General features: G+C 42.7%; 4 protein-coding genes across 11 annotated transcripts; 2 read left to right on the top strand and 2 right to left on the bottom strand.

Moving 5' to 3' along the window:
• The first annotated feature begins 30567 nt into the window (after positions 1–30567).
• On the top strand, positions 30568–47850 carry LOC110486124 (uncharacterized). Its single transcript, XM_021557493.3, has 7 exons — positions 30568–31595; positions 41672–41768; positions 42563–42640; positions 43209–43402; positions 43615–44668; positions 44759–44924; positions 45172–47850. The coding sequence occupies exons 1-6, from the start codon at positions 31527–31529 to the stop codon at positions 44902–44904; spliced, it is 1638 nt and encodes a 545-aa protein (XP_021413168.2). The 5' UTR covers positions 30568–31526; the 3' UTR covers positions 44905–44924; positions 45172–47850.
• Positions 47851–65074: 17224 nt separating this feature from the next.
• Positions 65075–86338, bottom strand: LOC110486123 (interleukin-3 receptor class 2 subunit beta). Of its 4 annotated transcripts, none has more exons than XM_021557492.3 (14): positions 84347–86338; positions 83495–83628; positions 83104–83236; positions 82795–82955; positions 82454–82608; positions 78344–78488; positions 75054–75189; positions 74725–74879; positions 73260–73387; positions 72851–73034; positions 72001–72097; positions 71284–71353; positions 70582–70670; positions 65075–70492 (listed from the first exon to the last, which is right to left on the bottom strand). In XM_021557492.3, the coding sequence occupies exons 2-14, from the start codon at positions 83595–83597 to the stop codon at positions 69736–69738; spliced, it is 2313 nt and encodes a 770-aa protein (XP_021413167.3). In that variant the 5' UTR covers positions 83598–83628; positions 84347–86338; the 3' UTR covers positions 65075–69735. The 4 variants fall into 4 exon arrangements, with proteins under 4 accessions (XP_021413167.3, XP_090052319.1, XP_036796661.2 ...); XM_090196193.1 differs by having other exon boundaries at positions 70582–70667; XM_036940766.2 differs by lacking the exon at positions 84347–86338 and having other exon boundaries at positions 83495–83645.
• LOC110486120 (parvalbumin-7) lies at positions 75802–131496 on the top strand. Of its 5 annotated transcripts, none has more exons than XM_090196196.1 (6): positions 83521–83661; positions 92364–92981; positions 129205–129273; positions 130204–130336; positions 130619–130728; positions 130852–131496. In XM_090196196.1, the coding sequence occupies exons 3-6, from the start codon at positions 129213–129215 to the stop codon at positions 130875–130877; spliced, it is 330 nt and encodes a 109-aa protein (XP_090052322.1). In that variant the 5' UTR covers positions 83521–83661; positions 92364–92981; positions 129205–129212; the 3' UTR covers positions 130878–131496. The 5 variants fall into 5 exon arrangements, with proteins under 5 accessions (XP_090052321.1, XP_090052322.1, XP_021413165.1 ...); XM_021557490.3 differs by having other exon boundaries at positions 83530–83661; positions 92537–92981; XM_090196197.1 differs by lacking the exon at positions 83521–83661 and adding an exon at positions 91183–91261.
• Positions 131497–131980: 484 nt separating this feature from the next.
• On the bottom strand, positions 131981–143951 carry LOC110486119 (BAR/IMD domain-containing adapter protein 2-like 2). Its single transcript, XM_090196194.1, has 11 exons — positions 143760–143951; positions 140728–140789; positions 140359–140430; positions 138992–139072; positions 138549–138674; positions 137876–138059; positions 137330–137549; positions 136976–137041; positions 136607–136802; positions 135881–135924; positions 131981–133871 (listed from the first exon to the last, which is right to left on the bottom strand). Exons 3-7 carry the CDS (start codon positions 140395–140397, stop codon positions 137359–137361), a joined length of 621 nt encoding a protein of 206 aa, XP_090052320.1. The 5' UTR covers positions 140398–140430; positions 140728–140789; positions 143760–143951; the 3' UTR covers positions 131981–133871; positions 135881–135924; positions 136607–136802; positions 136976–137041; positions 137330–137358.
• Positions 143952–144179: the final 228 nt, after the last annotated feature.

Here is a 144179-nt window from a genome sequence, read left to right as displayed (position 1 = left end):
CTTCAAAAGGTTCTACAGCTGCACCATCGAGAGCATCCTGACTGGTTGCATCACCGCCTAGTATGGCAACTGCTCGGCCTCCGAACGCAAGGCACTACAGAGGGTAGTGCGTACAGCCCAGTACATCACTGGGGCCAAGCCTCCTGCCATCCAGGACCTCTATACCAGGCTGTGTCAGAGGAAGGCCCTGAAAATTGTCAAAGACTCAAGCCACCCTAGTCATAGACTGTTCTCTGCTGCCGCATGGCAAGCGGTACCGGAGCACCATGGCTACCAGGACTATTTGCATTGATCCCCCCCCTTTTATACTGCTGCTACTCGTTGTATATTATCAATGCAAAGTCACTTTACCCCTACCTACATGTACATATAATCTCAATTAACTCGACTAACATGTACCCCCACACATTGACTCAGTACCGGTACCCCCTATATTTAGACTCATTATTGTTATTTTATTGTTGCTCTTTGATTAAATGTTTTCTTTAGTTTATTTAGTAAATATTATTTTTCTTAACTGCTTTGTTGGTTAAGGGCTTGTAAAGTAAACATATTCGGCGCATGTGACAAATAACATTTGATTTGATTCGATTTTCTCAACTGTTTACTCTGTTGAGTTAAATATGCTGTTGCCTAGCTGTTTTGTATGGTGAAGTGTTTATGATTCCATGGCAGCACAATCCAATCAGAATCTGTCTATACAGAATGAGGAAGGTCACGTACTGTCAACACGGAAACCAATACCTTGACTCCCCTTTCCCTTCTTTAGTGTCTGTAGGCATACTCTCTCATGTGCCCTTCTGCTCTGGAGCGGCCATTTCTGAGTGGGCTCTGGTCATGTCCTTCTTTGGCCTGTTTGACCTGTTTTGCTCCGAGCTCCGTCACAATCGACTGTCACCAGCTCACTATGCAGAAGCAAGGTCTCAGCGAGACCCAGAGCACCGACGGTCTCATCAGAGTCGCAGGCGGCCGGCGGCACCTTAATTGAGGAGGACGGGCTCATTGCTCGAATGGAATTAAATGGAATATTATCAAACACATGGTTTCCCATTCTATTCACTCCATTCTATACACCCTGAAGGGGAGGACGCCATTATTATGAGCCGTCGTCCCCTCAGCAGCCTCCTGTGGTAAGAATGTATGTTAGAATGTATGGTAGCACAGCTAGCAGGACGGTAATGGGGAAAATGACCCCTGATTCATATTCAATATACGATGCATCATGGAGAGTGTCATGTGTAATTGTTATTTATCTACATATTTAATTATGTGAGGATGACGTAGAGGTGCTGGACTGTATTCAGTTCATTCTACCACATGGTGGCGCCACCAAGCCATTTACGTCGACTGACCTATACTCACTTCAGCGTACTGAACGCTTTTGAAGCTTCACAGTATACGACATATCTTTCGGTGTCACAAAAATCAAGTAAACTCATTAAATATAACATGTCTTACAGATTGGATGGTTTGGATGTTCTGCAACCTTATTTATGGAGCAATAGTGTGTTTGTCTAATGTTGTGTTACGTGTGTATTGAACCCGTGGCAGTAGCATTTTGTCAGGAAAAGTCTGGCCTTTGTCTATCTCTCCACCTGTCAGCTGGCTAACAATGAATGAGAGAGAGAAAGAGAGGATGGAGGGAGACTGGAGGGAGGCTTGAGCCTGCAGGAAAGGAAAAGTTCACAATGATGTAATGTGAAATGTCACTTAAATAAATGTAATGTCACATTTTCTTTAGCAGCAAGGGACAATTTTGTCATAACGTAGAAATACAGAATGTTGCGTTTATATCAAGTATTACAAAAAATGTCAAGGTTAATACAACACGGAGTTGTGGTCCTATCTCCCATGTCCTTTACAGCCCGACTCTGCCACACAACTTACTTCTGTGGGTACAATATATTCTGTGAGCTATTTCAAGCAGCGAATGAAACACAACGTTTTTAAAATGTGAGAAAGAGTTGCGCATATCCCCTTCAAATGCGCTCATGATTTTAGGTTGCACCCCCTCGTCTAATGTTAGTTTAGCACCTTCTACTCCACTCTATAGATGTTCTCCGTCAGCCCTGTAGGGACAGACATGGCCACCGGAGGCACTGCACTATGGAGCACCATTGAGCTGCATTGCATGATCATACTGATGGGAAAATGTCATTCTGGTGACATGTCAAAACATTTTGGAAGATACCCCTGGTCGAGCCAGACATTCTGCATTCGCAAACAATCTGTTAGGGGTATTTTAAGATGAACTGAGTATCTTGGCTGATTACAGGGCCAGCCATGGTGATCGCAGGGGTCCAGTCCTTGACTCATCTCCACGTTGATGCAGTTCAGTCTGTGTGGACAAGAGGATGATATTAAATGACCTTTGATTCTACTTCTTTGTACTTCACAACTTTTACTGCCGCTATAAAATACCTTTGGCGTCCATTTGAATGCGGCGTAATCGGTTTTAGACGGGGAATCTCAAGCCCCCTAGCTCTTCTTGCCCCCCCGTCCCCCTTTGGCATTCTTTCACATACTACACGCTGTGTGATCTCGAGACGGGGCCTTTGACGAGAGGCGAGGGGATCAGACATGCTGGAATTCGATGGGAATTTTCCCCCAAGTACCCGTTTTTTTATTTTTGGTTTCGTTTCAAACTTGGTTTATTGTTTATAGTGTGCTAAGTAAGACATTGGGGCCACTGCAGGCCTAGTACTGTGAACCATTGCAAGTAGAGTGGGAACATAACTTGGATTAAGTAGCAGAGACTAATAGATATTTTCACTAGACGGGATTGAAATTGTGTTACGGTACATCTAATGAGGAGGAATTCCTAAACTAGTCCTGGTGCCACAGAACCTTGGGTCCTGCTGTTTTCATTAAATGGCAAAGGAGGCCCCCTGATAAAGCAATAACACCTAATAAAAAAAACAGAATTCAAATAGAGAGGTCATCGATGAAAATCTTGCAACGATTGAGAGTGAGACATTCTCTTCCAGTAAAAGAGAACAGCTGATGAAATGCCTGATTTGTTAGTCTCGACTTTGATTCAATAGGCCGCCGTGCTGCAGCCTACTGTAATCTCAATAAACACCTGCCTCGGCTCAAATGGCTCTTATCCCACTAACAGCTCTTGACCAGCAACAATAGTGCTGCTCCACTATCGCAGAACGGAGCACTCGCCACAGGCCCTCGGACCGTGGTCTCACAGTGCGCCCTAACCCTTATCTTCTGACTCCCAAAATACTGCTCCAGACCCAGCGAAAGGCCAGATCTGTCCAAGAGCAGCAGCACGAACCTGGAACTCTACGGGACAGATAGAGGGATATACTGTATGAAGAGAGAGAGAGAGAGAGAGAAAATTGAATGGGGGGGTCGGGAGAGTAAGAGAGAGAGAGATACAGAGTGGGCACTACCAGCTGTGATCTCACCCTCCTCTCCTTGGCACAAGGTTCCAGAAAACTGCCCTTTTGCATAAAAATGCCATGCGCACCACATTCCATCCACCGGCACACAAAAGCCCTCGTCTCTTTCTTTTTCCCCCCGCGCGACAATCACATAATTATATAATTGCACTAGTGTGCAGACCCAGACACTCAGAAACTGTATATTTGCCTATGTGACAATGGAGGAAGTCTAGCTCAAAAGACTGTGGTCTGTGTAGTTAGGGAGGGAGATTGTCGTGTCGGAGCATGAGGGCGAGGGAGTGACCTTCTGTCTGGTCTGTCCCCCTGTAATGGGGTGCATTGTGATTCTATGTAACGCGGGTGGGGACTTTTTTTGGGTCAGCGGATTGGGCAATCGGCACTAGCTGCTGGACACGGGGGCCCATGTAATGTACAAAAAGAGAGAAAGGAAGGGATTGAGAGAGAGAGACCACATTAGAGACATAAAATACCCACAGATCACACAGACCCACAAAGAATTTGAAAACAAATCAAACATTGATGAACTCCCATATCTGTTAGGCGAAATCCCACAGTGTGCAATCAAAGCAGAAAGATTTGTGGCACATTTGAAATGTCTATATTCTTTAACTTTTGTGTGTGTAATGTTCACTAATGTTTCCCTTGTTTATTTCCATTGTGTTTATTGCCTATTCCATTTGCTTTGGCAATGTAAACATATGTTTCCCATGCCAAAAAATACCTTTGAATTGAATTGAACTGAGAGAGAGAGTGAGCGAGAGAGAGAAAGGGAGGGATTGAGAGAGAAGGAGAAAGGGAGGGATTGAGAAAGAGAGAGAGAGAGAGAAACCAAGTTAGTTCACAGTGAATCAAAAATGCCCCATGCTATAGATGTACTGGGCTGATATGAACAGACTGAGACATAATAATGACACACACACGCATGCACATAGGCACGCATAAACACACACACTATCTCTCACTATCTCTCTCGCTCGCTCTCTCACTCAAACACACCATGAGAATCAGCATGTGACAGTTAAGACAGACCACCGCCCCCTGTCCCCGCTCCCAGACGAGAATTGAGCTACTGTCCCTGATGACTGGCCACCTCCCAACTCTCTCTCCCTGCAGCACGGCCTTGGGTTGGGTGTGTCCCTTCTTGCACGGGGCGCCACAGAATAGACTATTGTTAATATGCACAAGACAGGGATCGGGGGGGAAGGGGGTAGGCTGATGATGGTGGGGAGAGCTGACTGAGTGGAGATCTTAGACAATGCAGAACTTCCCCCTTCTTGTAGTGTGTGCAAAACAAACACAAACACACACACACAGGTTGCACACTGATGCATTAGGAGGAGAGTGGAAGGCAAGAGTAATGGAGAGACAATGAACGTGCTTGTTCCTTTAAATTGGCTTGACTCTCTTCTCTGACACTGTTATTCACATGTCCATCCCTGAGTACTATATTGAAGTCCTCGTTCTGTGTCCTTCACTGCCTCGTCTTCTTGCCAACCTTGCTATTTGGACAATGTACCTCTCCCATCCATCTCTCTGCCTTCTGTCCCCTCCCGTTGTCATCCCACAACAAATGTGCGGGTTTGAGAGGCACAGATTCTTTGCAGGTGTAAGTAGATCGACAAATCTTTCCAATACCTGGGGAAGCATTTAACCCAGTGCTCCTTAGTCCTGGTCCTGGGGATGCAAATGGGTGCACATTTTAGTTTTTTCACTAGCACTACACACCTGATTCCACTAATCAACTCATCCTCCTACCTTTAGTGGAATCAGGTGTGTAGTGCCAGGGCAAAATTAACAATCAGGATTAAGAAACACTGACATTTTAATAATCCTATATTCTGCTCTGGTCAGATATCATACTGTATCAATTTCTCTACTTCTCTTCTCATTCACACAAATCTCCCTCTCCGTCTCAGTCTTGACTTAGCTCTGTTGTGACAAGCTGACAGTCAAACAGAGGCTGAATTCCACACCTCACCATAGTTCACACAAAGACAGTTGTTTGATCTAATGAGAAGCTTGATGAGTGCGTGTGTGTGAGTGTACATGCGTGAGAGAGATAGATAATGAGAGAGAGAGAGAGAGAGATCATGAGAGAGAGAGATCATGAGAGAGAGAGAGAGAGAGAGATCGTGAGAGAGAGACAGAGAGACAGAGAGAGAGACAGAGAGAGGGAGAGAGAGAGAGATCATGAGAGAGAAAGAGAGAGAGAGACAGACAGACAGAGAGAGAGAGAGAGAGAGAGAAAGAGACAGAGAGAGAGACACAGAGAGAGAGATCATGAGAGAGAAAGAGAGAGAGAGAGAGATCATGAGAGAGAGAGAGAGACAGAGAGAGAGGGAGAGAGAGAGATCATGAGAGAGAGAGAGAGACAGAGACAGACAGAGAGAGAGAGGGAGGGAGATCATGAGAGAAAGAAAGGGTGGAGATGAGAAAGATTGGAGCCAACACTTTATCTCCTACACTGTTCTTATTTTATTCCTCTGGTAATGTGTCATTGTTGTTGTCTTATCACCATGTAATTAGAACTAAAGAGGCTCCAAGAAAGAGTGTCTTTAGGTCGGATTTCTCTGAGTGCCAGCCTCCCCAGTAGCAGCAGGAGTAAGAGTATAGGATCAGTTGTTTTCTGGGGCTCATCAAAAGCGGGCTTTAAAAAAAAACACAAAAAAACAATGATGAATTCATAACCACCAGTTGGGGTTATATTTGTTCTTCTGACGTTTTTATTGTGATGCACTGCACACTGTCTTTGTGTGCAATGTGAAATTGCAGTCATTACCCGCATTCTAAAGAATGCCATCTTCATGGACCTGGAACGTTTCAAACTAACCCAGAGGGTAGTTTTACAAATTCTATTGCAGTTATCCTTTAATGACAAATAACCGATGATTGAGATATAATGGTCAACAATGGCCTTATGTCCCTACGGCTCACGTTAACGGTTAACCCGTATTATGGTATTGATAAATGAGTGCAATCCATTCGTGGCAGATAAAACATCATTTATGAATCACAGACATAACACCAGGGGGGTAAACAGCCTCCAAAAACGCACCCCCAGTCGTCATCTCTCCACGCCTAACCTTTGCCTGATGCCAGTGGTCAGCGACAATACCTTCTTTTTTTTATACCGTGACCTTTTCCGCTGCATTGGGAGTGTTCAGAATGGAGAATGTTAGTTGCATATGTGCCATATTGGAGAATAGAATACAGTGCTGGCTTGTGTAACAGCCGGGGATGACATTTGGGTGGGCTGACGTGCTCCTGCTCCCCTCTCCTTTGAGGATAGAGCAGACAGATGCTGCTACATGGCCACTGTTGTCGAGAGGAATTGCTGTCTTTCTCGATCCGGTCTTACCGAAGTTAAGACGGGTCCTCTCTCTGTGTTCTGTCTATAGGGTGATTCATGACTAATCTAAAGGGAAAGTTGTACTCCTCTATTTAGGCACCCCTTTTTGGCTCATGAGCACCCCCAGAGGCAAACGCTCCATTTATAGTATCTTTATATAGTACCTTGAAAAAGTTGGATTTTGTAATACACTGAAGCTACTCTAAAATATCAGAGGTTAAAATATGGACACAATTCATAACCTTCTCCTGACATTCAGCATCACCACACAAGACATTCTACTGTGCCGTATTCAGTCTGAATAGTGGAAAACTCCTAAAACACAACCCAAACCTCCAAAACTGCCCCATGCATTGTCCAGTGATGGGTATTGTTCCGTTAGCTGCCCAGACAAAGACAAAAGGACTAAGGGCTGTTGGCCTGGCAGCTCACCAGCGATCCCAGCAGCAGCAGCCACAGAGCTGAACAACTCGCAGGCAACGGGAAGCTCGACGTCAAACACATTCGCCGTCTCTCTTTTTTGTCTGGCCTTGCATTTTCATATTTCATTGGTATTTCCGGATGGTTCCACATTTGCAAAATAAAGACCATCAGAGTAATCATTAGAACGTGAACAATAATAACGTCGGGAACCGAATGAAAGCCTGGAGAGGCTTGTTGACCTTTCAGAGCTAAACTGGTCCTGGCTCTGTGTGAGCTCTGCTGGACCCATTGTGTTCTGAGACCTTATCATTGTGTTGCAGTTTCCTCTCCCTGCCGCGCCGCGAGTGTGTGCGTGTCTTGGTGTGTGTGTGTGTGTGTGTGTGTATGTGCGTGCTGGCATGCGTTTGTGTGTGTGTCTGTGCACATGTGTGTGTGTGTTTAAGGGAAGATAGGACAGGGCTAGTGTGACGGCAGAGAGGGAGGGTACTCACACTCACTTAGCACATGTTTCAGACGAGACCCGAGGTACACCTGTTGACAAGACAATCCATCGTTCTCACAACTCAATAAACACTCCGTTTCCTGTATGAGGGCACAGATGGTCATACCGAGGGATGACGTCAATGCCTAACAGAACTGTTACAAAAATAACAAAAATAACAAAACAACAAGTAGTGCATAGTAACACGTAGCAACACATCGTAACACATGACGATGATAATAGTCCATTATTATTATGACGTCGTCAAAACGTCAAGACATGCGGCCACATCACAGAACAGCTAGTTGCATAATGAATCTGCCAAGGATTCTGATTTCCAAGGCGAATGTTACAGTAGCGGCCTCACACTCCTCAATGTGTACCGTCTGTCAGAATATCTGTTTGTGCAATTATACAGTATATATCCACCAATGCTGTGCAATGTTAATCCTGCTAAATGCTCATGAAATTAAACAATGGAGGGCATTGATCGAGTAAGAGTAGCCTATCGCCGTGGGTACAGTAGAAAGAAAGAACAACACACTAGTTCCCACCTGTGCCCCCCCCCCCCCCCACTCCCACCCCAGCCACATAAACCAAAGAGGTGAGTGGGAGATATCCTGTTATGTGATGACATGTCTGCACTCTCTAGAGACAATACACCCACGCCGCGGGGTTTCCCCTAACCATCAACAGGGGGTGCTGTTGTGCCCTGCAGGTTGGTATGTGACATGAGTCATCGCCTCCCTCCCCTCTCTAACCTTCCCAAACACCCCCCAAACCACCACTCCCTCCGTCCGTCCACTGCTTTGTTTGGACAAAAGGGACAGGGACTTGGTTGCGGAGGCGGGATGATCAAATTGTTGCCACGGGCAACTCGGAATCCTAACACAAGGATGACCCTGGGAGGACTCGGGCCTAATCGAATAAATGGAGGCATTGATAGATGGAGAGAATGAGTCGGAGGGAGGGAGAGAGAGAGAGAGAGAGAGAGAGAGAGAGAGATGGAGGGAGGGAGAAAGAGACTGAGAGAGAGAGAGAGAGAGAGAGAATGAGATGGAGGGAGAAAGAGAGAGAGAGAAAGAGAGAGAGAGAGAGAGAGAGAAAGAAAGATTTTTATGACTAACACATCAGAGAGGCTCAATGAGTGAACTGAGTCCACTGGCTGTCCAGGACCTGTGTCTGAAATGGCACCCTATTCCCTATGTAGTGCACTACTTTTTACCACGGCCCTTAGGGCTTTGGACAAAAGTGGTTCACTGTATAGGGAATAGGGTGCCATTTTAGACACGCATAGCTGTTTTATTAGGTAAAGTCCAGGAGAGGTAATGTCCAGGCTCTAGTGGCTCTAGTGGGACTGAAGGCTGAAGGCTCAGCACTGGAGGCCGGAGGCTGAAGGCACCATATGGCAGAGGGAGAGAGCTGATGCAGTATTCAGTGTTTACACAGTCGTCTCCTGATGCATTTCTTAATGACTACCTCTGTCATCTGCAGCACCTGCCTAGCTGCTGTTTGTATCATAACACATACACCTCTTTGTGCTTCGCTGGGGTTTGTTTCATAACACATACACAACTCCAACTAATCTGTACAGCTGTTGCTAGGGCACAGTTGTGGGTTTCATCTCTTATACACTGGATATATGTGTTGACTGAATAATAATGTCTGCTACAGTAAAATGACCACATCATATGAAAAAAACTATTTATTTCAAAGATATTAGGAACGTAAGAGCAACCAAGATTGAGTTTGACTCCAGATCTATGACTCAGGTTGTGATTTCAGGGTTGATAAGCCAGCACCTACAACAACCTACCACACGCCATCAAAGCTATCCTACTATTGTTCCCGTTCTGACAGGAAGTGGAGTTTGTTGTGTTATTGTTGGATGCGGGGAAAGAGTGAGGAAGCCGGGAGCAGGGTCCCGGGGCGGATACGGGAGGTGTAGGACCACGGCGGTGAAGGAGGAGAAGAGAAGCGAAGGAGAGGGAGGGGAACCACTTGTACCTGAGTCAGAGGATGACGGGCTTAACCAACTCTTTCCGTTACAGAACGCAGATCCAGCCAGCGATGGAAAACACCTGGGACCTGAACGGAGGACAAACAAACACAGGAGAGGAAGCTGAAGGAGGAGAGGCGAGAGGAGAGGAAGAGGCGAGAGGAGAGCTGATGTGAAAGCCATATGGAGCTGTGAGTAGCGCGGAAGGGTGGGGCAGGATTTGGCTGCTCTGTAATGTATGAAAGCAGACCAACGATGGAAATAGTTCTTATCGTAGCTCAAACGTGTTAATTTGACTATCATCCAGGGATCAAAGGTCAATTTGGAATCAATCGCATCATGCCTGCATTGATTCATGAACCCAGAACACCAACCTGAAAATGTTGACTTCACAAATGTTTCCGTTTGTACGGGCTAGCAAAATGCACAAGGTGAGTTTGCCATGGTGTTGCATTGACAGCTAACTTTATGGTGAGGTGTTACCACTGTGAAGGAAGAAACTTTAAGATCTGAGGTTAAATAGCAAGGCCCTACATTATAAAACATAGTCAGTCCCCTGCTCTGTTGTGCATGCAGTCAAGCATCACATCCTTGACACAGTTCTCTGCTACCCCTGTCAAAGTAGGCCACTCCAAACCTTTTCTTTCCACAATGCCGAGAGCTCACATTGTTTTCCGACACAATTTTCATTGTATTTGGAGTGCCAAGAGGGAGCAACCCAATGGAAAGCCCTGCAGGAGAGGAGAGCAGCTGGCTAGGAATGTAGTCAAGCCTTTTGGCTTCATACCTAACAGGTGGCGCACCCTCTCCCTCTCCTCCTTAGAGGTGAGATGTGGATTTCCCCTCTTTCTCTCTCTCTCTCTCCCTCTTTAACCACTAACGCTCACTCCTACCCTCTCATTTCCTTTCCTCGCTGGTAAAACATAATGTGTTTTATTTCATGAGGTTCTTCCTCCTCTTGCTTCTTTACCATTCCTCTGCTCTAGGCAGGGAGGTCACTGGCAGGGAGGTCACTGTTTTACAGTGTAGACACCTGTGTTGTGTGTAAGTGTTTGCGTTCAACTACTTAAGATGCCCTTGATTGATCTTAGTGCAATGGGACCAATGGAATGGTCCCACAAGCCCAAACACTGGGACTCTGTGGTATCTTCACTCCAGGCAGGCTCAACCAAAACACAAAGTATTTGAAAAATGTTGTATACTATTTGAACCCAGGTCTGGCTTGCCCATGGACCTCAGTCAATGATCATCATCATCTCTTTACCGGCAGCTGTCTCCCCCAAAACGATTTAATAAACGATCATTTCACTTATATATAATGAGGTGTATATAGACACAGGCGTATAAACATGGCAGATATTCGGATGCGGTTACTGCTTTTTGTCTCGTGATTATTCCACAGTGGCTCAGTGCTGTCTGGGCCTGTCTGATTATTTGCTTTGATTGTTGGGTCCTGAGGTGAACCAGTCAACACCTCCTTCTCCACTGTGTGTTTGCATGGTGTGTGTATACACAGTACGTGTGTGTGTGTTGATGTAAGTGCAGATGCGACTTGCTGTGTATAAATGTCTTCCAAGAATCCCAGTTGATCTGACGTCTTTAATTTATGAGATCCTATAAGGATTTTCACTTTAGTTGTGCAGCTGCATGGCAACACTATAAAGGTTTTGGGTTAGGCATTGGGACAAATGAATTATCTCTGTTTTTCAACCTTCTCCGTCTTGTGTACCTTACTCTCTTACCTGTGTCCATGTTACTTGTTTCTCACTTGACCATGTAATGTAAATGCATACAACCATGTAACACCCAATAACGTGCTTTGGGCTTGAACTTGGGGCCCTAAGATGGCATAGCAGTCAGACGTCCTTTGTCCTCGTCTTGTCGTGTCCCGTATTTTCTTCGCACCTCTTTTTATATTTATTTTTTTCTAAAAATCTCAACTTCAAAACACTCTCCTGCAACCCGCCTCACCAATAAAAAAATTTAAAAAGTATTATTCACCTCAAATCCACAATAGAAGCTAGCCAGAAGCTAGCCAGAAGCTAGCCAGTTTACTGGCTAATGTTAGTATTCAGCTAACGACGGTTGGTGGTCATCGGCTATCCTTTTGCTTGAAAAGCTATCGCCAGTTTTGTACAACACGACTCAGACCAGAGCGTATCGGACCTATTTTCTCTCCATATCCCCGGATTTCAACCGCAAGCTCTGGACATTTACACCTGGATCTTGCCGCTAGCTAGCTGCTATCCGAGTGACTATTGCTTACGTCGATCCCGGAGCAAACATCAATTATTCCGGAGCTAGCCAGCTGAAGAGTTCCATCAGCCACTCCTGGGGTACAATCACCTATCCGGACCCGTTTTACTGCCGACGCGGAGCCCCACCGGGCCTTTACGACTGGATTACCGACGTTATCTGCCCGAGGGAGTTATCCAACTGGCCCCTCCGTCACGACGTTACCTGAACGCCCATCTGCGGCCCGCTAATCGTTAGCTTTCTTATCGGCTGCTATCTGAATAGGTCTATCGGACAATTTTCTTGGGTCACTATAACTATATCTATTTTGCCAATTGGATTGGTCCCCTCTACCACACGGAACCCCACTAATCTACCTACGGAAACGCACAAGGTGGCTAAAAACAGACCTCCATCCTATGCTAGCTTGCTACCGATGGCCCGGCTAGCTGTCTGAATCGCCGTGACCCCAACCAACCTCACTACTCACTGGACCCTTTTGATCACTCGGCTAAGCATGCCTCTACTTAATGTCAATATGCCTTGTCCATTGCTGTTCTGGTTAGTGTTATTTGGCTTATTTCACTGTAGAGCCTCTAGCCCTGCTCATTATACCTTATCCAACCTTTCAGTTCCACCACCCACACATGCAATGACATCACCTGGTTCCAATGATGTTTCTAGAGACAATATCTCTCTCATCATCACTCAATGCCCAGGTTTACCTCCACTGTATTCACATCCTACCATACCTTTGTCTGTACATTATACCTTGAAGCTATTTATATCGCCCCAGAAACCTCCTTTTACTCTCTGTTCTGGACGTCCTAGACGACCAATTCTCAAGGCTTTTAGCCGTACCCTTATCCTACTCCTCCTCTGTTCCTCTGGTGATGTAAAGGTGAATCCAGGCCCTGCAGTGCCTAGCTCCACTCCTATTCCCCAGGAGCTCTCTTTTGATGACTTCTGTAACTGTAATAGCCTTGGTTTCATGCATGTTAACATTAGAAGCCTCCTCCCTAAGTTTGTTTTATTCACTGCTTTAGCACACTCTGCCAACCCGGATGTTCTAGCCGTGTCTGAATCCTGGCTTAGGAAGACCACCAAAAACTCTAAAATCTCCATCCCTAACTACAGCATTTTCAGACAAGATAGAACGGCCAAAGGGGGCAGTGTTGCAATCTACTGCAGAGATAGCCTGCAGAGTTCTGTCCTACTATCCAGGTCTGTACCCTACGTTTAAAAATCCAACTCTCTAAAAACAAGTCTCTCTGGTGATTCTCTGATCCACCTCTACGCAGACGACACCATTCTGTGTACTTCTGGCCCTTCTTTGGACACTGTGTTAACAACCCTCCAGACGAACTTCAATGCCATACAACTCTCCTTCCGTGGCCTCCAACTGCTCTTAAATACAAGTAAAACTAAATGCATGCTCTTCAACCGATCGCTGCCTGCACCTGCCCGCCCGTCCAGCATTACTACTCTGGACGGTTCTGACTTAGAATATGTGGACAACTACAAATACCTAGGTGTCTGGTTAGGCTGTAAACTCTCCTTCCAGACTCACATCAAACATCTCCAATCCAAAGTTAAATCTAGAATTGGCTTCCTACTTTGCAACAAAGCATCCTTCACTCATGTTGCCAAACATACCCTCGTAAAACTGACCATCCTATCGATCCTCGACTTCGGCGATGTCATTTACAAAATAGCCTCCAATACCCTACTCAATAAATTGGATGCAGTCTATCACAGTGCCATCCGTTTTGTCACCAAAGCCCCATATACTACCCACCACTGCGACCTGTACGCTCTCGTTGGCTGGCCCTCGCTTCATACACATCGCCAAACCCACTGGCTCCAGGTCATCTACAAGACCCTACTAGGTAAAGTCCCCCCTTATCTCAGCTCGCTGGTCACCATAGCAGCACCCAGCTGTAGCAAGCATATCTCTCTGGTCACCCCGAAAACCAATTCTTCCTTTGGCCGTCTCTCCTTCCAGTTCTCTGCTGCCAATGACTGGAACGAACTACAAAAATCTCTGAAACTGGAAACACTTATCTCCCTCACTAGCTTTAAGCACCAGCTGTCAGAGCAGCTCACAGATTACTGCACCTGTACATAGCCCGTCTATAATTTAGCCCAACCATCTACCTCTTCCCCTACTGTATTTATTTATTTAGCTCCTTTGCACCCCATTGTTTTTATTTCTACTTTGCTCATTTTTCATCTGCAAATCTACCATTCCAGTGTTTTACTTGCTATATTGTATTTACTTCGCCACCATGGCCTTTTTTTTGCCTTTACCTCCCTTATCTCACCTCATTTGCTCACATCGTATATAGACTTATTTTTCTACTATATTATTGACTGTATGTTTGTTTTACTCCATTTGTAACTCTGTGTTGTTGTATGTGTCGAACTGCTTCGCTTTATCTTGGCCAGGTCACAATTGTAAATGAGAACTTGTTCTCAACTTGCCTACATGGTTAAATAAAGGTGAAATAAAAAAAATACAAAATATTTTTTTAAACCCACTTTTCATCGAAAAATAAAAAACACAACATTCATCTTGGGCTGTGAGAATGCATATGATTATATTGCTAAATAAAAATGAACAATATATTGAAACTTGGTAGGCTTTCAGTTTGAAATTGGTTTCAACGTAATCACAGACCCAGCCTCCAGGAATCTAGACCAATAGAAATAGTATTACCGGTACACCACAGAACATTGACTCAAGTGAGAATGTCTGTTCCAATAATGATATTTCTATGCCTAGACCTCCGGCCTGAGAGTGATCTCTCATCTGAAAGGAATACCAGATGAGGGACTATGACACTGACAGTGTCATCAGGAAGCTGCACTCTAAACAGGAAGGACAGCGGTGGGGAGAGTGGAGGTGGGGGGGGGGGGGGGGGGTAGTGTAAGGGAAGAGCCTTCAGACTGACCAGTAGAATACACACCTGTGACCGTCCCTGTTTCTATTTCTGTGGTGGATGTGGCGGTCCCTCCCAGTCAGGCTGTCTCCTGGTCTCCTCTCCACACTCTCTCTCTGTAACTGTTTGGGTAGTTTTTATGTACATTTACATTTATTGAGGTTTGTGTTTATCTCCGACAACGCCTGTATGTTGCTCAGACCTGGGAGGTTGGGTGAAGGTTGATCGTAAGTAGGGGGAAGGTTGGGAGGAGGTCAATGGGAGGTTGAGTGGAGCTTTAGGGAATGTTGAAAAGGAGGTTGATGATAGGTTGAAATAATGTTGGAGGGATTTTGTTTGGGAGATGGGGGGGGGGGGGGTGCAGTGAGGTAATGTGTTTCCTGTCAAAGGAAAAGTCTGTATAGGATATTAATATACTGTGGTACATTGTGGAAGTCCTCCCCCCCCAACCAGGATAGGGAGGAGAGGCAGTCAGAGGATATACTGTACAGTTGTGTCCAAAAGTTTTGAGAATGACACAAATATTAATTTTCACAAAGTTTGCTGCCTCAGTTTGTATGATGGCAATTTGCATATACTCCCGAATGTTATGAAGAGTGATCAGATGAATTGAAATTAATTGCAAAGTCCCTCTTTGCCATGTAAATGAACTGAATCCCCAAAAAACATTTCCACTGCATTACAGCCCTGCCACAAAAGGACCAACTGACATAATGTCAGTGATTCTCTCATTAACACAGGTGTGAGTGTTGATGAGGACAAGGCTGGAGATCACTCTGTCATGCTGATTGAGTTCGAATAACAGACTGGAAGCTTCAGAAGGAGGGTGGTGCTTGGAATCATTGTTCTTCCTCTGTCAATCATGGTTACCGACAAGGAAATAAGTGCTGTCATCATTGCTTTGCACAAAAAGTGCTTCACATGCAAGGATATTGCTGCCAGTAAGATTGCACCTAAATCAACCATTTATCGGATTATCAAGAACTTCAAGGAGAGCGGTTCAATTGTTGTGAAGAAGGCTTCAGGGTGCCCAAGAAAGTCGATTCAGCTGCGGGATCGGGGCACCACCAGTACAGAGCTTGCTCAGGAATGGCAGCAGGCAGGTGTGAGTGCATCTGCACGCACAGTGAGGCGAAGACTTTTGGAGGATGGCCTGGTGTCAAGAAGGGCAGCAAAGAAGCCACTTCTCTCCAGGAAAAACATCAGGGACCGACTGATATTCTGCAAAAAAGTACAGGGATTGGACTGCTGAAGACTGGGGTAAAGTCATTTTCTCTGATGAATCCCCTTTCCGATTGTTTGGGGCATCCGGAAAAAAGCTTGTCCGGAGAAGACAAGGTGAGCGCTACCATCAGTCCTGTGTCATGCCAACAGTAAAGCATCCTGAGACCATTCATGTGTGGGGTTGCTTCTCAGCCAAGGGAGTGGGCTCACTCACAATTTTACCTAAGTACACAGCAAAGAAATAAAGAATGGTACCAACACATCCTCCGAGAGCAACTTCTCCCAACCATCCAGGAACAGTTTGGTGACGAACATGCCTTTTCCAGCTTGATGGAGCACCTTGCCATAAGGCAAAAGTGATAACTAAGTGGCTCGGGGAACAAAACATCAATATTCTGGGTCCATGGCCAGAAAATTCCCCAGACCTTAATCCCGTTGAGAACTTGTTATCAATTCTCAAGAGGCGGGTAGACAAACAAATTCCCACAAATTCTGACAAACTCCAAGCGTTGATTATGTAAGAATGGGCTGCCCAGAAGTTAATTGACAGCATGCCAGGGCGGATTGCAGAGGTCTTAAAAAAGAAGGGTCACTACAAATATTGACTCTTTACTTCAACTTCAAGTAAATTGTCAATAAAAGCCTTGACACTTCTGAAATGCTTGTAATTATACTTCAGTATTCCATAGTAACATATGACAAAAATATCTAAAGACACTGAAGCAGCAAACGTTGTGGAAATTCATATTTGTGTCATTCTCAAAACGTTTGGCCACGACTGCACACTGTACAAGTACTGAGGACAGGTAGTCAAAGGAGGCTGATATATGTACAATATAAAATTATTACATTGTTGTGGTCCATTCTGTATTTCTGTATAATTCTGTATTTAGAAACCCAATACAGTAACAGTCCCTATTGCACAGATTAAATGTCAGTCCTTAGTAAGGCATGATCTAATCCAAAACCAGTGTTGACATCAGTATAGGGAGGAAAGTGGACACCATCAGCAAACAGAGCACGTTGACATCCTGAGACAGCCATGACTGTCATTTACCCTGCAGATCATTGAGGCTTAATATGTTGAGCAGGAAAATGTGGATAACAAGTATTGGCATCATTTCCTTGTCATTTCCTTCCTTTCCTAAGGACCCAATGATCAGTTCAATGTATGGTGGGTGGAGTGCGGGCATGTGCAAGACCACAGGACCATAGTGCAGGCATACGTGTAGCTTGGGAAAATGCCATTTACAGTGGGGCAAAAAATAATTTAGTCAGCCACCAACAGTGCAAGTTCTCCCACTTAAAAAGATGAGAGAGGCCTGTAATTTTCATCATAGGTACACTTCAACTATGACAGACAAAATGAGGGGAAGAAAATCCAGAAAATCACATTGTAGGATTTTTAATGAATTTATTTGCAAATTATGGTGGAAGTTTATCTCAATACTTTGTTATATACCCTTTGTTGGCAATGATAGAGGTCAAACATTTTCTGTAAGTCTTCACAAGGTTTTCACACACTGTTGCTGGTATTTTGGCCCATTCCTCCATGCAGATGTCCTCTAGAGCAGTGATGTTTTGGGGCTGTTGCTGGGCAACACGGACTTTCAACTCCCTCCAAAGATTTTCTATGGGGTTGAGATCTGGAGACTGGCTAGGCCACTCCAGGACCTTGAAATGCTTCTTACGAAGCCACTCCTTAGTTGCCCAGGCGGTGTGTTTGGGATCATTGTCATGCTGAAAGACCCAGCCACGTTTCATCTTCAATGCCCTTGCTGATGGAAGGAGGTTTTCACTCAAAATCTCACGATACATGGCCCCATTCATTCTTTCCTTTACACGGATCAGTCGTCCTGGTCCCTTTGCAGAAAAACAGCCCCAAAGCATGATGTTTCCACCCCCATGCTTCACAGTAGGTATGGTGTTCTTTGGATGCAACTCAGCATTCTTTGTCGTCCAAACACGACAAGTTGAGTTTTTACCAAAAAGTTATATTTTGGTTTCATCCATATGACATTCTCCCAATCTTCTTCTGGATCATCCAAATGCTCTCTAGCAAACTTCAGACGGGCCTGGACATGTACTGGCTTAAGCAGGGGTACATGTCTGGCACTGCAGGATTTGAGTCCCTGGCGGCGTAGTGTGTTACTGATGGTAGGCTTTGTTACTTTGGTCCCAGCTCTCTGCAGGTCATTCATTAGGTCCCCCCGTGTGGTTCTGGGATTTTTGCTCACCGTTCTTGTGATAATTTTGACCCCACGGGGTGAGATCTTGCATGGAGCCCCAGATCGAGGGAGATTATCAGTGGTCTTGTATGTCTTCCATTTCCTAATAATGCCATTAATACAGGTAACGAGTGGAGGACAGAAGAGCCTCTTAAAGAATAAGTTACAGGTCTGTGAGAGCCAGAAATCTTGCTTGTTTGTAGGTGACCAAATACTTATTTTCCACCATAATTTGCAAATAAATTCATTAAAAATCCTACAATGTGATTTTCTAGATTTTTTTTCTCATTTTGTCTGTCATAGTTGAAGTGTACCTATGATGAAAATTACAGGCCTCTCTCATCTTTTTAAGTGGCAGAACTTGCACAAATGGTGGCTGACTAAATACGTTTTTGCCCCACTGTACATTAGCCAGCATACAGGTAGGCATGAAGATAGAAAAACGTTCAGGAGATTAAAAAGTTGCAAATCACTTTGGGCAATTAAGCCTGCAAATATTAGAGGAGCTTGACTCTTGGTTCGTATCCAGAATAATGAATTTGGAAAGGGGAGACTTGTGTCGAAATAACATGCATACCTTCCGGTCTGCGAGCATCTGTTTGAGTTCCTGTCTCATTTCTGCAAATATATCCTTTACTGTCTCTCTCTTTGTCTTTTTTTAGTTCTTATTATCCCTCTCTATTTGCCTGTCTGGGTAGCCTAATCCTTCACTCCTTCTCCTCTATGCATTACCACACACTGTACATTCCAGTAATGCCTCCCTCTCTTCTCTCTCTCTCTCTCTCCCCCCACTCTCTATCTCTCACCCCCCCCCCCCCCCTCTTTTGCGCTCTTTCTTTCTTTCTCACTCTCTTTATCTTTCTCCCTCTCTTTCCCTTTCTCTATCTCTCACTCCCTCTCCTAGACTCAGTCGTTCTCTTGGCTCTACTTTACAGTGTTCTGCAGAAACATGACTACCTGGACCGTCAAAAATGTAATGTGTGCCACATTAACTCGGTAGTCTACCCGCTCCGTCACACTCTTCACATCAGCACACACAGCAACTTCACCTCTCTATCGCTGACCAGGAGAACATACTCAGTCAAATGAATGACTGGTAGACACCCTGAAATCCTTTACTGGTGCTTGTTAAAGAAAAAATAGTATCTGAGTGTTTTGCTATTTAGTAGTGCTAAACATTTCTGTAAACGACAGTACATGTAGGTGCATCCATGTTTAACGTTCATGGACAAGTGAATTCACCATAATGTAAAGTTCAGTTTGCCAAGGCCTCTGAAGAGTGACGGAATACATATACAGTGTCTTCAGAAAGTATTCACACCCCTTGACTTTTCCACGTTGTTGAATTACAGCATTCATTTAAAATGGATTACACGTGTAGATGTTGTGTCACTGGCATACACACAATACCCCACAATGTCAAAGTGGAGTTATGTTTTGAGAAAAGTTTTTGAAATTAATCAAATGGTTAAAGCTGAAGTGTCTTGAGTCCATTCAACCTCTTTAAAATGGCAATCCTAAATAAGTTCAGGAGTAAAAAATGTGCTTAACAAGTCACATAATGAGTTGCGTGGACTCACTCTGTGTGTAATTAGAGTGTTTAACGTGATTTTGGAGTGACTATCTCATCTCTGCACCTCAATTATCTGTAATGTTCCTCAATCGAGCAGTGAATTTCAAACACTCATTCACCCACAAAGACCAGAAAGGTTTTCCAATGCCTCGCAAAGAAAGGCGCCTATAAGTAAATGGGTAAACATTTAAAAAGCAGACATTTAATATCCCTTTGAGCAGTAATTAACTAGACTTTGGATGGCGTATCAATGCACCTAGTCACTACAAAGATACAGGCATCCTCATACTCAGTTGCCGGTAAGGAAGGAAATAAAGTGAAAGAAAAGGAGGAAGCCTGTACAGAATAAAAAATATTCCAAAACATGCATCCTGTTTGCAATAAGGCACTAAAGTAAAACTGCAAAAAATGTTGGAAACAAATTACCTTTATGTCCTGAATACAAAGTGTTATGTTTGAGGCAAATCCAATGCAACACATCACTGAGTACCACTCTTCAGATATTCAAGCATATTGGTGGCTAAATCATGTTGTGGGAATGCTTGTCATCGGCAAGGACTAGGGAGTTGTTTAAGATAAAAAGGAAACGGAATAGAGCTAGTGCATTGGCAAAATCCTAGAGGAAAACCTGGTTCAGTCTGCTTTCCAACAGACACTGGGAGACAAATTCCCCTTTCAGCAGGACAATAACCTAAAATACAAGACCTGAAAATGGCTGTCTAGCAATGATCAACAACCAACTTGACAGAGCTTGAAGACTTTTTTAAAGAATAATGTGCAAATATTGCACAATCCAGGTGTGCAATGCTCTTAGAGACTTACCTAGAATGACACACAGCAGTAATCACTGCCAAAAGTGATGCTAACATGTATTGACTCAGTGGTGTGAATACTTATGTAAATTAGATACAGTGCATTCGGAAAGCATTCAGACCCCTTTAACGTTTCCACATTTTGTTACGTTACAGCCTTATTCTAAAATTGATTAAATCGTTTTTTTCCCTCATCAATCTACACATTACCCCATAATAACAAAGCAAAAACAGTTTTTTTGAATTTTTTGCAAATTTATAAAAAACTGAAATATCACTAGTACATAGGTATTCAGACCCTTTACTCAGTACTTTGTTGAAGCACCTTTGACAGCGATTACAGCCTTGAGTCTTCTTGGGTATGACGGTACAAGTGGGCACACCTGTATTTGGGGAGTTTCTCCTGCGTTGTCTGGCTGTGTGCTTAGGATCATTGTAGGGGCGGCAGGTAGCCTAGTGGTTAGAGCGTTGGACTAGTAACCAGAAGGTAGCAAGATCGAATCCCTGAGCTGACAAGGTAAAAATCTGTTGCTCTGCCCCTGACCAAAGCAGTTGTTCCTAGGCTGTCATTGAAAATAAGAATTTGTTCTTAACTGATTTGCCTAGTTAAATAAAGGTTAAATACAAAATTGTCCTGTTGGAATGTGAACCTTTGACCCAGTTCTGAGCGCTCCGGAGCAGGTTTTCATTAAGGATCTCTTTGTATTTTGCTCCGATCATCATCATCATCCTCAATCCTGACTAGTCTTTCAGTCCCTGCCGCTGAAAAACATCCCCACAGCATGATGCTGCCAGCACCATGCTTCACCGAAGGGATGGTGCCAGGTTTCCTCCAGACGTGACGCTTCGCATTCAGGCCAAAGAGTTGGTTTCATCAGACCAGAGGATCTTGTTTCTGAGAGTCTTTAGGTGCCTTTTGGCAAACTCCAAGCAGGCTGTGCCTTTTACTGAGGAGTGGCTTCTGTCTGTCTGGCCACTCTACCATAAAGGCCTGATTGGTGGAGTGCTGCAGAGATGTTTGTCCTTCTGGAAGGATCTCCCATCTCCACAAAGGAACTCTAGAGCTTTGTCAGTGTGTGTAGGAAACATTTTTATTTAATCAATTGAATAAATAATGTGGAAAAAGTCCAGGGGTCTGAATACTTTCCGGATGCACTGTATTTCTGTATTTCATTTTCATGACATTTGCAAAAATGTCTAAAAACATGTTTTCACATTGTCATTATGGGGTATCGTGTGTAGATGGGTAAGACAAAAAAAATCCAGTTAATCCATTTTGAATTTAGGCTGTAACACAACAAAATGTGGAGTAAATCAAGGGCTATGAATTCTTTATGAAGGAACTGTAGTTCTGCTGTTGGCTGCCTACTGCTGCTGTGCAGTAATACTTAATCATAAGAATCATGCATGTAGACCACATTCGTCTATAGCAGTAGTTAACTCACCTGGGGCGAGACGCAAACTATTGCCTGCCAAAGTAATCTGTGCACTATCCTAAAGAGCTCTAGACTTGGAATATTTCTACTTGGATGCAAATAAGGCTTTGGCTTGGGCTCAATTGACAACCTGCCCATCTTCTCTCAACGTGTACAGAAAACACATCCACATAAGAATTGGTTTTGTCTCAGCCGGGGATTCTAGCCGAATATTTTTTTATTCTCGTTTTTATCAAGATAGCCACATTCCTCCATCCAGCGAGGGAACCTGAGCCATGTGAACGGTAATGGTGGTGCTAACATAAAAGGTTGAGCTAATGAATCCCCGCCTTCCATTTGGTGTATTTGATACTCTGTTATCAGCAGGCTAGGCACGTGCTGTGGTAAACCTAGCCCCAAAACTAATGGAGGATCCATCTGTGGAGGTCCACAAGGCTCCCTACTGAGACATTCTGTCAGTTGGAGCTGGACTGGTCGAGAGGGCAAGATGGAACAGCATAAGCATGGAATAGGCCAGATATCACCTAGAATCGATTTTTAAATGCTTTATCTAACCTTTATTTAACTAGGCAAGTCAGTTAAGAACAAATTCTTATTTACAATGACGGCTTAACCCGGCCAAACCCTAACCCGGGCGATGCTGGGCCAATTGTGCGCCGCCCTATGGGACTCCCAATCAAGGCCGGTGGTCATAGCCTGGAATCGAACCAGGGTCTGTAGTGACACCTCTAGCACTGAGATGAAGTGCCTGAGACTGCTGTGCCACTCGGGAGCCCCAAAATGAATGATATGGCCTGGAATAGGCATGGAATAAACAAGATATGAACAAGTTTTCCATGTGGATATAGATAACACATGGAACAAGGCGATATCCCAAAGTGGCATTGTAGTCCACATTTCTGAATATATTGAAGGGGTCAGGTGCTGCTGATACTTGTGTCAGTGAACTGCTTCATTTTTTACACCAACATCGAAAATAGGCTCCAATTTGTGAACAGTGCCACAGCCTTCACACCCTGTCCTTTATATTCATCTGAGCTCAGTGCAGCATTTCTAGTGTTGATTCGGGTGTTAAATGAATTCTGAATGTGTTAAATTAACACTAATGTGTTTGTTTTTTTAACTGTTAATAACAAGTGCTATTATTTCCCAGCATTGCAGTTTGATTTTTAGAATTGTTTGTTTCCGTATCTATGTTTTTGCATGCACATTGATCGATTAATTAATCGTATGCTACTCAAATATAAATAACATACATTTTTCTAAACTAATCCAATCTGTTACTTGGACGTATTTTTAAATGCTTTAGGTAGTCTCATATATTCAGTCATTCTGAATGCAGGTTGTGGGTGAATACAAATTCCAAATGTTGAATATCCCCACTCTGGAATCCAATAGGAATTATACATCACTTTGCAAGCCAGCATAATGTGACTTGCAGGCCTGATATTGCCTATAAACCATGAGTTCCAGGCAACTGTATTTGGGTAAAACTAGGCCCTCAAAATAAGGCCTAATTAAATATGTGTTTTATTGTATTAAATAATACACTTTTAATGATAACATATTCACTTAGGATCTCAATTGGTGGACACAGGCCTGCAAATGAAAACATTGTCTTTGTCACTAACAAATACAGTCATGGTGTTAAATCTACAGTTCACTCAAAAGGCCAGGCACTCTGGGAAATATTAAAATTAGGCTATACACTAAGCAGTGTGTTAATTTAATAATAAAAAGTGTGGACCTGTATAGACACTGGATCAGTGTTAAATTTAACACTCAGTTTTGATTTAACACTGGATAATTTGCAATGTGGAAAGGTACAGTGGGGTAAAAAAGTATTTAGTCAGCCAACAACTGTGCAAGTTCTCCCACTTAAAAAGATGAGAGAGGCCTGTAATTTTCATCATAGGTACACTTCAACTATGACAGACAAAATGAGAGAAAAAAATCCAGAAAATCACATTGTAGGATTATGGTGGAAAATAAGTATTTGGTCAATAACAAAAGTTTATCTCAATACTTTGTCATTGCCAACAAAGGGTATATAACAGAGGTCAAATGTTTTCTGTAAGTCTTCACAAGGTTTTCACACACTGTTGCTGGTATTTTGGCCCATTCCTCCATGCAGATCTCCTCTAGAGCAGTGGTGCTGGAGCTGTTGCTGGGCAACACGGACTTTCAACTCCCTCCGTGTGGTTCTGGGATTTTTGCTCACCGTTCTTGTGATCATTTTGACCCCACGGGGTGAGATCTTGCGTGGAGCCCCAGATCGAGGGAGATTATCAGTGGTCTTGTATGTCTTCCATTTCCTAATAATTGCTCCCACAGTTGATTTCTTAAAACCAAGCTGCTTACCTATTGCAGATTCAGTCTTCCCAGCCTGGTGCAGGTCTACAATTTTGTTTCTGGTGTCCTTTGACAGCTCTTTGGTCTTGGCCATAGTGGAGTTTGGAGTGTGACTGTTTGAGGTTATGGACAGGTGTCTTTTATACTGATAACAAGTTCAAACAGGTGCCATTAATACAGGTAACGAGTGGAGGACAGAGGAGCCTCAAAGAAGAAGTTACAGGTCTGTGAGAGCCAGAAATCTTGCTTGTTTGTAAGTGACCAAATACTTATTTTACACCATAATTTGCAAATAAATTCATTAAAAATCCTACAATGTGATTTTCTGGATTTTTTTCTCATTTTGTCTGTCATAGTTGAAGTGTACCTATGATGAAAATTACAGGCCTCTCTCATCTTTGTAAGTGGGAGAACTTGCACAATTGGTGGCTGACTAAATACTTTTTTGCCCCACTGTATATCTTTCATCTCTCAAGGGGGGAACATTGTAGATGAGGGGGAGTACATGTAGGCCAGGGTTTAGTAGAATACTTAGTAGATGGCTGCAATGCTGGCAATACAGAAAATAATCATACTGTACAATCCTGATGAGACAAATCTTAAGCTATAGCCTCTCATCTTGCAGCTTGAGTGGAGTGTGTGCCTGTATTTGGTTTCCAGGGAGGGATAGACATGGAAATGGAGGAGCAGGTACAGTATAATATGCATCTGATGAGAGAGGGATTTCCCCACAGACAAGACCAGCACTCAGATCAAACAGAGGATCCTACATCTGCCCGCGTCACAGAGACACCTGGGACCATAACAACTCACATCAAAACCATGAAGGGGAGAGAGAGGCATAAATCATCCTCTACAGAAGTGACAACTTAATAACCACATCACATTCATACCGTATGGAGCATGGACACACATATTCCTACAAAACACACACACACACACGTTCATACCAACATACACGTATCGTACATTCTTATACCTCTTGCCACATACAGATACGTAACATACATGACATAAAACAGAAAGGTGGACGTTTCATGCACGCATACACACAACGATGGATCGTTTTATCAGAGGGATAGTTTTATACACAGCAGATAAATGAACAGCATTCAGCTACATTAAATCTGCAATGTTGAACACCTTCGCACACTCACACTCACTGGCCTTGTCTAGATCCCATTTCCTCCAAACAGAGAGAGCTTTATCGGCCATTGAGAAATGACAGCACTCGCTAAAATATTTGAGGGCTTTTTCCGAGATCCAAAGGGGGTCAAGGGTTCCCGGGCTAACTTTTCATTGCTCTTGGTATTTACTTTAATTCCCTTTTTCCCATCGTGGCTAGAGTGGTTAAATAGCTAGCACACTGTATTAAAACGCCTCAATATAAATGTCCTTAATATCAACATAAATATGAATGTTGCTAAGCATTAAAAGCTACCCTGTTTTGGGTTTGTTTACTTTTTTCCGTCAGAGTGGGGAGGTTGGTGTAGATTGTTGTTGGCAGTGGAGCCTCGGGCCAGTTCAGAGTTGAGTTAAGGTCAGTCCTCCTGCCTAATTATGGTCCATTAACCTTTGGTGTTGTTCTTACCTCCAGCCCTAACATAGGCCTCGACTCGTATTCCACTTCAGTCCCCCCATTCCCCTCTTAAACCTCTACTCTGACCCCCCACTAGAACCCAAATACTACTTCTTCCCCGACGGAGACTTTTGAGGGTCAAAGGATGATGTCCTCCCTCTCAGACGAGATGGTCTACACAAACAGATGTTAACAGATGTTACAGCTGTTACTGTATGATACGGTTCAGTAATTAAATGACTATCATGGTTATCTTGTCTCTCTTATTTCTCTCTCTATTTTACACTCTTCTTTCTCTCTCTCCCTCACTCGCTCTCTCTAACGCACTCGTCCTTTCTCTTTATCTCTCTCTCTCTTTGTCTTTTGTTCGTTCCGTCATTATCATGACTAATACTTCCACCAGTGACTTGACTCATAATGGATATGCCATACAGCTCGTGGCCTTGGATAAATGTGTGAACGTTATGTACATATACATATATATATAGCTCAACAGCTCAGTTTCCTCCATCGATTGCAGGCAGAACAGAAACAATGGCATCATATTATTCATCAGGCTTTAATTAGGCACCTTCCGGCAGCAGCCCTACTGGTGGTCATGTGTGGTCAGCAGAGACTATGGAACTAGTCTATATTCTTTCAACGCAACCTCCAAAGCAAATGGAGAACTTGGCCATAACTGCAGGCACCACATATTATGGAGTGTGTTTCCATTGTAAGTATGGAGTGTGGTGCTGTCTGGAGTTTGGCATGCTTTCTTTCTGAGGAAGTATAAGGTGACTCCCTACATACTGTATAAAACTGAATTTAAATATAACATAATTATAAAGCTCATATAAGTTTGTCCTGGGCTCATGTTTAAGGACAATGATCACGATGTGATACGAGAGCAAATGTCCATAAAGGCAGAGAGCCTGAAAGAGGCTGGACAGGGAATAGAGTTCAGCCTTGACACAGTTTAGCTCATCCAAACTAGCTCATCCAAACTTCACCTCTGGCCCTCTCTTTAAAACCACAATGTTTCACTGAACAGTTTTTCAATCGGGACTGATTCCTCTAACACCCACACACAGCTTCTATGAGCCTCAGCGCAAAATGCCAAACACAGTCACATCTCTGTCTTTGAGCAATGAACATTTCCTCCCTGACCGCAATGTGGTTTTGTCCCTGGCAATTTACAGCAAAGCACTGTATTATTTTCCCATTATATTTATGACATACTTATCTGCTAACAAGTGATGTGGTGTTTCTCAACCCCGTTGCTGAAGCTCACTCTGTGATCTAGTTCTTTTGGCTGTGACTTCTTCCTCTCTCTTTTCTCCCTTTTCTTTTTCTCTCCTCTTTTTTCCGCTTTCCCTTTCTACAGTATAACGAAAACTATAAAACAAGTGACACATGTTTTAATTTGCAATAATAGAGATGTATCAACAAATCGAATCAACTTGTAAGCATTGCATCCAGTCCATAATGTTGGCTCGCTATTTTGGGGTTTAAGTCTAAGTGAGTCTACGTTTGCTGAGTCACAGGCAGTATTGCCCAGAAATGTTCCATAAACATGAGCAGATACTGTAAGGAAAGGTTATCATATCTGAGACACCCCATAATATAGCCCATAATGTCAAAATGGAGTTGTGTTTTTAGACATTTTTTACAAATTATTTAAAAATGAAAGGATGAAATGTCTTGAGTATTCAACCCCTTTGTTATAGCAAGCCTAAATAAGTTCAGGAGTAAAAATGTACTTAACAAGTCACATAATAAGTTGCATGGACTCACTCTGTATGCCATAATAGTGTTTAACATTATTTTTGAATGACTACCTCATCTCTGTACCCCACACATACAATTATCTGTAATGTCCCTCAGTCAAGCAGTGAATTTCAAACACAGATTCAACCACAAAGACCAGGGAGGTTTTCCAATGGCTCACAAAGAATGGCACCTATTGGTAGATGGGTAAAAATAAAATAAAAAGCAGACATTGAATATCCCTTTGAGCATGGTAAAAGTTATTAATTACACTTTGGATTGTGAATCAATACACCCAGTCACTACAAAGATACAGGCGTCCTTCCTAACTCAGTTGCCTGAGAGGAAGGACACTGCTCGGGGATTTCATCATGAGGGCAATGGTGACTTTACTACTCTGTGACAGGATAAAACTGAGGATGTATCAACAACATTGTAGTTACTCCACAATATGAACTGAAATGACAGAGTGAAAAGAAGGAATCCTGTACAGAATAAAAATATTCCAAAACATGCATCCTGTTGCAATAAGGCACTAAAGTAGACCTGCAAAAAATGTGGCAAAGAACTTAACTTTATGTCCTGAATACAAAGTGTTATGTTTGGGCAAAGGCAACACATCCCTGAGTACCACTCTTCATATTTTCAAGCATATTGAATGCTGCATCATGTTATGGATATGCTTGTCATCGACAAGGTCTAGGGAGGATTTTAGGATAAAAATGAACGGAAAAGAGTTAGGCACATGAAAATCCTTGAGGAAAACTTTTACCCGTGGAGAACAGGCTACTCAGATGAATGGTGCTCATTTAATGAAGTTAGACCAAAGTTGAATCAATGTATGCAAGGTCACATAATGATAGTATTATACATAACATAACCAAATATAATAGCATAGTATAACGTTACTGTAAGACAAAAACACCACCGCAATTTTCTTTCATGTCGCCAAAAGTAGGCTATGCTACAGTTGGTCAGTGGTGTAAAGTACTTAAGTAAAAATACTTTAGAGTACTACTTAAGTAGTTTTTTGGGGTATCTGTACTTTACTTTACTATTTATATTTTTGATTACTTTTACTTTAATACATTCATAAAGAAAATAATGTACTTTTTACTCTTTACACTTTCCCTGACACCCAAAAGTACTTGTTACATTTTGAATGCTTAGCTGGACAGGAAAATTGTCAAATGCATGCACTTATCAAGAGAACATCCCTGCTCATCCCTACTGCCTCTGATTTGGCGGACTCACTAAACACAAATGCTTAATTTGTAAATGATGTCAGTGTTGGAGTGTGCCTCTGACTATCCGTTCATTTAAAAAACAAGAAAATCATGCATCTGGTTTGTCTAATATATATTTTTTATACCTAAGTATATTTAAAATCAAATATTCAAGTAGCATTTTACTGGGTGACTTTCACTTTTACTTGAGTCATTTTCTGTTAAAGGTATCTTTACTTTTACTCAAGTATGACAATTGGGTAATTTTTCCACCACTGCAGTTTGTTATCACCACCGGCTCTAAAATTCACCCACGGGACAGTACATGATTCCAAACAACATTGTAGGCTACTTTGAAACAACAGTGTATAACTCAAGAAGTTCTAAGTTCATATCCCCATGAAACTGATAGAGATCAACTGATTGGTATGCAGATTCTGCATGGATGTTTCATGGTAAAACTTGAAGAATTATCTTTCACATCTTTTGAATGAGGTGGTGTTTTTGTCTTACAGCAAAGTTATACTGTGCTATTACATTCAGTTCTGTTATGTAGAATACTATCATTATGTGATCGTGCAGACATGGATTCAGCTTTGATCTAACTTTATTAAACAAGCACCATTCGCCTGAGTAGCCTGTTCTCACCGCATAAAGTAGAGAACATACACATGTGCAGAACATGATCTGCACATGTGCAGAAGCTTCAGGATATTTAGTCTGCCAGAGTTGTACCGATTAACTTAAGAATAAATATTGCATTTATAATAATAATTAGAAAAAACGTTCTCTCTTGCTTCAGAGGATTTGCTTTGATTTTGTTGCCTGTATGCTTTAAGTCTGGCCTATTTATTTGAATATTCACAAATACAGTAAGTGAACTGCTACTGTATGTTATGCAGCATTTTTTACATTAATATTCCAAAATACACAAAATATTTCCCCGAAGTATACATTTTTCCCACACTGCAATGTAATTTATGGTAATATACTATATTCAGTTTATAAGTATGTTACTGCTGATTATACAGTAATTAACCATGACATTAACAGGATTTGTTTTACAGTACTTACAAACATCTGTGCTAATAGGCTATTAAAAGTATGCTGAAATCGCCATTTCCTGGTTGCTAAAATTCTAATAGTTCACCTAATTTCAGTTTATTTGACAAACAAGCAAGTGTAGAGTAGTGTAGAGAATCTTTGTACCATCTAAACCGCTGTGAAACATATTTTCCATAACCAAAAATATTATATTTTCAGCTGTTTGAAGCTGGTGTACAAAACCGAAAGTAAAAGATGCAAAAACGAAACTTAAGAACGGAAAGCTTAGAAATGGGGCATGTAGAACATATCTACTGCGTCTTAAACTTGCTTTCAATGAGAATGACAGATCTATAACACACATTTCTGTGTGAATTTGGTTGGGTCGCCCCCAAAAAATACATATTGCAGCTTTTAACACATGATTGCAGACATAACCTCTTGCAATAACTCATACCAGACTTCTCCTTTAAGACCTTTCCGTCAAGACGCAGTAGCCCAGTCAGTCCTTTTTATATAGGCCCTGCCTTCAGGGGGCGGGAGAGATACTGTACAAACTCTAGGAAATCAGCTCTCCTGTCCCATGCGGTAGCGGCGTAATCAGGAGGGAACAGGGCTGACGCGCACCGCGCCACAGAGAGCTTTGGCTATTGATAAGCCTGTGACGAAGGAGCGGACAGCAAACTCCCATTGTATGCTACCACACTTGTGCTGCGCTAAGAAGCGCACCGTGCGTTATAAGGAGAGAATAACCTCATGAAAGGCTACAACGCGTGGAAAAGGAACATAAAAAGGGATTTTAATCAACTTGAAAAGTGTTGATGTCTCGAGGGATAACCTAGCATTAGCCTATACTAATGTGTAAATAACATTTGACTGATCTAGTCTATAATATTGTTTGGAAGCTTTGTTTTATGTATGCAAGCCATTTAAATTGGTCAGAAGATGTTTTTCCTCATTACATTGATTATTTTTTTAGGATAATGTTTGAAGTTTATTTTAAAGCCATCGGCTATAACATTTGATGTTTTAATTCCACACTAGGACTTTTACTGACTCGAATTGTGCGATACCAAACTATCTGAGACTATCATCCCGACCGCAGGAGATTGTGTTTGGAACACACCACAAAAAAAGTTCCTTGGGGATTTAATACATCAATTCAAGATGGACCAAATCATCTTTAAAAAAGTCGCCTTACTCCCCTAGTCCCCTGACAGTGGAATTTCGAGCTCAGTGGACGTTCTAAGTGGGAAGCGTATAATTGAGTAGGCAACAATTGCTAATTGACTGGATATACTTTGCTGAGACAAGCGTGGGTGTCCGTCTGCTCGCAACGCCAGGAGTTCCAATTCCACAGAGCGAGCCGCTGTCCCTGCGCTTAAGTGCTGAGGGAGAGACTCGTGCTGTTTCCATAAATGCTTGGTCAATCGCGGAGAATCCAGCCTGGGCAGCAAGATGAGCTCGTGGGTTTGGGTTCAGCTGCTCGCGTTGTTTGCGACATGTCTGCGGACGGGCAGCGCAGAGGTATGTGACGAAGTCAATTAATAAGAAATGTAGGTCTAATTGCCCATTCAACGGTTCGTTGCCAAATATATGTTTTTCTGTTTAGTTCATTTTCTTTGTTTCATTTCACTGTGAATGTTAACATTAGGGACCATTATTGAGCATATTTGATACCAGGGCCCAATTGTTGAACATTGTTGAATTTCAGGATCATTGAATTTTAACAACGTTTGCACTGGGGCTTGTGTGCTCTCGAAACAAAAGGCACCAAAGTGTTACATTCAATATTGTTTTGTACAAAATAAATGTGAACCAGGCCCCTCACCCCTCCACTTAGTGTATGGCTGTGGCCTACAACCACATGTGCACTTGTAATTATTGAGTAATTATGAAGTATATAGCAATTAAGGTGCTTCTTGTAAGTTAAACTGCTCATCATCTAAACCACACCTTATGCCAGCTCATCTCATGGCTTTAATGCTTCTATATAAAATATATTTTGAAACGGTCCTGAGTTTCACTTCAGGCTGTGAGGGCCTCATGGCGAGGACATCCGATTGGGCCCTGCTTGGCAAGGTAACCATAGAACAGTTACAGCACATGGCAGACCCATCTACAGAACATAAACTTCTTATCGTCCAGAATCCCAAAGTGAAAATAACAATCTTTCTCCATTAACCTGCATTTTCTGTGGTACGCTTGGGGCACATGCTCTGATGATGCGCTCATTCGTTGGGCCCCATAACTCCCCAACGCTTGTCCACATGCTCATGATCAACATGGGCCCCTCTCCAGATGTCTAAACTCATAAACCTGTCGATAAACATCATATGAGTGGAAGGTGGAGGCCATGTAAAATCTCACCAGACCCATCCTGAAGTATGCCTGGGAGCTAAGCAAGACCAAATGTGTGTGTTTGTGTGTGTGTGCCCACAGGATATTCGACAGGCTAGCAATAGGATGAGCGCTTGTCACAGCAACACAACTATAAATCATTCTAATCATGCTATGGCTGACTATTGTCTTGAGTCATTAAAAAGAATAGGAAAAAAAAATTTAACTCAAGGAGAGAGGGGCTTCGTCTTGACTGCTAGAGTCGATTCTATGTACTTTGTATCGTGGCATACACAGCAAGTATCCTACAAGTTCCTTTCCCAGGATACATCCTGCATATGACACATGTCAAGTGCATGGTGAATTATACCATGGTGAGTCCTGTCCCCTTATGGTTATCTTTAAGAGAGGCGATATAATTAAAGTATGAGGGTCTCATTTTGATAGGCTTGAGAAGAGGCCAAAAAGGCCATAACTTTAATATAATAATATACACTGAGTGTACAAAACACTAAGGACACCTGCTCTTTCCATTACATAGACTGACCAGGCAAATCCAGGTGAAAGCTATAATGCCTTATTGATGTCACTTTGTTAAATCGATTTCAATCAGTATCGATGAAGGGGAGGAAACAGGTTAAAGGAGGATTTTTAAGCCTTGAGACAATTGAGACCTGGATTGTATATATGTGCCATTCAGAGGATGAATGGACAATACAAAATATTTAAGTGCCTTTGAACGGGGTATGTTAGTAGGTGCCTGGAGCACTGGTTTGTGTCAAGAACTGCAACTCTGCTGAGTTTTTCACAAGTTTAGAGTGTGTATCAATAATGGTCCCCCACCCAAGGACATCCAGCCAACTTCACAACTGTGGGAAGCATTGGAGTCAACATGGGCCATTATCCCCGTGGAACGCTTTCAACACATTGTAGAGTCCATGTCCCACCGAATTGAGGCTGTTCTGAGAGCAAAAGACGGGAGGGGGTGAGGGGGTGCAACTCAATGTTAGGAAGGTGTTCTTAATGTTTTGTACACTCAGTATATATGCCATTTTGTGGACACCTTTATCCAAAACAATTTACAGTCATGCGTGCATACATTTGATATACTACTGGTCCCAAGAATTTAACCAACTATCCTGGCATTGCAAGCACTATACTCTACCAGCTGAGCTACATTGGACCATCTTTGGGACATTCACAGGAATTGGCAGTAGTGGCTGTGGGAAGGGACTGTAGTGAAACGAAGCTCTGACTATGACAATATACACACACAGTCTTCAGTTATGGGAAAAGAATGCTTTGCTGGGTTTCCTTGAATGCAATTCAGTTGCTTTCATGCTATCAGATCTATGACTTCCTCTAGTGTGTCTTTTTCCCAGAGCTGCCAGTGGTGTGTGGTGTCCACCACATTTGTCATGTCAAAGACTAGGCTTTTGGAGGCAGCCTCGGAGGGACGCAAAAAAAACATCCCAAATCATATGAATTGCCCAGAGGACAGGTTGTTGGAGGTGTCAGTAAGGATTGATTAGAAGGTATTGTTACGTATAGTTGAAGTAGTTCTCTGTCATCTATACATCCTCCCATCCAGTGGTGTATTAGTGTTCATATGCCTATAGCTAGTTATCATATGAGGTGTCTTTGAGGTATACCATCAGAGAATTCCCTCAATCATCTATATCAATCAAATGCATTTATGAAGCCCTTTTTACATCAGCCAATGTCACAAAGTGATATACAGAAACCCAGGCTAAAACCCCAAACAGCAAGCAATGCAGATGTAGAAGCACGGTGGCTAGGAAAAACTCCCTAGAAAGGTAGGAACCTAGGAAGAAACCTAGAGAGGAACCAGGCTCTAAGGGGTGGCCAGTCCTCTTCTGGCTGTGCTGGGTGGAGATTACAGCACATCGCCAAGATGTTCAAATGTTCATAGATGACCAGCAGGGTCAAATAATAATACTCACAGTGGTTGTAGAGGGTGCAACAGGTCAGAACTTCAGGAGTAAATGTCTGTTGGCTTTTCATAACCGATCATTCAGAGTTAGAGACAGCAGGTGCGGTAGAGAGAGAGAGAGTCAAAAACAGCAGGCCCGGGACATAGTAGCAAGTCCGGTGAACAGGTCAGGGTTCCATAGTCGCAGGCAGAACAGTTGAAACAGGAGCAGCAGCAGGTGGACTGTGGACAGCAAGAAGTCATCAGGCCAGGTAGTCCTGAGGCACTGTCCTCTGAGAGAAGAGAGAAAGAGAGAGAGGGAACATACTTAAATTCACACAGGACACCGGATATAACTCCAGATATAACAGACTGATCTTAGCCACCCAACACGAACTATTGCAGCATAAATACTGGAGGCTGAGACAGGAGGGCTCGGGAAACACTGTGGCCCCGTCCGAAAATACCCCCGGACAGGGCCAACCAGACAGGGTATAACCCACCCACTTTGCCAAAGCACAGCCGCCACACCCCACACCACTAGAGGGATATCTTCAAACCACCAACTTACTACCCTGAGACAAGGGATAGTATAACCCACAAAGATCTCCCCCACGGCACAAATTCGAGGGGGGCGCCAACCCGGACACTCAAGTGGGTTGAGTGGGTTACCATCCACCACTCAAGTGGGTTACTACCCACCACTGCGACCAGTGTGCTCTCGTTGGCTGGCTCTCATTACATATTCGTCGCCAAACCCACTGGCTCCAGGTCATCTATAAGTCTTTGCTAGGTAAAGCCCCGCCTATCTCAGCTCAATGGTCAGCATAGCAACACCCACCCGTAGCACGCGCTCCAGCAGGTATATTTCACTGGTCATCCCCAAAGCCAACACTTCCTTTGGCCGCCTTTCCTTACAGTTCTCTGCTGCCAATGACTGGAACGAATTGCAAAAATCACTGAAACTGGAGTCTTATATCTCCCTCTAACTTTAAGCATCAGCTGTCAGAGCAGCTTGTACCTGTACACAGCCAATCTGTAAATAGCACACCCAACTACCTCATCCCCATATTGTTATTTATCCTCTTGCTCAGAAATTCTAGGGACAGTAAGGACGCCTGCATCTTGTGACTGCAGCGTACATGTAGGTATGTATGGCAGGACCAAATCGGAAAGATAGGTAGGAGCAAGCCCATGTAAGGCTTTGTAGGTTAGCAGTAAAATCTTGAAATCAGCCCTAGCCTTAACAGGAAGCCAGTGTAGAGCGACTAGCACTGGAGTAATATAATCACATTTTTGGATTCTAGTCAAGATTCTAGCAGCCGTGTTAAGCACTAACTGAAGGTTATTTAGTGCTTCATCCATGTAGCCGGAAAGTAGAGCATTGCAGTAGTCTAATCTAGAAGTGACAAAAGCATGGGTTCATTTTTCTGCATAATTTTTGGACAGAAAGTTTCAGATTTTTGCAATGTTACATAGATGGATATGTTCAGATATGTCTTGATATGTTCGTCAAAAGAGAGATCAGCGTCCATAGTAACACAAAGTTCCTTCACCGTTTCATTTGAGACTCAGCCCCGGTAATATTATTAATTGTCAGATCCAACAGAAGATCTCTTTGTTTCTTGGGACTTAGAACTAGCATCTCTGTTTTGTCCGAGTTTAAAAGTAAAACATTTGCCGCCATCCACTTCCTTATGTCTGAAACACAGGCTTCCAGGGAGGGCAATTTTGGGGCTTCACCATGTTTCATCAAAATGTACAGCTGTGTATTGTCTGCAGAGCAGTGAAAGTTAACATTATGTTTCCAAATGTCATCACCAAGAGGTAAAATATATAGTGAAAACAATAGTGGTCCTAAAACGGAACCTTGAGGAACACCAACATTTACAGTTGATTTGTCAGAGGACAAACCATCCACAGAGACAAACTGATATCTTTCCGACAGATAAGATCTAAACCAAGCCAGAACTTGTCCGTGTTGACCAATTTGGGTTTCCAATCTCTCCAAAACAATGTGGTGATCAATGGTATCAAAAGCAGCACTAAGGTCTAGGAGCATGAGGACAGATGCATGGCCTTGATCTGACACCATTAAAAGGTAATTTACCACCTTCACGAATGCAGTCTCAGTGCTATGATGGGGTCTAAAACCAGACTGAAGCATTCCGTAAACATTGTTTGTCTTCAGGAAGGCAGTGACTTGCTGCACAACAGCTTTTTTAAAAAAAATTGAGAGGAATGGGAGATTCGATGTAGGCCGATAGTTTTTTATATTTTTCTGGTTCAAGGTTTGGCTTTTTCAAGAGAGGCTTTATTACTGCCACTTTTTGTGAGTTTGGTACACATCCGGTGGATAGAGAGCCGTTTATTATGTTCAACATAGGAGGGCCAAGCACAGGAAGCAGCTCTTTCAGTAGTTTAGTTGGAATATGGTCCAGTATGCAGGATTTGAGGCCATGACTATTTTCATCAATGTGTCAAGAGATATAATATTAAAAAACTTGAGTGTCTTGTTCCTAGGTGCTGGCAGTGTTGTGCAGACTCAGGACAACTGAGCGTTGGAGAAATACGCAAATTTAAAGAGGAGTCCGTAATTTGCTTTCTAATGATCATGATATTTTTGTCAAAGAAGTTCATGAATTGAATCACTGCTGAAGTGAAAGTCATCCTCTCTTGGGGAATGCTGCTTTTTAGTTAGCTTTGCAACAGTATCAAAAATACATTTTGGATTGTTATTATTCTCCTCAATTAAGTTGGAAAAATAGGATGATTGAGCAGCAGTGAAGGCTCTTTTTTGATACTGCACGGTACTCTCTTTCCAAGCTATCGGAAGACTTCCAGTTTGTTGTAGCGCCATTTCCCTTCCAATTTTCTGGAAGCTTGCTTCAGGGCTCGGGTATTTTCTGTATACCAGGGAGCTAGTTTCTTATGACAAATGTTTTTTGTTTTTAGGAGTGCGACTGCATCTAGGGTATTACGCAAGGTTAAATTTAGTTCCTCAGTCAGGTGGTTAACCGATTTTTATACTCTGACGTCCTTCGGTAGGTGGAGGGAGTCTGGAAGGGCATCTAGGAATCTTTGGGTTGTCTGAGAATTTATAGCACGGCTTTTAATGATCCTTGTTTGGGGTCTGAGCAGATTATTTCTTGCGATTGCAAACGTAATAAAATGGTGGTCTGATAGCCCAGGATTACGAGGAACAACATTAAGCTCCACAATATTTATTCCACAGAACAAAACTAGGTCCAGAGTATGACTGTGGCAGTGAGTAGGTCTCTAGACATGTTGGACAAAACCAAAGCCTTTTGAAGTGGGTCTGTGGACTTTTCCACGTGAATATTAAAGTCAACAAAAATGTAAATGTTATCTGCCATGACTACAAGGTCCGATAGGAATTCAGGGAACTCAGTGCGGAACGCTGTATATGGCCCAGGAACCCTGGAAACAGTAGCTACAAAAAGTGATTGAGTGGGCTGCATAGATTTCATGACTAGAAGCTCAAAAGACAAAAATGCTGTAATTTTGTTTTTGTAAATTGAAATTTACTATCGTAAATGTTAGCAACACCTCAGCATTTGCGGGATGCGCAGGGGATATGGTCACTAGTGTAACCAGGAGGAGAGGCCTCATTTAAACACAGTAAATTCATCAGTCTTAAGCCATGTTTCAGTCAGGCCAATCACATCAAGATTATGATCAGTGATTAGTTCATTGACTATAACTGCCTTGGAAGTGAGGGATCTAACATTAAGTAGCCCTATTTTGAGATATGAGATATCACAATCTCTTTCAATAATGAGAGGAATGGAGGAGGTCTTTGTTCCAGTGAGATTGCTAGAGCGAACACCGCCATGTTTAGTTTTGCCCATCCTAGATTGAGGCACAGACACAGTCTCAATGGGAATAGCTGAGCTGACTACACTGACTGTGCTAGTGGCAGACTCCACTAAGCTGGCAGGCTGGCTAACAGCCTGACCTGCACTCTCTCATTGTGGAGCTTGAGGAGTTAGAGCCCTTTCTATGTTCATAGATAAGATGAGAGCACCCCTCCAGCTAGGATGGAGTCCGTCACTCCTCAGCAGGCCAGGCTTGGTCCTGTTTGTGGGTGAGTCCCAGAAAGAGGGCCAATTATCTACAAATTCTATATTTTGGGAGGGGCAGAAACGTTTTCAACCAACGATTGAGTTGTGAGACTGCTGTAGAGCGCATCACTTCCCCTAACTGGGAGGGGGCCTGAGACAATTACTCGATGCCAACACATCTTTCTAGCTGATTTACACGCTGAAGCTATGTTGCTCTTGGTGACCTCTGACTGTTTCATCCTAACATCGTTGGTGCCGACGTGAATAACAATATCCCTATACTCTCTACACTCTACACACCAGTTTTAGCCTTAGCCAGCACCATCTTCAGATTAGCCTTAACGTTGGTAGCTCTGCCCCCTGGTAAACAGTGTACTAGATGATTATTTTTAAGTCTAATACTGCAGGTAATAATGGAGTCTCCAATGACTAGGGTTTTCAATTTGTCAGAGCTAAATGGTGGGATGCTTTGGCGTCTCAGACCCTGTAACAGGTGGAGGAGAGACCAGAGAAGGCTCGGCCTATGACTCCGGATCGTTGCTTAATAGGGAGAACCGGTTGAAAGTTTCTGTCGGCTGAATGAGCGACACCGGTTAAGCATTCCTACAGCATTTCCCTCCAGAAGCCATGAGATAATTGTCCAGCTGCAGGGACTGTGTGAGGGGATTTATACTACTATCTGTACTTATTGGTGGCACAGATGCTGTTTCATCCTTTCCTACACTTAAATTACCCTTGCCTAACGATTGCGTCTGAAGCTGGGCTTGGAGCACGGCTATCCTCACCATAAGGCGATAGTTATCCTGTATATTATGAGCACAGCGACTACAATTAGAAGGCATAATGTTAATGTTACTACTTAGCTTTGGCAGGTGGAGGTCGTATAGAACCATGTCCAGATAAAGCATCCGGGGGGAAAAAGTTGATTGAAAAATGTCCAGCTAGGGAAAAAAAAAAAAATATATTAAACTATTATTAAAAAGTAAAAACAACTAACCGCATAGCAGCACGTAAACAAGTCCACAAGTGTGTCCCGGAAATGAAATAGATTCATGTGTCCTAACTCACTTGCCGGAGAGAAAGGAAACCGCTCAGTCATTTATATATATCCCACTGAATGGAGTCTAGCTGTATAATGTAATGTCTGAATATGTTTGTGTGTGTTCCTATAAACATATGTATAAACCATGTGCTCATAGGCATGGTTTTAGGGATTGCATGTGAGAATGTGCAGTGTGCACATGTTCACCCATATGTGTGTGTGTGTGCATGCGTTTGTGCATTTGTATGTGTGTGTGTGTGTATATACACTTGCATGCTGGCAGGCAGAAAAACTAGACCCATAATTATGTATCATTACTCCTTACCTCTCTACTCCTATAGCCTGTACCTGGCATTCCTCAGCTCAACCCACTTCCCATGAAACATCACTAGGGCTTTTCCCAGATGGCACTGTATTCTCTGTTTAGTGCACTACTTAAGTCCGATAGGGGTCTGGTCAAAATTAGTGCACTACAGTATGTATGATACCAGTTGAGATGCAACCTGGGCCTGTCTCTGTTCAGAGAGATGGAGATCTACTGTATGAACGCTCTAAAATAAGTGCCTGTCTCAGCCTGTGTGATCAGCAGAATGACCGTAGATTTTAGAAGACACTGACTGTTCCAGAACTTCCACATGTGACTCAGTCAGATGCTTATTTGTGTGTGTGTGTGTGTGTGTGTGTGTGTGAGCGTGCATGTGATTTAGAGTTTTGATTTAGAGTAACTCCTGGACTCCTTTGGTATTATAGGGTAAATGTTATGATTTTCTGTTTACGCCAGGTTTGTTTAGCAGTTGCACAGGGTAAAGTGTTTATTTAATTTTTCCTGCTCAGACACAAATCGCCATGACAGTGGCCACCCTATGAACAAAGGCCCAGACCATAGTGTGCAGCCAGCACAATTTGAATGCGCCCCAAATGCCACCCTATTCACTTTAGAGGGCACTACTTTTGACCAGGGCCCATATGGCTCTGGTCAAAAGTAGTGCATTAAGGAAGTAGGTGCTTTTAGGGCCTCAGCCTTAGACTGGGGCCAAGGAGAGGAAATCACTGGGATGGCTCCTCAGGGGCATCACTACATAAATAGAGATGTTAATTTAACTCATGGCATTTTCCTTTGGTATGACTTGACTTTGTGCAATGCCCAACAACAATGGGGAAAAGTCAATCGTATGTACATGAATAGTGTGTGAATGCCGTTCACAGTTGGCTTCTTCCTCCTCAAAGCGCTCCCCAAAGGGCTTCGGCTTATTCTCACAAGAAACTGAATGAATTAATGCAACAGACAGAGGTCGTTCGGCTTGTGTTAGCTCCCTGAATTAATGCCTAGACACTAGCTCAACAGGCTAACCCAGTTTTGTGGTGTGCAGGAGACCCAGGATTCGAACCCAATAGGTCAAACAGTAGACCCAGCTAGTAAGAGTTAATATCTCCATCGATGCAACTTCTTCTCCTTTCTTCATTCACCCCTCCATAATTCCCCCTGATGTCCATCTCTCTGTTCTGATCCACCTCTCCTCCTCCTCCTCTCAATCACTCCATCCCCCACTACTTCCTGAACCCTTCCTGACTCCTGTGACCCCTAAGTATTAGCAGATGAGGTGACACAAGGCCAATAGTCATTCACCCCCTCTTAGTGGCCATTGTGAATCCAAGCAGCCATTTCCTTCATCCTCTTGTTTAATTTATGATTAGGGGGGGTAAGTCGGGTTACCCCCTAACCAGAGAAAATGTATGGGGTAAAAAACACATTATTTTCTTTAGGAATGTAGTGAAGTAAAAGTAAATCATTTCAGAAATGGTAAAGTAAAATACAGATACCCCCACAAATTACTTAAGTAGTACTTTAAAGTATTTTTACTTTAAAAAAAAATTGAAATAAAAAAAAGTACTTATTTAACTAGGCAAGTCAGTTAAGAACAAATTCTTATTTACAATGACAGCCTACACCGGCCAAACCCAGATGACTATGGGACTCCCAATCACGGCCGGTTGTGATAAAGCCTATATTCAAACCAGGGTGTCTGTAGTGACGCCTTTAGCACTTAGATGCAGTGCTTTAGACCGCTGCGCCACTTGGGAGCTTTCATGTACCACTGCTGTTGTCCCTTTCATTCCGTATCTACACAATAAATTGGGAAGCTGAGAAAATATCAGATTTGGGAGAATCTAATTTTATTCCTGTCTTATCTCTTTCTCTCAGGGGGATCCTCTCCCTCCAGGTTTGGTGGAGCTGGTTAGGGGCAACCCTATCTCTTCCATAGAGGACCTACAGCTGCTGCTGCTCAGTGACTCCATAGGTAAATATCTCTAACGTTGTACTATACTGATACTCATCAACATACCTATGCCATTTAGCAGAATTTGCTTACAAAGAGACCTACTGTCATAGATGCATATATTTTAACGTACAGGTTGCCCCGGGATTCAAACCCACATCCTGGTTTCCGAAGCCTAATACTCTATCAACTGCGCTGTACAGGATCACAAGCAAACCAGACACACTGGTCACGCCAAGAGATGGAGGCTCTCTCAGACTAACTAACCCGACCAACAGAGACTGAGGGAAAAATAATGAAAACGTTGTCACATGATGCCCAGATTTCATTCCCAACAGGGACAGGCGAAAATCACACACAGTAAAATACTACAAACAGAATCTAACAGACTGACTAACAGACAAACCGTCAGACCCACAGGGGCACAGAGGGCAGAAAGACTTCTTAAATAGACACACATATTGCCCAGATTTGATTCCCATCATTGAATAGCGAACATCACACACAGTAAACAGTATATACAAACTCAACGAGATAAGAGAAACAAAGAGTGAAGTATTCAACGTCTCAAGGTACAAAAACATACAAACAATGAGGTTATGACAGAAACAAATTCCCACACAGACATATATTACAGGGAAGTTAAACATAAACAATGCTTCAAAATCTCTCATAAACACACACATGCACCATACACAGACGCGTGCGAGCACACACACGCACACACGGAGTAAAAGTCATAACAATAAACAATTGAAGTAATGAGTTGATTCGATCTGTAAACTAATATTGGAGTGTATTGTTTTTTTTCTCAGATGAGGATATTTCGGAAGATTTTTTGCCCAGTGGACAACACTCCAACAACACTAGCAACCGACTACCAAGGAGACTGGGTGAGTTTGCACCTTCCTCATATTTCTCTGACACTAGGCTATAATATATATTTCCGTCACTCATGTTGACTTGGGTGGTTTTGGACAGCTGTATCTAATCCAAACTGAGTTGCGCAATGCATGTTTTGGTAAAGAAACATCTAAAGTATGTCACCGATTCATTAGTTATTTGCTGAACAAACACAAATACGACGTGCAACTCCAAGTTACACTCCAAATAGTTCACCTGCAGCAAGTACAGTATGGAGACTCATGCATACACTGTTTCACTGTTTCAATAGCATGTGATTTCTTTAAACAGCATAAGTAATATAAACAGTGTAAGTATAATTAGTGTAAACTAAATGTTTTCTACATTTTGAGGCCTATGTGCTGGCTGTTTTGTAGGCACTGAGCAGTGTAGAGGGTATGCTTTTAACATTAAGCCTGAGGCTAACTCCAGCACATTTACAATTATGTGTCTGATATGTTGATTAATGTACACTGTCCCATCTTATGAAACCTTTAAGTTATATGTGACTTTAAAAAAAAAACGTTTTAAATGGTCTGTTTGTCTTTGTTGTCTCAGACGCCCAGCCGGCTCAGCAGGCGTTATGTAAGGTGAGGACAGAGGTGATGGAGGTGACCCGTGCCATGTTGGACCGCAGCAACGCCAACTTCATGTTGTGGCCTCCCTGTGTAGAAGTACAGCGATGCTCCGGCTGCTGCAACACCAAGAGCCTGCAGTGTGTTCCCGTGCTGACGCACACCAGGCACCTACAGGTACATATTCACCACCCCCCATCTCAACCCATGTCCCCTACCCTGAAACTTTTGCCCAGGTTGTTTCTGTAGAGAATATTCACAGCTAACTTAGGCCTACCTGGTCAAATAACAGGTTAGTCATTACATGTTTTTTTTATTTTTTAAGCGGTTTAGTCATTTTGAATTCTGCACTTCCGCGGAGCTAATCTCCTCCACCTCCTCCTCACTAGGTGATGAAGATCCAGTACGTGGAGAAGCGGCCCAACTACTCCAAGGCCGTCGTCTCGGTCCACGACCATGTGGAGTGTCGCTGCCAGCCCGCCCCTCGCCCCCCGGCCGTCCCCAAGAAGAAGTCCACGCCCCGCAGACAGCAGAAAGACAACAAAGGAGAGGGGCATCCAGCCAAGGCCAGATCCAAGGAGGAACTGCACCGCAGAGATGAGCTGAAGCACAACCAGAGGATCCAGCTGGAAGACCTGCTGGACCAGCACTGGAACCCCAAGGACACCTCCTCAGACGCAGGGGCGGGGAAAGGGGGCTATGGGCTAGACCATGACAAGATGGATCCTCAGTGGGTACTTAACGCCACCAGCCAGCTGGGAGCTAAGGAGTGGACCGAACGTCGACATCACGATGACATGGAGGAGGGGAGAGACAGTAGTGGTGTCAGCGGCACTACAACCGCAATGGACATCGACATGGCACAACTTGACCACGAGAAGAGAGACGGGGTCGAGACACGAGGGGACACACTATTTAACATCACTGAGGGTAATGTCAGTAGGGGAGATAGGCAGCAGGGAAGTCTGAGTCTCAGTGAGGGGGGAGACCAGGAGACACATAGACAACCCACACAAACACAGAGTCCCTCGCTACGCACCAACACATCAAAGCAACAGCGACATGGGACCAACTCCTCCTCAGAAGAAACCAAAAGCAGAGAGGGAGCCAATCAAAGAATGGAACAGAGATTCTATCCTACGGAGGAAACCAATCAGAGGCCCGAGAGCAGATTCCCTCCCCTTGAGGAAGCCGATCAAAGACGTAAAGACAATGAGACCCCCGATTCAGAGAGGAGGCTCCAGCACGCTCTCCAACTGGAACAGGAGAAGCTGGAGGAGGAGAGGAAGGAGCTGTTGTTACTCCACAGGAGACTGGACGATGAGAAGGTGAGACTGCACCTGAGACGGGAGCAACAGAAACAACAGCAAGAAGAAGAGGAGCAGAAGTACCCTCGGCCTAATCATAAACATCATCAAACTCAAACCACCACACAAAGAACAGGTAGACAGAGAACATTGTGAGCTAGCATGTGTTTTGGACTTATGTTTCTCAGTTTAAATTGTATTCCAAACTGCATTCTTGTTCTCCCAGACACAGTGTCGCCCACTTCAACGCGAGCGCCCTCAGACCTGGCTGGTCCCCGGCCACCTGCTCGGCCCGGCCCACCTAGGAAGAGAATGAGGAAGAACAACCGCAAGCGCATCAGCAAGGCTGCAATGAGAGCAATGCTAATGTAGAACCTACAATCTCTCTGCAGGTAAGAGAGTTTCTATCCGTTCTAACATAAATACTTCCAAACCCATTCAAATACTTTCCAAGTACTTTCAAATACCAACACTTTAAAATACTTTTTGGGGGAAAGTATTTACACACAGTTTTCAAATACTTTCCTAATCCTTTCAAATAATTTCCAAAGAAAAGTGTATATTCATATACAAAAACTACGAGCCTGGTCTAGAATGTAACCATTTAAAAATATATATCTGTTTCTCCTTCTCATCCAGGGAGTGAGGCGCTCGGTCTTTGTTCTGGACAATCCAGTGGCGACACCGAGCAGCTAATTCCTTTCTTATGAGTTTATATTCATGTGTCAGTAACCTGCGCATCCTGTGACCGTGAGGTATTCCCTAATAGTACTAATGATTGTCTGGTGAACCCAAAACAACCCTTGGACAGAAAGAAATATGGGACAAGAAGAATGGGATGTAAATGCATACGAGGCTGAGGTGATCCATCAACATTTGTCTGATCCGTCAAAAAATGATCTCCTTTTAACAACAAGATGTTCCTCCAGTCGGATCAAGAACAGTGGAACGTTGGAACAGAACATTCAAACAACATTAGGACTTTGGGAGATATCATTGGAACACTGGAAGAACGTTGGAACGTTCACAAGGATGTTGGACTGTTGCTGGACAGCGCTATTGGACCTCCCTCATGACTTTTCAACGGCGTAGTAAAACCACTCCTGTCCGTAGAGAGCAAGTCGGTTAAAAACTCTTTGTATGCTCTTCTGAGGCATGGGTTCATTATAACTCACAAGAAGTGGACTGATCACGCTTGTCAACGAGAGGAGAGAGAGCATTTTTTTTTATATGTCCGTCCAAATCTCCCATTTTTCTATGAGCAGGAGATGCTGAAAATATGTGTTTTTGATTGAAAATATATTTCAAAAGTACATATTTTAAAAATGTTGCTCACTGGGTTCCGACATGGAAGAATACATTTTCTTTTTCCGACTAGAAAGGATACACTGGAAGAGGACCAGGAAAATACCATGACGAGCAGATATTACAGGGACAATGGGAAAGAAATGATGACATTAATATGAGCTAGGACTGTTGGAATGACTGGTCGTCTTGACTGATGCGAGCAGTATCCCTACATTGTACTTAAGCTTCTCTATATGTTCCATTCCCACACTAAGGGAGGGCTATAGAACTACACATCTCGTCAATGTCGAATCTCATTTTCTATCAAGATATTTAATTGTATTTAATTTGATCTGAAACACTGGAACTCCATCAACAATTAATGCACAGGTTACCATTCTCATGTTCAGCTGAGGCTTCCGCACTTGTTTCGGAGAGTGTGGTTAAAGATGCAAGGTGCTATGCAGGGGTTGCATTACACCTTTATGTCTGTCTTTAACATTATTTATTCCTTATATCACATAGGTCTCCTGTGTTCATTATCAATAGGATTACTACATATGAAGCATTTTGGGGGTTGAAATATCGACCCCTCTTCCGGTCTCAATATAATTTGAGCTGTCAGCCTTTGTGCACACAGGCCATAGTCTAGATTCAATCAGATCAAGCATTATCTGACGATAGCAGACAGCCGGATGTTTTGGCGGTTTTAGAGGAGGATTGGCGCCGTCAAATTGGCTCAAAGTCAGAAAATAAAGTGTAGTCTATGGGGAAATAATTACACTCAAATTAAAAACGAATTAAACATTAGGATTTCTATCATCCTAATCAAGGTGTAGATTACAACTCAGTGTTCCAACTTGTAAACAAGGCTGCAAAGCATTTCTGTTAATGAGACTTTAGGTATAATGCCGGGAGCCACTTACGGATTTGACAGCCCTAAATCGCCAAAACAACAGGCTAACGCGAACACGGATCTGATTGAATTGAGCCCAATGTAACTACAATGAAAAGCTTTGAAAAGGGAAAAGGTGTTGTCTGTTGCCTGCCATTCACTGTCTGTATGATAGACAAGTTATGGTAATGACTTTGTGTCGTTGTATAACTTTGTGTGTCAATGTGGGTGTGCATGTGTATGTGCATGTCTGTGCTCAAGCGTGTGTAGAATTTGAGTGTGTATGCCCGTTTGAGTGTTAGAGTAATTGTAAGTATGTGAACAGAATCATATTTATGTGTTTGATCACTAACACTCATGAATCCATAAGTCAGGTAGTCCCTTATTCACAATGCTCATTGCTAACCAGTCCTTGTCTGCTTAGTGAACAGTAGAGAATCAGACCTTGTGTATCCTGAGTCTGTGTGTTGCTTTATTTAATAAAGGCAGACAGACACAGCAAGGGTACTGGAATAGGCGCCATTGTCATTTTTAACACAGATAATTATGCACTATGCACTCTCTCTGTCAGTTTGTGACAGCACACACAAACACGCCCCAGACTGAGACCGCAGTATCGTGACCCAGCTAAAGCAGGGATTGTGGAGAAATCATACAGTGTGACAGTAATCCTAGTTTTAACACCCCTTTGCTACAAAATGTTGACATTTAATATCGATTAACAGTAAGTTGTCCTAAAAAAAAAAGGGTTTGAGCTTTGTTTATTAGTATCCTATGGATTTTACAGGGAAGTTTAGTAAAACTATTTGGTGAACAATCTAACACTACAATTTGAAGAGAAGAAGTGCCCTGATAAAAGTTTCAGATAATAAAATCAGCATGGGTTAGATGTGTCAAGCAAAGAAGCTCAGTGCTTGTGTGTGGGCCACTGCAGGTCACCTTTCTGGTATAGTTTGCTCACTTCAAATAACCTAACTACCAGCCAAATATAGAAAAAGTGGCATATTCCAGAATGCCTTCTTTCAACTGTAATTAGTTATTGTCTGTTTTGTTTTGAGTTATCAAAAAATGAATGTTGTGAAAATTGCCACTTAATTCTATTTTGATATGATTATAAAAAAAACACATGTGAGAAAGTGTACTTGGCTGTGAGCTTATATCCTGCTTTTTGTGTTGTGAAGTAAGAGAAGCTACCCACCCACTGGGCACAGACGTCAGTTCAACGTCTAGTTTGGATTTACATTTTGGTTGAGTTGTCCACTAAGGTGAATTCAAGTTAACATGTTTAATGTCACGTGCACAAGTTCAGTGAAATGCATCTCTTGCAAGCTCCAAGCCCAACAATGCAGTAATCAATATCCATAGCTGTCACGTGTGCTCCCTCTCCGGCCTCTAGGTCACCAGGCTGCTCGTTATGGCGCACACCTGTCATCATTGTTACGTGCATAATGACACTCACCTGGACTCCATCACGTCCTTGATAACCTGCCCTATATACAGAAGTTTACATACACCTTAGCCAAATACATTTAAACTCAGTTTCAAAATTCCTGACATTTAATCCTAGTAAATATTCCCTGTTTTAGGTCAGTTAGGATCACCACTTCATTTTAAGAATGTGAAATGTCAGAACAATAGTAGAGAGAATGATTTATTTAATATTTTATTCCCAGTGGGTCAGAAGTTTACATACACTCAATTGGTATTTGGTAGCATTGCCTTTAAATGTTTTAACTTGGGTCAAACTTTTTGGGTGGCATTCCATAAGCTTCCCACAATAAGTTGGGTGAATTTTAGCCCATTCCTGCTGACAGAGCGGGTGTAACTGAGTCAGGTTTGTAGGCCTCCTTGCTCGCACACGCTTTTTCAATTCTACCCACACATTTTCTATCTGGTTGAGGTCAGGGCTTTGTGATGGCCATTCCAATACCTTGACTTTGTTATCCTTAAGCCATTTTGCAACAACTTTGGAGGTATGCTTGGGGTCATTGTCCATTTGGAAGACCCATTTGCGACCAAGCTTTAACTTCCTGACTGATGTCTTGAGATGTTGCTTCAATATATCCACATCATTTTCCTTCCTCATTATGCCATCTATTTTGTAAAGTGCACCAGTCCCTCCTGCAGCAAAGCATCCCCACAACATGATGCTGCCACCTCCGTGCTTCACGGTTGGGATGGTGTTCTTCGGCTTGCAAGCCTCCTCCTTTTTCCTCCAAACATGATGGTCATTATGGCCAAACAGTTCTATTTTTGTTTCATCAAACCAGAGGACATTTCTCCAAAAGGATATGGCGGTTTTGGAGCAGTGGCTTCTTCCTTGCTGAGCGGCCTTTCAGGTTATGTCAATATAACACTCATTTTACTGTCGATTTAGACACTTTTGTACCTGTTTCCTCCAGCATCTTCACAAGATCCTTTGCTCTTTTTCTGGGACTGATTTGCACTTTTCGCATCAAAGTATGTTCATCTCTAGGAGATCGAACGCGTCTCCTTCCTGAGAGGTATGACGGCTGTGTGGTCCCATGGTGTTTATACTTGCGTACTATTGTTTGTACAGATGAACGTGGTACCTTCAGGCGTTTGGAAATTGCTCCCAAAGATGAATTACACTTGTGGAGTTCTACAAAAAAAAATCTGAGGTCTTGGCTGATTTCTTTTGATTTTCTCATGATGTCAAGCAAAGAGGCACTGAGGTTGAAGGTAGGCCTTGAAATACATCCATAGATACACCTCCAAGTGACTCAAATGATGTCAATTAGCCTATCAGAAGCTTCTAGAGCTTTTCCAAGCTGTTTAAAACTGTTTAAAGGCACAGTCAACTAATTGTATATAAACTTCTGAACCACTGGAATTGAGATACAGTGATACAATTGTGATACAGAAATACAATAAGTGAAATAATCTGTCTGTAAACAATTGTTGGAAAAATGACTAGCGTCAGGCACAAAGTTGATGTCCTAACCGACTTGCCAAAACTATAGTTTGTTAACAAGACATTTGTGGGGTGGTTGAATAACACAACATAAGTGTATGTAAACTTCCGACTTCAACTGTATGTCAATCCCTTTGGTTTCTTCCCCAGTAGTCATTGTTCCTATTTCATGTCGGTGCGCTGTTCGTGTTTCTTGTTTTGTTCATTTATTTATTATATGTATTCACTCCATGAACTTGCTTCCCGACGCTCAGCGCACATCGTTACAATAGCTAGGTTTCCATTCAATTTGGCGACTTTCATGTACTGAATAAAAATGTAAAGTTCAATGTGTTTCCATCACATTTCAACTCGCCCGATAGTTTTGTCACAAAAACTGTTGGGTTAAAATAGCAAATGTGTGCAATCGGGTCTTGGCACATGCGCTCTAGCTAACAACTTGCAGATACAATGTGGGTAGGCTGTGCTAGTCTACATGATGAGGTTATTATGGATATGAGCGAGACTAATTAAAAAATTTTAAACGGCAGTCAAGCATCAATCCCCATGTCACCAGAATAAGACCGTCGATATTTATTGGAAAGGAGCATCAAAATCACTGTACACTTTCACCACCCTGTGAAGTTTATCATAACTTGTTTCATCTGAAGCCTAATAAACTGCATGGTTTCCCAAGTCGTATTGGGAGGACCACACACCATATCATCGCGTGACTCCAAGTTCACTTCGATATGATGGTTATTTGATTAATATTAGTGTGTTAAGGCGTTTCCACCACCATTTCTCAAATAATTAATTTTACCGACACAAAAAATATCCCACACTATCGAACGGACAAATGATATGCCAATATTTATAAAACTGTACCAAAACGACCTGTTTCCATCACAGCTGTCATGATTATTTTTTTTTTATATGGTATGACTTTACTCCAGAGGAGACTGGTGGGAGGAGCTATAGGAGGATGGGCTCATTGTGTGGCTGGAATGGAATAAATGGAAGGCATATCAAACACATCACACATATCATTGTAAATAAGAATGTGTTCTTAACTGACTTGCCTAGTTAAATAAAGTTTAAATCAGGAAAAAAATATAGATACCATATTCCATTCCAGACATTACAATGAGCTCGTCCTCCTATAGCTCCTAATATAGAAACCACCACTTTACTCATATAGAAACTATGGATGGAAACGTGGTTAGCGTAGCACTAAAAATAACATAAAGTAGAACAAAAACACAGAAGAAATAAGAATAAGAAATAAGATAAGAAGCTATTTACAGGGTCAGTTCCAATACCATATTTACAATGTGCAGGGATACTGGAGTGACAGAGGTACATATGTAAAGGGGTAAGGGGACTAGGGATCAGGATATATAATAAACAAAGTAGCATTAGTCTAAATTATGATTGTATGTGAGTGTGTGTGCCTGTGTGTGGAGTCAGTACAACAGTGTGTGCATTTTACATGTGTGTTGGAGTGTACGTGAGTGTGTAGAGTCCTGTGAGTATGCATAGAGACAAATGTTTTTTAATTTTTTAATATAAGGGTCAACACAGATAGTCTGTGTAGCCATTCTGTTAGCTATTTAGCAGTCTTATGGCTTGGGGCTCAGTGCTGTGTATTCAGGGAAGCCAGGCTTCCCCCAAAAAAATTGAGGGAAAAAAAGGTTGTTCTCCGGTTTTGTGAAACAAAGGTGTGGTTGAATTTATACTGCCACTGTGTCCTCTTCTTGTCTCAGCCTTAGGCATATATCACGGTCGCAAGGCATATGAATTAACAGGTTATAGAGAAAACACAATTATCAAATGTATTTGTCAAATGCGCCGAATACAACAGACCTTACAGTGAAATGCTTACTTACAAGCCCTTAACCAACAATGCAGTTTTAAGAAAAATACCCCGAAAAAAGCAATCAAAGTAACAATTAATTAAAGAGCAGTGGTAAAATAACAATAGCGAGGCTATATACAGGGGGTGCCGGTACAGAGTCAATGTGAGGCGGCACCGGTTAGTCGAGGTTATTGAGGTAATATGTAAATGTTGTGACTATGCATAGATATTAACAGAGAGTAGCAGCAGCATAAATGGGGGTGGGGGCAGTGCAAATAGACTGGGTAGCCATTTGATTAGATGTTCAGGAGTCTTATGGCTTGAGGGTAGATGCTGTTTAGAAGCCTCTTGGACCAAGACTTGGCTCTCCGGTACCGCTTGCCGTGCGGTAGCAAAGAGAACAGTCAATGACTAGAGTGGCTGGAGTCTGACAATTTTTAGGGCCTTCCTCTGACACCGCCTGGTATAAAGGTCCTGGATGGCAGGAAGCTTGTCCCCGGTGATGTACTTGGTCGTACACAGTACCCTCTGTAGTGCCTTGCTGTCGGAAGCTGAGTCACCATACCAGGCAGTGATGCAATCCGTCAGGATGCTCTCAATGGTGCAGCTGTAGAACCTTTTGAGGATCTGACAATCCATGACAAATCTTTTCAGTCTCCTGAGGGGGAATAGGTTTTGTTGTGCCCTCTTCACGACTGTCTTGGTGTGCTTGGACCATGTTAGTTTGTTGATTATATGGACACCAAGGAACTTGAAGCTCTCAACCTGCTCCACTACAGCCCCGTCGATGAGATTGAGGGTGTGCTCGGTCCTCCTTTTCCTGTAGTCCCCAATCATCTCCTTTGTCTTGATCACATTGAGGGAGAGGTTGTTGTCCTTGCACCACACGGTCATGTCTCTGACCTCCTCCCTATAGGCTGTCTCGTCGTTGTCGGGGATCACTGTTGTGTCATCGTCAAACTTAATGATGGGGTTGGAGTCGTGCCTGGCCGTGCAGTCATGAGTTAACAGGGAGTACAGGAGGGGACTGAGCACGCACCCCTGAGGGGCCCCTGTGTTGAGGATCAGCGTGGCAGATGTGTTGTTACCTACCCTTACCACCTGAGGGCGGCCCGTCAGAAAGTCCAGTATCTAGTTGCAGAGGGAGGTGTTTAGTCCCAGGGTCCTTAGCTGGGACTAAACATATATGTAATATGGCTTTTCTTTCTGGTTTCCCAGTGATTTTACCCACGCACCGCTAATGTTGGGGATAGAAGCTGTCCAGAAGTTTGTCGGTGTCAGACTTGATGCACCGGTACCGCTTGCCATGCAGAAGCAAAGACAACAGTCTGTGGCTTGGGTGGCTTTCTGGGCCTCCCTTTCACATTGCTTGATATAGATGTCCTGGATGGCAGGAACCTCAGCCCCAGTGATGTGCTGGGCTATCTGCATAACCCTCTGTAGTGCCATGTAATCAAGAGTGGTGCTGTTGTCATACCAAGCAGTGATGCATCCAGTCAAGATGCTTTCAATGGTGCAGCTGCTTAATAACCTTTTGAGGATTTGAGGGCCAATGAAAAAAACTTTTCAACTTCCTGAGGGGGAAGAGGCTCTGTTGCGCCTTCTTCGCGACTGTGCGCATGGACCATTTTAAGTCCTTAGTGATCTCGACCCGTTCCACTGCAGCCCTGTTGATGTGGATGGGGGGGGGCATGCCCCTCCCCCCCATTTCCTGTAGTCCACGATTGTCTCTTTGTTTGATGATTTTTCGCAAATCCCATTCATTTTCCATGTTGATTCAATGTCATCACATAGATCTTTTGGGTTGAAATGACATGGAAACAAAATTGATTTAACCAGTTTTTGCGCAGTAGGATACTTTAAGTAATTTTGTGAAGTCATATCTATCCGTTTCCAAAATAGAATAGAACAAGATGATAGGCCAGAACTCCAATTTTCTACTGTCACATTCTAAACCGATCAGTTCCATACATTTTTTAGAACTTCTGTTTTTTGAGAGTTGACGAGAGTTCCCTTAAACGAAACAAGACATTTTTGCCTGTGAGCCAACAATAGGGCGAACAAGGTGAGGCAGAGCGATCAGAATGTCTTACAGAGAAGTGAGAGAAAAACAGACTTACGGATTCGAGAAGCAACTCGTGTTTTTTCTCACAGCGAGTCATCAACAACAGGTGAGTTTGAACCAGTTGGGGGAAAACTGCTACAAGGATTTACACATGACGAGCAGCACGCTATGTAAACTGCACTTTGATTCTCTTGACAGTGTTTTGGCACGGGAGTCTCTCGCTGATGCAGTGCTGAGGCGAAAACACAGCAGGTGCTCATTCCAAGCAACTGCGGTGGGGACACACATGAACTCTGGGACACCTCTTCATTCTGTGGTTTACTCTGCACACTTACCCTATGCTCGACTTCTAGACCTCACAAACTCAGCTGTAAAACTGCATCTCAGCCTCTGCCACATGCAGCAGTGCAGGCCTGCATTGGCACATAGCACATAAACTATTGCTGCCCCTGCAAACACATGCATGTGGACAACAATTCCATAGCTGTCAAGTAGTCTAAGCTATCAATTCAATTAGAGAATGGTCCCCATGATAATACAAAACTCATTTTTCATATTATCTCAAAATGTTCCACTTCATCGTGACTGATTATGGCATTTGAACACAACAGCTGTCCCTCTTGTATATTGGGCTTGGGCACACAAAACATAGCTTTATGTTCTTCTCAAGACATCATACAGCAGGCCCCAGAATCCTTTGCACAAGGCCCATGGCCCTACCATCAACCTCACATCCCCATACTACTTTTAAACAGCACACCATCTCAACATTCAGCACAGAGGTGGGAGGAGGATATATTCAAGGAAAGGATGGTGAAGTTGTCCAACCCCCCACAAACATCAAACAACAATGGGGATAGCACAGAGGTGGGCCTGTTGACTGCCCCCATAGTCCCCCAGTAGATTGGGTTCATCCACCATGGCAATGGGTGTCTGTGTGGGACCAGGGACCATGACTAAGGAGACATGGTTCGCAGATGACTACACTGATCTGGGTCATCGGATCAGAGCAACAACCATCCCAACTCTGAACATTCACTTCCTGTGCCATGTGAGATATCTTATCCTCTTTCTCAGTTTGTGGGGACGGTTCAACCTTCTAACTCTGTTTCTCTTCTGCCCTTTCTCAATTGCTATTCAATGGTGACTTGAGTGGAGCAGGTGATTGTGGCATAGACAGGATAGGTGATAGATCCCATGGTTCTGCTGGTGATAGCATTCTTAGACATCTCCTGGTGTCTTCACAGTTTTCTATGTTTGGGCATGATATATACAGTACTCTGCAAGCAAACACACACACAGGGGGGCGCAACATTGGTTTTTAGAAGTGTGAGGGACATAACCTTGCGGCCTGGGTGTCCTCCCTAAAGCTAAACCCTTTTGGGGTCACTTTTATTGTAAATAAGAATATAATATGTTTCTAAACACTTCTACATGAATGTGGATGCTACCATGATTCTGGATAATCCTGAATGAATCGTGAATAATGATGAGTGAGAAAGTTAGACACATATCATACCCCCCAAAAAATGCTAGCTTACCCTGTTATTGTAATTGTAATGGTGAGAGGTTAGCATGTCTTGGGGGTATGGTATTTGTGCGTCTAACTTTCTCACTCAACATTAATCACGTTTCATTCAGGATTATCCGTAATCATGGTAGCATCCACATTAATGTAGAAGTGTTTAGAAACATTCTATTCTTATTTACAATAAAAGTGACTCCAAAATGACAATATGTCATTTCTATTTGGCACAAAATAATCTAAAACACAATCTAAAACGCATCCAACAAATTTGTAGAGTCACAAGCTTGATGTAGTCATTGTGTGCTATGAATGTGGGACCAAATACTTGTTACTACACATTCAAGTGAATTTGTCCAAATACTTCTGCTCCCCTAAAATGAGGGGACAATGTACAAAAAGTGGTCTAATTTCTAAAATGTCCACCCGATATGGATGAAAATACGCTCAAATTAAAGCTGAAAGTCTGCACTTTAACCTCATAGTCATTGTTTGGTTTAAAATCCACACTTTTGGTGTATAGAGCCAAAAGAAGAAAAAAATGCTTCACAGTCCCAATAACTACGGAGGGCACTGTAATTCATATCATAGGCCTAGAGCTCTATCATAATGTAGAGCTCTTGTTACTTGCACAGAATATAGCTGGATCAACCCGTCCTGCCCCTAAGGTTCCACCACCCTGCAGCCCCCCAACACACCTCACTCAGCTTTAGGATTTTAGTGAAACATTCATTATTGGTTTCAGGTGTGTTAGGCCTCTGTCTAGAGTGACAACTAGTACAGCAGAACCCCAGGGCCGGGACTGGGCAGCCCAGCAGCTAGGGATTGCCTAAATAGGTATCTCCCCTGACGTGGGCATGTTTGCAATACAGAATCCTTTTGTCGTACAGTATCCCATGTAACGCATCCAGACCTTATGAAAGTTACACTGTATACCTTTAATCTGTAATTAAATCAAATCTAGTGATACATAACTTGACATTTCTGACATCCATTGTGACATAGTGGAAGGCTAACCAACATTACAATTAATGGCAATGCATTTCTTAGCAACTATAAATGCTAGGCTACACAGTTTCTTCAGATAAGTCTCCAGGATCAACATTTCCAAGCAAACAAAAACAGTCAAGGAAGAATCTGTAAAAATGCTGAGATAAAAGAACATACTCTTTGCCAGAATTACAGCCAACCTTCACAAGAGCATGATTTATGCAAATATGTCCTCTTGTGTTTTACACCTCCAGCAGAGACATTACATTTCAGAGTCCATGATATTCCGTTTCACTGGCATCTAGTACGTTCTATGGATGGTCTTAAACTGCAGTAATTTATGACTGAGATTATATGAACATGACTGGGCATTCAAACACATCTGTATCCATTCATCTTCATCAAGAGTGTCTCCCAGGTCTTCCACACAGTTTTGTTTTACATGTTCTGTGTCATCGGAAAAGGCCTCTATCAACCCTTCATACAGTTTGGAAATCAACTTTAGAGGTTTGTCAGACTGCCTTAATATAGTTTCAATATTTGAAGCTTCTGGCTTTGCCAGTGTTTGCTGCACAAAGTGAATAAAGTGTTGCATCTGCAAAAGTTAATCTCAGCTCCATCACAGACTGGACTTCCCTGGTTGCCTGACCCTGCTGAGACTCCAGTCACCATCTGATCATTCTCAGATGAGGCATGACAAAGAATTACCTTGGTGTACATTTATACATGAAATTATCCAAGAATAGAATAACTGCTTCAATAATCGAAATTACCATTATTCCCAGATCCCAGACAGTAGCCCACCCATCAACTCAAGATCAAACTTTGTATCCCATTCACTGGTTGTTATAATATACTGCAACATTCACCTGAGCTTCGAAGACTGGTCTTACCTGGCTGTCTGACCCTGCTGGGACACCTATCATCATCTGATCCTGCTAAGACATGATGAGCATAGTGTTGTGTACCGACTGTACACCATGACAATGTAGAGCTGTTTATACCATGTTACTATGAAAAGTAGGGAATTAGCTAGGGGAACGGACATATCAATAACATTACATTGCTATACTGACAACAACAACAAAAATCACATTGCGCTGTCAAAAAACATCAGAATATCAGTCTTCAATCATTTGGCCGCTGGTTTCATCATTTGATTCAGGTCTAGACTAGTGTGATTGAGGCAAAAATAATAGCTACAGTTAGTGAGCTAGCTACCTAGCTAACGTTAGCCAACTTTTTGCTAGCTCTAATGGTATATCAACTGGCAGAAACTAGCCAAGTTAATTTACTTATGTTGAAACAGGACAAAACAAGGGCTACAAAACATTTCCAAACCCATAACAGCTGTTAGATATTGCTTCCTGACAGATAGCTAGAGGCTAGAGCTGAACTGGCTGTGGTAGCTGCAGTACTAGCTAGCTAGCTAGTTCATTCACTTCAGAGATAACTTCATTCGAGGGGGGATGAAACATGTAGCTAATGCATTACTTAATGTTTCATGTCAGTCACACTACAAACTCAGCACTGTGAAAATATATAAATATATTCTGTCAAGTCAAGTAGCAGTTACCTTGCCAGCTACAGCAATCAAATAAAGAGTAGCCAGTTTCTGCTCTGCTTGCTTTTACAACTCAGAGAAAAAGCACACACAAACAGCTGCCTCTATTCACACGCTCTGTGGTGTCTGTACGGTCCTAAATCCAGCCGGCTGGTACCACCAAACAGCCCACCCGATCGCTCTGAGGCGTCCGCATGTCCTACATCACACCAATGCCTCTTTTTGTATCACAGTGCAATTATAAAACTGGGGGGGACAAAAATGCAATTTCAGAATGTGTGTGTGTGGGGGAGGGGTCATGTTTCCCCCGTCCCCAGTGAAAGTTGTTTCCCTGCACACACACACGAGGAAGAAATCATGCCTGAATAAGATAACAGGAAGAGCCCTTGTGCTGCAGGGAAAGATAAAGATCACATCCATTGTGTGGGTGTGTCTGCCCCTGTGCGACTGTGTGAGTCGTGTGTCCCAGTACTAAATGAAGACTACAGATGACCTGTTACTGTTGCTTACTTAATTGGGAGAGTCCCCAATGTCTCATTGACAAAGCTTGTGTCAAAACCTAGGAGGCTCATGGTTCTCACCACCTTCCATAGACTTACACAGTAATCATGACAACTTCCGAAGGACGCCCTCCAACCTATCAGAGCTCTTGCAGCATGAACTGTACACCCAATCAAAGGATCAGAGAATGAATATCATACTGAAAGCATAAGCTACAGCTAGATAGCACTGCACTGCATAAAATGTGGTGAGTAGAGAAAGACAATAGTTAAACAGTTTTGAACAAATACATTTCTTAAAAAATGAAGGAGAAGCAAGAGTGAGAGAGGCTGCATTCCTAATTCAAAGTCGACAGCCCTCGGGCCTAAACCCTCAGCCCTTGAATTACATTTTACATTGTCACATCCGAGTGTAGCTTAAATGTCCTTTGCGCAAGCAAGGGAGAGTGATGATCAGAGGCGCAACATCCTTGGTGGAAATCTTGAAATTGAGCTTAAAAACAATCAACCTCAGTTATTAATGTACCCTGCAAGCTAACGTAGCTAGCTAGCACTCCTGTCAGGTACCTAGCCAGCTACAGCTGACTAGATAGTTTTATAGTTTGGTCATGTTTTCCAATATGTTTCAGAATTAGCCAATATATGTTTTTTAAATGTATTTTTTATTTAACTAGTTTTGAAGCTAGCTATGTTTTATAGGGTCCTCACTACTAGATTAAGCCAATTTGCCAACACTAAAATCAATGTCATCTATATATATTTTTTGCAAGCTAGCTTCATAATCTGACATGCCGATAAGGCAGTCGTGTTGATTCAATTTGACACTTCGCAGCCACTGGAGTATGACACGTGAGTACAGTTTGCATTGAATTGTGGGTCATATCAACCCCACAAGTGATCAAAGTTCTTAACCCTTAGACTAAATTAGGGACAACGTTAGTAAATTGGACCTCCGATTAGGGAAAGTGTCTAGCGCAAGGGCTGAGGGGAAAAAAACAACGTGTTTGGACTGCAGCTAGAAAGCTAGCTATATCATATTTTTTACACTTTCACTTAAAAATACACTATGCAGAAATCGCTCCGCCATTTCCTGGTTGCTAAAATTCTGATAGTTTGCATAAATTCAGTTTATGTGACAAAACATGCAGGTATAGTAAAGAGAATCATTGTACCTTCTAAATCAAAAATATTGTATTTTCAACTGGTTGAAGCTGGTGTACAAATCAAAAGTAAAAGACGCAAAAACAAAACATAAGAACGGGAAGCATAGAAATAGCGCACCTAGAACAGATCTACCGCTCCTTAGACTTGTTTTTAATGATATTGACAGAGCTATAACATGCACTTTCACTTAAAAATACACTATGCAGAAATCGCTCCGCCATTTCCTGGTTGCTAAAATTCTAATAGTTTGCTTAATTTCAGTTTATGTGACAAAACAAGCAGGTGAAAGTTACATATTGCAGCGAGATAGCGATTGCAGCTAGCTAGTTTAGCCTACTCAACACCCAGCTCAAACAGAGAGGGATGCTACGATAGCTAGCTAGATATGGCTCTTCCAAGTCAAGGTAAGGTTTTATTAATTTATTGCCACCGGGGCCCTCCAATGTAACTGCTAAACTGCTTGTTGTACACTGTTTGCTGTACCCACATTAGTTCTAGTAGCTACAATATTTTTACAAAAGTATGTGTACACTTTTTCAAATTACTGGATATTACAGGTAACAGGAGTATAAAATTGAGCACACAGCCATGAAATCTCCATAGACAAACATTGGCAGTAGAATGGCCTTACTGAAGAGCTCAGTGACTTTCAACATGAAACAGTAGGATGTAAAATGTCTGCCCTGCTAGAGCTGCCCCGATCAACTGTAAGTGCTGTTATTGTGAAGTGGAAACATCTATGAGGAACAACGGCTCAGCCGTGAAGTGATAGGCTATAGAAGCTTACAGAACAGGATCGCCGAGGGCAGAAGCGGGTAGCGAGTAAAAATCGTCTGGTTTCGGTTGCAACACTCACTACCGAATACCAAACTGCCTTTGGAAATCATTCTCTGGAGGGATGAATCACGCTTCAACATCTGGCAGTCCGGCGGACGAATCTGGTTTAACAGATGCCAGGAGAACGTTACATGCCCGAATACTTAGTGGCAACTGTATAGTTCGGTGGAGGAGGAATAAACGTCCAGGGTTGTTTTTCATGGTTTGGGCTAGGCCCCTTAGTTCCATTGAAGGGTAATCTTAACACTACATCATACAATTACATTCTAGATGATTCTGTGCCTTCAACTTTGTGCCAACAGTTTGGGGAAGGCCCTTACCTGTTTCAACATGACAATGCCCCCGTGCACAAAGCGAGGTCCATACAGAAATGGTTTGTCGAGATCGGTGTGGAAGAACTTGGCTGGCTTGCACAGAACCCTGACCTCAACCCCATCGAACACCTTTGCGATGAATTGGAATGCCAACTGCGAGCCAGGCCTAATCGCCCAACATCAGTGCCTGACTAATGCTCTTGTGGCTGAATGGAAGCAAGTCTCAATATTCCAACATCTAGTGGAAAGTCTTCCCAGAAGAGTGGAGGCTGTTATAACAGCAAAAGGGGGACCAACTCCAAATTAAAGCCTATGATTTTGGAATGAGATTCTCGATGAGCAGGTGCCCTGCTTTGTCTAGCGGTTAGCGGTTATGGTATAACATTTTGGCTTTGGTTTTTTCGCCAGGTCGCAAAATAGCTCACAGATGCGAGAAGTAATCCGAAAATGAGCAGAGTGATCATGCTGTTTGTATGTGGCTGCTATGAAAGTGAACTATATTTGGGGATGATCAGGGGTGTATTCATTCCTCTGATTCTGTTGAAAATTGTTTCTTAAACAGAAGCAAATGGAATGAAACGGGGATGAACATACCTGAATTTGTCCAATAGAAACTCTCATTTGCAACTGTTTGGACTAATGATTATACCCTAGATCAGCTAGATGCAGGCAAGAGCGTGCAAGGCAGTATTGAATGTGTCTGTGTCTGTCACCTCGATTACTCAAATGTTTCTCTCAACCTATGTTGTAAATGTTCATTTGTAGGCTAGGTGGTAGCAACCTCATGATGGGTATAGGGAACATTTGAGTATCATGTAGTAGCCTAAACCTATTGATGTTCCATTGAGCTGGGTGAATGGAAAATAAATAAAAATCATCCAATATGCTGTAATAAAAATAAGGTCATGCTCATGAAAAAATAATCTTGAACAGCACTGACCGCCACTGCAGTGTAGGTATGTGTAGGCCTACGCTTCAGAACTGATCTAAAGACAGAGATAGCATACTGTGCTTCGGTTTTCCTGTAGTTGCTATGGTGGGTAAATTATGTGTTGAAAACATGTCCGGTCTTGGCTCTTCTCGTTTTATGTTTTCGGTTGGCTTTGGAACTTGAAAGTGTTGTTTGGAATATTCAAGCCTAACGCTCCTCAATTGTGATCCTTTTTTAATTTGTATAAAGTCTTCGAGGGGGTGGGGGGTGTCCTCTGTGGCACTACCTGGTGGCTCCCGCCTGTCAGCGGTGAGGGTGACCTAGACGAATTGATCCTGTCGAAAATAGAACAAAAGATTTTGATCAAGCCCTTGCATAAGTATCTGTGTGGCGCCACGCACCCCCTACACCTTCTTCACTTTTTATTTTCCTGTTCTTATTTACGACAAAGGATGGGGACAGACTGTACACAGAAAAGCCCCCAAATCCCCACCCCAGACATCACCGACTCTACGTCAACCCAAGCCGCCTTCTCTCTCTCTCTCTCTGTCTATTTCCCTTTATCCCCCCCCCCCCCCCCCTCTCTGCAAACAATAGAACTGTGGTGGTGACAGAGGAATGTGGGACGGAGGAATGTGAGTGTTTTGGGGCAGTTTCATTTCAGCATCTGAACCAGTCTGGAATGTTTGGAAAAAATGAATCACCTCTTTACCTCCAAGCCACTGTCAAGGCCGTTATCTCAATACTAAAAAAAAATACACTACATGAGCACGTTTGGGGGCAGTTTGACCGACACGCATGCACACACACATACACAAACGTCTCTAAACTAAACCCCAGAAGACAGGATGCTGTACCTTGCAAACAGGAAGTAGTACCTTGTGATGGGTTGAAAACACAGGAAGTTCGTATCATCATGCCTGAAATTCTTGCATTGTGTTCTCTGCGCAGACCAAGACACGCACAAGTACACACACACACACAACACAAATGACGAACGACACCCACACTAAAGGCCACTGAAATATTAACCATGAATACATGGTACAGTAACAGTTCCAAAGGTGGTTAGTTGGATGAGCAGATACACACGGTCATACATTTGATGATAAGTAATTTAGAACTGCAGACAGGAATATTTCCCACGAGCCAGGCTTTAGCTGCCAACAGACAGTCAGCCAAATTACAATATTCAAAAAACTGGAGACATAGCACTTATAAGCAGAAACAGGCACGGGCTGGAGAGCAACCAAGATTTACATTTTAAAAAAAAATCTAAATATGAACATACCAATATGTTTTTCATAACTTCTCGCAAAACCGAGTAAGTGACACTGCCCAATTTCAATTCAACTACTTCAGTAAAATGAATTCTCTATAACCAGTATTACATCCAACCATTTAATGCGGATTAATTTCCTGACTGATAGCAACCAATGAATGTCCAGTGAAGTCCACAAAGCATATTGCATGTACAGTAACATCATAAAAGTTACATGACCTACAACATGGTCAGCCAAGTTAACAGCCAAGTTGACATTTTCGGAGCACTTATTAACAACTATTGCTTTAGGACCACAGAGAGTCGCAAAGAAAACAGGAGCTGCCTCCACCATTCCATCACCATTTCAACATCATCAGATCTCTTCTGCTTAGTCCAATACAGGGACAATTAAAACATACAAACAACTATTTAGTCCAATCAAAGTCAACTGAATGTGATGAGGCTGTCCATGGTTCTGATTTATGTGTGCATGTGTGTGCCTGCACAGTCGTGCAAGTAGGCAAACATGTTGACTCACCCAACTTGTAGAGAAACGCCAATGCCATCCTCCTCCCTTCCATGTTGACGAAACGGTCTGTCACTCTGTCATACAGTACACACTTTTATTTGTTGTTGTCCTTGGCTACCTGGCTAAAATGTTATCTCGCTAGCCTAACATCCATTCATGGGCAACGTTAGCTAGTTAACATTAGCCTTCTACATCCTCTCGGGCCAGGGGGCACAACAATGTATGAATTAATGGTTTGATCAGAATCGCCATTATAATCATTGGCCAGCACTGAGAATTAAGTTTTAAAAAATAAAAAAAGTTCAAAACCCTATTTCCATCTATGTTAAATTTCGGAAAGGGCCACTTTTAGCTAGCTAGCTAGCCACCGGCGGACAACAATTCAAGTTTTTCTGTCAACGCTGATTGACAACTTTTTTTATTATTTTTTTTGTTGTCAAGGGCTCGCATGCGTTCTCCAGTAAAATACACATATCCTTTTGCGAGTTAAAGGGAAATTATGAAACACAGATTTCCCTTGACAGACATGAATACACGCTGCCCGACGCATGAAAAAAGTGACGACGGGCTGTTATAAATGCCGACAGACAATTTTTTCGTTGGACATTGAGATCTATTTGTGTCGGTATTGTATTATGTATTATGCGGGAAGTTGCGGTGGAAACGTATTTATGCGCAAAATATTGATATAATACCTATATCGAAGTAGGCTAAACTTGGGAGTCATGGGATGATATCTGTGGCCCTCCCTCCACGACTCGGGAAATGCAGTTTATTAGGCTACAGATTGGTGAAAGTGCACGTGATGAGCTTGATGCTCCTTTCCAATAGATATCGAGGGTCCTATTCTGGTGACATGATGATCGATGTGGCTACCATTTGACAAATAAAGAGAATATCGCTCAACAGCTTTTGTGACGAAACCATCAGTAGAGATGAACATGTGATGGGAACCGTTTAACTTGAATTTTTCATTTGGCGGTACATGGGAATTAAAACGTAAACGTTATTTTGACGTGCACTACTTTTATCTGCAATAAGTCCGTTTGATGGAAACATCTCTGGTGGGAAAATGAGCATATTATTTTATCCAGATTTTAGAATATGTGCATGAAATTCTGTCGCAAATTGGACGGAAAACCTATCTTCAAAGTGCGGCCGAAATTGAACCCTATTCCCTATAGTGATCAATTTTTTCGATGTTCTGTAAACTACGTGATGTAGCCCTCATCTCTACTCAGGTTTTCTGGAATGATGCCAAGAAAAGCAAAAAAAAACGGTCCAATCGAGTAGCATTGTTGAGGCCCTTTGCTTCAATAGGAGCTAAAAGGAAGAAGTAAAGTAAGGTGCCAACTTTATTGGTTAGGCTCGAATCCAGCCATGATATAAGGTGTAATGGGTAGGATCAAGTTCCCAAAAGAGCAAGGTTCTAAAGAGACTGCATAATTCAGAGAAAGCAAGGTGACAAGAGAGTGAGTGAAAGTTAGATACTCTTACTCTAGCGTGAAGGTGGGTCAAGCACATCATAAAACATAAGTAAATGGTTGAAAAAGAAAGGGGGAAAAAAAAGGGGAAGGGAGGAAAGAGGTAGTGCTGAGTGCCCTGACTAGAGGGATTATACATCTCTGATGGGGTGTATGAACAGCTGTTTCTCTCTCACTCCAGATGTATGTCAGGGAGAGGGGCCACAGAGACAAGGGTACACAAGAGGCTTGAATTATCCGAGCATGTACTGTACGTTATGTATATTTTCTATAATATGTGTCTGTAGCAGTGGAGGCTGCTCCACTGGAATGGATGATACCCATGTGTTTGGTACCATTCCATTCAATGCATTTTGGCCATTATTATGATCCATCCTCCGCTAGTTATTTTCCCCCTCAATCTATACAGAGTACCCCATAATGACAAAGCAAAAACAGGTTTTTAATACATTTTTGAAAATGTATAAACAATTAAAAATGGAAATATCACATTTACATTAGTATTCAGAACCTTTGCTCAGTACTTTGTTGAAGCATCTTTGGCAGCAATCCTGACTTGTCTCCCAGTCCCTGCGGGGGGGGGGGGGGGGGGGTCATCATAGCACATCCATCTGGTGACATTTTCCTTTACCTGAATGGAGCATTTGGGGAAGGAAAGTGTGACAGAAAGCTTGTTTCACAACATAATCTATTTGTATGATCGCCTAGAAATAGGCCTACAGCACAAATACAGGAAAACAATTGGCACAATTTTTCATATATCAAACTACTTATCATATAAAGCATAATATAAAATGTATATTATATTGAATATTTCAGAAATAAATAGGACTGACAAATCGTTAACACAAAGTTAAGGGCACCAGATGATCCAACAGGGCATATATAGTGTGCCAAAGACTTAACATTTGTTCTGTGCTGGTGAAGAATTCATAACTTTGGAGAGACGGGATGGTTCTAACACTTTTAGCATTTTTGTCAATTTCTCAGAGATTGTTTGAGCTGCTACATTCAAAATGTGATAGGAACGGCTTCCATCTGTCTGCTACCAATAGGTATAGGTGTTATCTCTCTAAATCAAACAGACAAGGAGTAAAATGCTACAATTTATGTCACCTCCCAGGTCAGTTGTAACAGGGCCTGGGGTGAAATGTAACAGTTAAAAAAATGCAAAAATCATGATATGCAACGAAATATTGAAAGCCTTACTGAGACCATGAGAACAACATTGCCACGTCCCCTTAAGGATAGGACCCTTTTTTTTCAATTTTCACCTAAAATTACTTACCCAAATCTAACTGCCTGTAGCTCAGGACCTGAAGCAAGATATGTATATTCTTGATACCATTTGAAACGAAACACTTTGAAGTTTGTGGAAATGTGAAATTAATGTATGAGAATATAACACATTAGATCTGGTAAAAGATAATACAATGAAAAAAACATTTCACTGTAACAGCTACTGTAAATTGAACAGTGCAGTTAGATTAACAATAATTAAAACTTTCTTGTTCTTGCTACTTAAAATGTCATGCTAATCACATTAGTGCACATTAGCTCAACCGTCCTGTGGGGGGGGACACCGATACCATAGAGGGTAACATTTTGTGCAGCAGAAATAATAAAATAATAATGAAAATCATAAAATGTGTATTCTTTTTTTACGTTCCATTAACTGGCCCTTCTCAACCACTACAACAACATCTGGACTAAACAACAACATCTGGACTAAACAACTGAATGTGGTGTCCCTTATGTAAAAAAAACCTCATGAATTCCACAAGTGAACACGTGTCATTTTCTGTGAAGTTAATGTGATAAAATGTGACAACGTGAGCATGTGAGACATTGAAGGGACATTTGATTATCTGACACAGGTTGCCACGGCAGGAGTTTGCCCTGGGTAAAAAGTAATTGCATTTGGTTTGGAACCGGGCTGCCTCCCGGGCGTGAACCAGGTGCCCCGCTCAACGCCCACGGCGAAGTTGGCTCAAAACAAAAGTGACATACTATAGATTAAGCAAGTGGATGTTCTCAAGACACTTGTTCTATCAGTCGTCAGGACGTCACGATGGTCCCAGATGATCCCAAACCATTATAATAAAGTAATGGTATGGTGGTTTTAAAGTAAGTGGTAAACTGTTCATCTAAAATATAACTCCACCTGGGATTTGACCGTATAACCACTGGATTTGAGGTGTGCTGATCTTCCTGCAGCACCAACATGTCTGGCAGCATTCCTCCTGTGGCAATTTGCATGCCCAGCACCCAGACCTCCTTAGGCTAACCCTGACCCTTGCAGCCATGAGCTATCTTCAATTTTTAGCCACATGATCAAACTTTAGCATTGATAGCGTACATATAATATATCTACACACTGGTTATAAACCTGATAAGTTTGGTGAACGACAAAGCAGGTGATGCTATCTGCAAAATACATTTGGTCAATTTGTTTAATTTCTTACCTCAAAATCATATTTTTTTCAATAAAATCGGCAGTCTATCACAGGGTCTTGCTTCTTCACAATAAATAGTGCACAGTGAGTCACATGATTCTAGCTTGTTCCTGATTAGAGATATTGAGAGTGTTACAACTGTCCTGTGTTACAACCATCCGCGGTCTCTCCTAACTATCCCCGCTATGATAACCTTTCAGAGGAGTATACACTAAGTCTGAGTCCCAAATGGCACCCTATTCCCTACATAGTGAATAAGGAGGCATTTGGGACTCAGCCTTCACTACTGTGTGCCCTTTTCTGATGTGTAACACAGGGGATTTACATATATCTACCTATTCCTGTAGTCGATAGTACGGCACATTTATATACGCGAGGGGAGGTCCTCGGGACTAATCTGAAACACACAGGTTCTCTAACATCAGGGAGTGGAGCATGGGAATAATAGGCAGAGGTATAGTGAACAACCCACAAATATTTGACACCATAATTTCATCTTCAGCTCCAGGCATACATGTTCCTTGGAAGCTCTAGCTCGTACTGATTCCCTATCACAGGACATAAAAAAAACTTTAGGGGACAGACAACTCCTCAATTCTATTCAATATATGCCTGAGCTATGGCATAACACAGATCAGATCAATTACTCGTGTTCACAGAACATGTTGCACAATACTCTCACGAGGGAATGCCAAGGGGAGAAGGAGAGTGGGTCAAATTGGCATATGGGTACTCTTGCCATACACACTTACAAAATCCCCGGATATACTTCAGAATGTGGACTAGCCCAATGTTGCCACTCCCATCCTCCCTGCGCATACCAACCTTCTCATGGTAATGCGACTATGTAGAACAACAAGAACAGCCATGTTAAATACTGAAAGCCACACCCGTAATTACAATCAACAGAGGCACAAGGCTGCATTCATCAACTCAACAGTTCCACCCTGTCATATCTTTCCCCTCGATTTTTGAAATGTGTCCTCACGTTTAACCAAGGAAGCAAAAAGTTTGCCACGCTGACCCTCAACATGTGAGCCCCTCAGGGGTGCATGCTTAGTCCCCTCCTGTACTCCCTGTTCACCCACGACTGCTTGGCTGCGCACAAGTCCAACGCCATCATTAAGTCTGCTTAGACCACCTATAGAGAGGAGGTCAGTGATCTAGCAGTGTGGTGCCAGGACAACAACCTCTCTCTTAACATCAACAAGACAAAGGAGCTGATCGTGGACTACAGGATACGGAGGGCCGAGCACACCCCTATCCACATCGATGGGGCTGTAGTGGAGCGTGATGAGAGCTTCACGTTCCTTAGTTCCACATCACTAAGGAATAAACATTGTCCACCCAGACATTTGTGAAGAAGGTACGACAATGCCTCTTCCCCCTCAGGAGGCTGAAAATTTCAAAAATCAGATCCTCAATGTTCTACAGATGCACCATTAAAGGCATCTTGACTGGTAGCATCACTGCTTGGTATGGCAAATGCTTGGCATCCGACTGCAAGGCGCTACAGAGGGTAGTGTGTATGGTCCTGCCAGGACTTCTATACCAGGCGGTGTTAGAGGAAAACATTTGTCAAAGACACCATCCACCCAAGTCACAGACTGTTCTCTCTGCTACCGCATGGCAAGCGGTACCAATGCACCAGGTCTGGAACCAACAGGACCCTGAACAGCTTCTACCCCCAAGCCATAAGACTACTAAATAGTTAACCAAATAGCTAACCAGACTATCTGCATTCACCCTCTTTGCACTAACACTGTTGCTACTATTTATTATCTATCCTGTTGCCTTGTCACTTTACCCCTACATATATGTACATATCTACCTCAATTACCTCATACCCTTGCACATCAACTCAGTGCTGGTACCCTGTGTATATAGTCAAGTTATCATTACTCATTGTGTATTTATTACTCGTGTTATTTTCTTTCTATATTTTTCTCTCTGCATTGTTGGGAAGGGCCTGTAAATTAAGCATTTCACTGTAAGTCTACACCTGTTGTTTACGGAGCTTGTGACAAATTACATTTGATTTGATTCTGTAACACAACACTTTGCAGCCCGTGGGCCGACCCCTGCTGTAGAACGACAGGAACAGCCACCGGCACTGACAGAGGCATAAGGCTCAACAGTGCCACCCTGTTACACATGTACCATCCATGTGATGTGGTGGAAACCTGGGATTCTGGCCCTGAGTCACCTTACCACCCAGAGAGGAATGGCTTACTGCACTATGCTTCTGTGTTTGTAGTTAGTCCTTACAGTAGAATCCATAGGCCACCTCTGAGTTCAACAGATACACAGTAAGTACAGTGCTGCCATCTGCTGGGCATTGTGAGTAATCAAGGGAGGCTAATGTATGAGGCGCCAACAGTTTTCCCTCCTAGAAATAGAAGTGTTTCTCAATCTCAACCCAGTCTTCGGTGACCACAAATCACTAGTTTTACACGTGGTCCATTCCAACACTAACACACCTGATTGAACTAGCCCAACTAATAATCAAGCTCTTGTGATTAGTTGAGTCAGGTGTGTTAGTGTTAGAATGGATCAAATATTGAGAACAGTGGCCTATAGAGGCCCTCATGTCCTGAGCATGTATTCCAGCATTAGATGGGGTTAGCTAAGTGGCTAGCTGGGACAGTCTGACATAGGGATCCTCCTTGCACTGCTCTTCCTGCCTCCTCTCTCTCCTCCCTGCCTGCTGCTCTTGACTGCCCCCTTTAGGTGGCCCAGAAGACTGCACATGGCCCCAGCCCCCAAGTGCCTGTAGAGCCGGGAGGAAGCAGTACCCAGAGGTATGTAGGGTAGGGTCCACTGGGGGCAAGGTGAAGGGGGTGGTGGTGGTGGGCCTGTACGCTGGAGGAGGGTCTTCATTCTCACTGGGTGGTGAGCAGGTGGACATAGAGCTAGGTTGGGGTGGGAGGAGCTCTGACTTGGGCCATGCCATGATGACGACATTGTTGCCGTTGTTGTTACCAATGTTCTTACTGTCGTTCGTTGTTGATCTGGACAGGCCAGCACTGATCTGAGGCATCGCCACATAGCCCTCACTCGACTCCAAGGGGGATGGGGCAGACCTCTCCGAGGAGGAGGGAGAAGAGGGGTCAGAGTTAGAGAGAGTGTTGTCGGACTCCTCACAGGGAGGCTCCAGACTCAGAAACTCACTCGGCGCCGGTGAACTGTCACCACACAAGATGTAAGGGCCACTGAAGCTGAATCCGGATGAGTCTAGAGCAGGAGGGCAAGATCTGTCCACAGACAACAGAAGTATTGAGGAATAGTTTTGGTCATACTTCTTCCACTCCTCCTTGGTAATGGAATGGAACAGTCCATTGGCCTTTACATCTGGGGTCAACCACAATGGATTATCTGAAGAGCTGCAACACAAGAGTGAGTTACGGCTTAGGGTTGAGCCAGGTCACCGTGTGTACGAGTATTATTTTAGAAGTGTTGGATAGTGTTTTACCAGCTAAAGCTCTCCAGTGTCTGTACGCTGCAGATGTAGGTATTTTCACTTCTCTCACTCTCGGGAAATAACAACCTATCAGGAGACTTCTGGGAAAGAGAGGACATACCATTATCTGTGAATGATGAACTATGAAAGATGGATGCATGGAGGCACGTGCACAGATAGAGGTCTACCTGAGCCCGAGCACCTGCGCCTTTGCCCTTCCACACCCGTTTTCCCTCACACTCGCCCTTTTGGGTGGCGGTATATTTTTTGTATACCGTTTGTCGTTGTTGTTCTGAACCCATTGCCCCCAAGTCGTCGTGACATCGTCAAGTTCACTAGCTAGCAGATGTACATCAATCGACATTCAGAGGCACTATAACTAGCTTGCTTACAATTTTGTAAATGAATGTAAATAGGCCAATGCTAAAACATGTTTACATTTTCACTACAGAGGCTGTTAGTAGGTTATGAATTTTGAGATATGAATTGCCCCTTTTTTCATTTGGAGCACCAGCCCCCTGAAAGGTCTGTGCACAGCCCTGGATACATACATTGTCATTTATAGTGGTTATGAAAAATATTTTTTGTTCACAGTCTAAGACAATTTTTTATTATTATTGAGTGCAGTTGTCATATGGCTGAATAGTCCACAGTGAGATGCTTTGCGAATAATGCTGGATGAATACTCAGCCATTCAGATGTATTCAGACTGACCTTAATGACCTCTCCCAGTGCCTTGCTCTTGAGGGGCGACGGGACAGACACCTCCCACAAGACTAGCCTCCTACAGACAGAAAACGAATGGATGGAATGGATGGGAAAATGAACGAATAGAATGACAGGTAACTGCCAAAATAAAGGATAGGGTGTTGGACCACCATGAGCCAGAACAGCTTCAATGCACCTTGGCATAGATTCTACAAGTTTCTGGAATTATATTGGAGGGATGCGACGCCATTCTTCCACGAGAAACTACATAATTTGGCATTTTGTTGATGTTGGTGGAAAATGCTGTCTCAGGCGCCGCCCCAGAATCTCCCATAAGTGTTGGGTTTTGGGTTGGGTTGAGATCTGGTGACTGAGAAGGCAATGGCATATGGTTTACATTGATTTCATGGTTTACGTTGTTTTCATTCTCATCGTGACCACTCGTGGCCTGTGGATGGGTTATTGTCATCCTATGTAGCCAAAATAATGGTCTGCCCAGCATTTTTATACATGACCATAAGCATGATGGGATGTTAATTGCTTAATTAACTCAGAAACCACACTTGTGTGGAAACACCAATATACACTACTTTGTATTCCTCATTTACTCAAGTGTTTCCATTGTTTTGGCAGTTACCTGTAGTTTAACACTAGTAATAACACAAGGGTGAATTCAAATGATAGAAAAACAATAAAAACAGTTGGAGAAGTCTGAGTAATCACCTGTGACAGGCTGGTATGGTAACATATAGAGTGATGAAGACAATGGCCACCAGTACACTGATGAAGACGTAGAGGAAGGTGGTGATGGACCAGGAAGCTACCAGGAGACATGGGACAAAACATGCATATGTAAGAGTGGAAAATGTAGTTGATGATGATTGATGAGTAATTGATTAGTAGTGTCTGGAAATTCCTGTCTGTCACGTGAACTGATTGAGATGGCGGTTGCTTCAAGAGAACAAAGTCACATTTTGTCAGCTCCTGTATGCTGCCTTCATCAAGTCTAGTCTTAATTTCTTCTCGTTTCACTCTCTGAACCCTCCAAACAGCATGTTACACACATTTCAGTATTATGGTAGTTCAATGATAAAACATCAAATTCATCCAAGCTCATTGTTCACATGAAAGCAAATATCATGACTTCAGATTAGACTAACACATGGAAGCAAAGAAAACGCTCTTCAATACATAATGAAAGTCTCTGTTTTTGAAAACCTTCTTCAAGGGATTTGAACTTTGGTGCTTTTTCATTCAGCATCACATTATAGTTTTTTGAGCTCCACCCTTTTGATATGGATCACATCCCCTCATTTGTACTTGTTTTGTTCAGACTGGTTATCTCTGATGATAAAATATGTTTTCAGAGTTATAGGCCAAAAAATAATAGAAATAGCTTGGTCCAAGTTTGTGCTCTTGCCAACTCCATTGCTGTCATTATCAAGCCATATATAGCAAATGACATGACAATGAATTGGAGTTGGCATGATGGCAAAAAAATCAGGCTAGAATAGAATAATAGAATATTATTAAAAACATGCTTCAACTAGGAGATACAATCTAGGTCCATTACCTGGTTGTGAGGTCCACTCCACTGGGTCGGTCCATTCTGAGGGGGGTCCTTCGAAAGTATCACCCCTTCCCGGGACCACCAGAGCTCTCACCTTAACCAGGTAGCACTCAGAGGGGCGCAGGGACCCCCCCAGGATGGAGAGTGAGAGGGACCCCTGGGAGACATTGATTAACCTAGTATCCTCCTGAAAAAGAAAAGGTTGGACAGAACCAAGTGAGACATCAGTCATCATCAAATGATCTGTTCATGAGATGCTTAAAAAAGCAAGTCTATCTCGCTTGATGAGCGTTCTTTAGATGATGACCTAGAGATTATCAAATGTAATACTGAACATGAAAAGACATTGCTTTTGGATCATCCCACTTCCTGTGAAATTATAGCACAAAAATAGATCAAATACTTATCCTACCTGAGTGTCATTACTCCAGTAGTGCACCTGATAGGTGAATTCAAAATTTGATTTTGGCGGATTCCATTTTAGAATCCAGTTCCCATCTCTCGCTTCTATCTGCACGTGGAGTGGACGGTTTGGACGAACTGTATAGAGAGATACATCAAAAATCAGACATCAAGAAACTTTAAAGAGATTGAACTTGATCTTAAACAGGCTGGTGTGATTATATTCAATCTCTCTCTATCCCAGTCTGCTGTTCCCACATGCTTCAAGATAGCCACCATTGTCCCTATACCCAAGAATGTAAAGGTAACGGAACTAAATGACTATCGCCCAGTAGTGCTCACTTCTGTCATCATGAAGTGCTTTGAGAGACTAGTTAAGGATCATATCACCTCCACCTTACTTGTCACCCTAGATCCACTTCAATTTGCTTACCACCCCAATAGGTCCACAGACGATGCAATCGCCATCACACTGCACACTGCCCTATCCCATCTGGACAAGAGGAATACCTATGCAAGAATGCTGCTCAGCATTCAACACCATAGTATAATCCAAGCTCATCATTAAGCTTGAGGCCCTGGGTCTGAACCCTGCCCCCCTGTGCAATTGGATCCTGGACTTCCTGACGGGCTGCCCCTAGGTGGTGAAGGTAGAAAACAACAACTCAACACTGGGGCCCCACAAGGGCGCGTGCTCAGTCCCCTCCTGTACTCCCTGTTCACCCATGACTGCGTGGCCATGTGCGCCTCAAACTCAATCATCAAGTTTGCAGACGATACAACAGTAGTAGGCTTGATTACCAACAATGACGAGACATCCTACAGGGAGGAGGTGAGGGCTCTGGGAGTGTGGTGTTAGGAAAATTACCTCTCACTCAACATCAACAAAACAAAGAAGATGATCGTGGACTTCAGGACACAGCTGAGGGAGCACCTCCCTATCCACATCGACGGGACAGCAGTGGAGAAGGTGGAAAGTTTCAAGTTCCTTGGCGTACACATCACTGACAAACTGACATGGTCCACCCACACATATAGTGTGGTGAAGAAGGCAAACTGACATGGTCCACCCACACAGATAGTGTGGTGAAGAAGGCAAACTGACATGGTCCACCCACACAGATAGTGTGGTGAAGAAGGCAAACTGACATGGTCCACCCACACAGATAGTGTGGTGAAGAAGGCACAACATCCCCTCTTCAACCTCAGGAGGCTGAAAAAAATTGGCTTGTCACCTAAAGATGCACAATTGAGAGCATCCTGTCAGGCTGTATCACCACCTGGTACGGTAACTGCAGCGCCCACAACCGGAATCAGCAGAAAATTGTGCCTGTGATACCACAATACAAACTCCAGGTGGCAGCACTGATACACAATCACTGAGGCAGTATATATATCATCATTAATTGAGTATCAGCTATGAAATTTTATTCTCCTTCAAATATCACCCCTGTGTCGGAGTGAAAATTACTCACTGTTTTTATGTGTTTTAAACGTTTTGCTGTTGCATGTGGGGATGAGCTCCACCTCTAGCTGTTCTGAGTCTGGGACAGGGAAGGAGCAGCTGTATTTGAGTATTGGACCCCTGGACGGAGCGCTGACCATGGTGTTAACACAGCATTTCTGGGCTCTGGAGAGATGGCGAAAGGGATAGATAGAGAAGAGGGAGGACAATGCTGTGAAGGAGAGTAGACATCCTTGAGACTGAAGTGAACTATTTTGTCTCTCATCCATGGGCACCCACACGTGAACGCATGCACAAACGCACACACACACAGTGCTTTGGCAGCAGATCCTAACTCACGGTGCAGTGTGGTTGCGTTTGCAGGACAGATGGAAGGTAAGGAACTGAGCCAGGTCTCTCTTCACCTCCCAGCTGCATGTCACCACTTTCTCGTCATCCACCACACACTGCGCACTGGAGGGGCCTGGCACAGGGTCTGCGTGAGGGAGGGAAGGGAGGTGAGGGAAAGAGGGAGGGAGGGAGAAGAGAGAGACAGAGAGAGAGTCAATTAGGGAGGACGTGAGTGAACAAAATGGAAGAAGACATTGATGCACGACTGAGCAATGCTGTTCCAAACACATGACATGATGAGATCACAATGCCCTGACACCTCCACATAAATCACACACAATGCTATAAAGTCACTCATAAGAATTTAATTACAAACTCATTACAATCCTATAAAACTAATACATTAGGATGAAGTATGTTTATGTACAATTAATTCGGAAAGTATTTAGACACCATTACTTTTTCCACATTTTGTTACGTTACAGCCTTATTCTAAAATTCATTAAATAGTTTCTTTCTCCTCAATCAACACACAATACCCCATAATGACAAAGCAAAAACAGGTTTAGACATTTTTGCAGACAAAAAAAAAAAATTTAAAAATGAAATATCATATCTTCTTGTGTATGACGCTACAAGCTTGACACACCTGTATTTGAGGAGTTTCTCTCTTTCTTCTCTGCAGATCCTCTCAAGCTCTGTCAGGTTGGATGGGCACAGCTATTTTCAGGTCTCTCCAGAGATGTTCGATTGGGTTCAAGTCCAGGCTCAAGGACGTTCAGAGACTTGTAGGGAAGCCACTCCTGCGTTGTATTGGCTGTGTTGCCTTGTTTCAAGGTGAATCTTCATCCCAGTCGGTGGTCCTGAGTGCTCTCGAGCAGGGCTTCATATTTCCCTCGATCCTGACTAGTCTCCCTTTCCCTGCCGCTGAAAAACATCCCACAGCATAATGCTGCCACCACCATGCTTCACCGTAGGGATGGTGCCAGGTTTCCTCCAGACATGACGCTTGGCATTCAGGCTAAAGAGTTCAATCTTGGTTTCATCAGACCAGAGACTTTTGTTTCTCATCATCTGAGAGTCCTTTAGGTGCCTTTTGGCAAAATCCAAGCGGGCTGTCTTGTGCCTTTTACTGAGGAGTGGCTTCCGTCTGGCCACTCTACCATAAAGGTCTGATTGGTAGAGTGCTGCAGAGATGGTTGTCCTTCTGGAAGTCTCACCCATCTCCACATAGGAAATCTGAAGCTCTGTCAGAGTGACCATCGGGTTCTTGGTCACCTCCCTGACCAAGGCCCTTCTCCCCCGATTGCTCAGTTTGGCCTGGGGGCCAGCTCTAGGAAGAGTCTTGGTGGTTCCAAACTTCTTCCAATTAAGAATGATGGAGGCCACTGTGTTCTTGGGGACCTTCAATGCGGAATACATTTTTTGGTACCCTTCCCCAGATCTGTGCCTCGACACAATCCTGTCTCGGAGCTCTGCAGACAATTCCTTCAACCTCATGGCTTGGTTTTTGCTCTGACATGCACTGTAAACTGTTGGACCTTATATAGACAGGTCTTTCCAAATAATGTCCAATCAATTGAATTTACCACAGGTGGACTCCAATGAATTTAAACATTTCAAGGATGATCAATGGAAACTTGATGCACCTGAGCTCAATTTCGAGTCTCATAGAAAAGGGTCTGAATACTTATGTAATTAAGGTAATTATTATTTTTTTATTACTGTTTTCACTTTGTCGTTATGGGGTATTTTGTGTAGATTAAAACCTGTTAAGGATATGGCAGACATACGCCCCCTTTGGAGAGATTGGGTACCCCTAGTAAACTGGAAAAAAAATCTGTCAAAAATTGCTAATATATGCAAATAAAAATTATTATTGGATAGAAAACACTCTAAAGATTCTAAAACCGTTGGAATTATGTATGTAAGTATAGCAGAACTCACAGGGCAGGCATTCTTCCAAACTAGTTTTTGTGGCCATGAAAGTTGGAGCAACTTTGACGTCATGGCCCCCACCCTTCCCAACCAGTTATGATTCTGGACACTTTCTATCTCTTCCGCTAGATGTCCTCTTTCAGTAGAGCTTTGAATCGTTCAAATCCCGCGAGAATTGACCCTATGGGAGTGAAATTAGTGCGTGCCACGAGAGAATAGGCTGTGCGTATGGGCGCGAATTGGTCCCAGCCATTCCTTTGTTCCAGCACTCAAGAGAAGGGCAGACGATGGCCGATTGAATTGAAGTTTGTTTTGCATGTCTAAAACATCATAAAGCTTGCTTCTGCACTTAGTTTGACCTGTTTAGTCGACATATAATATGTAATTTTGAAGTTTTGATGTGCAACTTTTCCGGACCAGAGGACGTTTTGGGTGCATTTCAGCTGATGTTATTAGCAGTAGCTAATACAAAGACGCAAGACTTGAAACCAAACGATGTATTGGGTAAGTATGAAGCCTTCCAGAACATTCTGAACGAAGACCATCGAAGGTAAGGGAATATTTATGCTTAAATCTGTGTTTCTGTTGACTCCAACATTACGTAGAAATGTAGCTTGGAACTGAGCGCTGTCTCAGCATATGGAATAGTGTGCGATTTCTGTAACGTTAAAAATAAATCTAACACAGCGGTTGCATAAAGAAGCAGTGTATCTTTCTAACTATATGTAGAACATGTATATTTAGTCAAAGTTTATGATGTCTATTTACGTTATCTTGCCGCGCTACATAGATTTCCTGCGGGCATTTTTGAGTAATTTCTGAACGTGAACTCACTGTAAATGGACATTTATGGATATAAATGGCATATTATTGAAAAAAAAAATATGTACTGTGTAACATGTCATATTACTGTCATCTGATGAAGATTTTCAAAAGGTTAGTGAGCGATTTATTTTTTAATCCTGCGTTTGTTGATTGCATGTTTTGGCTATTCAAATGAGCTGTGTCTGGTGGTGGTTTTACATATATATGTGCTATGTTTTCGCCGTAAAACATTTTAGAAATCTGACTTGCTGGCTAGATTAACAAGGTGTTTATCTTTCATTTGAGCTATTGGACTTGTTAATGTGTGGAGGTTAAATATTTTTAAGAATATTTTTGCGTTCCATGCGCCACCGTTTCAGCTGAACGTGGGAGGGTTGATTCCCAATTGGGAACCAGTATCGTAGACAGGTTAATGAGGGGTAAAAAATATTTAATCAGTTTTAGAATAAGGCTATAAACGTAACAAAGTGTGGAAAAAGTCAAGGGGTCTGAATACTTTCCGAAATAACTTTATGTACAGTAGGATTGCCACTCACCGTCCTCAGTCATCCAGGTCACTAGAGAGCTCCACTCACTCCACAGTCCCGTCTTCCCCTTTGCCCTAACCTTGGCCTCATACTGGCAGCCAGGCACCTGAGCTTCAGGCTCCAAACTCAGCTGGGTGTCTTGAACCTCCACTGCCTGCACAGAGAGAAACAGACAAAGACTGTGGTTGAGTCCCAAAAGTAAAAGTAGCTCTCCATTGGGCACATACATCAACTCAACGTCTATTCCACGTTGGTTCAACATAATTCCATTGAAACAGCATTGATTAAACCTGGGTTCCTTTCTTTGTCTCATTCCCTACATAAGTACTAGTGTGAGTCCCCTGGTCTGGACAGTTTAAAGTAGACTTCCTGACATAATCTTTAAATTGCTTTCACCTGTCCTGTAGTTTCAAATCAGTGCAGATGAAAGGGTGGAAACCACTTCAGACTATTGAGACAGAGCCCTGATCTTTATCTGACTTGGTGGTATTGTGTTCTGTACTTCCGCCGTGTGACATCCTCTCAGTCTCAGATAGTGGCACGGTAAACTTTGGTGAGGATTTTGATGTACAAGATGAGCGAAGCAGGAACATGGACGTCACCAGGACCTAGCCCCGAATGATTTTCGGTCAGCCCCGAATCTTTCGCGCTACTGCAATGGTGAAAAACAATGGTAGTATAAGGAAATCAGTCAATTATAATAAATTCATTAGGCCCTAATCTATAGATTTCACATGACTGGGCAGGGGCGCAGCCATGGGTGAGCCTGGGAGGGCATAACTGCTCTTAAATACAAGTAAAACTAAATGCATGCTCTTCAACCGATCACTACCTGCACCTACCCGCCTGTCCAACATCACTACTCTGGACGGCTCTGACTTAGAATACGTGGACAACTACAAATACTTAGGTGTCTGGTTAGACTGTAAACTCTCCTTCCAGACCCATATCAAACATCTCCAATCCAAAGTTAAATCTAGAATTGGCTTCCTATTTCGCAACAAAGCATCCTTCACTCATGCTGCCAAACATACCCTTGTAAAACTGACCATCCTACCAATCCTCGACTTTGGCGATGTAATTTACAAAATAGCCTCCAATACCCTACTCAACAAACTGGATGCAGTCTATCACAGTGCAATCCGTTTTGTCACCAAAGCCCCATATACTACCCACCATTGCGACCTGTACGCTCTCGTTGGCTGGCCCTCGCTTCATACTCGTCGCCAAACCCACTGGCTCCATGTCATCTACAAGACCCTGCTAGGTAAAGTCCCCCCTTATCTCAGCTCGCTGGTCACCATAGCATCTCCCACCTGTAGCACACGCTCCAGCAGGTATATCTCTCTAGTCACCCCCAAAACCAATTCTTTCTTTGGCCGTCTCTCTTTCCAGTTCTCTGCTGCCAATGACTGGAACGAACTACAAAAATCTCTGAAACTGGAAACACTTATCTCCCTCACTAGCTTTAAGCACCAACTGTCAGAGCAGCTCACAGATTACTGCACCTGTACATAGCCCACATATAATTTAGCCCTATCAACTACCTCTTTCCCAACTGTATTTAATTTATTTATTTATTTTGCTCCTTTGCACCCCATTATTTTTATTTCTACTTTGCACATTCTTCCATTGCAAAACTACCATTCCAGTGTTTTACTTGCTATATTGTATTTACCTTGCCACCAAGGCCTTTTTTTGCCTTTACCTCCCTTCTCACCTCATTTGCTCACATTGTATATAGACTTGTTTATACTTTATTATTGACTGTATGTTTGTTTTACTCCATGTGTAACTCTGTGTTGTTGTATCTGTCGAACTGCTTTGCTTTATCTTGGCCAGGTCGCAATTGTAAATGAGAACTTGTTCTCAACTTGCCTACCTGGTTAAATAAAGGTAAAATAAAATAAAATAAATAAAATAAATAAGCCTACCCACTGGGGAGCCAGGCCCAGCCAATCAGAAAGATTTTCCCCCCACAAAAGGGCTTTATTTCAGACAGAAATACTCCTCAGTTTCATCAGCTGTCCGGGTGGCTGGTCTCAGACAATGCCTCAGGTGAAGAAGCCGGTTGTGGAGGTCCTGGGCTGGCATGGTTACACGTGGTCTGCGGTTGTGAGGCCAGTTGGACGTACTGTCAAATTCTCTAAAATTATGTTGGAGGCGGCTTATAGTAGAAATAGTAGAAAACTTAACATTACATTTTTCTGGCTGTGTTTAACTCGATCTTCTCTAAATTGGATTAGCTCGGCCAGTTAGCCACACTTACTTACAACATTCAAGAAGATCAAAATCCATATTCCCATGAAACTGATTGGGATTAAATGGTTGGCATGCATGCAGCATGGACGTTTAACCTGTAAAACGCGAAGAATTATAAGTTTACGATTGACAGTGATGATGGCCTAATTTATAATAAGGTAAGTCTAATTTGGTGTTTTAGGATTTTCTGAATGAAAGGTTTCATGTTGGTACCAACTTTCATTCAGAAATGGCTTAATAATCATTTATAAAATGGTGCTCCAGGAGGCTACCTAAAAAAAATAGCACTGGTTATTATAAACGTGAAGCAATTGCCATGTGTGGTCAACTGATCCCCCCCAACACCGTTTTGATTGGGACAGGTTCCTTGTGCTGTTTTGGGACAAGCATGGGAACTCATCTTGATAAATCAATCAATGTCAGATTTTTTGTTTTCACCAAATCTCCGTTTGGATGTTAGGTTACAATTATGCAGGGTAATGTTAGCTAAGTTGCGGTGAGTGCTCATGGTCATTAGTCTAGCATTTAAAAGCATTGCAGATGTTCTCTACACACATACACTAGACCTATAGCCTACCTGTTGAGCTACGCTGATATTTTCCTCAACTTTCCAAGACTTTTCTGATGCATTTCAGTCACTTAGCCTACTGATGTGAATACACATTGTACACTATTCAAGTCATTTGACATATTTTTTGATCTTGTTTAAAAAAGGCCATGCAGTAAGGACTACATTGTTTTAATAACAATATAGCTGAAACCACTATTGGCTTCATTGACTTACTGAATTTATGCTAATGTCATTTTAGGCTAGGCTACTAGCTGATATATTACTTTAAATATTACTCTAACAGTAGGCCTTCCTATACAATAACAATTGCGGGGAAATTCTGTTTAAATACGTGAGTGCCACTGAAAAGTGGGTGTGCTATAGTTTCCTACTCTTATTGTAGGCCTAAGATCTGTGTATCCACTCTTTTCATTGGCCTATGCTATGTGTTGCATTTAAGATATGGGTTGTTTGACATTTACATATTGAGATCACAAAAACAGAGTAGCTTGACATTTTGATCATTTGTGTGGTATAAAAAAAATATATTATTGGAATGTCTCCAGTCATGTAAAATTATAGAATTATCATTAGAATTACAGGAAATGATTTCAGAAAATTCCTTATTTTCTCACACAAACCCCTCAGCCCCTGGTGTTCAGGACTGAGCCCCCAAATGTTATGAAACTCTGGTGACACCACCGGGCAGGAAGCAGAGGGGTTGTAAATGAAGGATTCTAAAGAAGTGATTAATGAGCAAAACTACCCTATGCTTGTGCTTGTTTTGCGTGGGATATCTCATGCCATGATGAATAACCATGAGAGTTAGCATGTCTTTTTACAAGAGGGTCGGAAAACATAAGCAATATGTTAACTAACAGTCCTCCTACACTCTTAGAAAAAAAGGTGATATCCAGAACCTAAAAGGGTCCTTCAGCTGTCCCCATAGGATAACCATTTTGGGTTCCAGGTAGAACCTGGAAGAACCTTCCACATGAAACCCCAAATAAATCTAACTGGAACCCAAAAGAGTTCTAACTGGAACCAAAAAGGGTTCTCCTGTGGGGACAGCCAAAGAACCCTTTTGGAACCCATGTTTCTAAGAGTTTGTATTGTATTTATGAATATTCAGAAGCACATGTCTTAGATGAACAGGAGTCTTTGAGAGCACATTGTATGTTAACCTGGTCCCAGATTTGTTTGTGCTCTTGCCTGCTATCCGTGACAATGAGTGATAGGGAATTGGCAATATATAGCACAAACAAGATATGGCACTCAAGCTAATTGTTTGTTACTCAAGTACATACTGTCCAGTCATCCTGGTTAGACCTCCTGTAGTTGACCTGATAGTTGAGAGTGGGGGTCAGGAGGGACGTTGAGCGATAGGGGCTTTCCCAGTTGAGCAAACGGCCCCCTCTCTCTACAGGCTGCTGTGATAAATGGACTGGTGGACGCACCCTCACTGTAATACACAGAGGCACACACTGTCAAAAACAAATCAACACATAAATTAATAGTCAAATATAGATACAGGATCCTATATATTTGGTCATCTGCTAGCTAACTTGTAACTAAAATTAAACATGTAGATGTAAAATGATTGAGAAGCAATGATTTATGACAGGGGTCCTGTAATGTTTAAACTCACAATTCTTAGACAGAAGCAGGGCAGGGGGACAGGAGGTGTTGAAGAAGAAGACATGGTTGGTATTGATGCCAAAGTCACGAGTGTTGTACTGACACTGGGCGGTGAGCTTGCCGTTGTTGGCATTCAATGCTGGCTGACCGTAGGGTTTACACAGGGACTCACTGGAGGGACAGAGAAAGAGAGGGGAGAGAAAGCGAGAGAAAGAGATAGAGAGAGGCATGAGTTAATTGAGTACATTGTTTCTCGGTGTCCACATTTTCCTTATCCCCTCCCTCCCTCTTTCTGTCCTCTCATCACTTCTATCCTTACCGGTTCTCAGTGTCGTCCCAGTAGTATAGGGCTAACAGGGCTTGTGAGGAAGCGTGTGGACTCTCTTCCCAGCTGCAGCGGACGTAGGAGCTGTAGTCATTGTAGCAGCGCAGGGACTCAAGCACAGGGGACACTAAGGAGAGAGGGAGTGGGAAGAAGGATATATACATAGAATTGGACCGCATTGTGCTGTATGATGTAGTGTACAGTTCTCTCTATAGGGCATAAAAATACATTTCCAAGTGGGTGGCAGTGTTGTGATATTGTCTCAGTATTAATAACACTTTCCATAATGTCCACAATTAAACATTTAACCATATGTCCACATTACACATTTTGTTGTCATCGATATCTGCTAAAAAAAAAAGAGACTTTTAGACTTAAACCCTACCATGATATTGTTTGTTCTCCTGGATTGTGCAGTGGTCTTTTCCATTATAGCAGAGGAGCAGGAGAGGGAGAAGTGATCCACAAGACATCCAGAAGATAAGCATGTTTCCTGGGGAGCGCAGGAGGACAGGTCCCCTGGAGCAGAAGAACATGGGCAAGGGTCAGTAGGTGGGTCTCAGTAATTAACCTTCCAGATCTAGACCATCCTGGGCCCACATTATGTGGACTGACTGCTATATCTGTCAGGGTTCAGAGAAAAATGGCTCAGATACAAAAAGTCTCTCTCTCTCATGCGCACACTAATATCATAATTCTCAAAATTACACCATTACCACTCACTTCCCTTACAGTATATTCTTCACTAAGTGACTCTGATGTTCCTCACACCATCCACTGTGACCACACATCCGTTCTTCTCACCCTTGTTAGCTTTCTCTGTCTGAATGTGTTCCAAATGCCCCTCTATTCCCTATATATAGTGCACACTACCCTATGGGACCTGGTCAAAAGTAATGCACTTTATAGGGATTATGGTGGTATTTTGGACGTCGCCTCTGTCTCTTATGACAGTAGTATTGTCTTCATTGTAATGTCATTTTATCAGGCACAGACACTTTGGAAGAGAAGAATTAAAACGAAGTGACAGACAGTTGTGACTGTAGTGGTGTTGAGAAATCCCCCTCAGATACAGTGTGTGTGTGTGTCTGTGTCTCTGTGTCTGTGCATGCATTTAATGATAAACATTCTAAGAATACATTGTGGGATAGAGGTTAAAATACAAAAGAGATGGTAAGAATCCCAAAAAATGATCACTTATATGTAAGCTTATTTATACAACTTAAGTTATTCTCACCTAGTCTCCTCTTAAGTGTTCAGTGAATTCGGTAGTCCTATTTCCAAGAAGTTATGGTGTGTGAGGAAATGTCAAGACTCAAGCCAGATCTGTTCTGTCTGTAGCCTCAACTTTATCTGCTTCCTCTTTTCATGCGGCTGTTTACCATGTGGTCATAAATGACACTTAATCAGCATTCAGCTCCATCACAGTGTGATCAGTGTGCTCCTGGTGAGCACAACACATTGAAAAAAAAAAACACTTTTCAACCAGAAATACATCTTTTCAACATCTTTTCAACCAGAAATACATATTTTCAACATCTTTTCAACCAAAAAGGCTTCTTTTCAACATCTTTTCAACCAAAAAGGTGTCTTTTCAAAAGTTTCAACATCTTTTCACATCTTGTGCTATAGTATGGAAAGGAAATGCTGCCCTGAGGGTAGTATAAGTAGCATAGTAGGTATAGTATGCATGAATTATGAATATCACTTTCACACAATTTATTTCAAACTAACTTATTCTTCCTTTTCTGTCATCTTATAATTGTCTTGTTGTTACACAAGGGTGAGACTCTAGCCCAGGTATTTTATGAGTGATGGGGATTTCCAACGAGGTGCTACTAAACAGTGTGAAAATTGATCAATGAAGTATCTTAGTTGGTTGAGGCAGTGGCATGTCATTACAGCAATTGATGCATCACAAATGGCACTCTATTCCCTATATAGTACACTACTTTTGACCAGAACCCTATGATTCCTGGTCAAAAGTAGTGCACTAAATAGGGAATATGGTACCATTTGGGATGCAAACAATTGATGTCATTTAGGTCCCTTTGGCATGCCAGGACTGCACTTCAGTAGCAGAGCAAATCCACCGTATAATACACCGGTCCTTAGCTAACGCACAGACAGACAGGGAAATGCCTGAGTCTGGATGCTGTGTCAAAAATGGCACCCTATTCCCTACATATTGCACAACTTATGAACAGAGGCCTATGGGGTGCCATTTGGGACGGAGACTGGAAACGGTGCTGGGCTGCTAGAGTAGCTTATCCTGCTCCCTGTGGCGTGAAGGAAGAGGCACAATATCTGTAGAAGAACTCATGTCTAGTCCCTAGCAGGGTAATGATTTGACTCTGTTAAGTGTATGATACTCACATAGACCACTGATGAGGTTTATAAGCGGGCTCAAAAGGCCAAAACCAACAATCGAACATCATTACTGTGACACAACACAGAAAAAACATGATTTTGCGGTAAGAAAGACATTTTTTTGGACCAAATTTACATTGGCATCATCTGCCTTGTCGTTCAATTCACAAAATGTATACCAGGTTTATAACCAGTGTGTGTAGATATATTTGATGTAGGTTAAAAAAATATGGAAAAAATATGTGGTTTTGGAAAACTTCACGTGACATTTCACATGTGAATTTACGTGTTTTTAGAACACTTCACATGTGAAAACGTGTTTTTGGACAATAAAAACAGTGTCTATTAACAGTGTTTTCATCTTACATATTTGACACACCTGACTACATTGTGTATTTATACAATAATTATTATTCAATATGTCATCATCTGGGATTTGAACTCACAACTGCTTGGTTCACGGCATTATGATATTTCTGCTAAGCCACCACACCTGTATTGCTACACTTGAGTCATATACTCAAGAAAAACTATACTACTGTGTTTATCATAGTGATTCAGGGGAAACATTAAAACATAATAATATGGCCCACCAACATTAGAGAACTATACAGAAAACCGAGAGATTGCTGAGATAAGTAAATTAAATCAATGTTGAGAGAATAGTCAGATTAAAATGAGAACTATTTTGAGTTGGATGACCGTTTAAAACGATTTTTTCCCAATGGCCTCTCACGGTCCCCGCTCTCTCCTGCCTTTCCTCCGGTGAGACTGACCAGAGCGAGGGGACACGGTCTTCCACCTGATGGCGAAACTCGAGTCGCACCGCATCTGCCTCATGCACAAATTCTTGTAGTTCCTATGACCAGAGAATGTGAAATATTCCTTAATATGAAAATCAACACGACGAGCTGCTAATAATAATAATTTTAAAAAGCAGGGCTATCATTCATTGCAGCTGCATCTCGAGCGGAAGTACGGAGACGCGCGTTTTGTAATATTGTTGAATAAAAACAGTGTTGAATATAAACTTAAACATGAACTCACTCATAAAAACAACAGTTGTTTGCTGTATTCGTTGACAGTCTCTCTGTGGTCATGAATTGAAAAGTTATTCAATCTTACGTAGGCTAGTAGCCTATTAACCTTGGCACAGTAGTTGCACTCGATTTAGTCACAGATTTGCCGGTCCGCCGGGTTGGCGGAGTTTGTCTCATGGGAACACTTTGCTAGCCGGTGCGCAGGACTTTTGAATCAAGTGCATCTACTTGCAACATATCAACACGGTTTTAAAAAAGGAGCGCAAGCCTTTATCGTTCGTTGGTTTTTCCACAATAAAATACTTGGTGATCGTCTAGGAATGCCTTGAAGATCGATCGTACTAGATGGTAATAGGCGCTCGCGTTGCCACTAGTGACGGTAGGAAATTGACATTGAAATAAAACGAAACGCAGTGCCATAATTTCGCAATTTCAATTATGGCACTGGGTGTCATATTTCATATTCTAGTGTCTGGCCTGTGATCAAGTCAGGTCTGCGTCACAAATGGGACCTTATTCCCTACATTATGCACTACTTTCACCCAGAAAATGAGTGCACTCTATGTAGTAGGTTTCCATTTGGGATGCAACAAGGCCTTATTATGTTGTTTTTACTTCACTTGCATAACTACCACAAATAAACCAGCCCTTTGCCATCTGTTCCTGGCTGTAAGCTCTCTGAACATCTACTGTTGTATTCAAATAAAGTTATTCTATTTGATTCTATTCATTTCTATTCAATTTGATTCCATTATATTTCCTTAGGGCCCCTCACCCCTATCCCTCATGAGCAGCAGTCATACAGTGTCCTTCTAATGACAAACCTGGCATGTCTGTGTCAAAGTCACACATACAATTAACCCCTGAGTCCCTGAGCTCAAATCAGATTCTCTCAGCTCACAGCAACGCTGTTCACTTCACTCGCACCAGAGTCCACCTGGTCACGTACTCAGAAACACTCCTCTAGTCAGTCAGGTGTGTTTGCTCCTCTGCATTTGAGAAAACACCAGTTTAGAGAACACCTGACTTTTCACAAAAACATCCCTTTCTGTGGCTTATCAAGTATAGTATGTTGGACTATGACCTTGTTGTTTAGGTTAAAACAATCTGACATACCCTTAATCTCTACGCAGTCCAGTGAGAAGAGGTCGGGCTACACATCTGACCCGGGTCTCCTTTCTATGTTTCTTCCCTCGACTGAGTTTTTTTCTGGCCACTGTGCTCTCGCTTCTGCTTTTCTTGGTCTTTGAGGACTAGGCCGGGTTACTGTAAAGCATTGTGACAACTGCTGATGTCAAAAGGGCTTTGTCAAATAAATGTTATTGATTGGTTGATTAAGGTCAAAGAGTGTGAATGGGAGGCAACAGTATACTGCAGTTTGTTTGTGTTCAACTCCCTTTTCCATTCACCATCTGTCTGCAAATGAAATGCTTTAACATTGTGTAACTTGTACACCGGGAGGACCAAACATGAGACACATATTGAAGACGAGAGAAAACAATAACACCTAAGGGCTGATAACAACAGAGGGCTAAATAAAGGGGGAGTAATTCGGGTAGTGATGAAGTCCAGGTGTGCCTAATGATGGGGCGAAGGTGTGCGTAATGACGGTTGCCAGGTGTGCGTAATGATGGGTTGCCAGGACTGGTGGTTAGTAAACCGGCAACATCGAGTACCGTAGCAGGAGTTGACATGACACATTGTAACTATCTGTCATTTGGAGACTGGTAGGACTAAGGAGGATCAAGGAGTTAGCCAGATTGCTTAGGCAAGTTTTCATTAAAAAACATTTTTTTAAATTCAAGATAATCTTGACATGGGCATGGTCTTATTGGCTCAACAACCAAAAACACATATCTAAGTTTATCTTTCTTAATTAACCAGAACATCAATAGTTATTTCTGGTTATTCATAAAAGTTAGCTGGCTAGATTATGCTTTGTAGTATACCCCTCTGAAGTGTTTGAATGTGTTGTTGTGTCTCACTTTCTTTAACTTCCTGTAAGCAAGTGTCAAACCAAGTAGTTCCTCTTTTCTTTCTCTGAAAAATGTGCTCTTAGAATTGTTTTGTGGGTATTTGATGGAGATTTTATTCTATCATCTAATATTAGTTGTTGGTTTGCACTTTCACACGTTATAGTGTTGAGAGAAATGTATACATACAGTAACTAATGAGCAAGTCCTTACTGTTCTCAACACAAGTTCACAAATGCCCTTCCCATCCTTGATTATATTAGTGATATGTGTATGATTGTAATTCGCACTCTGCATAAGTAAGCCTACTTCTATATCACCATTATGCAGTGCGAAAATACACCATGACATTCAGGGTCTCTGTATTGAAACATTTATGAGCCTAATAATAAAAAATGCATTACCTTTTAATAATGTGGCATGAACACAAGCAGTCATGATATTTTCATCTGATTGTCAAACAAATCACTTCAAAAATTAGACATGTTCGTCCACTCCAAAATAATTCCAGCATCCAAACTGCCTGTTTACCAGTGCCATTTGATGAATGGAAATAGACATCTGTTACAAAACACCAAAAAGTATGCCTAGGGACATCTGCAGATTGCAATTGATTAGGCCTACATTAATTAGTTCTATATTGGTTAGGCCTACATTAATTAGTTCTATATTGATTAGGCCTACATTAATTGATGCTCTTACTGACAAATGTACCTTTTTTTGTAGCCTGAAAAGTCGGGACACCTGAAATGGGGCTGAAACTGTCCCGGGAAATACAGGATGGTCAACTTACTAGACTAGGCTACAATGTATATTACCATGAACTTCAAAAACGTTTACCAGTAGCCAGTGATATGTGCGTAAACTCTGACTGCCGGTTGCGGTGAAAAAAAGTAATACTGCTCATACCTTAAACGCATAAAAAAGGCGGTTAACAGTGTTTGCGTGTGTTTACCTTGCACTAGGTCTACACTACTGCCAAATGAACACACCCAGAATAGGTATCCTACATTCAATATATAGTAATACGAGTTGAATCAAAACATGTTTTACACCCTAGTTCATGAGTTGCCCATAGTTCATGTGTTAATGCTTGGAGTCTTCACAAATCGTGAAACACACCTTTCTTTCCTTACACTAATGACATTTATGACAGTGCTATTTGTCATTAAGCATTCAACAATTGAATTAGAACACTGAACTTAAACCCTGTACGAATCAAAGATCTTGGAGATCAGCAAAAATGCACTGCAGGTCTAAGTGTAACTATGCCTACGTGACGTTTCCTTACGTTTCACTGTGAAAACAGTTTTCATGGGAACACAAATCTAAAATAGTGTAGAGCTATGCCGTTGCAAAATGTAATGCTTCTAACCGAAAGAGTCAACTATAGAACTACTGTATGTTGGATGGATTGGATGCGCATTGGTGTCTAGCTGTAGGCTAGTTGTCTAGTGATATTGTCGACCATTATCAGCTGATCCAGGAAAGAAAACAAATATGTATTTTTTATTTAACCTTTATTTAATAAACCTCTAAATGCCCCTAGGAAAACGCAATTCATATTAACCTCACCACTCCCATCTAGTGACAACAAAATGTTACTCTCATTCACTTGATCAGAAAAGGAATCATAATTTTCAGTTGATTTTCAATGTAATGTTTATTTTTAGAAAACCATTCCATAGTGAGTTCACAATCATATGGACTGTTTTCCTAATAGGCACTCTTCTCAGAAACAGATTTTCAGAAGAATCCTTTATTTTCAGGAGATAATTATACACATCTCATAAAATGGCTTTTCTCAAGGGCTTCTTCTTTTTGTTACTGATAGACATTTCATCATGCATCCTTTCCAGCTACTAGGTCACATTAAGGACTTGCATTAATGTGTGATTACCTTAGTGTGTCATCATTATGAAATATTAGAGCCAATAGCATCCCACACAGAGGAAGCTGGTGGGAGGAGCTATATGAAGAAGGGCTCCTTGTAACGGCTGGAATGGAGTTAATGGAACGGAGTCAAGCATGTGGTTTCTATTCCAGCCATTACAATGAGCCCGTCCACCTATAGCTCAACCCACCAGCCTCCTCTGATCCCACAGCATGACACACAAAGTAGCGTCTGATTGATTCACCCTATTCTATTCCGATATGTTTTATAGCAGGTTATTATTCAGAAGTGGAAACATTTTAAATGATGTCTTCCTGTACGGATAATGAGATCATAATGTAACTGTATAGGACCATTTAGACCAATAGATAGAGAGGGATGGATGGGAGGGAGCTGTTAAGTTCGGCCTCCCCTTTATAGATACATTATTGTAATTATAAGGCACCTGTGGTGTTAATCTAATTGAATTGCTTTGGGGAGATTGGGGAGATATGGCAGTGGGCTGGCAGAGCAGAGGAGAACACTCTAAAACTGCCTTTGAATGAGATATATAGAGGGGGGGGGGGGGGGATGCGCATCCACAGCACATTGTGTTGGCTTAGTCTTAAAGCAGCCCCATCTCTATCCCCCACACACACACACACATACACACACACAGCTAATGACATGTAGTTGAGGAAGGATGATGATGCAATCACACTTTCCAATGCTCGGGCAGTGGCTGAATGTAGCTTTCATAAACTAGCTTTTCATAGACAATTCTGTCTCTTTTATGTCCTATACTGTTGTAGCGAGCAGCACTGTATCCCAGCTTTCAAGTCAAGTCAAAATCCCTATGCTGGACCCCTGGACCTAAAGCCTTTCCAATCACTAAGGTAGAAGTCCACTCTGACTTCTCAACATCTCAAACACTGCAAATCAACTGGGACCCCTTCACCTATTCACAAAGCAACTTATAGTAGGGATGCTAATCAAGGATCAGGTCCTCCTGATCAAAATAATTTTGATCTAAAACTCTAAGTTCATCCTAGATCAGCACTCCTGTCAGAGACACTTTGTGAATTCCAGAACTAACACTGAGCCAAGGTCTAGAACAGCCAGCCAAGTCTAATAGACTAGACATAACATAATAAATGTAAATCTGGGACACTCAAATTAGTATGATATGTTACATTTGTTATGGTTGCAAAAAACAGATGGTCAAACTGGATGGGAAGGCATATAATGCGAACGTGTTTGAATCTCATCACAGAAAACATTAGCATTTTAGCTAATTAGCAACTACTTACTACTTTTTAGCTACTTTCAACTACTTAGCATGTTAGCTAACCTTTCCCCTAACCCTAAACCTTAACTCTTTAACCCAACTCCTAACCTTAGCCGTAACCTTAACCCCTAAGCCCTAGCCTAGCTAACGTTAGCCACCTAGCTAATGTTAGTATTAGCCACCTCACCACCTAGCTAACGTTAGCCACAATAAATTGGAATTCATAACATATGTATCGGAAACAAATTCTACGTATTGCAATTCGTAACATATTGTATGAGTTGCAATTTATAACATATCATTAGAATTGTAATATGGAACATATCATACGAAATGGGGTGTCCCAGATTTACATTTACTATGTTATGTCTACCCCTGAGTCCAGGTTGGAACAGCAGGTTGATATGGGGATATTTCTCATTCTGTAATGCATATGGTAAGGATATAAGTTCTCCTCGGGCACTGATCTAGAACCAACTCAGCCTCCCCCAAAGCCTAACTTAAACCATGAGGGTGAAAACACACACCTGACCCAAGATCAGTTTCTACTGTCTAGAGGCATCTTGTATAAAATAGCCTCAAAATATCCTTCTAAATAACCATACGACAGATGACAGAGAAAGAAGGGGAATTTCAATGTAATCTTTCTCTCTATTTATTTGTGTTCTTTTTTTCCTCTGATCTCCTTCACGTAACCTTTCACTCCTAAGTGCACTCACCCCCAGCCCCAGGCCAAACTGACATGTTCTCTTGTCTATCATCACCATCTCTCCATCTCTCATCAGAACTTCATCTGTAGGAGGTTCATCCCTCACTCCACTTTGTGCTCCTTCTCCACACTCTTCCCTCTTCCATCACTTTTTCATTTCTTTCCTGCCTCAAGTTCTTATCCTCTATTCCCCTCCCTCCTCCCTCAACTCTTCTCCATCTCCCTAGCCACCCTTCCTCTCCCCATCCCTTCTTCCACTCTCTCCCTCCACTCTGCTGCAATCCCTCCCTCCTCTTAAACATCACAAAATCCCCTCCTATCCCAATCCAGCCCTCTCTCCCTCTCTCCCTCCCTCTCCATTTATCTTTCCCTCCCTCTCTCTCTCCCCTTCATCTCACCTCTAGCCACTCAGCGCTCTCTCTCCCTCTTCAGCAGCACTGCCCGCTCTCTTTCTCTTTCTACCTTTCTTTATTTCTCTCTCTGTCTCTCTTTTTTTTCTCTCCTCCTTTCTTTGGCTCACAGAAGGTTCCCAGGCTCCTGGTCCGTCCGTCTGTCCCTCTGCCCGTCCGACAATCCCCCTGAAGCCCTAGCACCAACCGGGACACAGACTCTCACAAAGGTAAGAAATAGGGGAAGAGGAGAGGAGAGAGGGGCTCTGCTTCCCTCAACTATCACTGATTCTGGAGGCAGACAGGACGAGGGAAAGGAAGAGAGAGGGAGTGGGGAGAATCCGAAATGAGAAGAGATGAAGTGGAAAAAGAAGAGGGAGAGAGGAGTGGAGAGGAGAGACGGTAATGCAGTGCACTGTGACTTGTGAGAAGAGAGGAATATAGAAAGAGATTTAGTTTGAAATGGTGTGTCTTGAAGAAACTGTCTGAGAATAGAGAAAGAGATTGATGCATGCAGTGGGCAGAATTGCAAAAAGGGAGAGAGGGATGGAGATGGATAGAGAAAATATCAGGAAAATGTTGGTGTATCAGCTGTGCGGCTACAGAAAGCATAAAGCAGCGGCAGCTCTGCCTCTCCGTAAAATCCCATTCACAAATAAGACCTGAACTCTGATTGGTCCCCGAAATGGTGTATGTTTGATTCAATGTGTGTGTGCACTGTATTTAGAGAAAGAGATTGAGAGAGGGTGAGAGGGAAGGAGGGAAATGGGAAGGGAGGGGGGGTGCGAGGAGGGGTATAGAACGTCTATTAGATAGCTCTTCTGTGGGTCTGGTGCTAATGCTGTGCTTGAGCGGCTGCTCCAGCAGCACACACCATGCAGGCTAACAGAGAGAGAGAGAGAAAGCTGAATTGAGTTTGAGTGTACGCTTTAATACGAGATGCAATGTGTGGAGGGGGGTCCAAATGGAAATAATCAGTGATGTTGGCTGTGCGGGTGGGTATACTTGTCATAATGCAGGCTTTAGATACAGAGACGATCAGTGTGACTTTACGACAGACTTTGGGACACTTCCCTCCAACCTGCCTCCCTACCCTTCCTTTCCCCTTCTCCACTACTCCCTGATTGCCTCATCTCTCACTCCAGATTGCTCCCCTTTGATAACATCTGTAGAAACAGAGCTGCACTCCTGGCATGCAAACAGCAGCCTGTAAGAGTGACGTTATATTTCTGGGAAACTGTCGTTGGTGCTGCAAAGTACGGGCAGCCTGAAGTATATATGGGGGAGAGAGAGCGATGGAGAGAGAGGGATAGAGGGATGGGGAGAACTTCAGCAACCACAAGGGAGTTAATGGGACAGAGAGGAGAGGGAGAAAGAGAGCACGCGAGAGTGAAGAGAGAAAGCATAAACTGACATATGGAGGGAATGAGGGGAATAATGAGTTGGCAGGAGAAAAAGAGGAGGGTTGGGCATCCAGAATAAAAGGAGTAGAGAGAGGGGGGGGTAGCGATGAAGTGAGGGACAGAAGTAGAGAGAGAGGAGGGAGAGAGAAAGAGAGCGAGACGGAACGAGAAAGAGAAGGAGAGGTGGTAATGCAGTGCACTGTTACTTGTGAGCAGAGGAATATAGAAAGAGATGTGTAGATTGAAATGGTGTGTCTTGAGGAAACTGTCTGAGAACATTGAAAGAGAGAACAGGTTGATGCATGCAGCAGGCAGAATTGCAGAAATGTAGAGAGAGAGAGAGAGATAGGGATTGAAAGAGAGAGGGATGAGGGGACAGAGAGAGCGTCATGAGTATCAACTGTGCGGCTGCAGAAAACCGTAAAATCCCATTCACAAAAAAGACCTGGAATAGATGTTGAATTGACATCGGTGCCCATCTCCTTTTCACTACATAGAGTATCTCACACCCCATCACTCCTCTTTCATTAGAAGTGAATGTGAGGGGTGTGATGCATGACTCTAGACTGTATCACATCAGGATTTTCTTGGAATTCACTGATTTTGGAGTGTGAAATACAGCCTTGTGAAATATACCGTCATATTTTTTGCAGCTGGGATCGACTGGGATACCCAGTACAGCACAGGAGTGATGGGGATGTGCACAGGAGCGTGGTGGAAGGGTGGCTGTGGGGAGATTTAAGGGATGTGTCAGTGCAGGTAACTGAGTTCTTGTGTGGTACACCTTCCACTTGGCGGTAGCTATGTGTTCAAGGGTTCTGCCTCTGGTTTGGTTTGCTGCTGCAGTGTGTGATAGAGTAACTTTCGTCCTCCTTCTTCTTGAGGTGTCTCTCCACAAACCCTGTCTATAATGGTGGAGTAGTACAAGCATGTTATTGTGTGTGTTTGCCTGCAACCAAACCAGATCACACCAGAGCAGGCCTCTACAGAGCGATGTAGCACCGCAGTTAATGAAGCATATTTCATCCCCAATCCCTGACTCGGGCACGGGCAGATTAATGACCATGGAACATGGATGGGATTAGAGTACCAATCCAACAGAGATGATCAATCTAGCCAGCTAATACCAGTGTACCAGTACCAGTGTAGCAGCCCCACATACATCAAACTACAGTTATACTTATTATCTACTGTATATATTTTCTACAATTCCACATAGATGTGTGTGGGTGAAATTTCTGTGTGTGCAGTGCACGTATGTTTGAGTGAGTTTGAGTGAGTGGGTAGCTAGCTGTGTGCCAGTGGGTGGAAGAATAGGAAAATGTCATGATTACTTGGAAGAAGAGTATTTGTTTGTGTGGGATTGTGTAGGTGAGAGGTTGTTAGATGTTAGATGGGACCAGCTAATTGTGTGCGGACGGATCCAGAGTGCATGTTTGAATTTTTACGTGGGCAGTCTTTTAAACTGAGCTGTAGGAAACTAAAGCACAGCTGCATTCTACAGTCCGAAAGGCATCACTCGCAATTCAAAAACTACCTCACACACACACACACACACACGCACACACACGCGCACGCGCACACGCACACGCACACGCACACACACACACGCACACACACACACACACACACACACACACACACACACACACACACACACACACACACGTGTACACACACACACGCTTAGAAAAAAGGATTCCAAAAGGGTTCTTTGGCTGTCCCCATATGAGAACCCTTTTTGGTTCCAGGTAGAACCCTTTTAAGATCCATGTAGAATCCTCTGCGGAAAGGGTTCTACATGGAACCCAAATGGGTTCTTCAAAGGGTTCTCCTATGGGGGCAGGTGAAGAACCCTTTTAAGTTCTAGATAGAACCTTTTTTCTAAGAGTGTAACAGAGATGTGATGAAAATATGTATCTTCCCCCACTTAAAAGGTTACCTGCAATTAGCAATCATTAGCCAACAGAAAGTGACACATTCAATACTGCCTTGCACACTCTTGCCTGCATCTAGCTGATCTAGGGTGTAATCATTAGTCCAACATTTGCAAACGTTTGCTAACAGAATCAGCTGAATGAATACACCCCTGATCAATCGTAAACACAGTTCACTTTCATAGCAGGCACATTGTATTCCTTCTCACCTCTTTACACTCTCCTCTTCTCACCTTTCCCCTTAGTTTGTGGACTTCTGCTGTATGTGGCCAGACCAAAAAAAAACTCCAAGCCAAACCATATCATAACCGCTACACACAGCCTACAACGCTGTCACCATATTAGCTAAAGTAACGTCATTGTCAACATAGCTAATAGAACTAATGTGTCAGTAAACCCGCTACAATCATGCAGTAAAGTTACAGTGTACACTCAGTAAGCAGTTTAGAACAATAAATTAGTAAAACAAAAAGCTCACCTTGACTTGGAAGAGTTCCCGTGTTGTGTTGGAAATTCATAGCCAGCTAGCTAACATAGCATCCCTCTGTTTGAGCAGGGTGTTTGAGTCGTCTAAACTAGCTAGCTGCATTTATTAGCTCAGTAAGTGAAACTAAATGTTTAAAAAATATATGAAATCTCTCAATCTCTCTCTTGCTTGTCCTACATTTTGGAAGAAATTAATTTGTTCAAAATTGTTCAACTATTGTCTTTCGCTTTCTTTTAGTCAACTACTCACCACATTTTATGCACTGCAGTGCTAGCTAGCTGTAGCTTATGCTTTCAGTACTAGATTCATTCTCTGATCATTTGATTGGGTGGACAACGTCAGTTCATGCTGCAGGAGCTCTGATAGGCTGGAGAACGTCCTCCGGAAGTTGTCATAATTACTGTGTAAGTCTATGGAAGGGCATGAGAACCACGAGCCTCCTAAGTTTTGTATTGAATTCAATGTACCCAGAGGAGGACTGAAGCTAGCTGTCCTCCGGCTACATCATGATGCTACCCTGCAGAGTACTGTTGAGGCTACTGTAGACCTTCATTGCAAAACAGTGTGTTTTAATAAATTATTTGGTGACATGTGAATATATTTAGTAGAGTTTGATCTGAAAAGGAAAACTTTTTAAATGTTTTATTTAAAACAAAAAAAATGAAATTCACTGAAGAGGATGGTCCACTGCTGTGAGGAGTGGGAAACTCAGAGGCTGCTGCCTGCCTGTCAGTATCATGGGGATTGATCCCATTGTAGTTTGACACTCATATCAACTCATTATTGTGAGACACACATTAATTATGAGACACACTCTTGCATCAACCACCATTCGTTCGCGCATGCGCGCACATGCGCACGCACAAACACTCACTTATAAACCCCTTCACCTAGATGCACACATAGTGAGATGTTACACACCGTTCCAGAGGAGGACATTTAGTTTTTCCATTGCCCAGCAGAACAGCAGAAGACCATCTCCAACTACATAAAGTCCCACGGTCAGGTTACCTGCATTCATCTCTTGAACTTTGGCCAACAAAATCCACTTGGACCTCCCATCATCCTCCAACTCATAATGCTTCGGGGTTAAGGGGGATACCTAGTCAATTGTACAACTGAACGCCTTCAACTGAACTGTGTCTTCCACATTTAACCCAACCCATCTGAAACAGAGAGGTTCTGCCTTAATCAACATCCACAGCCGGGGAACAGTGGATTAACTGAGTTGCTCAGGGGAAGAATGACAGATTTTGACCTTGTCAGCTCGGGGAGTCAATCCAGCAACTTTTCGATTACTGGCCCAACTTTTTAACCACTAGGCTTCCTGTTGCCCTTGTCGTTAGGGTTATGTTCATGGTTAGGGGTTAGAGAAAGGATGTTGACTGGGACTGAATTGTGTGTGTCCCACAAGGTTAGTAATACAAGACTGTGTGTGTGTGTGTGTGTGTGTGTGTGTGTGTGTGTGTGTGTGTGTGTGTGTGTGTGTGTGTGTGTGTGTGTGTGTGTGTGTGTGTGTGTGTGCGCGCGTATGTGTGTGTGCGTATGTGTGTGTGTGTACGTGTGTGTTACTGATCAGATGAAAGCACGTTTGAACAAGTGGCATTACAGGACTGGAAGTTGGAAGCCAGAAGCTGGAAGGGAGCCATAACTTTGAACCACCTGCTAATAGAGAATTATGGCTGTGGTGTAATGTAGCCTGGTCCCAGATCTGTTTGTGCTTTTCCCTACTCCATTGGCATTCCATAAGGAGTTGGCAAGAGAGCAGAAACAGACTGGCACCCATGCTAGTGCTAATGGTGCATGGTGCTGGAACTTCAGCTGTTGTACCATCTACATTTGCCTCTAGATTATATGATTTTAGACATTCTAGTTTTACAAACTACCTGTGTTATCGTGCAGTAAGCATATTAACGTGTGGAGGGGAAAATTGTTGTATTGTTTTGATGGATGAGGCATTTTTCTGTTGTTGAATATCCAGGTGCTGATTTAATTGCCACCACACCTGCAATACACTCACTTTCTTGCATCTTATTTTACTCTCTCTCTCTCTTCCTCACTATTTTACTTGCTCACGTTTTGTTTCTTTCTCTCTATCACCAGCGCTCTCCCTATCCAAATGAAGGTGTGAAAAGGGAACACTTCCCACTTTGTGCCAAAGTTCAGTCGATCTATTTTAGAGATTTGGCCATGTATTTTTTTAAGGCCAACGTATTTTTAAACCGCCCGAGCAACAGAGGTCGCTGAGAGCGAATCTAACTTTAGTAGTGACACAGAGGTCACCGCAGCGCTGCAGGAGTCAGGCCTAGCAATTAAAACATCCACAAACTCCTAAATGAGATCATTAGTGTGCTGGGATGGATGGAAGTCATCTGGGAAGAGGCAAGGGAGACGAAAGAGGATTGAGATGTATTTTTATGGGTCACTGAGAGAGGGAGTTTTTGGTTAAATGAATGGGATGATAATGTAACATTGTGACCTATTTTGATGCGGTGTGACTTAAAGTCCTTACTCTTTTGGGAGAGTCAGTGGATGTGGATGATATATAGACACAGATGGACACACACGCGCACACACACACACACACACACACACACACACACACACACACACACACACACACACACACACACACACTACGCTTCTTACCCAACATCGTTTGTAAAGGTGTACTCCTACTCTGTGACCTTAAAACAGCATCCCTCTGCACCACAGTTCATCTAAGTGAGACAGGGGGCACTGTTTCACAGGCAAGTGGATGAGTAGATGGAGATACTGCTGCATTCCCTATATGGGGGCTCAAACTTCTGCTCCATCTCCTCCTGAGGTTTCTCATGAACCTGCCACTTACCGGCTACATAATTAGCCCCTTACAGAAGACTGCTGCCTGGTCCCTGGCTGAACAGTTCAATCTTAGAACTACTGTTCTCTACTCCCTGCATAGAGAATATATGCCCAGAATGGCCAATTTAGTGGGCAAAGTGCTGGAGTTACCAAACTCAATTCTATTCCGTTCCAACGTATTCTAGTATGTTGCTAGCAATGACTACGATGACCAGATATCATTGCATTATCCGCGTGATACAAGAGATAAGCATGACTTGGAATAGCGGTCGTTGTGACCAATACACATCATATTCCACATCTGCTGTGGAATATCAGCTGTCCTATATACTGCTGAAAATAGAAGTTTCCTCCACTCCTCTCCCATTGCTTTGCCGGCCTGCTACTATATTTTAGATGAAGGTGACCAGATTTCTGAAATGAAAACCGGGGACATTTCCAGTTCGGTGGTTAATATATCATTAAAATATCCAATGTTGTCTATGAAATAAAGAAGGGGGCCAATTCCGGTTTCATGTATTTAGTCTAACGGGCCCACTGTGATAGAGAAAACAACTATACTACAGAAACACTATAGACAAGACAGAACTGTCAGATCTGAACAGTCATTCAGTGGTCCTGGTAGTCTGGGTAGAATAAGAGTAGAAGAGAACATGAGCAATATTGAAAAAACACACAATAGTATATGTGATATACTTAACAACATAATAAGGAAATAAGACGATGATGTGATTGGTAACTACATAATATACTTATACCAACCTAATCTGTATATTTCTCAGAAGAATGTATTTTCTTCTGGATTGCTCTGTCTTTGGCCAGCTTCTCCGTGAACTCCTGGCAAGGGGAGGTTGAAGTTTGTCTTCACAATAAGCGTGGCCTTGATGGTAGGAACAGTGTACCTATTTCTTTCTGCTATCCATACAGTATATCATTCATTTGGGAGAACACTCTCTCGACTGGTGTATTACCTCCAGGTAAGCACATGACAACAGACGCTAATCTAGCCAGGCTAGTGTGTGGGATGTCGTTCTCTTTGAAGTGGGTAACCACCGTGCTCCATCTCTGACTGAGCGGTGTCTCAGATGTTTTCCATTCTTCAAGCGATCCCCCCTTTAGGAACTCTTGCAAACAATGCATTGTAACCTCGTCAAACAATGCATCCTCATTGATGGTCACATTGGGGCATTTCTTCTGCAGTGTGGCTGCTGCCTTCTAGATCTCTTCACGCTGAGGTTGCCTTTTTAAAAGGAGACCATGTAAATCTTTTAGATTATCTGTGTGCTTTCCCCATGCTTGCAAGTAGTTCACAGCCGTAGTGAAGACTGATTGTAATGTTTTGAGGAAGCCCTCTTTAGACATGGCTCCATTTCCCTCTAGCTCTCTCAGAAGTCCTCTGACCAAAACTGGAATGAAGTTGTCATCACGTCTTGCAGTCAATTTTGCCTCAACGTTTCTCAGAATTGCAGCTGACTCCACAGCCCAGTGGTCCTGGCCTTCAAGAATCTTGATAGTGTCACTGAATACGGTCAGGTTTCCATGGACAAGGGCCAGCCAAAGTTCAGTCAGTGGAGCTTCGAACATTGTTCGCAGGACAACAGGGCATTTGTCTTCAGAAAGAAAACAGGATTTAAATGGCACATACATTTTCATCACTCTTCCTGGAGCAGGGAGCATGGACAGCCAGCGAACATTGCTGTGTCCGAAAATGTTATGGTACTCCTGGTCTCACAAAAGCTCTTCAGCCTTTCTACTCTGACGGTGAAAATATCCAAATATCTTTGTGAGCAGGTACTCAACATCAAGGGGCATCATATCCAAAGCTGTTCTGACCGTGTTATGAATAATGTGGGCAGGACAACCTAAGCCAATCAACTTCCGCTGAAGAGCATTTTTAACTTTGGTATGGACATTGACCCTCCCCAGCCTATTCATTCCTCCAAAGTTGGTATTTGTGTTGTCGGCAGAGAATGCCACGACTTTGTTTTCCAGGTTAAATTTTTGGATGACCACCAGGACCTCAGCTGTAATTTCCTCTGCTGTTTCTCCTTTCAATTCAACAAACTCAAAGTTTTGCTTCCACAGATGTGTTGCCATCATATATCTTACAATATCTGACTACTATTGGCAGCAGCTTTACATGTCCATGAACGGACACATCAATGGACAGGGACACAAATTCAACCTGGTCTAGGTCCTGTGTTACAAAGTAGTTGCCCATGTTGCTAACACGTTACTCACTATGGCTTCACATTTTGTCCTAGCACATGTAAACTTCGGCTCATAAAGCTTTCGTGTGAGTTGGGCTGTGCTGTGCAGTCCATAGATGTGTAACTATGATTGTGTCGCATGCAAAGACACCCTCCTGCACAGCTAAATCATATTCTTCTTGGGAAGGCACTACCTTCTTGAAGAATGTGGTGACAGAGGGCATTCTAACACCGGGCAATCAGAGAGGCTTTATGCTTTTTTGTCTGTTGATGTTCTACCACTGCCGTTCTTCTCCGGCTGCCAATTGAAAAAGAGGAATTACAAAGGGTCCGTTCTATCGTCTTGACCTGAGCGTATACATGGCAATTCTCTCATCATGTTGTCCTTAAAATGGCATTTCCGTGTCTTGGAAAGAGTCATTGTACCTCCTCTGTCTGCTCTTCTTCACTCTCCTTGTGTCACTCTTCTTACTCTTTTTCTTCTTTTTCTTCTTCTCCTCTTTTCTTCACTCGTCTTCCTGCTCTTTCTTCCTTTCCTTCTCTTTACCTTTCCACCTCACTCTTCCACACTCTCCTCACATCACTCTTTTTACTCCCTTCATTTTCCCTTCTCCTTCCTCTCCAATCTTTAATAATAAATAGTACACTATTAGATAAAATACTTTGGTTAACAGATTCCCATTGCTTGCCTCATTTTTGTATTTTATCTCAAAAACATTGTTTGGAATAATACATATGCAGTCTCTGTAGTCATATCTTTACCTTTCCTCCTCTATCTCTTTCACTCTTCCTCCTATTCAGTCTTCGTCCTCTCCACTCTAACAGAAAACATTATGCTAACGTTATCCATGAAAATGTCAAAATATATTTTCACACTACTTATTATAATGCCAAATCATTAAAATGGTAACCTACAAATAAATATTCTTAGAATTAATTGTGCATTAATTTAATGTAATAATTTTTTCAAAATAGCCCGTCCACTGCATGTTTACATGTGAACGTTTTTTAACCTAGCTACCATGAAAGTAGCTTGCTAACCTAGCTAGATAACTTAGTCGACATAGCTAATGTTAGCTAGCATAACCTATTTAAACCCTTATAAAGCAGATCCTCTATGTATATAATAAATTGTGACATTATAACATCATTAGCTAGTATCTCAAACAATTGTAACTTACCTGGCCTGAAAAGACGTTTGTGGTGATGTTGTGGATTCACTTGACACTTGCTAGCTTCTGGCCGAGTTTTCCATGGCGGTTTTCACTAAAACTAGCACGAGCAAGTAGTTAGTAGAAGAAGAAGAGTGAGTGAAGCTGATATAGTGAGCAGCCCCCTCTGCTGGACAAAACAAGTACAATGCGATTGAGATGTCAACCGGTAGGCTCTGCTGCCCGGTCTTTCTTGCCATGTAAAATATTATTTCACTTTGCAGTCTGTTTTTAACGCACAGTTAAAAACTGGGACATTTCCGGGGACAGCTCCAGCCGGGGACAGGTCACCAAAAACGGGGTCTGGTCACCCTATTTTAGATGGGAGCTGGGAGCATTTTGGACTGGCCCCTGATCATAGAGATCATCTGAATGCAGGAAACATGTAACCTCATCTGTACTTCTGACCAGGGAAATAGTGCACTATCTAGAGAATATGGTGCCATTTTGGATGCAATCGTTATGTCAGTGTGAGTAAGGGGCTTGCAGTATAGCCAACGCTAAACGTCTCTGTTTGTCGCGTATTACACTGATGACCTTCATTCACTTGAATGTCATTCTCTATTTGGGAGTGTTAGGTTGAAGCCTTATCAGTGAATGGGCTTTGGACATTATACTGTAGTACTGTAGACTCTCACACGTGTGTGTGTGTGTGTGTGTGTGTGTGTGTGTGTGTGTGTGTGTGTGTGTGAGAGAGTGAGTGAGAATCTACAGTACTATAGTATAATGTCCAAAGCCCATTCACTGATGGGGCTTCAACCTAACACTCCCAAATAGAGAATGACATTCAAGTGAATGAAGGTCATCAGTGTAATACGCGACAAACAGAGACGTTTAGCGTTGGCTATACTGCAAGCCCCTTACTCACACTGACATTATGATTGCATTCAAAATGGCACCCTATTCTCTAGATAGTGCACTACTTCTGACCAGGGAAGTAGTGCACCATCTTTTCTATCTTTATGAATAACTGCACATATCGTTCCTTTGTAGGACTATGAATGTGTGCATCCCCTTTCTCCCTCTTTCCTCTCCTCCCCCCCCCCCCCCCCTCCCCTCTTTCCTCTCCATCTCTCTCCTCCTCCTCCTCCTCCTCCCTCCCTCTTTTTTATGTGGAGCTGTGGGCGCTGGCTGGACACAGTCAACTCAGCTTGCCCCGGGGCTCCGCCCCGGCTCCCACCAGCAGAGTGTGAAGATTGTGTCAGAGTAAGAGAAGAGGAGAGCAGTAGAGGAGGAGTGGAAGCCCAGTGCTGGACTGGCTATTATAATGCAAGGTCAATGGAGGGTTTATGTAGCCGAGAGCACACACGCATACACTTCTGCAAGACAAGAGGAGTTGTCAGGCGGCAGAGTTTCTGCTGCCAATACTGCTGACAAGGCAAGCCACTGCCAATGGGACAGGGGCTTTAGCCTCTCTCTCTCTGAATACACACGCTCCGACAATCTACATTGAAATACATACACACGCACACACACCCTGACTCACTCACACACTCAGTAAAAACATGAGCAGAGGAATGTGCAGTTATGCGTGGATGGTGGTCACCCACCCAGTCACCCACACTGCACCAGGAAACACATCAAGAGCTAATGCAAATACATGAACACACACTCAATATCTGGTTTATATTTAGTCTGATGCAAACAACCACACACAACAAAGCATAGTTCAGTAACGTGATGTCATGTCAAAGTTCTGACGGATGGGCCACTTATGTAATGTATTACTTCTTTATCGATAATCCCGTCATCCCGATTTTGAGAGTCATACAAGCGAAAGAATGAATTACGAGTTATTGCGATAACAGCATAATTATAGGGCTTGGGGCTTTTGTGTTTGCAGCCTGCAGGACCATGGGTTAAATCGCAGACAAACAGAGAATGTGCTGACAATGTAAAGCCCAAACTGTATGTTCAAGGATTTTAAGCCGCCTACCTATGACTGGGATTTTAAACCTTGTCTCCCCCCTCCTTCATCACTCTTCTACACCCTTGTTCCCCCCCCCCCACCCCCATCAAAGACTAGTGCAGAATATAAATTGTGTTGCGCTTTAGTTTTTTGGTACCGTAAACCGAAGGCATGAGGAGAATGGGGAATAGAAGTGAATCTGTCCCAGGAAGAAAACGAAAGGATCCAGCACAATAGAGCGGGGTAGACCGTCCTGATGCAGACAACAAGCTGAGAGGAGGAGGAGAAAGGCGAGAGAAACAGAGAATAAAAGAGCGGGAGAAAATGGGAAGAAGGAGGACCGTCAAAAGGGAGGTGCTGGAGGGTACGCGGGGAAGAAAGAAAGTAAGAAAGAGAGGAAGAAAGAAACAGAGAAGAAAAGGAAAACGCAAACCAGACACAAAGGAGAGGAGCCAGAGTAGCGAGGGATAAAAGACAAGAAAATAAAGGAAGATAAAGGCGTGTGTGATGGATGGACAGGCAGTGTTCTGCGGATGTATGAAGCCTCAGCCTCAGCACCATGCTAGTTGGCTAAGTGATACAGAGGACCCTGATATCCAGCCCCTCCCCATAGTCTCATTCTCTCTATTTCTCTCTCACCCCTCCCCCCAGGATCCTCTATCCTCCTCTACTCCGCACACAGGGCTGTGTGGACTCAAGCCTCAGCGGCCATCAAAACCCATCAAACTCATCCTGGACAGGCCTGGCTGCCACTCACATTATACTAAAGGAAACAGGAATCCTCTTCATACACATAGACAAACACGCATTGACTAGTGGAATGCAGTCATATTCAAACTGTACATAAAGGTACAAGAGTTAACTCGAGACTCAATCAAACAATCTTAGAATATTTGTGTGTGTGTGGGGGGAGGGGGGGGGCAATTTGAACCATAGGAGGCTGGTGGACAAATAAATGGGAGGATAGGCTCATTGTAATGGTTGGAATGGGAAAAAAATGGAATGGAATCAAAAACATTTGTTGGGAGTTGTTCCCATGCGGTGAATGGATGCTGAGTTCAGAGTTGTTCAGAGTACTCCTGCCCCGCTGCTGATATGAGGTTTGTCTCATATATTGGGTGTTAGGCCCTGAGAGTACAAGGCTGCAACAGGTCAGTCAGCAGTGTGCTGCGTTGCCTACCTACTCCTTCACCCACTAATACTACTACTCTGCATTGGCATGCCCCCAAGCTCTCAGTCAGTCATCCAGGAGGAGGAAAAACATGCCCAAGCAGCAAAGAGAGATGGAAGGATGAAGGGAGGGATGGAGGGAGACGGAGGGAGGAAGCAAGAGAGATGGAGGGTGGATGGAGGGATGCAATGAAGGAAGAGAGATGGAGGGAGGATGTACGAGAGATGAAGGGATGAGAGAGGAAGAAAGATAGTGGGGTGAAGGGAGGATGGAGAGAGGAAGAGCACTACTGACTGTCATAAATCCTTCACTGCCAGGGGATTACGATAAACTGGAAAGACCTTATCGTTTAAACTTTTTACCCATAATCCCAGATTATGTATGTTTATAGGGATCACATGTCATGATGTCATTACCAATAAAGGCAAATCAAACGTCCCATCTCAAGACCCACCAAATCAAATCAAATAGCAGTGGAATAACATAACAGGAGCACCAAAATATAAACAATACTGGCACCCAGAATTAATACCGAAACCTATTTAAATCCAAGTCAAGCACTGCATGACAGTGATGGAATGGTCTGAGTGTTATAGGAAATACTGTCTCTTAAAATAAAATGGAGTAATTAACATAATAAAAAACATCCCCACCAACACCCTTCTGTTTAAGCGAGAGATATGTTTTTTTTTGTATGGGCTGCGTCTCAATCCACCACATCCACCGATATCTGCCTTCCACATCTACGGTGGAAAGTGGCAGAACTACGGCTCTGTTTGTCAGACCAGGAGACGTCCCAAAAATCGATCCTCTCACGAAAATGTCTGTAGCGTCAGAACTAATACACGTGGTGTTCTACGTTTTGTTCAATGACACCCACAAGCCCCATGGGACTCGTCTGAAGTCAGTGCCGCCAATGTGCCAACTTCTAAGGCACTTCAGAACCGTATGATTTATTTTTCGACTGTCTGTTTTGCCATTTATCCAATGTTATTCAATGCATTTCTATGGGCTATAGCAGTAAAGGCCAATTTATTTACAGTACCAGTCAAAGGTTTGGACACACCTACTCAGTCCAAGGTTTTTCTTCATTTTTACTATTTTTTGCATTGTAGAATAATAGTGTAGACATCAAAACTATGACATAAAACATGAAATCATGTAGTAACCCAAAACGTTTTTTTTTTTTTTAAGATTCTTCAAAGTAGCCAACCTTTGCCTTGATGGCAGCTTTGCACACTGTTGGCATTCTCTCAACCAGCTCCAGTCACCTGGAATGCATTTCAATTAACAGGTGTGCCTTGTTAAAAGTTAATTTGTGGAATTGATTTCCTTCTTAATGCATTTGAGTCAATCAGGTAGGGGTGGTATACAGAAGATAGCCCTATTAAAAGACCAAGTCCATATTATGGCAAGAACAGCTCAAATAAGCAAAGAGAAAAGACAGTCCATCATTACTTTAAGACATGAAGGTCAGTCAATGCGGAACATTTCAAGAACTTTCAAAGTTTCTTGAAGTGCAGTCGCAAAATCCATCAAGCGCTATGATGAAACTGGCTCTCGTGGACCGCCACAGGAAAGGAAGACCCAGAGTTACTTCTGCTGCAGAGGATACGTTCATTAGAGTTACCAACCTCAGAAATTGCAGCCCAAATAAATGCTTCACAGAGTTCAAGTAACAGACACATATCAACATCAACTGTTCAGAGGACACTGCGTGAATCAGGCCTTCATGGTCGAATTGCTGCAAAGAAACCACTACTAAAGGACACTAATAAGAAGAGACTTGCTTGGGCCAAGGAACACGAGCAATGGACATTAGACCGGTGGAAATCTGTCCTTTGTACTGATGAGTCCAAATTTGAGATTTTTGGTTCCAACCGACGTGTCTTTGGGAGAGTGTCACTAGCAGAGCACCGTCACACCTCCTCCTCAATGCTTCACGGATGAACGAATGATCTCCGCACGTGTGGTTCCCACTGTGAAGCATTGAGGAGGAGGTGTGATGGTGTGGGGGTTCTTTGCTAGTGACACTGTCTGTGATTTATTTAGAATTCAAGGAACAGTTAACCAGCATGGCTACCACAGCATTCTGCAGCAATACGTCATCCCATTTGTTTTGCGCTTAGTGGGACTATCATTTGTTTTTCAACAGGACAATGACCCAACACACCTCCAGGCTGTCTAAGGGCTATTTGACCAAGAATGAGGGTGATGGAGTGCTGCATCGGATGACCTGGCCTCCACAATCACCTCACCTCAACCCAATTGAGATGGTTTGGGATGAGTTGGACTGCAGAGGGAAGGAAAGGTAGCCAACAAGTGCTCAGCATGTGTGGGAACTCCAAGACTGTTGGAAAAGCATTCCAGGTGAAGCTGGTTAAGAGAATTCCAACAGTGTGCAAAGCTGCCATCAAGGCAAAGGGTGGCTACTTTGAAGAATCTAAAATATAACATATCTTTTTTTGTTTGTTACTACATCATTCCATGTGTGTTTTTTCATAGTGTTGATGTCTTCACTATAATTGTACAATGTAGAAAATAGTAAAAGTAAAGAAAAACCCTTGAATGAGTAGGTGTGTCCAAACTTTTGACTGGTACTGTATATACTGATAGGGTCCTACAATTCCAAATCAATTAGCTAATTGAGCCATGGTATGACCATCTTAAAACAGGGGTTATTAATAGAAAATACGAATTTCTCCATTTCAAAGGAAAGAGACAAGATACCGGAGAGAGGGAGCATTCGGAAATAATGTATCTAGTCATGACTTGTCAGGAAACCTGGAACTGTTCACGAGGAATTCACATTTGTCACCCGACTGACTGGCTACCACCAAGACAGGACACCAAGAGGGGGATGACGAGGCCAGTAAAGAAAAACACAGCTAAAGCAGAGACAATGTAACATAAAAACCAGGGTCATATTCACTAGATACCAAACTGAAGAAAACAGTTGGAAATGGGGAGGGACTGCCTGAGTTTATAAGGAACGCTCGTTTTTTAGTTGCAAAACGAAGTGCAATAATGAATACGACCCAGATGTTATTTAATGTAAAGCCAGCGGCTCCCTGCCAAGGTACATCTGGTCCTATATCTAACCCACCTGGAACAGAGGGGGCAGGAGCCAAATGATACAGTCATGATAATGGATTGAGTGAGAGATACAGAGAGAGCGAGAGAAAGAGTAGAGTGAGAGAGAGAATTGATTGCCAACATGGCTGGCAGACAGTTACATCATTTTTTAATATCTTAATCTCTGCTGTTTCAAGAGGCTCAAGAGAAACTCCTGAGAAGACATTTGACAATTAGATAAAGAGCAATAAATATACAATGCTAAAGAGAGAGAGGAAATGTGTCACATAAATCAGAGAGAGGGAACCAAGGACAGGAGAGTTGCGTACAACAAACCAATAACTATTTGGAGAAGGAGCAGAGGGGAAAGGAGGTGCCTCCTGTCTGTAATGTATTGTAGAATACTACTCAGCTCCTCAGATTTCCACTCCAGTTGTACAATTGACAGAAATACAGGGGGCAGAGGAGGAGAGGAGAAGAGAGGAAAGAAGAGGAGGTGGCACTCTTGCATTTTATTTGGCTCTGGTTGTGTGTGGAGGAGCAGAGCAATGAACTCAGCCGTGCCAGCAGCATGGCACCTCAATCACACTGTATCTATCTCTGCTCAGAGCAGCATTAACTGGGCCGTCCGTTACTGAAGCAGTTTAGCTTATCAGCTCCTCTCCTCCGAGGCCTCCCTCACTTCCATTCCTCCCTCCGGGGCGCTGCCACCTTACAAGCATCACACGCCTCTCCTAATTATGCCCCCTGTCTGTCTCCAAGCCTCCACCCCCCTTCCTCCCCTCTCTACCCCCTCTCATCTTGTCAAATACAATTTTAGTTCAGGTGGTTTATTGGCAGGGCCACTTCAGGTTCAAAACCAATGCTGGCATTCTGAGCAGATTCCATTATGGTCACAGCAACAGTAAATAGAGGTTGGTAGCAGAATGGTAACAACAGTGGCCAACTTCAAAATATTGTCATTGTTCTGATCCCTGGTCAGTTCCTTGGGATTACCTTGTTTAAGTAGGGGCGTTTCGAAATGCAAATAGCCAAGGTCGTGCACGAGCAATGAGGCTGAGAACAAATGCCATTTTTCAATGCCAGGTGTTCCTTGTCTATGTTCTGTCCACTTACCCACTGCCTATGCTCTATAAGAGGAACGAGACAAAGAGAAAGTACTGGTTAAAAAGTTTAGCTGCATCAAATGTCCTTACAACCCAACACAATTATGCTTATTTTTCCCTCAGTCGGATAGTCTTTATCATGTGTGTCTTTCACTAGTAGAAGAGCTTCTAGCGAAGCCTGGCTACAGATGAACTAGTCCCCTCTTTATGTTCACATTCAAACCCCTCTGCCCATATGTGTGAGACTAAGATATATAGAGAGAAATAGTGGAAGACATGAAAAAAAAGAGAGGGAGAGCGAGCCAGTGGAAGGATATGAGAGAGAGACAGCTCGTGTGAAAGTGTGGGCATCTAAATGCCTCTGGAGAAACAGGCAACATAGTATGTGAGTAACTGAACTGAGCTCTCGTGGCTCTCTGCTCTAGCGTGATGTCTTTAAAAAGTAGGCTCCTTCAAATGCATTGTTGTCGCTCCACTGGCTTGCCTTTTGGCCAGTTAGTATGACCTCCTAGACAACTCTTTTCCTTTCACCAACCTGTAATTGTGTGGAAAGAGTCACGATAGAGTTTACGACTCAGTTATTTATTATGCGTCAATATTAACCAGGGATGGGGTGAATTCCATTTAATTTCCAGTCAATTCAGGAAGTACAATGACATTTAAATTATCTTCAATGCTTTTCAGTTAGGAAACATCTGAATTTGGTTCACTTTTTGGAATTGACTGTAATTGATATGGAATTGACCCCAACCCTGGAATTAACCTCCCGACCCTACACTACACTTTTCCTCTTCTCTCAGCTCCTCTCTTTTCATCCCTAGGCTACGTGGACCCACCCTACATCTTAACACAACAGTGATCCTCATCCTACATCGACTCAGGGACTACTGACGCGAGGGGAACCAACAGGGTCATGAACCCTCCTCATTATACAGGCAGGCCTATAATGTGAACAGAAATGTGTCTTCTCTATGCCTCCATCTCTCTGTGTAGGCAGAGAGATAGCAGAAGAAAACACAATGGACAGGCACAGAGAGAGATATACACGGCAGGCACAATAAATAGCCTACAGTGGCACGATAATCTAAGAGCGAGCACTATCGGGTCCTTACTCGCTAGCTGCTGACAGTATAGGCGTAATATCAAACCCTAGTCCTTCCTCTGACCGTCAGGCTCTGAAAAGCACGAGAGGGTGTGAGTGTGTTTAAAGCTTGATCAATAGCTCGACCTTTGGGCCGATTTGGCTGAATAGTATCTGTTACTCTCCTGGGACAATGTCAATGTTCTCGACTTCCAAAAAGAGAGAGAGAGAGTGTGTGTGTGTGTGTGTGTGTGTGTGTGTGTGTGTGTGTGTGTGTGTGTGTGTGTGTGTGTGTGTGTGTGTGTGTGTGTGTGTGTGCGCGCGCGCGCACGCGCGTGTGCACGTATGTTGTGCAATGTTTAATCTGTTATTTCCGAGAACAAAGAATGAGTAATAGTACGCATAGTTTAAGAACATAAGAAGATGGCAGAGAGAAAGAACAAAAGAGAGTGAGATGGAGGTTGTGAGAAAGGGAGAGTGTGTGAAAGAGAAAGTTGGAGAGATACCAAATATTTTAACCATATACAGCACGTTTGGGAATTATTCAGACTTTTTCCCCCCAAAATGTACTTCACAGCCTTGTTCTAAAATTGATTAAATAAAAACTGTCCTCATCAATCTATACACAATACCTCATAATGACAAAGTGAAAACAGGTTTTTTGAAATTCTTGCAAATTAATAAAAAATAAACATAACTTAATTACATAAGTATTCAGACCCTATGCTATGAGACTTGACATTGAGCTCAGGTGCATCCTGTTTCCATTGATCATCTTTGAGATGTTTCTACAACTTGATTGGAGTCCACATGTGGTAAATTCAAGTGATTGGACATGATTTGGAAAGGTACACACCTGTCTATTTAAGGTCCAACAGTTGACATTGTATGTCAGAGCAAAAACCAAGCCATGTGGTCGAAGGAATTGTCCGTAGAGCTCCGAGACAGGATTGTGTCAAGGCACAGATCTGGGGAAAGGTACCAAAAAATGTCTTCCGCATTGAAGGTCCCCAAGAACACAGTGGCCTCCATCATTATTAAATGGAAGAAGTTTGGAACCACCAAGACTCTTCCTAGAGTTGACCGCCTGGCCAAACTGAGCAATCGGGGGGAAGGCCTTGGTCAGGGAGGTGACCAAGAACATGATGGTCACTCTGACAGAGCTCCAGAGTTCCTTTATGGAGATGGGAGAAACTTCCAGAAAGACAACCATCTCTGCAGCACTCCACCAATCAGGCCTTTATGGTAGAGTGGCCAGGCGGAAGCCACTCCTCAGTAAAAGGCACATGACAGCCCGCTTGGAGTTTGCCAAAAGGCACCTAAAGACTCTCAGACCATGAGAAACAAGATTATCTGGTCTGATGAAACCAAGATTGAGCTCTTTGGCCTGAATGCCAAGCGTCACGTCTGGAGGTAACCTGGCACCATCCCTACGTTGAAGCATGGTGGTGGCAGCATCATGCTATGGGGATGTTTTTCAGCGGCAGGGACTGGGAGACTAGTCAGGATCGAGGGAAAGATGAACGGAGAAAAGTACAGAGAGATTCTTGATGAAAACCTGCTCCAGAGCACTCAGTTCCCTCAGGCTGGGGCGAAGGTCCACCTTCCAACAGGAAGTGACCCTAAGCACACAGCCAAGACAACACAGGAGTGGCTTCGGGGCAAGTCCTTGAATGTCTTTGAGTGGCCCAGCCAGTGCCCGGACTTGAACCCAATCGAACATCTCCGGAGACTTGAAAATAGCTGTGCAGCGCTGATCCCCAACCAGCCTGACAGAGCTTGAGAGGATCTGCAGAGAAGAATGGAAGAAACTCCTCAAATAAAGGTGTGTCAAGCTTGTATCTTCATTCCCACGAATTGCTGCCAAAGTACTGAGTAAAGGGTTCGAATACTTAAGTAAATGTGTAAATTTATACATTTCTAAAATGTTCTAAAAACCATTTTCTTCTCTTTGTCATTTTGGGGTACTGTGTGTAGATTGATGAAGTTAAAAAACAGAACAATTTAATGTGGAAAAAGTTAAAAGTTCAGAATAGTTTCCGAATGCACTGTATATGGTCAAAATCACCCCATTAAAGCCTGCAAGGAATATACAACACCATACCATGAAATTCAATGGCACAACCTAAAAAAGCTATGAAAAACAAACTGAAATATAGGTTGAAGTTGAGTATGACCAAAAGGTTTTATTTGGGTCGCTCAGTTGTGGCTGACCAGTAAAACATTTAAGTTCTAAGAGAAGGACCATTGGGACAATTCAAGTTGCTTTAGCTATGGCAAATACAGTGGGGCAAAAAAGTATTTAGTCAGCCACCAATTGTGCAAGTTCTCCCACTTAAAAAGATGAGAGAGGCCTGTAGTAAATTTCATCATAGGTACACTTCAACTATGACAGACAAAATGAGAAAAAAAAATCCAGAAAATCACATTGTAGGATTTTTAATGAATTTATTTTCAAATGATGGTGAAAAATAAGTATTTGGTCACCTACAAACAAGCAAGATTTCTGGTCTGGTTGACATTATACTGTATACTGAATTCTATCAGACCAAAGATGTTAAAATGGGGGGAAGGAATGGTTCACTCATCTTTCGCATAAACTTCCGCATAAACTTCCGGAAGTGAATGAAGGGAAGTGAATGATCGTAGACGACACACACCCTTCAACATGCATACTGCAAACAGATCAAACTCATCTTCTCTTATTATCTTTGGTTGACGTGAAAAAACAAACATGGCGGAGCGCACAAACTACCCATCGTCGGCATACTTTTGATTTCTAGAAAGTGTTTTACTTAGTCATTACGATCAATGTTGAGCTCACCTGTGATGTGATTAATTATAAGTAGTAATTGCTATTAGCTAATTCATGTTGTGGTTTCTGTCAGCCCAGAATTCTCTAAATATAACCGCTTGAATTCTTAAATATGACAGCTTGTGTTACTTTAATCTTCCCTCAGTTAGCGCTAGAACTAATGTAGTCTACATTTTCCGGTTTGGGTGATTGTGTGTGGTAGCTACTTCTGTGAATGTCTGAACATTGCATCCAAAAATAAACTGGACTCATAACTTTGTAAGAACTGTGATTTTGAAAAATGTTTATTTGAAAAACCAATGTGGCTAGCTCAAATGCTGACTTGCGTCAATCGACACTGGACGTTCTAAATAAGCGTTCTAATCACACAGGTTTGAGCGTATGCTGCAGGGACCACTGTAGAATGATCACACTTATTTTTTTTGTAATTTTTTATTTAATACAATTTTTTTATGTTTTTTGGTACGTGTGAAAATGTCAAGGGGGAGGGGGTAGCCCAAACGTTTCGGACGATACAGACAGAAGCTGACAGATACCGCTGAACCGACTTCAGTCTCCTGACACTTGTGACAGTCATAGAGGAATAGCGGATAACATCATCGTGCTCGTAAGAGTGTCATCTTTCCACGTAGGCCAAACCGTTCGGAAGCCACAGAGGCTTTTGTTCGAATAACGGTTTCCGGGATGTTTGATGGTCTGACAAACAGCTCTAGTTCTGTCACCTTTCACTTCAGATGCGGAAGTGCGGTACAGATCTTTAGGGGAATTTTTTATTCTGCTAATTCGTTTCCTCGGGGGCGCGGAATGTCAATTTACGCACACTCTCAAGTAAACGTTTATATTGATACATCTCACACTTTGCGTGGAAATTATCTCACGCCTGTTTTACGCACAGATTTGTGCCTATGCATGACTGATACATTAGGTCACTGGAGCGATGTCAGCTACTTTTCTATTTTTTTTAAAATTAAATTTAAACTGGGAGTATTAACTTTTATGTGAGTTTCAAAATGATTTTATCTTTTTTAACCAGCGATCCTTCTATATGGCTTTTCTTAATTGTAACATCAAGGGTTGGTTATTCTATCTTTTTGGTAAAAGATTCATTGTTTCTGTTTGTTCACACAAATCATGAATGATTCTGAAGAGAGTTGTTCAAAGACTATGAGACAAATCCCCTGACACCCCAATTAGAAGACAATGGCTTGTGTGTGTGTGTGTGTGTGTGTGTGTGTGTGTGTGTGTGTGTGTGTGTGTCGCCTATTAAGTTGGAATTGTGTCGACTGGAATCCCCCAAATAAGTGTGAATAAAATGAACCATCATTTTAGTTAGTTTAAAATGTTGATATTTGATATTTTGTGAATGTTGCTATCTCTTCTGAGAGAGATGGCAACAATTACTGTCATTAAGCTCATTCTCTATATTGAGCGCATCTGAATAAGACCCCCCCCCCACACACTTAAAAATCTGCTACACACTTTTAAACCTAACACCACCTATACACTACTAAATAAATATCCATAAACGATTGATGCTTCTTTAGGTAATTACACTATGGTGCGGTTGGCTATTGGATCACCTTTAATAAATCTAATGGGTACACCCTATATAGTGCCATTTTGGACACATTCTAATGACTGGGACTGCTGAGGGATATTAGAGTATAGTGGATCGATGTGCACGGGCGACGGTGCATTAGCTTGTCTTAATTGCTCTATGGTGGCCACCCCCTGACTCCCACACGCTGCCTACACACACACACACACACACACACACACACACACACACACACACACACACACACACACACACACACACACACACACACACACACACACACACACACACACACACACACACACAGAGAGAGAGAGCGAGACACGCACACACAAAGACACACAAAGACACACACACACAGAGAGAGAGACGCGCGCACACAAAGACACACACACCACCCTCGCAGCCCATGTAACAGCTAATTGATTGTGTGATGTAATAATACAGGCCTTTCCAACCAAGCAACTTAAGGCATCCTTCACCTGTGAACAGACTTCCATTTTAACTGCAATGCGGCTGGGTCTCGGAGCAGAACAGGGAGCGTAGAGTTAATGGCAGTGGTTTGTTAATGGGCCCTTCAAGAACCTATTGTATTTGTTAATATGTGAATACACTCCACTCCCTCCTAAATGGATGCACCCCTGACTGAATGGATGTCCAGGCCAGCCGGTCGGTGTTGATGTTTTAATTTCAGGGGTGTGTGTTCCGTCTTTGTAAGCACTGCTGTCTCTTGAATGTTTTTATAATGTAGTACATTTGGCAACACAGACAGAGATAGCATATCCCCCTAAATCAGGGGTGTGCAATTACAGTCCTTGGGGGCCTGATTGTTGTCACAGTTTTGCCCCTGCCCCAGCTAACACACTTGACTCCAATAATCACCTAATCATGATCTTCAGTTTAGAATGCAAATTTGATTAATCAGCTGTGTTTGCTAGGGATGGAGAAAGAGTATGACACCAATCAGGCCCCCGAGGACTGGAATTGCCCACCCCTGCTCTAAATGGACACGAGCCATAAACCAGCGGCCGTCTTTTAAATCTGTTCAACAGTAACTAGTACTGAACAGAAATATAAACACAACATGTAAAGACATTTCCGTACGCACATAAAACATATTTCTCACAAATATTGTGCACAAATTTGTTTACATCCCTGTTAGTGAGCATTTCTCCTTTGCCAAGATAATCCATCCACCTGACAGGTGTGGCATATCAAGAAGCTGATTAAACAGCATGATCATTACACAGCTGCACCTTGTGCTGGGAACAATAAAAGTCCATTCTAAAATGTGCAGTTTTGTCACACCACACAATAACACAGATGTCTCAAGTTTTGAAATAGCGTGGAATTGGCATGCAGACTGCAGGAATGTCCACCAGAGCTGTTGCCAGAGAATTGAATGTTAATTTCTCTACCATAAGCCACCTTCAACATCATTTTAGAGATTTTGGCAGTACATCCAACTGGCCTCACAAGCGCATACCCCGTGTAACCACGCCAGAACTACACATCCGGCTTCTTCACCTGCGGGTTTGTCTGAGACCAGCCACCCGGACAGCTGATGAAACTGAGGAGTATTTCCGCCTGTAATAAAGCCCTTTTGTGAGGAAGAACTTATTCTGATTGAAGCCTGGCTCCCAAGAGGGTGGGGCTATGCCCTCCCATGCCCACCAATGGCTGCGCCCCTGGCCAGTCAAATGAAATCCATAGATTAGGGCCTAATAAACTGATTTCCTTATATGAACATCAACAGTAAATTAGTTTAAATTGTTGCATGTTGCGTTTATATTTTTGTTCAGTATACATTTAGGGGAATAATGATCATTGTAGTAGTTATTTTAATGCTGTGATGCGGCCATTTGGAGCTGCAGTTTAAGCCTGACTGCTTCTTTAGTCGAATGAACATTAGTGCTCTCTCTGCTTCAGGCCTTGATCTGGTGTAGTGCTCGCTATATATATAAGAGCTACTATTTAGAATCTTATCACAGTTCATTCACACTACACACATCTGACACATGTAGCCTACAACGTCAAGGTCAAACCGATCTTGGTGTGTGTGTGTGTGTGTGTGTCTGTGCCTGTGTGTGTGTCTGTGCGTGTGTGTTGACATGCATGCTTGCATTTTTGCGCTTGCTTGGTGGTGTGATTCTCAAGTGACACAGTTCTAAATGTCATTTTGTTGGTTAGCCTACAGAGGAAGAGATGGTATCACTGACCCGCTGACATGCTTCCTAAAACAAACAGGAACACACTGACATTAGAACCCAAGGAGAGCTAGAAAATGTATGACAAAAAAACGGTCAACACACTAATAATAACTCAAAAAGAGAAAGGATGAATCTTTTAGAAAAATTGTTTTGTTTCCATCCATTACCCATACTGTGATGACATATTCACGCACATCGTTCCGCAAATGCAAACTTGCCAGCTTCCAACATTAGTTATGATGACATTGCCAGGGATACAGCGTCTCCCCATATTACATTTGTAGCATCGCCGGGTGCAACTCAAAACCTATCTCTTGAGTTGTAAGCCGACAGACGCTCCTGAGGAGTCTCCTCACCCCTTTACTCCCTCTCCCCCCCGCTCTCCTTCCTCAAACTCATATTTCTTTACCTTCCTTTCGCTTAGACCTCCCTCCTCAAATCCCCACACCTTTCTACTCTCCCTCTCTTCCCTCTCCTCGTATCGCTTTCCCCGTGTTCTCCTTCTTTCCTCATATCTCCCCTTCACATCCTCCTATTCTCCCAAAGCCTGTCTCCCTGGTCCCAAGGCACCTGTTGAAGGGATTACACACCTTCCTGTGCCAAGTCCAGTACAGACCAGCTCGAATACTCTGCCTGCGTCCCAAGTGGCACCTTATTCCCTCTATGGTTCACTACTTTTGACCAGAGCCCATAGGAACCTGGTCAAAAGGAGTACATTGCATATAGGACTAGGGTACACGGTGTGAATAACCCACCCCATCGTCTCTGTTTAGGTTCAGCTTTTCTATTGCGGCCACCGTCATCACAAGGGGCTTTCAAGATTTATTGAAATGATTTAGTTCAGATTTGTTGGCAAAATTCACATTGGTTGTCTATACTGGTGTGACCAACTGGGTCTGTTAGCATGCTAAGCTAAAGCCTAGGCATTAACTTGAGGAGCTAACACAAGTCTTCAGGTCTAAGAAAAGGTTAGGCTACTAATCATGCGAGCACAGTTCACCAAATCACCTCCATTACACTGTCCATCGTTGATGATTGGGATAGTTAACTTTCAGCCTGACTGTATGGTTGTCCTTTGATGTTGACGACAAGACACTGTCGTCCATCTTATGTTTTTCCCTATAGATTGAGCAACCTTCCTTCACCACATCTGACCAAAACTCTATTTGACCTCTTTCTCTCCCTGCCTCTCCTTTCTCTTTCTTACTGTCTCTTTCCTCTATATCTTCTGCACACTATTTCTCTCCTAGCCTCCTGACTGGCCCATCATTCTTACTATATCTGTGCATCTCTTAGTATTCTCTTTTGGGTGTGTCTTCCTCAGCCCTGTCTTTTCTTGCATCAGAAGATGCTCGCGGCACGAAAAATCGTTACGTCATTGCAACGGAATGGCTGATCACACGGCGAGAGAGAAGAGGCCCATCCGTCTTAATGTTTCAAATGCAGACTCCCATTTGTTAAGGCTAAGGGAGGATCCCTGCAGATGGACGACCCAGTAGCTCCTTTATTAAACAACTCATTCATTTCTGTCCCATGGCCGTCCAGCTCTCATTCTCCTATCATTCCCTCTGTCAGGACCCATGGATGTCCTTGTCCATCTTGTCCTTTCTCTCTCTCTCTATCTCTCGTTGTCTCTCTCTTTCTGCCTCTCTCCCTCTCTCTGTCTCTCTCTACCTCCCCTTGGACAGTATCTCAATCTATTGCCTCTCCATTTCCTACCCTTGGTCTTTCTCTCTTTCTTTACAGCTTTCATGTTCCCTTCATCCCTTGTTCCCTTCATCACTCTAAGTGTCATTTTTCGCTCTGTGTCTCCTTTGGAGAAAATGCTGAAACAGAGTAATGTAATAGTTGAAGGGAGGACGATGATTCTCAGTAATGGGTCTATCATGTGATGTCCCACAGCAGGCCAGACAGACGGCAACAGTAATGCCCCTACATACCCACACCTACTGCCAGGTGGCAAGGGGAGGCGCAGCACAGCTAAACAAGTAAACAATGCATTGCTTTCAGTGGTTTGCTGAAACAGACTTCCCCACTGTTTCACTGGACACTGATGATGCAGTAAATAAACCAGGCGACAAAATGTACATAAAAGAAGAAGAAAAAAATATAGTTTTTTTTTCAAAGCTCGTTTGAAAGTAAAATGCTGACGCATTTATGTAAACCGCGGTTGTTTCAAGCCTTCATATCGTCCAACTTTTCATCCAGACCCACACTGTTCTGCAAAGATGACATTTGGAGATCACACTACCTCTCATCTCACCCTGGACCAGCCGCACAGCCCCGACTTCTGCCTCTTCAAAAGCTGTCAGTTTCAAAGGGACTGAGATTTTGTCTGTTTTAGCTGAGCTTTTTTAGGACTTTTTCAAAGCTTCCCTCCATCCCCCACCCCCTGTTCCCCCCTTCCCCCCCGCTCTCTTTCTCTCCCTGGAATTCGGCTTCCTCTAAAACGTATTCAGTTTTATCCTCTCACTTTGTCTTCCTTAGAATAACTCTGTCTTTGTTATTCCAGGCAGGGAAACATGGAAATATGTAAACATATTTGTGCTTTCTTCAGCCACAGGAATTGGATCTCGCTAGGAAGTATGTCATAAAGAGGAGGCCTTCGAACGACAGTCGCCCACCAGAAACGTACAAATTAAATATGTGGTTTGGAAAGTTTTATTGCCATATTTGACATTTTGTTTCATATTATAACTTTGTTTCAGAGTAGGCCTAGTGTGAAAATGTCAGTGTGTTCAACAAACAGACCGAAACGAACTGAAATCAAACACTCAAAGACCTTTACTGGAAATGACTTACAACTGAACTCATTACAGTTTCAAATCAAATCAAATGTTATTTGTCACATGCTTCGTAAACAACAGGTGTAGACTAACAGTGAAATGCTTCCTTACGGGCCCTGCCCAACAATACAGAGATAAAAAAAAGAGAAATAGTAGCACATTTCTGAAAAATAACAACACAGGGAATAAATAAATATAAAAAATAATAACACAAGGAATAAGTACACAATGAGTAACGATAACCTAGCTATATACACAGGGTACCAGTACCGAGTCGATGTGTAGGGGTACGAGGTAATTGAGGTAGATATGTACATATACAGTGCATCTGGCAAGTATTCAGCCCTTTCTCTTTTTCCACTTTTTGTTACGTTAAAGCCTCATTCTAAAATGGATTAAATAAATAAAAATCCTCGTCAATCTACACACAATACTCCATAATGAGAAAGCTAAAAACAGTTTTTTAAAAACATTTTTGGACATTTACTACAAATATAAAACAGAGATACCAGCTCTTGACCTGTTCCACAACAGCCCCGTCGATGTACTTTGTGTGATTTGTTGGGGATAAACAACACAAACACACAACCTGTCAAGAAACCGACAAGGAACTTTTGATTTCCCTATTAACATGCTAATCAGAACACAATTTATTGATGCATCCATGTTCAAATAGTCAACCTCAGCAAAAACCTTTCAAACGAACCAACAGAAATCTAAACAAAAAGCCCTTTTGAATCAAAGGAGCAGAGAATTCCATGAACTTCCATCAATTCCCTTACAAAACTACTCAAAAGATGTTTGATGGAGTCAGGTGCCATGCCTGTTTAATGACAGCTAGGGCATTGGGATGGAGGTTGAGATTTGGAAGAGAACAGATGTCATTTCACCCTCCACCCTCCACAGGCCCTTGGGGTGAAAAACCCCCCAGTGACCACAAACCGGCCTGGCATTTCCTTGAGACCCCACACCAGTCCATTTTCTCTTTGCAGACCCTCAATATTAACCCCTAAAAAATGTGTCACCGACTCACTGAGCTAAAGATGGACCAGCCCATCTGGTATTTTCCCGAATTGCCTTGTGGCCAGTCCGTTTCTGCCACCACTCAGGCTCCACCACTGAGCACCACTGTCATCCCTCCTTGGGAGAGCCCCAGACAACAACCAAGCACTCTGTGGGGTTAAGTCAAGCCTCTTGGTGGCTTTTGGTTGCATGGCCCTGAAAGGCAGAGAGAGGAGGATGATACATTTAGTCTAAGGAAGGCTGGAGAACACACAAGTTTAGTGGAAGAAAGAGGCCCCTTAAAAGGAGGGTGCTTCATATACCTCTTCGTGCAGTGAACAGAAGGCAGATGGGATGATATGTTGAAAGGAAAGAGAGGAGAGAAAGAGTTAAAAAGATAAAGTGCTTGAGCGTATTAGAATTGGACAGGGGAATAACATTCCCATGAGTGGTACCAGAGGGAATAAGGGGTAGGAGAAAAAGAGGGATAAATTATAGAGTGGCAAATTGCAGAGATGTACAGATGGGGAGGTGTTCCATATCAAATTCATTGATTGGAAATATGTCACGATGACTCAACGGCGAATCAAACTGCATGATTAACCTAATTTGAGAAATGCATGTCATTCCAGAAACAAAACTTTATCAGGTTTTTAGAAAAGTACCGCATCTGCTCCAGAAAACAGTCCCAATGAGATATGGTAATAAGGTTAAATAGCAGCAGTCACTGAGGTCCCCTACAGAGCAGCAAATCCCTCCTCATCCCTGTACATCCCAGTACATTTATACATGGGAACTCAGTGACCCACACCACCACCACAACCACCACCATTGCCTCCCCATCCTATCCTATAGTAAACCTGTTTATTGCTCTCTTTAAGTACAATACAGTAGCACCACAGCCCACATCGCAGGCCCCATCTCTGCCTTCAAACCCACCTTTACAAAGGTCAACGAGTACACACACACACACGCATGCACACACACACACACACACACACACACACACACACACACACACACACACACACACACACACACACACACACACACACACACACACACACACACACACACACACACACAGTACAGACACAACAACCCCCAAACACACACACTTCAATAATACCTCAGACATGGAAACAGCTGATATGTGCAGTCCACTGGTACAGCCATATTCAGTAAGACATCTACATCATACATGACAGGCTTTGGCGATTCCTGGGGGGGTGCTGCCTGCGCCAGAGTGACCTAACCCACCAAGCCTCCATGTTTTATGGTTAATTGATGCCGAGAGCCTGTTTGGATTCTTTCCCCACAAAATAATGTAGCTTGTGTCCCAAATGACACCCTGTCCCCTATACAGTGCACTACTTTTGACCACACTACACTGTACATCTATAGGATCTTAATTTGATCCCCCTTTTGTTGCTGAGAATTCAGATTAAAACACGGTTATATTAACAGTATTGCACTTATAGCCTAATTTTGACCAGCTAATAGCCTAACCGACGATCAAGCAACGTTCAAATCCTGTTGCTGCATAATTATTTTGCTACGACAGCAGTGGTCAAATGAAGATGCTACACCTGCATATAGGAAATAGGGTGTCATTTGGGACAAACTCATATGAACACAGAGCATAAGGCAGCCCACGGATATCAGATGTCACAGTTCTGATCATGGACGTTCAGGATCTACTTTCAGCTTTGCTTTGACTTGTGTCTGCTATATATAGATTCATTAGGGTCAGACAAAGAAAGGAATAAGATAATGGATAATGGAGGTGGATATAAAGGGATGGATTAAGGAAATTGGCTGATGGTTTTAATCCCCCATGAGCAGGAAAGGTAAATGAGAGAGACTTTGAGATAGGGATGGGCATAAATAAGAAATTACAATTAGAAAATACAACTTTAAAATACCCTAAAGACCAATGTATCAAAATAAAATATAAGATACTTTTGTAAAGTATTGTAGTTCATTGAAATGTATGTATTTTGTATTATAAAGTATAAAATTACATTGCTACTAAACGGTCGAATAGAAACAACATTCTCAGTAATGGTTACAGAAACATCTTACTTGCTATGACTGTCATATGCTGTTGTTTATCTACCTTAGTTGAATGCATTGACACTCTGGATAAGAGCGTCTGCTAAATGACCAAAATGTACTGTAAATGTATATGTGAAAATGAACAACTGCAAAGCACACTGGGTATTGTCATTGGCCTTGTTTCGGGGCGGCGCTCATTAGAATAATACTCAGCATGTCTTGCAATTGTTCATTTTTACATATACTGTACATTTACAGTATACGTTTATTTAGCAGATAGTCTTATCACACCATAGTGCCATCATACTTTTTAAAAACAATGTAGGGTGCAAGGGGGCCACAAAATGTTTAACTTCTATAAGGAAATGGTAAAGAAAATAATTTTGTATTTTGAAAATTACAGCTTTTGAAAATATCTTGTTACAAAATACATTTGACTGTAGTTCAGACCAGTGTAATACAACATACGAAATACTCAGAAGTAATTCAAATACTGTACGTATTTCAAATACATGTAACAGAACTACTACCCATCTCTGCTTTGAGAATGGTTAAGTGTGAGAGACAGGGGAAATTGGAGTAAAAGGAGAGCTTAGGAGATGAAGAAATTGACAGAGAGGAGGAAAGATATATATATATATATATAAACACAGAAAGAGAGAGTTCGTGAGAAAGATAAATATCAAAAGAGGATCTAAGGACAGAGCCCACTGAGTGGGAGGTGTGAGAAAAAGAGGTAAGAAAACCAGATGCGTGGAGGGAAGGCGAGAAAGAGAGAGAGTAAAGAAAAAGGTGTCAGGTGGAATGGGTGCTGGAGACTGAGCAGGTGATTATTAATAGCAGGGTTTTGATTAGTTAAGTGTGGTTAAGGGAAGCGATAGGGTTTCCATCTATCCCTCCTAAAATAGGCGGAGGGGAGGGGTATAAAAAAGAAAGGAGTGGACCCTTGTCTCTTTATCAAACCTCCACCCTATCTCTCTGGCCCCTTTCTCCATCTCGTCCATACTACTCCTCACCTTAACTCAGGTAAGGCTGCGTGCTTTGGTCAACAACCAGGATTGGGGTCAATTCCATTTTAATTCAGCCAATTCAGGAAGTGAACATTGGGATTTCAGTTTACTTCCTGAAATGATTGAATTGAAATGGAATTGACCTAGTAATGACATGGAAAAGGCTTCATAAATTGGTCACCACAGTAGAGAATAATTTTGCAGTACACTTACTAACAGCTACTTTGGGGGGAAAAAAATACAAAAATGATATGCAAAGTTGTAAGGGTAAGATCTTGTTTAAGTATGTAGGTAGTTACGTGTTGGAAAATAGCATGAGCAGGTGCAATTTGTGGTGTTAGTTAGTTGTGTAATGGGAATGGCTACTGTATAGAGAATATGAACCAAACGACCAAACCTTTCAACAATTATATAGAGGACATTAACTAAGTATGGTGCAAATTGCTGACACTGTGAAATAGTATTTAGTTATTACATTTTTCAGCAAAGATGCCTCTCGGGACCATAACCTTCCCTCATTAACATTCTGTATGTGATTATGTTGAGTATGATTAGTGCATTTGCATGATACTCATGTGCTGATATCTCCATGTTAATGCATATTCATGGAGTCAGTGAACTGTTTTAGTGGCTATAGCCTCTGTTAATTAAACAGAGACAAATAATTGAATGCATCCCAAATGGCACCCTATTCCCTATAGTGCACTACTTTTGGCCTAGGCCCAATAGAGCTCTGGTCAAAAGTAGCGCACTATATAAGGGATAGGGTGCCATTTGCTATGAATACAATGTGTTGTTTGTGTGTCATGATGAAATATGACCTCAAGACTTCAGATGTTGCTTTAAATGCTAACGGATAGCTTAAGCGATTGACACATTTTTATTTATTTAATAATACTATATTACTCTGTTTGTGTTTCATGTAAATGTCTCGTGACGTGGTTTAGTTATTGACATGTTTGGCATTTGCATGTAGATGATTGATTGTCCAATTGTTCCAGATAGATTTACGAGACGATGTGATTCGTTGATTAGATAAGATGTCATTATTATTCTGCGAGTCATAGCGGTACCTTTGTGTGCCATCCAGGAGAGTCCCTACTACTACGCAAGGCCTATTGTTGTGGCTGCTCAATCATTGAATTGGGTAACTTGGTCATTTGGAAGCTAGACCTGGGTTCAGATACTATATTAAATATTTTTTTGCATTACCCTACCTGGATAGCCAGGTGGGCAAGGTTGCACTGGGACCGCTCTATTGGTTCCATTGCTACAGTCAAATTTATCTAGTCAAATTTAGATAAAATAGTTTTGAAAGTATTTGAACCTAGGTCTGATTGTTCAGTTGTACTGTGGCGGTACAGTAGGTAGGCAGCTCAGCAGTTATTTTCCGCACCACGCTGTCAGATAACATAATGGACTTTGGTGTTATGTCCAAAGATAATCCCCCATAATCCATCTGGGTGTTGTTTTTATGGTCGTGCCGCACGGACCACTGCTCTTTGGGTATTGGTATTGTTACCATGACAAGAGAGGCTGACTCCACTTTTTATGATGAAATCAATGACTTGCAGAATCAATACCATTTGTTGTAGCCACCCAGTTGAGCTGTTCTGTACACAATTTCAACTATTCAGTTATAAGTTGGCTATCATTCTGAATCAAAATCCTCCAATGAAATGTTTCTGCTGTACAGAATGCTAAAACAAGCACAGTCCCCAATCTGTTGTGTTTCAATCATTCTGATTCACTTACATAGTGGGTATTTAAATGTAAAATCAATTGTAAGTAAGAGCCCTACAAGGTATATGAATCCAGACACACAAAGTTGCAAAACATTATCTCAACAGCACACAGACGTACAGTACATACATGTATATGCATGTACATAAACACACACACAAACTCATCCCCGCCCCATGAGCGCGAGCACACACACACACACACACACACACACACACACACACACACACACACACACATACACACACACACAAAAACTAAACATGACCACAGATCAAATCTAAGTTCACACATGTCACAGACATATCAGCAAGCCACTCATTCGTACATACAAACACACAACCTCACTCACACACTGACACTACAAAGGACCGCATACGAACATACACATGCTATAGTAAACTGAGATCGAGGGGGCTTAACTTAAGGGGCTCGAGTTTCTTGAGAGCCTAGTACATTCTCCCTTGATACCTCGATCTCCTTACCCACATCCGGCCTGCCCAGACCCAGAACCCCCAGACCCCCTCTTCCAAACACACACGCACACTCACACACACTCACACACACACACACACACACACGCACACACAAACATACACACACACCATGCAGCTGTTGTAATGATGGCTAGGAGTCGGTCTCCTGAGGCACGGTTGGGTTTCCCTCACCTCTGGGTGAGAAGAAGGGCACAGCCGGCTCTCGCGCAGGAAAAAAGTATAAAGGTTTCATATTTATACTTTTCATTGGAGCCAAAGGGTAAGTCAAACTTAGGAGTGTTAGAAAAATGGTGGGTGAAAGGAAGTGCTAGATCTCACTAAGATGAGGCTGACTGTTGAGGCATTCGCATAGGACAAACTGTGGAAAGAGGCTAACTACTAAATAGGATCTTGTAGGCTCCTATAGAGAGCAATAGTAATGGCATATTTTTGTAGGCACTAACTAGATGAACCGGAACGACATTTACTTTCACAGGTGGCCAAAAAGAACTGAACGCCACGCCTCCAGTATTCTGATCTGACCTGATGGTTCATAGTTCAATGTCCCTAAGTGACCCAACTGGCTGGGTCAAAAATAACACAACACGTGTCCACTATGGGTTGCTTTTAACCCAGCAGTTTTTTTTTAAGTGCAGTAGTAATTGTACCCAGAAAAAAATGTACGTTATACTAGATTATCTGCACATGTACCCTAAAAGATATTGGCCAGTACCCAGGGCCAGATTAAGAAATCTGTCAAAATGATGCTCTCTGGTGTATTTTGAACATTGAGGACGGGCTCCTGTGGATGGATAAAAAAAGAGCTATAAACAATAATTGTTTTTGCCTCTTGGGTCCGTTATGGGCTTGGGCCATGCCCCTGACTCACACAATTGACCAGTCACATGTATCTCCTCCCCCGATCTAACGATTAGCAGAGTAGCACCAGGCAGCAGCAGGCTATCTACACTCATTGACAGTTGGCTCCTGAATCCTCCTGGGGTTGGCGGTTGCAGAATATTATATATATAATATATACTGTGTATTTTTTGGGTAAGCCCCTGCATTAAGCCGGCCCTGAAAGTACCTTACCTTACCTTACACCTTGTATTCTTGCCTAATAATCTGTGGCCACAGATTTGGTTGTGTAGCAGGAAATTCAGATTGCTGGCATCCCCATTATAAGGAAAAAAAACACATGATTTCACGTGAAGTGTTCCAAATGTGAAGTATTCCAAAAACACGTTTTCACATGATTTCTCATGTGAAATGGTGTTTTTCTGTAAGGGAAAGGCTTCATAATTCATAAAGGTCATCTTAACTAGCTGATATTATTTTATAGAACAAAACGTATAAGATCTCCTAAGTCTGTGATAAACTCAGACGTTATTTTAGGCGTTTACCCCAAAACCCCATTCTTTCCCTATTAATTTCCCCCATAGGAACGTCCGAACGAGCCAGAGGCTGTCGAGCTGGGCCTTTTCGCTCACTTATCCCATGAGCCTTTGCTGCAGCGGTGTCTTAGGGAAATATCTTAGAGCACCCTACTTGGCCCTGCGGTCCTGTCGCCCTGGAGCAGGGCCACCCCTCGGGGGCCATTACAGACATAAACTAATCCAAAAATAGACTTAAAAATTGCCCTCGCACGATATCATAGGATGGCCACCACATGGCAACCACACCTCAACCTACTAATCCATTACTCAATAACCCCTTAGTCAACACCACTCACCATAACTCTCCTCCTCCTTTCCTCTCCTCCTCCTCTCCTCTTTTGGGAGACAGATGGGAGCTGGGAGGGGGGGGTGTAAGTGAGAAGCAATTGGCTTCAATGGCACACAGGGTTGGACACACAGGGCCAAGAGGTTTGGACAGCTCGCCTTTCAAAGTGTGAGACATAAGGAGCCCCCTGTCCACACTATTACTCTACACAGCTCTAACTCTGTGGTGTGTCCAATGGCCTCCTAGCTCCACAGCTCTCGTTCTTGTTCTATGGTATGTCAGACACAGCACAAGGCACAGATCCTATGGCGCTAACCCTGCTGAGTAGACGCCTGGAGACCAGCCACGTTTCTCTTATAATACCCCCAACCTCAACCCGCTCCCAAAAAAACACACATAAACTAAATGGAGAACTGAGCACCCCCCACCCCCTCCTCCATTTTCTCCTCCTCCCTCCTCTCCCTCCTTTCTAATTCGTTCTCTCAATATCTCGCTGATTTCTTGCTCCAGTACACAAGTCTCAGCAGTGTAATATGAGAATATCTCTCTCTGTTCTCTTTGCTCTCATGTTTAACTTTGTTCCCCCCTTTTCTTCTCATCCTTCCATTCCCCCCTCCCCCCTCTTTCCTGACATTCCAGCTGCTGAGATGGCGATGAACAGCATTCTCAACGCTGCCGACATCAAGAAAGCCCTAGAGGCATTCGCAGGTGACCAAACACCCTTTACTCCATTTCATTTTCTGACATCACATTTAGGAACAGTTTCCCAGACATCCATTAAACCTAGTCCAGGACTAAGAAGCACTCCCAACAAAGATTCTCCATTGAAAGTTTTCATGTTGTTGTGCAGGACTAGGCTTAATCTGTGTATGGGAAACGGTCCCATAATGTGTAAACAAGAAAACACTGAATAGAGGCCAAATAAATGGCTAATAATACTTAGTAAAGGTATAATTCACTTTTTGTATTGAACGTTAGTGGCGAATATGTGTTCTCTCTACTATTGTGTTAACAGGAGGAGCCCCTTGGTTCCAAAAATACACATCTGATACGTCCCAAAAGGCACCCTCTTCCCTATAGTGCCCTCCTTTTTGACCAGAACCTCATGTGTCCTGGTCAAAAGTAGTACACTATGTAGCAAATAGGTTGCCATTTGGGATCAACACATTTTTACATAATTATGACACTGTAATAGCACATCATATCTGACATAATTCAGAAAGTGTAAGAACTGATATTGTGTAAGATATATGCCAGAGGATGCCAGCTAGTCCTGGGGTTCGCACAGTCCTCTAACCTATAGAATTGATATGTCCACTGGCACAACACATGCTCTGAATCCACACACGCACATACACTCAGACAAACTCTGTATCATAGTGTAAAAATAGTCATTTCTTAATGATTGTTTGGCATTAACGTTTAGCCTCTGGAGTGTTGCATCCAGGCAGTCACCCATGCTGTTTTTTGTCCTTTGTGTGTGAGTGAAAGCATCCGTGCGTGCCTGTCTGTCTGCGTGCATGCGTGCCTGTCTGTGTGTGTTTGTATGTAAGTCTGTGTGTGTGTGTCTGCCTCCATTTGTGTTTGTACTCTGTGTGTGTGTGTTCACTTAAACTGTGTGTGTGTTATGCGATGCAGCGGCTGACTCTTTTGACCATAAGAAATTCTTTGAGATGGTGGGTCTGAAGGCCAAGTCAGCTGAGGATGTGAAGAAAGCCTTCCTGGTGCTGGACGCTGACGCCAGCGGATTCATAGAGGAGGAGGAGCTCAAGTAAGAGACGCACACACACACAGGGAGACACACACAGGGAGACACACACAGAGAAAGACACAGACAGAGAGAGAAACACATCAACACTTTGACTGACTACACACTCCGTGATTTATTAAACAATATACAGTGCATGGTGACCGACCAGTGACCACATGGACATGCATTCCCATCCTATATACACACACAAACACTCATGGTTAACTGTTTAGGCACCAGAGCATTCCTAGTAGTTGTACTGTCTGGTCTCAAGTCTCTCTGCCCTCTCCCTGTTGCCCATAGGTTCGTACTGAAGGGATTTGCCTCAGACGGCAGGGACCTGACCGACAAAGAAACCAAAGCATTCTTAAACGAAGCTGACAAGGACGGAGACGGCATGATCGGCATCGATGGTAAATAAACTATTTCTCTGACCGACGGACACATGTACTCACCTGTATCATCATAGTGTGATCAGATTTTCCACAGAGTCTACAGAGTGCTCTAACCTCTTGTCTCTTCTTGCTCTCTTTCAGAGTTCGTTGCCCTGGTGCACGAGTAATAGACACCTTCCTAAACCGACTAGCGCTCCACCACCCAGCCCCGATACTCCCCCTCTTCCAGTCTGCAGCCGACCCTCACACGTGCCCCTTCCTCCCCCACCTCATCCCTCCACCTGCCCTCACTGACACCCAGCTCTCTCCCACTCAAGCGCACGGCTACTACTGCACTGGAGGAAGGGTGTCGTGGCTTCCGCCCCCACCCCGCTAACTTACCCCTCTCCCCCACTCCCACCCACAACCCCATCCTATTTATTTTTTCCTTTTTATACAAACGTATGTGTTTCTGTTTGTGTATAGTTATCAGACCGCCTGGAAGGCCAATAACCTCAAGTTAAAATAATAATGTAGATATTTCAAAATGAGAGAAAGTCACATCTCCTTTGAGTTGATTTTACTTCATCCCCCTTGTTCTCTCTCCTCCCACTCTTTCTCTTTCTCTGTCCCTTGTTTCTGTCTCTTTCTATCTCTCTTTCAACTTTCTGGCACTGCTCTCCTCCTTTCCTTTCCTCCCCATCCCTCTGTCCCTCTCTCCTTTGGTAATGAGCTGTTGTAAAAACGCACCAAAAGATGAAACTGTGAAAGAACAAAATAAAATAAAATATAAAAATGCCTCAAGAACAACTGACTCACTCCGACGCTTCCTTTAATGTCTCCTCTGTTTGTCTCCTTCTCTTCTCCAATTGGTAGTGCTGAGCGATTAGTGCTTTTTTGAGGTCGGTTCGGTTTCAGTTTGATTACAAAAAAGCAATCACGTTTTTTTCGATTTTGGTTTCGATAATATATTTTGCCTTTTACTGCAGTGGACTAAATCAGAGTCACACAGAGTGTTGGTAGCCTTAAACAAATCTATTTTGAAACAAAAGTATACCTCTCATTCACATGTTTATGAAATGTATTACGTTTTGAGTTTGCATCCCAATATTACATCATAGAAGACGGAAATATATCAAAATAGTTTGATAGATTTCTGGCGGCTTTTTAAAACGTATGTTTATAAATTATGTAAACTATTCATAACATTCCACCAATGAGGCCACTAGAGAGCAATTTGGTCATTTGAATGCAGGAAAGGGGTACACATTACAAAATAAAACCATTTAAATGATTTTAAAACTTTTTAATGGAAATTACAAAACAAAAATAGTGAACATTCAATTGCCAAAACATTACAAATATTACAATGTCTCTGTCAGGTCCACATTGGGTATTACTTTGTTTTATCTGATGACTTTATCATTATTCAGTTCTTAAAGTCATCATCTCATCTCTGCTCAAGTAGTAGCAGCCAGTCAGCCTGACCATCTAACGTTACATTATCTCTGTGCTCCCCATACTGTACTGTCTTTTGTCGTCCTGTTTAGCTAGGCTAGCCTGTGTAATAATGCTGCAGGGCAGTCTGCTGAAATAATTTGACTAGTTCTTCAAAGGAGATAAGGAACACTTTCACGTATTGTCTCTACCTCTCTCGTCGTTGTGTTGTGTACATTCCGCTCATGCGGTCTGTTTGGTTGGGGGTATCTAACAATGTAGTTAATTACCAAATTTCTGTGCTGAATTAGGTTTAATTATTGGCTTAATGCTACAGCCAAGAGTAACCACATAGTTCTTGACTTACTTTCTCTTGTGAATTATTTGATTTCTCTTTACAGAAACGGCACGTTGGGCTCACAAAATAACTATATGGAATTCAGATAAATTAACTAATGTTGGTCAATTGGTTGTTCAATAACCCCCCCCCCCCCCCCCCCCTGGTTAATCGCTCAGCACTACCGAGTGGCCCTCAATAACTAGAAAATAAATGTGTAAAATATCGCCAGCAACTAAAAAAACGTAAGAATCAGGGGATGTATTTCTGTCTGATTAAAGGAATTTGAAACCATGTGAAAAGCAGCTGCCATTTTTATTCTAGCAGTAAAGTAAAAATAATTTGTTTAGTTACAGCTATAACATTAGCTCAACACTCTCACGTCAGCCATTTACATACTGGGTACACACTAAGGGTAATTTAGGTTAAGTATCCCATTAGTGGATTAGAATTGACAACCCCGGGTTCTTCACTAGAGTAGTAGGCCACCCTACTGCCTGCATGAACAAACAAACACATACAAATCGTATAGTACATTTACTAAAGGCACTGGACAAAATAGCACTGTTAAGTTAGTAGCTCAAACTCACTTGTCATAACAATCTATCTACATGGCATTCCGAAGAGAAAGATTAGCTCACTGTGGTTCACTGTAGTTTAGTATCAAAGTTATGTATTGGTTTAAACTGCCATATTGTTACTGTACAAGCAAAGCTAAATAAAAGAGCTACTTGAAGACAACAATGCAAAAAGCTTTGATAAAAACAACTTCTTCTACCATGATATTTCCTGTACCTGACATGTATATCCCTGATTCTGAAGAAAAGTGCATAAATGAGAGCTCTCAAAGATTTGTCTCACTAATGAAATAAAAATTATTAATGCACCTTTCAGGTCAATCAGTGCACCAAGCATATATTAGGGATTCTGGCATCTTACATTGCCCCCTGAACTTCCTTTATCACTGTAGTCATCCGATAAACTCCATAATATGGATATAAATAACCTACTGTACAAGATTGGTATTAGGGGCTGCTTAGGGAAAATTTGGGGAAGTTTTAAGACAGTTTTCAACCATTTGGGAAGGTTTGGGGCAGTTTTAGGGCATCAATCCTAAAACCCCTGCTGCATGGTAGTGGACGCGTTTCAGGCTGACTACATTTCATACCCGCCTGGATAAATATTTATTTAACAGATCAGTGAATCATATGATATAGCGGTCGGCTGCACAGTCAATAAAGTGGCATGAAACAATTTTTTGATGCAATCCAACGACTGAAATGTAGTCAACCTGGAATGCGCCCAGTACCTCTCCAGGGCGTGGCCTCTTCACCGACGGAGCCGTGGAGCAGATCGGTCATCTGTGGATGTGGGCTTCAGCTTGACAGTGGCGAAAGGGTTAGTGCCCCTATACAATAAAGACAGATTGAGAGATCAGAGATATTTCAGTTCACACATGATATTGTAACAATATTATTTTAAAACATTTATTAAGACCTTTATTTAACTAGGCAAGTCAGTTAAGAAAAAAATTATTATCTACAATGACAGCCTACACCAGCCAAACCCAGACAACGCTGGGCCAATTGAGCGCCGGCCTATGGAACTCCCAATCACAGCCGGTTGTGATGTGACCTGGAATCGAACCAGGGTGTCTGTAGTGACACCTCAAGCACTGAGATGCAGTGCCTTAGACAGCTGCACCACTCAGGAGCCCCTGTCTAATTTCGAAGTCGCTCCAAATACTTTTGACAGCCTGGGTTGACTCCTGCTCCTCTGTATCGTTCCGTTTCTCCAAACATCAAATTTTGAAGTTAAGGGTTAAGTTTAGGCACTCATATCAATAGTTAAGGTAAGGGTTATTGTTTGTGATATGTTTAAAACACGAAGTTCAGGCACTCATTCCAATGGTTAAAGGGGCAATCAATAACTTTTTGGACTTATAAATTCATGATATGTACCCATTGATTCTTGAAGAATATAATTTAGAAATGCCTCATGAGCTTAGTTTAACTGTCGTACCCCAATAGAACTTAAAATGTAAGCTTATTTTGCCTCAACATTTGTAAACAAAGAAAATGTTAACAAATGTTAAAACTATAATTTTGATAGAATGGATGGCCAGTCTGTATTCATAGCTCTGTCTATGAATTTGAGAGTGAATTCATTTATCCAGCCCCATCACTTTGCTTTTTATCGAACCAGGGGTGGGTAGTCTGCTTTGTTATTGTTTTTACTGCTGATTTCCACTTTAAGGTAAGGTTTAAGGTTTTGGATAGGTTATATATACAGTATGTATATACTACCATTCAAAAGTTTGGGATTGCTTAGAAATGTCCTTGTTTTTTAAATAAAAGCACATTTTTGGTCCATTAAAATAACATCAAATTGATCAGAAACAGTGTAGACATTGTTAATATTGTAAATTACTATTGTAGCTGGAAACGGGTGATTTTTTTATGGAATATCTACATAGTCCCATTATCAGCAACCATCACTCCTGTGTTCCAATGGCACGTTGTGTTAGCTAATCCAAGTTTATCATTTTAAAAGGCTAATTGATCATTAGAAAACCCTTTTGCAATTATGTTTGCACAGCTGAAAACTGTTGTTCTGATTAAAGAAGCAATAAAACTGGCATTCTTTAGACTAGTTGAGTATCTGGAGCATAAGCATTTGTGGGTGTGATTACAGGCTCAAAATGACTTGAAACAAATAACTGAAACTCGTCAGTCTATTCTTGTTCTGAGAAATTAAGGCTATTCCATGAGAGAAATTGCCAAGAAACTGAAGATCTCGTACAACGCTGTGTACTACTCCCTTCACAGAACAGCGCAAACTGGCTCTAACCAGGATAGAAAGAGGAGTGGAAGGCCGGTACACAACTGAGCAAGAGGATAAGTACATTAGAGTGACTAGTTTGAGAAACAGACACCTCACAAGTCCTCAACTGGCAGCTTCATTAAATAGTACACGCAAAACAACAGTCTCAACGTCAATTGTGAAGAGGCGACTCCGGGATGCTGCCTTCTATGCAGAGTTGCAAAGAAAAAGCCATATCTCAGACTGGCCAATAAAAATAAAAGATTAATATGGGCAAAAGAACACAGACACTGGACAGAGGAACTCTAAACTATTTGTTTCTGTCCATAACTGGGATCCAACACACAGTCTTCTGATCCAGAATCATGGGATTACACCCATGATTACCTGTCCATAACGCCCTAGCAAAACCCAAGCCTACTCGATGGTAATAGTGTTCACTGTTGCTGGTTTTGATGGCATTTCCCAATGTTCTCGGAACATGGATAAACATCCAATTTCAACGTCAATCTCGAACAATCTCTCTAGATATCACTTCTTAGTAATGAATAAACACATATAGGACTGATGAGAACTGCAATGGTTGTTCCTTACTTTGGGAAGAGGTTTGGCCCAGGTCCACCATGGCGCTCTCAACTCTGCATGGAGGGCAAAGAACACAACTTTAAAGGTATCTATTCCAACCCATGCAAACATTTTTACATATTGACCTGAAACACAGAGAGGGGGGCAGAGCATCTATGGGTGTGTAATCCACACCATGCAAAGATCCAACACCATGCAAACACACACACACACACACACACACACACACACACACACACACACACACACACACACACACACACACACACACACACACACACACACACACACACACACACACACACACACACACACACTCCTCACCCCCCTACACTGTCAGCAGCTGGAGCTTCTCTATTTTAAGCCTTCATTAAACCCCTGCATCCACCAGAAAGAGGGCTGTGGCATCATAGAGAACAACACATTGCCACAGTGCCCCTGCTGGCCGGAGGGCAAACATGCAGCAGATTTTAAATACTAATTTCTGTATTTGAAGCTTTCATTAAACCTTTACCGCTTTAACTAAATTCTAACTAGCTTTAACTATAACTAGCTTTTCATTACTTGTTATGCCTCACAAAAACCTGAATAGACACTTTCCTCAGACTATCATGTTAAAAATAACAAACCAACATTGATTTACCAGAACCACTACGTTAGTGTAGTACAGCAGGCTCACCATAGTGTAAACACTCTCAACACTAGACTTTAACAAGACCTTCATGGCCAACAAACCTCAGTGATCATTCACCCAGGCAGCACTACCCTGTTGTCAGAGTGAGACTCTGCCCTTCTCTCCACGATGGGTGTGATTGGATGCATCTCTGTCTGTCTATTGGGCGGAGGCGGGGGCGGGGGTCTGCCGTGGCTGCTGCTTCCTGATTGGTCCAGCAGGTTGTCCATACTGTGGCCGCTCCTAAGGGTGGCGCTACTGAAGGGTCAAAGGTCACCAAAAGTCAAAACAGCATTAGCATTAACAACTATTTTTAGAATATAAAACACGATCAACACAACTCACTAGCAATGTTTCATAATTCACATATAATTTCCCTTGAGGGGAAATTTGGGTGAACTGTCCCTTTAAGAGTGGAGCTAGTGGATCACCTGGAGCCAGTTGATTTAGGGGCCTCCTCCAGTGGCCCCACATAGGCAGCTGGAAACCAGCCCTGACTGTGGGGGGAAACAGAGAAGAAATACATTTCTATGAGTTTCTATGAAGGACAGAGAGCTATGGCAGGCTAGCATTCAGCAAGTCATAAGCAAGTAAGCTAAAAATATATATATTAAAATGGTATTTAACATTTTCTGATACATATCCCAAATACTACAGTCTCTAGTGGAGTATCTCTCAAACGGATTGAAGTTTTCCTTATACAATGTTGTTCTGTGAGTTCAGCTCTGCCACGAAGGCAGGGGCATCTCTCTCTCTCTCTCTCTCCCTCCCTCCCTCTCCCTCACCGTGAGCTGTTCTCTGCCAGGCCGTAGAGTCAGCCGTTACGGGGATCCTGCACCAGCACGCTCACCACCTCCCCTCTGGAGAAGGGCAGCAGGGTGGGGCTGTTGGAGTTAGCGGGGTGGGACACCAGAGCTCTCATAGGTCTCCCTCCTCCACCTCCACCCAGACCTAGGGACTCACCAACTGAGCTGGAGCGGGAAAGGGAGTTTTGGGGTGATGGGCCTGGAGGGGGGGTGATGGGGGTGAAGGGTGAGAGAGGAGGGAGGAGAGAGGAGAGGATGTGTGAACATCAGAGGGCCAGGAGGGCAGGTCATAGGAGAGGAAAGACACCTGAACACTTTGGGTATGGTATATACATAGTATTTATTTATGGTATGGTTTTTGAGCCAGACAGAGGACTCCTGATGGACATACTGTCACTTGTTTTATCATGGACATTGCCATTGATGGCTTCCACCAAAGTAGTCAACTGGGCACGAAGATGAGTACTTTATCTAACTATATAGGTTTATACTGTAGTGTAGATATACAGTATATCATGCCCCCACCTCTGGAGGGCACTCTTCCCAGAGGCTGCTCCTCTTTGCCTGACCATTGGCTCCACCTATCCTCCTCCCTCATTCTGGACGTGTTGTCCAGGCGACAGGGGTTCTGGGATCCAGGTCCTCTGGTGGCATTGACCTGGTCTCTCAATCCATCAGCTATCTGCTGTAGGCCTCCCCCTGCCCCTGTCTGGCCCATCGAAAACACACACACACACATTTCATTACTTTCATTGACCTTGTTTATTCATTGACTTTAATCTAGTCAGGAAACTCACTCTCTTCTCTCTTACTTGGGTGACTCTCTCTCTCTCAAAAAAAAAACAACAACCCAGAAAGCATCAAACTAGAAATGGTGGAGCCTACTTATTCATTCCCTTTAAATCCACAAATTTGGAGAAAACAAGAAAAAGGCCAGCAGCAGGTTGTCATATTGGAAACCAGCCAAGGTTCTTTCTGTGATGAATGTGGTTTATGACACTATTGGAGAGGGCGGTCCTCTGTAGCTCAGTTGGTAGAGCAGGGCACTTGAAATGCCAGGATAGCGGGTTTGCTTCACGGGACCATCCGTAAAATGTACGCATGCCTGACTGTAAGTCGGTTTGGATAAAAGCGTCTGCTAAATGGCATAGATTATTGTGTGTGTATGATTAAATGAGAATGTAGTAAGCTACACTACCTTGTTCATGAGATAGACGATGGACTGAGTGAGACCACAGTGTTTCTCAGCCAGGAAACGGTATCTCCTTTCCTCCTCCATCAGAGCCTCACGCTGACTATCCCTCAGGAAGTGAATGTACTCATCCTGTGGGCGCACACACACATGCAATATGTAAATATAAAACTTTCTCAGACACACACACTGTGGAAATACTTTACAGGAATGCAAGACAATGGAGTTCTCAATGGTGCACTCTTAATCTTTATTTTTTATTTTATTTTGCTCATACTCTTTATCTGACACACACACACACCAGTGTTATAATAACGGCGAAAATGGAATGGCATCAAACACGACACCATTCCACCTGTTCCGCTCCAGCCATCACCATGAGCCATACTCCCCAATTAAGGTGCCACCAACCTCTGACACACACACACAGAGAGAGAGAGAGGACTGACCTGGTAAGCCCCTCCCCTCAGCTGCCTCTCTAAAGATGTGGCCTGGGTCCGTACCTCCATCTCATATCGCCTCCTGCTGCCCTGGAGGACACATTACACCAATGCCAGATACGGTTACACTGAGTGTACAAAACAATAGGAACACCTGCTCTTTCCATGACAAAGACTGACCAGGTGAATCCAGGTGAAAGCTATGATCTCTTGTGGATCTCACCTGTTCAATCCACTTCAATCAGTGTAGATGAAGGGGAGGAGACAGGTTAAAGAAGGATTTTTAAGCCTTAAATCCTCTCTGGGGTAGGGGGCAGTATTTTGACATCCGGATGAAAAGCGTGCCCAAAGTAAACTGCTTGTTACTCAGGCCCAGAAGCTAGGATATGCATATAACACTCTAAAGTTTCTAAAACTGTTAAAATAATGTCTGTGAGTATAACAGAACTGATTTGGCAGGTGAAACCCGACAAGCCATCCAGGGAAAAATAAATTGAGGTCATAGGATTTTCCAATAGTTTTCTGTGGGAAGCCCTTTTTATAAGGAACCTGGTTGCAGCTCCCATGGATTCCACTGAAAGTAAAGGGGCGGAATAATTTTGCACGCCCAATTTTTCAGTTTTTGATTTGTTAAAAAAGTTTGAAATATCCAATAAATGTCGTTCCACTTCATGATTGTGTCCCACTTGTTGTTTTATACAGTTTTATATCTTTATGTTTGAAGCCTGAAATGTGGCAAAAGGTGGCAAAGTTCAAGAGGGCCGAATACTTTCGCAAGGCACTGTATATCGCTATTTCTGACTTTTGTGGCAGACCTGCCTGGTTGAAATATATTTTTCATGGTTTTGTATGCGGGGTGCTGTCCTCAGATAATCACATGGTTTGCTTTCGCCATAAAGCCTTTTTGAAATCTGACACAGCGACTGGATTAACAAGAAGTTAAGCTTTTTTTGATGTACAACACATATATTTTCAAGAATGTTTATATTCTAATTGAGTATTTTTGAATTTCGCGCTCTGCAATTTCACCAGATGTTGGTCAGGTGGGACGCTACCGTCCCACGTACCCTAGAGAGGTTAAGACAGTTGAGAGATGGATTGCGTATGTGTGCCATTCAGAGGGTGAATAGGCAAGACAAAAGATGTAAGTGCCCTTGCTAGATGCACCAGTTTGAGGGTGCAACGCTGCTTGGTTTTTCACGCTCAACAGTATCCCGTATGGTCCACCATTCTTGAGCACTGCCCACTACTTCTCTACTCCCTTCTGATTCTGTCTGTGCGCCAGTCCATGCTCTTTACTACATTACTTCTGTACTGTCAACACAAGGGGGTACCGTATGTGGAAAAGGGGTATGTACAGGAGAGTGGCTACTCACTGCTATGTAGTCTTTATCCAGTTTGACATTGTTGTCCATCTCCTGCAGCACCTCAGAGTGGAACCAGCGGAACTAGAGAAACACAGAGAACGGTTATTATGATCGCAGTAGTTGAAACACCACTGGTAAGCCAAACAATCACATCTCAAACTGACAGCAAACCGTGTTGTGACACCATCTAGTAAAATATACAGTACAATATCTTAATAAGTGGGTTGCTTAGTTGTGAGTTTTTATGACAGGTGAATAACTACAACCAAGGTCCAATTGCAATGCACTCTTAATTCTTCATGTTGTATTCTAATATAGGAAATTGACTCGTGCAGTGCTACTGTTCTACTGTTCGATGAGGAGAGTAAAGTAACCTACTATTGCTTCCAGTTCAGCGGTGAGTCGCCTCTGGTTCTCTGAAATCTGAATCAGGACATCTCCTGTGAGACATAATGCGAAATTATTATCATAGGTAGGCATTAAGACACACACATGTGCGCGCACACACACATCCCAAAAAGAGAGACACACAGTCAAAACACACACATACTCCCACCCCCCCACCCCCCCACCCCCCATACACACATACGGAATGATCTTCAACAACATACCAAGGCTCCTCTCTCTCACTACACTGTAAGACGTTTCTGTAATTTCAACAGTAAAACACTGTAGAATTCACTGTAAAATATCGAAAATGTGTTTTCATGCACATCTGTAATTGTACATATATTTTTTTTGTCATTTAGCAGATGCTCTTATCCAGAGAGACTTACAGGTAGTGAGTGTATTCATCCTAAAACAGCTAAGTGGGGCAACCAGCTAGGTGGGGCAACCCTACCTGTTTGAAGAGGTAGGGTTTCAGGTGCTTTCGAAAGATGAGCAAGGACTCTGTTGTACTAGATTCAGGGGGAAGCTGGTTCCCCAATTGCGGTGCCAGGACAGAGAAGAGCTTGGACTGGGCTGAGTGGGAGCTGCCCTCCCGTATGGGTGGGAAAGCCAGAAGACCAGAGGTGGCAGAACAAAGTGCTCGGTTTGGGCTGTAGGGTTTAGGCATAGCCTGAAGATAGTGAGGAGCAGTTCCTCTTGCTTCTCCGTAGGCAAGCACCATGGTCTTGTAATGGATGCGCGCTTCGACTGGAAGCCAGTGGAGTGTGCGGAGGAGCGGGATGACATGGGAGAACTTTGAATACCAGGCGGGCTACAGCGTTCTAGTAACGTTGCAGGGGTTTGATGGCACAAGGCAGTAAAACACTGTAGAAGGCACAGAAAAATACCTTAAATGTGTTTTACAGAATAAATGATGGTGCATTGTGAGAAAATGCTGTGGGCGGGGAATGAGTCTCTGGCCCACTAACATATTTTAAGGCATACCTTGTAAAAAGCTATCGTTTTTGCACCCGTGAGTGAGAATGCTCTACCCTGAGAATACAGTAATATACTGTACAATGTTTCAGGAATTTTACAAACCTTGTTCCTAAAATCTACAGTAACTTACTGGTCCATTTCTGCCAGTAATTCACTAATTTGATATTGATTACTAGTTCATGTGCAAAGGATTAGCATTTCAATTGTTAGAATTATCACTCTGTGGTGACTTCTTAGTCGACCCCCACTTCCCCTTTTGTCTAACAAGCCGCCATGCCGGTTTAGCCCACTAGGGCAAATTCCCCTATCATTTCTTGTAACCACATTTACCTTGTTTGTTTGTTTATGCATTTCTGTGAATTACTTAGTTAGTAATAAATAAATGATTTAAGACACTTGATGTATGGATGACTCATAGTGAAGACTGGGTCCGTGCAGATAACCAACAATTTACGACGTTTTAAATGAGACTAACGTGAGGTAAAGTAAATAATTCATAAGACTATGGATCAGATATGAAAATATCTGAAAGGTTTTATTAGGAAATTATAACCTTGTAATCTGAATATTTTTCCTTGGTGCCCCGACTTCCTAGTTAATTACAGTTACATGATTAATCAGTTGATCGCGTTATACTAATTACAGAGAATCTTTGATAAAAACTATAAGTCTTCAATTTAATGATAGTAAAGACACAACACTGGTATGTGTAAAATTGTGAAGAGTTGTAACTAGAGGGGGGTTGGAGGGGGTGTATTTGTTTTTGTGTCATTAAATAGGTAGAATTATTGTCCTGTAGCTAATTGACCTTGGAATCTGTGATTTATTATAACAAATATTATAAAATAATGATTTTCAAGCTTGTTTGATACCTGCATTTCTACATATCTGCAAAAGTTATTTGAATTCATATTAAGAAGTGTTGATTATTTGGTGTCAGGCAAGCACAGCAAGGAAGAACGCAGTGAGATATGCAACAAAGCATTATGTTTTTTGCAAAATGTTCACTGCAAGAATGTGGGGCGCTTCATTTCGGTCACGCAGGGATCAAATTCCCCCCGGAGTCAGCACCAGGTCTTCAGGGCTAAGCCCCGGATGTTCTGAATGTCTAGTGATGTTCCTGGTTCTGAATAGTTTCTGAATGCACTGTATATATGGGTCTTTCTACAAACTAGGGTACCAGTGAGGATTTCCCACACTGTAAAACGTGTTACTACTAAAGTTACAGTTAAAGTCATTGATAATAATCAGCCATTTTTTTTCTATTTTTTTCTAGAGGGTGGATCAGCTTAATATTGCGGAAAGAATGTTGCTTCCAATGTAATTGTCTGCATCATTTCCAATCCCCCATATTTTTGGGGTAAATATATATATCCATACACGCATGCATATATATACACATATATACATACACATGCCTATATAGACATACATACTTTTTTAAAGAATATACCTTTATTATTATACCCCGGAAACCCTTCCGCCGATCCCCCAATTGGAGTAAACTAATAAACACTTCTGCTTCTATCTTCAATCCATACAATGGAAATCGGCTTCTTGGAAAAAATGGCGGACGGAAGACAGGGTGGTGCGGCAGGTGCCGCTTTTCATTCGAATGCTGTAATTTTATCTAAACCATCAGGTGTACACCGATCCCAGCTAAGTAACTCATGCAAAGAGTTAAAGCGTAATTATGTGTTTTATCTCCAGTACTCTGCCATGATTGTCAGTTATGTAGCTGCTCTACTGATAATCTCAGTGCGTCCTTGCTGGGATGACACAATCAGTCTACTACCGGAGAATATCAACACCAAACACATTGGTTCACGGTTCCACGGGAGCGGACAGTACTCAGCATACCATAATGTTCTGAATAATGGCCAAGTCTACCTCGCTCCTTATTCTACTGAACCGCTTAGGCGTAACAAACACAAGTCTAACATTTATCGGAAACTGTTAAACTACCTGTTCACTACCCTCCTGCTCTCTGGGGATGTACAACTCAATCCTGGGCCCAATATCACCGAGCCAGTGATACGCACCGGAGTGGAGAGCGGTGGATGGCCTCGTCCACTGGTCGTCGCCGCTGTGGAGGTGGGTGAGTGCTATGGTCCTATGGTTTCTCTCGACTCACCCGGCTCCAGGATAGATTTTGACTCTTCAAACATACCAGAGTCGCTATATGCGATCCCTGACTCTGCGTCTGGTACGCAAGCTATTTTAATTAGTTCCCCGCATCCAGTGCAGGCGGGAGGGATTGTTACTTGCGCTACCGAACTGCCCCTAATCAAAACGAAACAAAACGGCCTAAACCCAGCCGTCAGAAAACACAGAAAATTTAACTTTTTTCAATGTGTCAATCACTCTCGAGTCATCTGGGACCCACGAGCTAAGCCCAGGGGACTAGTAGGGGGGCACTTGAACATTCGTAGTGTCATTCCGGCAGGGTAGCCTAGTGGTTA

Source organism: Oncorhynchus mykiss, chromosome 13 (assembly GCF_057628025.1).
Source record: "Oncorhynchus mykiss isolate SJ-2025 chromosome 13, ASM5762802v1, whole genome shotgun sequence".
Lineage (NCBI taxonomy): Eukaryota > Metazoa > Chordata > Actinopteri > Salmoniformes > Salmonidae > Oncorhynchus > Oncorhynchus mykiss.
Note: the sequence above shows the minus strand (reverse complement) of the source record. Positions and strands in the feature narration are given on the sequence as shown.

Excerpts from the sequence above, each read along its gene's own strand:
- LOC110486124 (XM_021557493.3), top strand. The coding sequence starts at position 31,527 with ATGAGCTCGTGGGTTTGGGTTCAGCTGCTCGCGTTGTTTGCGACATGT. Across the intron at positions 41,769-42,562 it reads GCTGCTCAGTGACTCCATAG|ATGAGGATATTTCGGAAGAT; the intron begins GTAAATATCTCT and ends TTTTTTTCTCAG. Across the intron at positions 43,403-43,614 it reads CGCACACCAGGCACCTACAG|GTGATGAAGATCCAGTACGT; the intron begins GTACATATTCAC and ends CCTCCTCACTAG.
- LOC110486120 (XM_090196195.1), top strand. The coding sequence starts at position 77,381 with ATGTGCAACTTTTCCGGACCAGAGGACGTTTTGGGTGCATTTCAGCTG. Across the intron at positions 129,274-130,203 it reads AGCCCTAGAGGCATTCGCAG|CGGCTGACTCTTTTGACCAT; the intron begins GTGACCAAACAC and ends TATGCGATGCAG. Across the intron at positions 130,337-130,618 it reads ATAGAGGAGGAGGAGCTCAA|GTTCGTACTGAAGGGATTTG; the intron begins GTAAGAGACGCA and ends TGTTGCCCATAG.
- LOC110486123 (XM_036940766.2), bottom strand. The coding sequence starts at position 83,645 with ATGTTCTTCTGCTCCAGGGGACCTGTCCTCCTGCGCTCCCCAGGAAAC. Across the intron at positions 71,354-72,000 it reads ACCATACCAGCCTGTCACAG|GAGGCTAGTCTTGTGGGAGG; the intron begins GTGATTACTCAG and ends TTCTGTCTGTAG. Across the intron at positions 70,493-70,581 it reads ACACTGGAGAGCTTTAGCTG|CTCTTCAGATAATCCATTGT; the intron begins GTAAAACACTAT and ends CTTGTGTTGCAG.
- LOC110486119 (XM_090196194.1), bottom strand. The coding sequence starts at position 140,397 with ATGGACAACAATGTCAAACTGGATAAAGACTACATAGCA. Across the intron at positions 139,073-140,358 it reads TGGATAAAGACTACATAGCA|GGCAGCAGGAGGCGATATGA; the intron begins GTGAGTAGCCAC and ends TGTGTCCTCCAG. Across the intron at positions 138,675-138,991 it reads TGAGGGGAGGGGCTTACCAG|GATGAGTACATTCACTTCCT; the intron begins GTCAGTCCTCTC and ends GTGCGCCCACAG.